The 142933-nt window shown below is 44.7% G+C and overlaps 3 protein-coding genes across 32 annotated transcripts; 2 read left to right on the plus strand and 1 right to left on the minus strand.

Annotated features, from left to right (window-relative positions):
* Positions 1-5056: 5056 nt before the first annotated feature.
* On the minus strand, positions 5057-12600 carry LOC135320581 (GDP-fucose protein O-fucosyltransferase 2-like). Of its 12 annotated transcripts, none has more exons than XR_010379784.1 (5): positions 12349-12599; positions 10727-10959; positions 8419-8585; positions 7462-7591; positions 5057-6553 (listed from the first exon to the last, which is right to left on the minus strand). XR_010379784.1 is itself a non-coding variant. In XM_064483722.1 (5 exons), the coding sequence occupies exons 1-3, from the start codon at positions 12545-12547 to the stop codon at positions 8578-8580; spliced, it is 444 nt and encodes a 147-aa protein (XP_064339792.1). In that variant the 5' UTR covers positions 12548-12600; the 3' UTR covers positions 5057-6553; positions 7462-7591; positions 8484-8577. The 12 variants fall into 12 exon arrangements, 11 of the variants coding, with proteins under 11 accessions (XP_064339792.1, XP_064339791.1, XP_064339790.1 ...); XM_064483722.1 differs by having other exon boundaries at positions 8484-8585; positions 10727-10963; positions 12349-12600; XM_064483721.1 differs by having other exon boundaries at positions 10727-10963; positions 12349-12600.
* Positions 12601-12686: 86 nt separating this feature from the next.
* On the plus strand, positions 12687-91720 carry LOC135320580 (uncharacterized). Of its 19 annotated transcripts, none has more exons than XM_064483697.1 (13): positions 12687-12925; positions 14352-14437; positions 14648-14730; positions 15348-15483; positions 17952-18038; positions 18386-18546; positions 18837-18883; positions 21434-21562; positions 21906-22039; positions 22446-22498; positions 24283-24447; positions 24755-24867; positions 26276-26658. In XM_064483697.1, exons 4-12 carry the CDS (start codon positions 15442-15444, stop codon positions 24756-24758), a joined length of 822 nt encoding a protein of 273 aa, XP_064339767.1. In that variant the 5' UTR covers positions 12687-12925; positions 14352-14437; positions 14648-14730; positions 15348-15441; the 3' UTR covers positions 24759-24867; positions 26276-26658. The 19 variants fall into 19 exon arrangements, 18 of the variants coding, with proteins under 18 accessions (XP_064339767.1, XP_064339768.1, XP_064339775.1 ...); XM_064483698.1 differs by having other exon boundaries at positions 14352-14432; XM_064483705.1 differs by lacking the exon at positions 15348-15483.
* Positions 91721-92202: 482 nt separating this feature from the next.
* LOC135320574 (uncharacterized) lies at positions 92203-119332 on the plus strand. Its single transcript, XM_064483693.1, has 5 exons — positions 92203-92316; positions 96396-96758; positions 96866-96969; positions 98353-98522; positions 118697-119332. The coding sequence occupies exons 2-5, from the start codon at positions 96406-96408 to the stop codon at positions 118739-118741; spliced, it is 672 nt and encodes a 223-aa protein (XP_064339763.1). The 5' UTR covers positions 92203-92316; positions 96396-96405; the 3' UTR covers positions 118742-119332.
* The last annotated feature ends 23601 nt before the right edge of the window (positions 119333-142933 follow it).

Genomic DNA, 142933 nt, shown 5'->3' on the forward strand with positions numbered 1-142933 from the left:
TATAAAATGGCATAGGACTTGCATGGAACTGATGTGCACCCTCCCATGTACTTTATATATATCTTCAAATCATCTCTGGATTACTCACTGTATCTAATACAACATGAATGCTATGTAAGTAGTTGTCAATGATGGCAAATTCAAGTGTTGCTTTTTGAAACTGTTTTTTCACGAATATTTTCAAACCACAGTTAGTTGAATCTGCTGGATAGGGAGCCCCTAGATACGGAGAACCCCCAAGCTCTTCCTTTCCACCTCCTAAATTTCCACTACAAGCACTGAAGGGGTCCAAACATAGAAGAGCGCCATGTACCTGCTGGAAACCCTGAGGAATTCCTTCAGCTTATGTAGCACAGGAGAGAAAGTATAGGGACATCTAGTGGGAAAGGACGGCCTGCCTGGAGAGGAAGGAGGAAAGACCGCAGTGGAAGCCAGCTCGCACCCTTACTGGAGCTAGCTGATAGCAGTGAGGGACGCCGAGGAACTGGGGACACGTCACGTGGGGGGCGATCCTGGCCGCCAGATGCAGGGTTCGCATAGCTGGGGCCCAGTTTGCAAGATCAAAATAACAAGGGGGGAGAGGGGCTGCCTCAGTCCCGGGATCCTGACAACGGCCACAGCGCCGTGACCCCAGCTATTGCGGCTCCCCTAGTAAGCCAGAAAAAGGAAACTCTGAGCCAAGATATTGCAGATTCCACCGCAGCCACACGGATAACTAGATCTCTAAGCTGACAAAATGTAACCACCAGAAACAGGAATCTTTCCTTTTCTCTTCATTTGGACCTTTGGACAGGGAGCCACACATCTCTGACGGGAACCACCTTTAATCCGATAGAGAGCTCACTTTTTCAGGAATAAGCATGGAGAAAAAGAGTGGGGTGATGGTTTAAAGTGGAAGTCAAAGCGGAAGCCCATCTGAGAAATGGTAAAAACATGCATCTCAATGAATCCGAGTTATGGCGAAAAGAAGGGGGAAGGTTAAGTAAATCTCTATCCACCAGAAAAGACTAGCCAGTCATAAAAAGACAGCAATTTAAATCAAGAAAACTTTTTTGTTTTTTTGGTGATGAAAAACAATGCCATATTTTAAAACAAGGCTTGGGCCATCAACAACACCCTGAGAGTTGTTGAGGAGGAAAACATAAAGCTTCATATAGACATGAAAGTGTTCCAAGTCCACTTCTCGAAAAAACTTAGCCAATCATGTGTCCAGTTGATTTGAAAATCCCGATAAGTAAATAACTCAAAAGTGGGAAAGACATGGTATTAAATAGTGGTAGTGAGCAATGAAATCCAGGAAGTTTATAGCTATATTTCATTGTTAATATAACAAACTGGAAGCAACTGTCTAAACATAGTAACTGGAGGACACAGACACACACACACACACACACACACACACACACAAATGCACACACACACAATCTGGAACAGCAGAGAGGTAAAATATGCTAAATTTATCATTATTGAGGAACAGGATCTAATAGGTTATTTCAGTTTTGATAGTGTTATAGGAATACTGGTCCAATTACATATAAAGTTATGAACTTAGAGATGATTTATAAAAATTTAGAGAGAATTTTCATTAAAAGGCAATATAGCTTCCAAATCATTGAGGAGAAAATTAACAATAAAAAAATTAATCAATCCAGCTAATATGGAGTAACAGAGACCATATTTACCACCCTAAAATAAACCACAAAATGGATACAATATATGAAGCAATGATTTTTAAGAGAGGTGAAAACGATCATCCACTAGGACCCTGTCCTGCCACCACTATACCGAGGCTGCTAGGCCTCCTACTGCCATCACCAATAATGTCCACCAAGAGGTGACATTTCCTTCCTCTGCTCCTACTGCAGAGCCAGTCCTGAGCAGTCCTTTTGCAGGTTTTGGCAGGCAGCTCCCAGAAGTGCTCTCGTGGACCTTGGTCCCTTTTGGCCACCAGCAAAGGGATCAAGGATGAGCAGTGAGCCTCCTTACTCATCCAAGACCTAGGAACCTATCTAATTTCTGAGCAGGGCTTCACTCTTCTCTGCTGTCTGGTACTCTCTGCCCGGCTTCCCGTGTCCCCAGTTTGGGCAGCCTGCACGCTGGCCACAGCCCATCAGAATCTGTTCCCCCGCCAAGAGGCAACGCGTGATCTTGAGTAGGGCTCCAGGCCTCTGGAGCAGCGTGGCTTGGACTGCGTCCTGGCCCTGGGTGCGCGAGCTCCATGTCCTTGGTTGAGTCAGTTAACATCTCTAAGCTAAGTTTCTTCATCAGTAAAATGAAGACATATCAATATGGAAAAATAAAGTCAGAATCGGGGGGGAATAAATTTCTAGTGACTGAAGATTTTTTTAATTTTGAATTATACAGCAAAAGACATCATACAAATTTTACTACTTCATAATTCTAAAGGACAGCTTCTACTGTTAATACTAATGCATGCACATACACACAAACACACGTGCAGACGCACTGACTCTGGCCCACATACATTCCCTACACACACACGTACATGGACTCATGTACCACACACACACATAGCATACACACAACCACACACATCCCCAGGCGCGTGCGCGCACAGCCACACACACACTCACAGTCATGTACCACACAATTCCCCAGGTGCGTGCGTGCGCACACACACGTCATACACACCTTTGGCGTTATTCTAAATCAATTTACAATTGAGGGTCTCAGTGTCCATTGTTTTATCCGCTCAGAAGATCCTGACTTCGGACTGTGAAGCAGGAGCCCCTCCTCTCTGGAGATGGTCTTTGCCACTTACAGTCTCAGTAGAGCCAACATAAATGCTCTGGACCCTTGGAAGTGCAGGGCCAGAGCATACCTGGGAGCTCACATTCTATATATCTAAACATTTTAAGTGCAGTAGGTTCTAAAGTCCTGCCTTTACAAATATACATTCATTTGAACCTGGAAGGCCAGGTTCAAAATTAGAACAACCAGACTCAGGGGAGTCCTGCAAAGAAAGTGAGTGTGTGGGGAGAGCTGATTCCCAGACTCTGATCACTAGCCTGACCCTTTTCTTCCCAATGCTGGGTCCATCCCTTGCCATAAGTGGCCTTGGATGTGCACAGGGGGACACTCAGATTTCACGTCCGGGCTCTGCCTATAACCTCCATGCAAACAGCTGCCCTTTGGCCTCTCTGTGAGTCCTGGGAATCTGAACTCCGGGGAGAGCCGGTGCAGGCACTAGAAATGGGTCAGGGGCTGCTGAGGCAGGGCATTCGGCGTCCTGGGTTTCTAGAGCATGGGATGGAGCCAATGACCATGTCCCCTTGGCCTTGCTGACTCCACCCGATGGAGGGCGTGGCCAGAGGAAGTGTCAGGGCCAGGGGAACCTTCTGCAGTGCAGGACCCAGGGCAGCGGGGGGCCCGGGTCTAAGGAGAGAAGCCCTAAGGAAAAGTCTGTGGAGGCTGTAAGGTACCTTCATTCCCATTAATTAAAAAAAAACAAAAGCTTACCACAGGCGTGCGGGGGAAGGGTTTTGTTATAACAAGGGAAGGCACTTGCCAAGGTCTGGCCATAGAGGGCTGCTGGGTTTGCCAGGTTGAAGAGGAACCGAGAGGCCGTTTGCCTCCCCTGGGTCTAGACACTGCTTGAATTCTTCCAGGTGACACTTAAATGCAGTGAGACATGGAACTCTCTAAAGTTGTTAAAATATTCATGGTGAGCCATTCAACTCTCTCCTCATTCTTGGCTACGAAAGCACGATAAACACAGGTGGGAATCTCATCAGCCTGTTGGTTGGTTCACTGTCCATCTGGCGCCCCCTCTTGTAGGAGCCTTTATCACATCACCCAGGGCTGACCCATCTCAGGATCACAGCTGATTTTCCACAGGTGGCACCACTTGCTGGTGACATGAAGGAACCATGTTAGCCACCTCCCAAACTCTGAGGCTTCTCCTGGGAGGAGCCTGCAGACACCCAGTCCAGCCTCTGCACAATGATGCTCCTCAGTGTCACTCCCGGCTTGCTGCCCTGGCCTCTAGCTCTGGCCAGAACCTCGCTGAATTGTCGATAAATGTCCCCCATGCACCACGTCTAAGCTTGGGGTCCAGAGGTGACCATGGTTCTTATTTTCTTCCCATCGATGGACTGTTTGATCTTCATGTAATCGTGTTGGCAGGAAGGCCAGTACCACCCTCTTGAGGCCTCCCCGAGCCGCCTCTGTCTATAACTGTCCTAGCGCCCCAGGGGATCGGGTCTGAAGCCTGGCACTCAGACACGAGGATGACAGCTGGAGAGACAGGAATCCACTCCTGCTGTGGCTTCTGCTGAGGCTCGATGTGGCCATACAAATGGATCCCACAGGCCCTGACTTCACTTGACTCGCTGCAGGGATGCTCCCACACTGCCCCGTTCCCCTCCAGAGACAGAGGGCTTTCTGCTTGTTCCCGAAGGCCCCACCCCCGAGGGGGCACTGGGTCCAGTGGAGCGTCCAGCCTGGTTCCCCGCCAGCCCTTAGGGCTTTGGTGGGGCCTGGAACATCAACTACCCTCCCCTTAGGGGCCCGTTTGTCCTTTCCAGCCAACGGACCTAGGTCATAAGCACTTTAACTCACCTGAGGGTGTTTTCCTCACTTCAGGGGCAGTGAGGACGGGGCTTCTTCACACTCCAAGTACCCCAGGTCTGGATGCAGACAGTCTGGCTCTCCCCCAAGTCCTGCAGTTCCCGGCCACACCTGCTGCTGGTCACAGTCTGTGCTGTGTTCTCTTCCAGGACAAGGGGTGCACTCTGACCCCCGCCCCGCCCCCACCAGCGGTGGCAGAGGCGGCGGACAGGCAGGTGAGCTGGGGCCTGAGACCGTGCCCGCAGGTCAGTGCCCCAGAGGCCGCTGGTGACTAGAGGGGCCACGGGGCAGAAGGCAGCATGGGATGGGAGGAGGAAGAAGGTTCAGGATAAGGAGATGAAAGGGGGAACGGACAGCACTGTGAGGGCCTCGGCCATGAAAGGGAAGAGAAATCACAGTGACAGCTGGAGCGGTGTCGGCGTTAAAAGCTGCGGGCTGTTTTTTTAAATTTTACTAATTACCAATATATATTGACAGATTTCTTATTTTATTAAAGATTATGTTCCATGTCATATAACAGGATAGAGTATGTTATTATTTATTAAATAATATATAATAGAAGATATACTAGCATATTATCTTCTGTTTATTTATTAGCAGATAGTATATAATACATATGTAGGTGTTTATACACATAATATATAATTCATGCATCTATATAATATATAACCCATAACAAATAATGTAAGATTATGATTAATATATAATATAACAAGATTACATAACAATAATGATGTAATATTACCCATTGTATGTCTTGGTTCATGACACATTCTCATCTTAGGTGCCTGTCAGAGGTATTTATGTATTAAAATTAATATTATAAGACACAGTTATGAACCTATCACCCAGCATCATAACAGGAATATTGACAGTGACATACTGTGTCCTCTTTCCCTATCCTGCTCTTGGCCTTTTCTCACAGGAAGTAACCAGCATCCTGAATCCTGGCTTACCCTTGCCTTGTGTTACTTTCACACACACAACATTTAAGATCAGTTAAAACAAATGAACTGCAGGTACATGCAATGAAGTGGATGAATCGCACACTCCATGTTAAATTGAAAAAGTAACCCCTAGAAGGTAGCCGATAGTGTGCTATGCTTTTAACTGTGTATATATATGTCAACTAAACTCACTGAATTAAGAACAACTACAGCTAGAGTCCAGGTGGGAGAGGGACAGATAAAAGGTGAGGTGAGCAGGTTTGCTGCAGGTGAGCGAGTTCCTTTCCAGTGACATGTCATTCTCTCTGAAGCAGGAGGCAAGGCCATCTGCTGGGAGTCAGGGAAGAGACAGAGGGAAGGTTAGAGGTGTGCAGAGAGCAGAGAATGTTGACACCACTGAGTGATAAGTGGGGAAATGTGCTCACTAGAGAAATCCTGGAGGATTGCCTGGCAGCGGCAACATGGTGGGCATTGATTTGTAGTCTTGGAAATCTGTGCTGGGAGAGCCTGCTGCCTGCAGGCTCAGAACAAGTAGAGCTGGGTGAACCGAGATGGAAGTCGGCCTGGTGAGGAACTGAAAAGGTCAAGGCTCAAGGGGGTTTTGTCTGTCATAAAGAGAGTGCTGACTGTGGATGCAGAGCTGGAAGGTGGGGAAGTGGAAGTAAGAGGAACGTGGACAGGCAGGAAAGCAGAGGAGTCAGCACATGATGCCCCAGTGAGGGTGAAGGAGGGCCAGGGAGGCTGGTGGAGAAGAAGCTGGACGGCTAGAGGTGGGCACTTAAAGGAGAGAGGCTGGACCTGGGGTGGAGACACGCCCGGGTATGAGCCCGGGGGTAGGGTGAATGGGGGGTGGCTGGCTCAGGCTGACAGAGAAGAAGACCCTACAATGACCATACTGGGTGGTGGAAGGAGAATGAACTTTGACGTCTTGATGGTAGGAGGCGAGGCAATACAGAGCTGGTGGTCCAGGTGCTCCTGACTGAGGCAGATGAGCAGGGAGGCCAGGGTGGCAGGCACTGCTAGGAAAGGATCTGGGTTTTCCATGTGCTCCCACGAGGGGAGGAGCAATCATCTGAAGGTGGAAAGTGAGCACAAGGAGGCCAACCCAGGCACCTGATCAAACGGGGGTTGTGAAGGTGCAAAGCGTCAACTCCAGTGATGGTGGCCCAGGAAGCAGGGACCACGGGTGAAGTGAGGGGGCACTCAGAGAAGAGAGGGAGAAGAGTCTTCTGGGTGTAGGGGGAAGAGAGGCCCCAGGACAAAGGAGCACAGAGGCACAGTGATGAGGATGGACTGGCTCTATGGTGACAGTGCAGGGATGGCTGGATCTTTGTCCTGAGGGCTTAGGTTGGGGGGACTACTGGCCTCATGAGGATCCCCCTCTCAGCAGCCTGGACAGAGGCTCTCGCTCCTGAGAGCTGTGTGGCCACCACTGTTCCCGGAGGGGCTCTGCCTCCATCTTCTCTTATCAGACTTTCCTGCCCAGCCCCCGACCGCCAGCGAGGGAGCCTGGGCCTCGCAGCTGTTTGCCGTGGAGGGACACAGGCTCCTCGGAGGAGCAGGCGGATCTTACTTTGCTCCGTAACCCAGGGCCTAGAAAAGCGCCAGCCCATGTGTGGGCCATGTAGGGGCTCGGATACTTACTATACTAACTCAAAGCAGTAGAATTGCAGAGCTGGAGGAAGTGACCACTGAGCTCACAGAGTTCACTGCCCACACCCCCATTCTACAGATGAGGAATCAGAGACCAAGCAGTGAAGCAGCCTTGGCCAAGGTCACGCTGCTCGTAAATGCTGGCCTGTGTCGGGCATGCCAAGTGATGAGCTGCAGTGAAGGGGCTGAGAGGGGTCTCTGGGGCCAGAGAGCTCGGGTTCAAGTCCCAGCTCTGCCATTTATTAGCCGTGTGATTAATGAATGTCCTTACCTTTAAAGTGGAACTCATAGTGGTGCCAACTCATTGGGTTGTCATGAACACAGCGTTCCTGGAACAGCAGGACAGAGTTCTGTAAGGGTTTGCTGTTGCTTTGGTTATGATTATTATCACCAAGTGAACCCTGAAATGAAGAACAAAGGCAGCAAGAATTTTTATTTTAAAGGAGTTTCAAATCCTCTGATGAATGCTTCATTTCATCTATTCAAGTTTTCATTTGACCCTTATTAACACCTAAACAATGGATGACTTTTGAGGCAATCTTGCTTCATGTCTTTAATTCTCACTAACGACACAGGCTATTTAACAGGCAGCAGTTTCTTTTCCAGGAAGAGGGACAAAAAGTTAAAAATGACTCAGTGCCTCTCGGTCCCCAGTGAGTTGGTTGTGACCTGTCAACCCAGCTTTGGGGAAGTGCCCGCTCCCCCTGGGCCCACTGAGCTGCCCCGCAGCCTCCAAGGGGTGCCGTACCCCCACACGAATCCAGTCTCTTGGTTCCTATCTTTGCTTCAGATCCCTCAAGGACTGCCCATGCCCCAGGGCCCCATCTGCCCCACCAGCCTTGGCTGCTGGACTCCAGGACACCATCCTGGGTCTCAACCATCCCCTGTTCCTATGACCGCCCCACTACTCTACATTTTGTCCTTCAAGTGTGGGCTTCTGTGGCTCGCCACACAGCAGGGGTCTCCCCGTCCTCCACCTTGGGTAACTGCATCGTCCTGCACGGTGCCTAGGGAACCCGTGTGGAGGCAGGAAGAATACAGAACAACAGGTGCTCAGAGGGGCTGCCTTTCCCACTGCAGGGGCCCTAGAGAGCTTTCTCCCAGCTGGTTATTCACAGGCGCTGAAGCTGTGGAATCTCGATCTCACCAATTTAAAGGGCATCATCACTAATTACAAAAGCAATCATTTCTTCAGTAGCAAAAGGAGAAAAGACTTTGTGTTCCCCACCTCCAACTGTTTTCCTCCACCTTCAGATGTTTCTCATCTCTGGGCAAGGGTAGAATGCAACTCACAGAATATTATTTTTCAATGTCTTTTCCCACTCTGAAGATTGCTTTCCCAGAACCGATGAAGGCTAGAATGGTTTAGCTTCCCTGGACTGAGGATTCAGAGGCCTGGGGGGGAGGGGGGAGGGGGAGGTGAGAGAACTCAGCAATATTGAACCTAACAGAGACATTAAAAGTTCTATTCTAAACAGAAAGGAAGCAGGATGTTATAGAAACAGGAAAACCATAGTTGGAAATGCAATAACGAGTTGCAAGAGAATAAACATAAAGATGTAAAAATGAAAAAGGACATCAAAATAAAAAAAGTTGGGAATGGGAGAGGGGAGCAAGAAAATGTAGATTTTTTTCTTTCTTTTTTTTCTTCGTTATTCTTAGGATGTGTTGGAGCCTACGTGATTATCAGTCTAAAGGAAATAGATATAGTAATGGGCTGATATATTTGAAGAATAAGGTAACCACAAGTCAAAAGCATACAATAGAGTCGCAAAAAAACCAAAAAGAAACAAACTCAAAATGGCTTAAAGACTTAAATATTACACACGACACTATAAACTTCTCACAAGAAAACATAGGCAAAACATTATTTGACATACATCTCAGCAATGTTTTCGTAGGGCAATCTAAGCAACCCAAGCAACAGAAATAAAAGCCAAAATAAATAAATGAGACCTAATTAAACTTATAAACTTTTGCACAGCAATAGAAACCATAAGTAAAACTAAAAGACAACCTATGGAATGGGAGAAAATATTTGCAAAAGATGAGACTGACCATGGCTTAATTTCTAGACTATATAAATAGTCCATACAACTTAATAAGAAAAAAATAAACAACCAAATCCAAAAATGGGCAGAACAACTAAACAAGCAATTCTCCAATGAAGACACACAGATGGCCAATAGGCATATAAAAAATGCTTAATATCGTTCAATTATCAGAGAAATGCAACTCAAAACTACAATGTTATCATCTCACACCAGTCAGAATGGCCATCATTCAAAAGTCCACAAACCATAAATGCCGGAGAGGCTGTGGAGAAAAGGAAACCCTCCTACATTGTTGGTGGGAATGTAGTTTGTTGCAGCCACTGTGGAAAACAGTATGGAGATTCCTCAAAAGACAAAAAAAAAAAAAAAAAAAAAAAAAAAAAGGCTTATCACCTAATCCAGCAATCCCACTCCTGGGCATATATCCAGAGGGAACCTTCATTCCAAAAGATACCTGCACCCCAATTTTCACAGGAGCACTGTTTACAATGGCCAAGACATAGAAGCAACCTAAACATTCACTGACAGATGACTGGATAAAGATGCGGTATTTAGATATAACAGAATATTACCCAGTCATAACAAAGAAGGAAATAAGGCCATTTACAGCAACATGGATGGAACTGGAGATTATCTCACTAAGTGAAATAAGTTAGACAAAGACAAGTATCATATGATATCATTTATATGTGGAATTTTTAAAAAAATGATACAAATGGACTTATCTATAAAACAAAAAACAGACTCACAGACTTATAAAACAAACTTAGGAGTTCGGGATTAACAGATACAAATTACTATATGTAAAACAGACAAACGACAAGGATTCACTGTAGAACACAGGGAAGAATATTCAGTATCTTGCAACCTATAATGGAAAAGAACCTGAAAAAGAATAGACTATGTATATGTACAACTGAATCACTATGCTGCATACCTGAAACTAACAAAACAGCTGTATAACTGAAACTAGCAAAACATTGTAAATCAAACACATTTCAATTTAAAAAAAATTGATAAGCTCTAAATACCTTTATTCAAAGAAAATCTTGAACTCTTCCCTCTTACAAAATTTAAAATGGGTAGCTTGAGCAGGGCCAAATTTTACTGGATGGGCAGTTACATATCATCTCCAGCACGTGGCCCATGCTACACACACATCGTGTTTTCCTACAGGTAAGAACAGCCCTGACTGCACAGCGAGCGACTCTTTCTGGGACAAGGGCCTCTGTGGCAGTGGCCTCCTTGTCACCGCTGCATCTCACCAGGAGGCCAGGGTTTTCAGAGGGGAGGGGACATAGAGCTCATACACTTCAAATTGACTTCCCGAAAAAACTATGGAAAAACCAAATTCACCTGCAGTGTAGGAAACATGAGCAGGGCCCCTAAGCAGACCGACAAGCCCAAAGTAAGATGGCCCGATGTTCAGATCGGAACCAGAACAAAGACCACCTGGCCCCAGTTAAATGACCACCACCTCACCTGCAATGAACTGCTCGTACTCAATGTCAGGGATGTTTCTGTTGAGACTTGGGAGGTCAAAGGAGTCGGACCAGGGATCGGGGCTCTGCCAGTGGTAGAGGTGGCCCCAAGGGAATAGCACCAGTACCGTCTCCTCCATCTTCAGCAGGGTCTTCAGGAGGAAGGCAATGTGGATGCAGACGTTCCTACGGAGGTTGAAGCCCTCTGGAGGGTTGAAGTCACACAGAAGGTACCTGGCTGGGAGCAAAGGAGAGCGGGTCTTCAGGGCCAGGCCTCTGCACAGGAATCCCGGCTTAGATAGAACAGATACAACGGGAATCCCTGCACAGCCCATGGCCTAGACTCCAGACACATTCAGCAGCTTCTGGTTTGTAAAGTGGAGGCACTGCCCACCCATCTCCATGTGGCCAATTACTTCAAGTCCGGGAGCAGTTGCGGAAGACATCTTGGCATCCGTCTAACACCACTAAGCACCCGACTAGCATCTGAGCACCCGTTCTCCAGGGGCTCTCAAACTTCTTGTTCTACAGAACCCTATACACTCTTAACAATTACTGAGAACTCCAAAAGGCTGCTATTTATGTGAGTTTAATCTATCACTATTTCCTGTGTTAGAAGTTAAATAAGAAGTTAGAAAAAGTGTATGAATTCACTTAAAAATATTAACAATCTACTGTATGTTACCATTAATACTCTTAAACAAAATATAATTCTATTTTTCAAAAGAAAAATCATTAGTGAGAAGAATAGCAGTGATTTTAATTTCTGCAAATCTCTTTTGGACTGGTGAGAGCTGAATTCTCCTATCTGCCTCTGCATTCCCTGTTTTGTGATATCGCAGGCCAGGTTTTCCCTGGAAAACCCCGCAGGAACTCGGGAGAGCAAGAGTGTGCAAAAGGCAGGTGACATCCCGGCGTTTCTATGAAAATGTTCTTGCACCTCAGGGGCCTTGGATACACTTTGATAACTGTTGCCCTATCCAAGGCGAGACTCTTCTACACAAGAGCCAGGCAAGGGTCCTGGATTCTGTAATGAGTTACCGCCACCACACCCCTCCCTTCTCTGTGTGTTTCTCACAAGCTCCATTACTGCAGATGAGGATGTAATCCTCAACTGGGGCCTCTAATCCCAGAAGACTGCTAACTTCAAGAGGGAGGGTCCCATCTACCATCCCTACACCCCGCATAGTTTATTTTGAGTCAAGCCCTAGATAACTGCTTATCGGCACTGACCCTTGTGTCTTTTTCCTGAGGTTGACTGAAGGAACCAACATCTGGATGGAACTGAAATTTCCCTGCAGATAAACAAGGCTGATAAGCCACCCCATTCCAACATCTGATTCTGGGGCTCTTCAAAACCCGGGTAAGGCCCCGCTTCATCTAAGATGGGTCCTCCGCCTGCCCTTCCCGGGGGGTTCTGGGAGGCCGCGGCCACCAAGGGCGACCCAGACTCGCGGCCCCAGCCCCAGGGCCTGAGGGGGAGGAAAGCTTGAGGCTGTGCCCAAGCCCTGCCCCGCCCCGCCCCAACACGCTCCCCGGCACCACAGCCCTCCCCGGCCACCGCCCCAACCCCGATCCCACCCCGGTTCATGTCCGCCGGCCCCGCCGACGGCGCGGACGTACGTTTACCGTCTGTGGGACGCCGCCCCAGACAGGATGTCGGCCGCCGACTGACCAGGCCAGAACTAGTCGCCCGGCCGAGCAAGCCGCCATCCCCAGCAGCAAGCACCGCCATGGTCCCGGGCAGCTGCACACTTCCGGAGCCCGCTACCCGCCCCAGAAGCGCACGCCGGCCCGCGCAGAGCGTGGCGCCTGTAACCATGGCAACTCCGCGGGGCCCTCCCCTAGCGCTTGCGTCGTGCGTCCTCCCGAGTCTAGTTGTGCGAGGGCAGAACTTGCGGAGCCAATGGGAGCCAGGGCGCAGCCAGGACGGGGGTGGGGGGAGGCTTATGGGACAGCTGGGCGGGGCCGGGGAGGGCAGGGCCGCGCGGAAGTCCTGACCTGCAGGTGGCGCCGGCCGGAGGCTGGGGCGTTGCTGCCACCAGTGGGCGGGGCAGCGGGGCAGCGGGGCGGGGGCACCCTCACCTGTCCGTGTGTGGGGATCAGCCTGGGCTCCGTGGCCTCCGCTTGCACCGGACGTGGACCCAGGCTATCGGTGGGCAAGATAGAGGACTGAGCCCAGGCACGCACGGCTGGCCAGGTCGGGCACCTGAAGTTCAGATCCGCCAGGCCCACTGCCGGCCTTGAATACGCGCTGCTAGGCAGTTTCCAAGAAGACGGGATCTGTCATAAGAGGGGAGGTAGGGCTTGGGTGCCAGATGTCGGGTTGGGTGCAGTCTCACAGGAGAGCCACGGTGAGAGGGCGCAGAGCGGCCCCTGTGTTGGCGGGGCTAAGAGTTTGGGGCATAGGGTCGGGGTGGTGTGTGCCTTTCTCTGTGGTCTCCTCACTCCAGAGCAAGGGGCTCTGCTTCCCCCCTCCCCTCACTGCACTCCCTGCCTTCCCCAGCACCACCTGGGGTGTGGTCATGTCGAGGCAGGGAAGGCCCAGGGAAGGGGCTCATTCAGGGGCAGGGGCCACTCTGCAGGGATGCTGGACCTGACAGCAATGCAGTGCTTCGGAACTCCCCTGGGCTGGGTTTCTAACCAGTGGGATGGAAGGGCCTTTCCTTCCTGGGGTGCATTTGGGGGAACTAGATACGTCATGAATGTCAGCCCTGAAAATGGAGGCTGCGCTACATCCATTCTTGGAAAGAAAAATCAGGCCCTTCCAGCCCAGGTGACTCAGAAAGTCAGTCAGCAATGTTCGGGGTCCCCAGTTTAGGCTTTCAATTAGAGCTGAGCGTCTCAGGAGGCCAGATCCCTGTCCGTGGCTCCAGGAGTAGGCTTTCTGCTGGGGGACAGGATCCTCACAAACACCTGTGTCTTTGTGGGTCACTCCCCTCTGACAAGCTGGGAGGCAGGGTGCAGTTGTGGGAAATCGTGTTTCCATGAGGAGAGGGCCACCAAGTGGTGGGGGCACAGGAGACAGTGAGAAAGAGTCCCGCGGCCTTTCTGGAATCAAAAAACTGGCAAATGTGAAAAAGTGCATAATTTGTTTTATAGAACAGGCTGCTTATGTACGTTTGGAGGGCCAGGTTCAAGGACACTGCATCCCTCCAGGACAATAGCCTCAAGAGAAGAACAGACAGAGCAGGAAGAGATGTGGGGTTTCTCCCAGGAATGAGGCAGAACAGGGATTTCTGCAGATTTGCAAGGAGACCCCGACCGCTGAGCACCGGGTTACAACCCCACGTGACCCTTGTCGTGTTTGGCTTGGGCTCTGGGTCTGGCCTGATCATGTATTCTTCCAGCTGAGTTCCAGAAATTCAGAGTGTAGACTTAGAGAGGCTGCGTTTGGAACCCGGTGTGGAGACGGAGGGTCCTTTATCCTGAGTCCCCTCAGCCTAATCACTGTAGCTGAGTTCCAACACCACCCAGGCCCCCAGGGTGGCCGTGGAGGGAGAGCAAGCCTGGCAGGTGACCCAGGGGTCCCACTGCTGTGCCCCTCCCTTATCTTTGTTCCCTTTCACCCCGGAAGGTGTGATTGTCTCATGTCATGGTGACAAGCCATCTCTCTTCTCTGTCAGGTGGGATCCCCACCCCCGCTCAGCCTTCTTTCTGCATGGATGCTGAAGGACCAGGCTCACTTGAAGTTCTGAGTTTGAGCAGTAAGGTGGAAACAAAGAAACCAATGGAAACAAAGAAACAAGTCATTGTGGCAAAGCTCCCCACCACAGAGAAGCTGCCCTGAGTGGAAGGGAGGGTGTGGGCATGCCCATTTGTTTCGTGTCTCCCAGTGCTCTTCGCTTTCTTATTGCAGACCTGCATGGTTACAACAAAATGATCTGCAAAACTGAAAATATTTACTCTCTGGCTTTTACAGAAAAGGCTGACCAGCCTCTGGTTCCCGTACCGGTCAACTGATTGGAGTACCTTTCCAGTTTGGAAACATCTGGGCAGGCCCAGGTTTGCAAAATTCTTTAAGAGTAGTTATGGAGTTTTGCTTCTAAACATTTTTATGGCTGTATACTTCTGAGCTGAGGTTGTGCTGTGTAATTCTGAGCCGGGATTTTCTCAAACTGTTTCTTATTTCTTATACCGGACACCCCTAAATTCCAAGGGGAATGGGATGTTAAGGAAGCCATGGAGTTTAGGAAAAAGATACAGATTTCATTTCCATTTAAGCATCGATGTATCTCCATCCTAGGCAGTATCGGTTCTGTGGTATTGATAGGGGAACTAAATAGCAACCAAATTTATAGAAAATAGTGGGTCATTGGGTACACAAGTTCTTCTTTTCAACATTTTTGTAGTGTTTGCAGTTTAAGATGACCGTTCCTGAGAAACAGGCAGCCTCTTAGAATAAAATAGCATTTTCCCTGAACCATACTCAATTTTTATTTCGTAGACAGCAGGAAGGGCAATCACACATCCAACACTTGGGGACCTCAAAGATAAAACGTAACTTTCTGGGAGCACACTCCCCCCGTCTCCCTCTGCTCTTTTCACTGTCCCATTGTCCCTGAAGGCTCTTTTGTATCTTCTGCTCATGACTCCAGTAACTCTTCCTTCTCGTCCCTCAGCTGGTAAGTTTACTTTTCTACTTTGACCAAGCAAACTGAAGCCAACAGAAGAGAACTTTCACCAGCAACTCCCAGCACATCCGCTCGCCTTCTGATGTCTGTGACCTCACTCTCGCTGCCCCACCTCTTATTACAGGTGACATCGAAAGCCAGATCATCCAAAAGTCACCAGGGGGCCCATCCATACAATCTTCTCCGGGCTGTCACTCCCACATCCATCCTCTCTGTCACTACCTCATCTATTTTGTTCTCCTGCTAGTTGGCTCCTATCAGTATATAAAAGTCCATCCTCTTAAAAGAAACAAACAGCACTCCTTGACTCTAATTGGCCCCCACCAATTGCCACCCCATGTCTTTGCAGCAAATCTTTAATGAGTCGTTTAAACTCACTGTCTGCATATTCTCTTGAGCCATTCCCTTTTGCACCCACTCTGGCTTTTCCCCTGATCCCTCGCTCTATGGAAACTGCTCTGTCAAGGCCATCAGTGACCCCACGTTGCTAAATATAGTGGTCAGTTTTTAGTCTTCATCATGCGTGGCCCTTTGGCAGCATTTGACCCAGCTCTTCCATTTCTCCTCCCCCGTGTTCCTGCTTCACTTGGCCTCCAGCCCATCGCTCTGCTTTCGATCCACTGGCTGGTCTTTTGCCAACGTCTCCTCTTTTTTCCAAATATTTACTGCGAATGTGCCTCGGAGTTGGGTCCTGGGTCTCTCCTCTATCTCACTGCTATACTTTTGGTGGAAGCAACCAGACTTGGAAATTGACATGCCATCAATTTCTCGATTTGTCCAAAACTCCCTGATTGGGCTTTTCCATTTGGAACTCTCTCCCTGATACTCATATTCTTTTTCTTTCATTCATCTTGCTTTCACATTCATACATATGTTCTACTGTGTAAATTACTTTTCCAAATTTTGAATCAGTCCATACATATCATGTGAAATGCTCAGATCTCTATTATTTCCACTAAGATGCTTATTCTACCTTAGAACCTTTCTGCATTTCTGTATTTATGTCAATAAAGTGAATAGTATTTCTACAAGCCTCATAGTTAAACAGTGTGTTTGTTTGGGGCTACTATGTAACATGAAATAATGATACATCAACATAGTCCTTTTTCATTTAATTTTATGTAACACCAAGATGAGGTTTTTGCACTGAAGACTGTTTCATTGAAATTTTACCTACGTTATGGACAGTCAGTTTATGTGAAAGCCCTCATTTCTCCCCTTTTCTGATATATTTTCCATTTGGCTATTATAACATATACCTTGGCATGAAATGAAATTCCAAATCCACTCACATAATAAAATTAATACATTTAAATTATATTTTTTAATGTTAAAAAGAAAGAAAATAAACCCCAGACTCCTCTACCTATTAGGCATTTCTGTGGCAATATCTAATAGACTCCTTAATCATGACATTGAAGAACTGAGCTGATTCCAGCCCCTTTCCACCTGCTCAGCCCCATCTTGTCCCATCCCCTGTGGATGGAGAGGACATCCATCCCATTTTCCAGGTCCAGATGTTGGAACCATGTTCTCTCTCTCTCTTTCTCTTACACACACACAGACAGCAAATCCAGCTTGTTAGAAAATTCTGGCTACTCTGAATTCATTAACCATGTACTCCCTGTTCCCCACCCTCCTAGGAGCCACCTTCAACCCCTTGTTGGACACCAATTAGCCTACTTCTTCCATCTTTGCTTTTCTACAATCTCATCCACACAGAGTCAGAGGGAGCCTATAAAAGCATACATTGAGGGGGTGGGTGTAGCTCAGTGATACAGTGCATGCTTAGCATGCATGAGATCCTGGGTTCAAACTACAGCACCTTCACTAAAATAAATAAATTAACCTCCTCCCAAGAAAACCCAAAACAAAAGCATAAATTGGACATCACCCATCCCATCAAAACTCACTAAAAGGGTCACCATTCCATTAGGAGCCAAAGTCGTCCCAAAGTCTTCGAGGACACGGCCTGCTCTGCTCTCCGCCCACACTCTCCCCATCACTCTGGGGGCCTCTGGCTCCGGCTCTTCCTTCTTCCTCCGGATCTGTTCTGCTTCAAGTTCATTACTCCTTGAGATCTGCCAGGATTGCCTTATTCCCTCCTGCCTGCCTCCCACCCCACCACCATCACCTGAGTTTGCTCATATCGCTCTTATTTTTCCCCAAGCTCTTGCTACCCCCATCATGTTGCCTGTTTTCTCTGCTAAAACTCTGAGCCCCCAGTGATGGGGAGTCGTGTCTATTTTGTTGACTAATAAAGCCCAAGAGCCTTGGGAATGGGTATAGTTACTAGATTCCCATAAGTAGTAGGAGCTTATACAGATTTGCTGAATGAATGCAGAGGTCCTGGTCCAATTCGATGGAGCACTTCTGTGTCCTGCTCAAAGATTAACTCTCCTTTCCTCCTGAGAGAGGGTGACCACTTCCTTGGTGATCAAAGGCAAGATCTATTTTCTTTATGCTGTTAACCTTAGGCGGGGAGACTGGGGGATCTTCATTTATATTTTAAAATTTGATTCACTCTGCAGTTTGTCTCCTGTCTATGTATCCTTTTGAGAAACCGTTTATGAGTGATCATCCTTCCATCAGATTGAACAGGATCCAGGGGGAAGTACCAAGCCTGTCCCATCGGCCATCCTGTGTGTCATGTCCTGTGACCCAGTGGATGCTCAGCACGTAAGTGAACCAACAGGAGTGAGTGAAGAGATGGGAACATCTCATAATTGTGGTGGCTGCACTCTGTCCGATGCCTTGAGATTTGGGGAAGGGTTTACAACTGCGGAGGCGAGATGTCAGGTCCTCTGTGCTCTTCCTGAGTGCCCTGGCCTTACCCATTCCCCCAGCCCCCTCTGGGCAGCCAAGCCCAGGAGCTGGGCCACCGGCGATTGTGCTGATCAATAATCCACCTCACCCAAAGTCCGGGGGTAAGAGCGGCCAGCACAACTGTTTGTAGACTCTGAAGTCAGGTCCTTGGAGGAATTCCTCACTGAACAATGTTTTGGACCTTTTATTTTTCTCTATAGCCTCCAGCTGAAGAAACAGATTGCCTTAGGTACATGAAAGGTGAGGACACCTACTATCCCCATGGAGCCCAGGTGGGGCTGGGAGTCTGCTGTTTGTACAGCCGGTGGGCTCGTGTTTCTTTGGGCATCCCTGTGCCTGAATTCCTGCAGTACACTCGGTGGTAAGAACGGGGGTGCCTGGCAGGGAGGGAAGCGGGTCGGGGGACTACACAGCTGGGGAGACGTTAACCTGGGGTGAGCGGGAGCCGGCTGATGCATGGAATCTCGGTGCAGGGAACTCTCCAAACTCAGAGAGGTTCCCACTCCCGCAGGGTCCCTTTGATCAGGGTGCTAGGCTGTCAGCACTGCAGGGTCCCTGTGAGGATCATGGTGCCTTCAGGCAGTGGGAAGTGAGGGGTCCAGTGGCAATTAAATTAACTGTGCACCCAAAGCCAACCCCCGTCTCTTTCAGCCTGTTTCCTAATCTGCAAAACTGGAATGATGTTAACCATCCCGCAGGTTTGTTGATGGGCTGGGACACACTAGACTGCCAGGAGCTGGAATTCCTCTGTGCCCTGATTGTAATCCTTCCTTCACACTATTTACTCTCACAAGTTCAGTCTCTCTGTCTCTCTCTCATTCACTTGTAACTTTCTCTCCTGCTCTGGTTTCATTTGATTCCCACCCTCCTCCCAATCCCCAGATGAGTGAAATTAATTTCTGTGTGTCAGTTCCAAATTCCCGGGAAAGATGCTCTGTCCCCTCTGGATTGGTTGTCCGACCCATCAGTTGCAGTCAGAGGAGTGAGTCCCTCTGTGACCAGAGGAGGGGCTCTGCCCAGCCCCCCAGCCACCACTGTGGGAGCACATAGCTCTCCGAGGAGGAGGTACTGGCTGTGACTTGGTGTCACTAAGTGTGAATTTATCTCTCCTCTTGCCCCACCTTCATCCTCCTAAACAAAGATGAAAATTAAACACTCCCGAGATTTGTGTCATGGAACACTCAGGGTGGGGGCTAAGAGGGCTGGATTCCCTGCTGAGTGTAAGGGGCTACAGTGACTCCCCAACGAGAGCCTGTAAAGGAAACAGCACCGGCCCCACCGGACACTTAGGATGCTGAGTCTGCGTGACATTGAGCCAGGCTTCTGACCACAGCTCAGGGGTCTGGTCTGACCGGTTAGTCTTTGAAACCAACCAGCTTTGGATTCCTCAATCCCTCCCTGAGGTTTTACCTGAACCACGAGCTTCTGTATCTCTGAAGACAGATGATGAGGACCCTTCACGTAAGGCATTTGCACAGCCCTGTGCGGGAATTCGTGCTGCACGGTCTGCCCGGCGAGCTGACCAAAGTTCGTATTTTACTGATCTTAGAAATAGTCTGCTTTCCTGATGCACTGTTTCACTGAACAAGCAACAGAAGCCACCTCTGGCTGATAAAAGCAAAAAAGGGACTTAATGAAAAGATACTGGGAGGGTGCATGGAGTGGCCCAGACCAGAGCCGACCCGGGGGCCGTAGGAGATGTTGGGGAGCCCCAGGCACCAGGCTGCGCAGGGTGCTACCGGGCCCCCTGCTGCCCCAGCAGGGACCCCCCCTCCTCCTGACACTCCACCTCACTGCAGGTTCATGTCCCGGCAGGGCCAGCTCACACTGAAGCCACCAGCACACACCTCAATGGGGGAGTTGGCCCCTTCTCAGCTGAGGGCGTGCCTGGTGTGGGGAGAGGCCCAGTTAGAGGAAGGCGGTTCCCCTACTGTTCCAAGTTAATGCGCAAGTCAGTGTCCATCACTCAGGAGAGCCGGGCTGGTCGGACCTCATTGTGGTGACTAGGCCGTCTGAGTTCACGTATTATTTTTTAGGTTGGAAGGCCCAAGAGGGAGAAAAAGTGGAGGTTCTAGTACTTATTTTATATTTCCCATGTACCAGGTGCGGTAAGCAAGCCACTTCAGACAAGGCCCATAACAACCACATTAATAGGCCACGGAGAAAGTCATGCAGTCAGGCCTCTGCAGCCCCGAAACCCGTGTCCTCATCAGTTCCGTAGTTACCAGTGGAAGTTGTAGGGATTTATGGGACTGTGTGCTCCTGTGGGGGCTGGGATGTGTGTGTTTAAATCCACATCTTCAGAAACTCGGCCAGAACCACAGCCACTGATTGTCTGCATGGAGGCAGAGGAGGGGAGGCTTCCAGCCTCTGGTCCAGCTCGTGTGGAGCTCAGAAGTTGCTCCTTCTGTCCTGAAAACAACACCAGAGCTGAGGGAGCTGCAAAACCACTGCTCTTCTTAGATCCACAAGAAAACTGAGGGGGAAAGCTGCTCCCAACACAGAGAGGCAGCCGGGCAGGCTTGGAGAGTCACAGCTCCCAGGGCAGAACCCGCTTTTGTAAGAACCCCGGGGGCAGGCAGATTTAACAGGTCCCTGAGGCCAGCTGGAGGCTCAGCGTGGGGAAGTCCGAGTGTGACAACTCCAGGGGGCCAGTCAGAGGGGCCCCCTGCTCTTTTTCATGCATTTTACCTCCAGGACCGTATCCTGTTCTCAGAGTGAAGATCATAGGAAAACTCCTCATGGTTCCTGCCAGGAAAGGAAAAAATAGCTCTATTGAAATACACCCAGAACATTCTCTTCCATTGTGGGGGGTTGTGTTTTTTTTTTTTTTTTTATGAGAAATTATTTTACCAGAGCCTAACCTACCTGGGGGAAGGGAAATACCTTCTGTGTCACCCAAATTGGGGTGGGGGAAAGAGACACACTTGTGGAGGTCACAGCTCAGGGCACAGGCTCAATGAGAACTAATCACAGGACTACAGATGCCCTGCTCTGTCCCGCTCCCCCAACACCTTACCTCCATGTCAGTAGGGCCCCTGTGTAATAACAGGAATAAAATTAAAAGAAGTAAATGTCTCAGGAGTGTCTAGGGAAAACCCAAAGGCAGCGGGGAGATGAAAACAAGGACACACGGGTGGCTTTAGCCTCTCGCACGAATAGCTGTAGCAAACTACACACAGCCCAGCCCCAGTAGATAAACAGAAAACCTCACAGAAGAAACTATTTATTTTGGTTCTCTTAGCCAGTGCATTCCATGGTGCATCCTCGCCTAGAATTGAGTGGAAGCAAGTCCATCTCAGAAGGGACATACCTGAAGAGAAATGGCTTTCCAGACTCTGAAGGGCAGAGAAAGCACCAGCCTGGGTTAGAGAAAGGTGAGGGGTGGGGTAGGGGGTGGGCTGCCTTCTTCCCCAAATAAGGAACCTTCCTGAGGCCAGCACAGTGGGAGGGAGGGCCATAGGGTGGAAGCAGCCAGACTTCTTCCTGAGAAGTGATAGGATGCCTCCAAGGGACCATTCAGGTGCCCAAACTGTGTCCTGATGGTGGGAGCCAGTCGGTCTGCCTCAGAGCCCAGGACTGAGGTGGGAGCACAGCAGGCCGGTCTTTCTTGGCCGGATCAATTTCACTTCTCCGAAACCCTGTGTAAAACATGAAGCGTGGACGACCTGGTGAGCACAGCTCTGCCCTCAAGACCGGTTTCAACTCCTCTCTTCCCAGAGAACAGCATCTCTGAGCCCGTCCTGGGTGACCTCACAGAGATCACCCTAGTGGCCCAGGCTAGTGACCGGGAACATGTACCTTCCTGCAGCCAACCCCAGACGTCCACTGATGCATCATATACTGGCAAAGATGTGAGTTCCTGTGCATTGGTCTAACAGCAGAGACTCTGCCACAGGCCCAAGAGGTGGTGTGTGGGACAAGCAGGGGTGCAGGAGTGTACGCAGTGCAAAGGTGTAAGTGGTGGCAGGGGTGCAGGGGCTGTGGAGGGTGCAGGCAGTTCAGGGGATGCGGGGGTGCAGGCAGTGCGGAAGGGCAGAGAGTGGCAGGGGTGCAGAGGTACAGGGAGTGTAGGGGTGCAGGAAGGTGCTCAGGCACATGGCCAGGGTCAGAAGGCAAGTGCACATCCTCGCAGTCAGCCTGACCCCGGGAGATTAGTGCAATGGTCTGGGGTGGCGGAGGGGGCGGCGGCGGCGGCGGCGGCGGCGGTGGGTGGGAGGCTGCCCGGGCAAGCCGGTCGATTTCTTCTCTTCCCTGCAGCCTGGCCTGGGGGGGCGTTGGCCGCCGGAGATTCGCCAGATGTTGGACTCCAGGTAAGCTTGCTCCTGGGTGGTGGGGCGGTTAGGTCAGGGGGCGGTGGCAGCGGCAAGGGGGCGGAGCGGGGCTGCCCCTGGCGAACTGTTGGAATAGCTGCCTTCTCCCGGCTGCCGGGCCTGGGAGCGGCCTCTGCTGCCCCAGGTCGCTGCACACACCTGTCCCACTCAGCAAGCTGAGTGGGGAGTGGAGGCGGTGTCGTTAAGGTGCAGGGCCCACGGGGATAGGGGGGCTGCCGCACAGAAGCCTGTCAATTCGCTCCGCTCTCCCCCGCGGCGGAGCCAGGGGCGGCTTCTGCTGCTGTAGAGGCGGGACGCCGGTCTCCAGGTGAGCTTGGTCCTGGGAGGCGGCGGCGGCGGCGGCGGCGGCGGCTGGGGTTGGGGTCCGTTCCAGGGAGCTGCTCCATTTCTTCTCTCCCCCGCGGCCTGGCCTGGGGGCGACCTCTGCCGCCAGAGATTTGCCTGAGTTCTGACTCCAGGTGAGCTTGCTCCTGGGAGATGGGTGCGGTGCAGTCAGGGGGCTGGGAAGGTGGTGGCTGCGGGGATAGGGAGGCTGCCCCGGGGGAGCTTGAGGATTAGCTCCCATGTCTGTGCCGCGTGGCCTGCAGGCGGCCTCTGCTGCGCCAGGTCCCGGGACAACCCTTTCCCACTTTGCCTGCTGGGGGCGGGAGGCAGGGTAGTCAGGGTGCACGGGTGGCGGGGGTCGGGGGCCTGCAGCGGGGGAGCGGGCACATTTGCTCCCATCTTCCCCGCGGCTTGTCCTGGGGGAGGTGTCTCTTGCCCTGGGTTAAGAGACACGTGTATCCTAGTCAGCCTGGCCCCAGGAGGCGGGCGTGTTACGTTGGGGGTGGTGGCAGCAGCGGCAGGTTTTCCCATGGAGCCGGTCCATTTGCTCCCATTTCTCCCCATTTTTTGCCCTGGGGGCGGTCCCTGTTGTCCCTAGTTCGCCGGACGTCCATCTCCAGGTCAGCCTGCTCCCTAGAGGCGGCCACCGTTAGGTCAGGGCTCAGGAGCGGTGGCTGCTGTGGGGGTAGGGGGCTGCCTTGGGGAGCTGGTGGATTGGCTCCCGTCTCCCCGATGGCCTGGTGTGGGAGTGGCCTCTCCTGCCTCAGATCACCAGACACACCTGTCCCATTTAGCCTGCTGGGGGAGGGGCGCCCTGGGAAGTGCCTTTAAAGTGTGGGGGAGGCGACGGCAGGGGTAGAGGACCTGCAGCGCGGAGCCTGTCAATTTGCTCTCCTCTTCCCCACGGCCAAACCTGGGGGCGTACTCTGCTGCCCAAGAAGCCGGATGCCCGTCTCCAGGTCAGCTTGCTCCTGGGAGGCGGGCGCGATGCTGTCGAGGGGCAGAGGCAGCTGCGACGGCCGGCTGCCCCGCCTAATGGGGCCACTTCTTCTCCTCTCCCCTGACCTGGCCTGGGGACGGCCTCTCCCGCCCAAGATTAGCCTGAAACCCCACACCCGGTCAGGTTGCTCCTGGGAGGTGGGCGCGGTGACATCAGGGGTTGGAGAGGAGGGGGTTCTGCCCCTGGCGGGCTGGAGGATAAGCTCCCATCTCTCTGGAGGCCTGACGTGGGGGTGGCCTCTGCTGCCCCTCATTCCCGGGTCACCCTTCTCCAGGACATATTGCCCCGGGGGTGCTGTAGGCTGCGGGGGCGGCGGGTTGTTGGCGGGGGTATGGAGCTTGCCGCTTGGGAGCTGGTGGTTTAGATCCCATTTCCCCCGCAGCTTGGCCTGGGGGCAGCCTCTGTTGCCCCAGGTCGCAAAGCACTGTTTCCCTGACAGCTTAACCACCGGAAGTGGGCAGGATGTGCTGAGGGGGCGGAGGCAGCCGCCAAGGCAGCGACGGAGGGGGCTGTCCCTGGCCAGCCGGTCAATTTGTTCCCACCTCAACATTTGCTGTCCCAGTTTCGCAGGACGCCCTTCTCCAGTTTATCCTTCTCCTGGGAGGTAGGCTCAGTGCATGCAGCCCAAGGTCTGGGCTCTCCCCTGGGGAGGGGCAGAACTCTCTTCTTCTTCTTTGTCTTTATTCTTCAGCAAAGTGGTTACTGGCCCCAATTCTTAATTCTGAGAAAGTGTAGCCTGTGTTACGGAGGAGCTGCTGGACAGTGAGGTTTCTGGGTGGGTTTTCACATCAGCTGATGCCCCAGGCAGGCAGGAAATCTATTGCTTAGAGCTTCTTAGTCTGGAGTTGGGGGATGGCCCCGCCATCCTCACCATGCTTTTTACAAATGTGTTACTCCCCTCTTTTTCCTAGGTGACATTTTAGGTTATTGGGTCCCAGATTGCTGGCACACTCATCCCTGTTCTCAAACATCTTTTAAACTTGGGTGAAGTGATAAGTTGGGGAAGAAGATGATTTACTGAAAGGTAAGAATAATTAAATTTGCATTAAAGCTACATTCTGTCAATCTTTCTCAAATGATTTTTCTCTGATTCTAAATCCATGACCTAGTGAATGTTGTACTCCTGTGTAAATCATTGATCTTCACATCACACTTGTTGAGTGGTCAACGAGATTTGTTATTTAGATTATTCCTGAAAGGAAAAGCTCAGGCTTTTGAGAATTCCTTGTCTGATGTCACCCAGGCAGTCACAGTAGAAGACAGAGCTGATATAAAAATCCCTCACCTGCCTGAACTGCAAAGCTTCTGGGATTACTGATCCCTGAAATGCAGGTGACTCTTGATGATAATCTGGGGGATGGTTTACATGATCAGATTCTTCCAGTCCTGTAAATGGGTTCCGTGGCCCCAGCCCCGGGAGAGCTGGTCATAAGGGCCATATCGTGAGGGGTGGGATGGGAAGGCAAGGTCTAAGAGCTGGCATCACTGAGATTCCACACTCGCTAAACACAGACCCCAGAGCCTAATTGTTGTCAGGTTCTGTTCTGGATTTGAGAGTGTGTTCAGACATCATTCTTGCCCTTCAGGGGTCACTGCCTGGGTGGAAGTAACCTTTACATAAATCTGGGGAGGATGACAATTAAGTAGATGGGCTGTTATGATTCTCAGTGTGCCCAGGCTCGCTCTTCCAGGCACTCGTGGGACAAACGAGAGTCATGTTATTCACTCATACACTGATTTATTACCCTTGAATTGATCATTTGTCCCACAGTAAGTGAAACAAGCGATGAGGAACCTGAGTTTTGTCCCCTTTCCTAGCACTGATTGTATCTGTCAGTCAGGCGCCCTGCGTATGCATTGTGAAATGGTGGTATTTCTTGCCCAATGGGACTGCACTGTCAGTTCTCAGAATCAGGGGAGACACGTGGGTAGGACAGCACACTGACACATATGGCACCCCCCCCACCCCATGAGACAGCATTGTCGATGCTCAGGTGACCCGATGTAGACCGCGGTGCTAAACCTGAGCATGTTTAGTGATCTTGGTGGCTATGAAAATACAGACTGCCGGTCCCTACTTCTGGAGACTCTGAGGGTGTGCACCCCAGAATTCTGCATTTTAAGAAGCACTTTAACTAATTCTGATGAAGATGATCTGAGTGTCCCACTGAGAAACACTGGTGTGCGATGCACCAGTATTGAGGATTCTCAGGGAGCGATGTCTTTTCAGGATGGTCCAAGGGCCCTCACGAGACTTTTGCCTTGGGTGTAATTGTATGTGTTCGAAAGTGATGTCTCTCACTTCCAGTGCTTGTCAGCATGCTCTGTGCAGGGATTTGCTCTCAGCAGATATCAAAAACTATAAGTCTTCAGGTCACCGAGCTAGAGTGTGAGCGATCTTTTATTTTGGTTTTCTTTATTGCAATGCGGAGTCTCCCGAGAAGAGATTCAGACTGAACAGCTTTGTGTCGGACTTTGGAAGACCGCTGGTGCCCAAGGGGTTCTCTGGCAGCACAATGACGAATCTAGGTCCCTCTTTCACTGCTACGTCAATGAAGTGGACCGCTTGGACAAGGCCAAAGCTGGTATCCCAACCATAGCCCTTGACAGTGATGTTCGGCTCCAGGAAGCCATCAGATGCAGCAGGTGGCCAGAGGAGGAGCCGAACGGGCTCATGAAATGTGACACCCCCAGCTTCATCAACACGGACCAGAACTCTTCCTTTGGGGAAGATGATCTCCTGATTTTGGAACCACCTATTGTTCTAGAAAATAAGCCAGTTGCCCAGACCTCACACAAAGACTTGAATTGGAAATGTGCTTTGTCAAGTATTTCTCTGAAGATGTGAAGTCTGTCTTTGTATGGCAGGAAGTCCCCTTTCACAAAATTGTATGTGTTTGTGTCTGAGAGAGAGAAATGGAGACAGACAGAAAGACGGAGACAGAAGAGAGCCCCCTCAGAAGAGAGCTAGTTAAGGTGAGTTTTTGTGCCTTAGTAAACATTTGGGGTTTTGGGGGGAACAAAGTATTTACACTGTCTCATTCTCCTCGTTGGAAACCTTGGCCCCGTCCTCAGTGTCAGCGGCCTTGAACGGGGGTTGCCATGGTGCTTTTCATCTGGCGCCGCCACTTCCACGCTCTGCCTTTAGCACGTTGCTTTGCCTCCCAGGGCTGCCACCCTTTAAACTGTAAGGTGAGGAGTCTGGAGTAGATGATCCATCCCAGCTCTGCTGTTTTGCAAATTTCTGATTTCGTATTCGGATGAGGCTGGGATACACCCAGAGCAGTATAAACCAGGCCCTACCTCCTGTCTCTTGCTGGGGCATCCCTCAGGTCTGTGCCTTCTACTCAAGCCTTTACTGAGCCCAGCTTTTGTCAGGAGCCCAAGTGCCTACCGGGATGGCAGGAGACCTGTCTCTCGTGGTCACGGTGGCAGACATTTCTATTGGTTGTGCTGAAACAGCTCTTCTGAGATCCTCCGGCCACCCTTGCTCCAACCTGAGGACAGACCTACCGTTCCTTTCCTAGGAGGAGGATCAACCCATGGTGCATTTTATGACAATCCTGTCCCCAGGAATGCACGGAAGGTTATCAGCTGAGTGAGGGGAAGTGCCTCTGTTTCTCTGTGTCCCTGTATCTCTGTCTGCTCACAGTGCCCTGCCACCGGCTACTGAACAAGAAAAGTGCTATTCACCATGCTGTGTGTTTTGCAGATGTGTAGGTGATGATCTTGTGGCTCATGTGTGGGCTTTGTGCTGGGATGGTGAAGGGCTTATAAATACCTCATCAACATGTATTCGAGATGGCCTGGTGCCACACAGACTTGATTCATGAAGGCATCAAGCCTGCACACTGGTTTGGAAACAACTTGGTTTTGATCAGTCACACTGCATGCATGACTCACTGCTGATCTCTGGGTGGTTTTTTCATTTTAGATTTATTCACCCAGTGTCTTGCTTAAGCTGAAAAATACATTTATTTCACTAGAATATTCTCAGATTCTTTGTTTTCACACATCCAGTTGTTTAATTCCTTTAAAAATCATTTTGTGTTTATAATGCCTCCTAATATCTATCATCTCTAGGTTCCCAGTGGCCTGAGCCATGCACCAGATTTGATGTAGGAGCTGTTCCACCAAAAGAAATCCCTTTGCCATAATATCTTTTGAGGAAAATATTATTCTTTAAGGCTCTAACAGTAAATCGTAGAACAAAGCATGGAACATTTATTGTAGTTAATACATGTTCATGCAAAAAGAAATGATATTTTCATTAAACAATGTTGATTTTAATAACTTTTACTAATGTGAATATTATTACTCATAATTTAAGTAACCAAATAAAACCACAGTTATTTATTATGAAGTTTGAAAACTATTTACACTGTCTCTCAATTAGAGGTAGCTTTATTAGAAGACTGAAGGGTATTTAAAAGATGGAAAAATACCCATGATGACACCATCATTTTTATTAACTAAATATCAAGAACTGTGCAGGGTTAAGATTTAACCCTCTGCAAGCTGTCAAGTTAGCATGAGGTAGTTTGTGGATGCTGCCAGAAGACAGGAGACTCCCCCAGGTTCAGAGACAAAGAACTTCTTGCCAGCACAGCAGGCAGCTTGGGGTTCATGTTCATGTTGGTTCCTGAGTTTCTTTCCTTTTGCTGTTGTAACAAAGGACCACAGACTCAGTGGCTTAAAGCAATACACATTCATCATCTCACTGTTCTATTGTGCAGAAGTGCAAAGTCATTGTCAGTGGGCTAAAACCAACGTGTGGCCAAGGCTACGTTCCACACCGAGGCTCTAGGGAGGGATTCGTCTTCCTACCTTTCCCAGCTTGCAGAGGTGTTCACACTCCTTGGCCCAGGGCCCTGTGTCACTGTGACCTCTGCTGCCACTTTACATCTCTGTCTCTGACTATATAGATATAAAGGAAGAGTCTTCTACATCTGGTATGGACCCTTTTTCCTAAATGGACATTGTATCTCTATTTATGTGCAGATTAAAACCCCTTCCCTCCAGGGTGTGGTGGCATCAGCTCACAAGATTACCACTCTGGGCTTTAAGTGTCCTCTTTGTATTGTCACCTGGGAACTTCTCTTTCCATAGTTAGCTCTGTGTTACATTTGTTGTTGTATTTTACCCGGCATTACTGAAAGTTTTACTTAAAAGGGATCCTAATTAGCTCTGTTTACCTGTTTCCAGAGCTGAAAGCTTCAGTTCTAGAGTATCTGTTTGATTTCTCTTAAAAATACATTCCAGTATATTTCTCTGGTGAAAGTCTTTACCCTGTTGTCTATTCTCCCATAATTTCCTTATTTTCTTGAATATATTAAAAGTATTTTATAGCCTTTATTGGTAACTCTGATGCCTACATCACCTGGGGGTTTGCATCCTTTGTCTAATGTTTCTTATTCTCATATTATCCGTTATATAGTCTTGACATGTTGCATGTCTTGAAATTCTTTATTACATGGCAGACATTGCAAATGAAAAATCCATATGTTATTTTCCGTGAGAGGTTTTCTACCTTCCTGTTAGGCAAACAGGGTGAGGGACTGATCATGTCGCTCCAATCAGGCGCTGAGGTGGATCAGGACTGAAGTGCCTTTTTTCTTAAAACAGCTTTGAGGTATACTTGGCAAAGTAATTTTCACACGTATAAAGTGTACAGCTAATACGTTTTGACATAAGTATATCCCCAAGAAACCATGACCACATTCAAGAGAGTGAACATACCCATCACCCACAAAGCTTCTCTCCTGCCATTTGTTGTCCCTCCCTCCCTCCCCATCTCTTCCCCTGGAAACCACTGATCTGCTTTCCATCACAACATATTGGTCTGCATTTTCAAGATCCTTGTATGAATGGATTAATGCAGTATCTATTCTATGTTGTCTGACTTCTTTCATTCAGTGTAATTATTTTGAGAGTCATCTGTGTTGCTGTATTAATAGCTTATTTTTCTTATAGCAGAGTATTGTTTAGTGCTGAGTTTTTACTGAAGAGTTTGTTGTGAGCAGTGTTTGGATAGACCATCATTTGTTTCTCCATTTACTTCTTGATGGATGCATGGGTTATTTACAACTTGAGCTATTATAAATAAAATTGCAGTGAATATTTGGTTACAAGTCTTTATATGGACATATGCTTTTCTTTTCTAAAGAACCAGATGAGGAATATCTGGGTTATATGGTAGATAGGTATTTACCTTTTTTAAAGAAACTGTTAAAGACTTTTCCAAAATGGTTGTACTATTGTAAATTCCTTGTGGTGTGTATCAGCTCTGGTTGCTCTACTTCCTTACCAGCACTTTGTAAGGTCGGTCTTTCTAATCGTATTCATTCTTGTATGTATGTGTACTAGTATCTCACTGTGGTTTTTAAAAGCATTTCTCTAATGACTAATGGCATCTTTAATCAGCATCTTTTCATATGCTTATTATCCATCTGGATATCTTTACTGAAGTGTGTTTTCTGGCCTCATTCATTCATTCAGGTGTTTGCATTATTATTGAGTTTTGAGACCTCTTTATTCTGGATCAGATACAAAGAGAGACCTTTATCAGATATATGATCTGCAAATAGCTTCTGTCTATGGCTTGTCTTTTCATTTGCTTCGCAGTGTTTAGAACAGCTTTGAAGAGTCTTCATTTTGATAAAGTTCACTCTATCAGTTTCTTTTTAAAATAGATTATACTTTTGGTGTCATAGCAAAGAAATATTTGCCAAACCCAAGGTCATAAAGCTTAAGCCTATGCTTTTTCTCCTAGCTGTTTTAGAGTTTTAGATTTCCTATTAAGATCTATGATCCATTGTGACTTAATTTTTGTATATATTGTGAGGTGTGGATCAAAGTTCATTTTTTTTTTTTTGCATATCACTATCTAATTCTTCCAGCACTACTTGTTGAAAAGATCCTTTCTCCACTGCATCCTTTTTGAGAATCAATTGTCTATATAAGTGTTGGTTTAGTTCTGAACATTCTATTCTGCTCCATTATTCTATTTTCCTGTTTTACACCAACACCATACTTTCTGATTACTGTAGTTTAAAAAAAAAAAAAAAAGGCTGAAAATCAGATAGTGCAAGTCTTCCAACTTTGTTTTTCTTGTTCAAAATTGTTTTGGATATTTGGGATCCTTTGAATTTTTATATGAATTTTAGAATCAGTTTTAAAATTCCTTACATCCTGTTATGCCAAATTTCCACCCATGTCTTTGGCCATCTCCAAAGCCACATTTTCTGAAGAAGTCTCTCTAGATCCCAGGTGAAAGGAATTTCTGTTTCATCTGTGCTCCAATCACATTTGATAATATTTGATTACATTTATTCATATTTGGCTGGATGTACTTGTGTGATCTTTCCTGCCATATAGTAAATCTCTCAAGATTTGGAATCTTGACTTGGTTCCCTCTGTCTGCTGAGAAAACTAATTCTATGCTTTGCAGGAGTGAGCCCTGCAGTAAGAGGTATCTGCAGCACACATCTAGCTCATTGCTTGCATATCGTCAAGGAATCCTGCAGATTTAGAATTGTTTATTGATTGTTGTCTCCAAGACGGCTCAGCCTTTTTTATTTCTATTGCTACTGCTGCAGTTTCAAAGGAAAATGGGCTAATTATTTTCCAAATATCAAAACATACTGTAATTGAGCTGTGACGCAAATTATGTGCTGCTGTTTCTTAACAACCTGCTTAGTGTTCACAGGTACCTTCACTCATGGAACTTTTGGGAGAATGTCATATCCTCAGAGATAGCAATGCTGTCTTTGGCAACCTGAGCGGTAGTATCTGAACTCACTCCTGCTGTTTTTCCAGTGCCCCCTCTAGCCCTCCTCCAGCCCTCCATGGGGGGGCCTGCAGTTCTTCCCTCGAAAACCCTGTTGCTTCTCAGGAAGAATTCCCTATGAAACATATTCATGTCCTTCTTGAGGGGACATTCAGTCCAGAGACCTGACAGCAGGGGAAAATGTTTAGACTGCTTTTGGTAAATTCTTCCATACTTGTTAGAAGTAAATCCAATGAGGAAACTGTGTTGGCATCTAACAAATCAGGATAAATGTCTGATGAGGAAGATCAGCTTCCCCATCCCACTCAGGCGTCATGTTGATGTGACGCTCACCTTGGCTAACATTTTCTCCTGTGAGCAACGTGAAGTTCAAGACGTTATGAATGGCTTTTTGTTTTTCTTCCTTAGTCTTTCCACATTCACTGTGTCTGGTGAGATTATATGAATCCTGCTTATTTTCAGCCCAGCACTAAGCTTTTTAAAAGGATCACGTGTTTAAAAGGCTAGTGGACAATTTGTTAGAAGATTGAAATCCTTAGACTTTGGTCCTAGAGTTGAATCTTGGTTACTGGTGAATGAGAATTCCCGTTAAAATTTTAAATTCAGTGATATAAAGTTTTAAAAATAGTTAAATATTAGTCAATTTCATTAAACACTATAGCAGTTATTTACTTTTAAGCCTGTCTCTGGGGCAATTTTGCAATGATTCCCACCCTTTATTGATTCCCTCTTTATCAGAATCCTTGAGAGGTCCCTGTCATCATTGTCAGTATCATCATCATCATCACCATCATCATGGAACTGATTCCTCTGGGAGATTCTAGGAAAATAAAGAGCTGGACGGGGTTATGTGCAGGTCAGTGTGTGCATATACAGTAAGAACAGTTGTCAGACATTAGATTCAAGATACCCATTCCATTTAGAGAAGAATGTGGTCATGAAATCCTGATGTGCTGAATGAAGTAAGTGATGGGAACAGGGTAGTCAATGGAAAGGAGGAGGAAGTGAGCGAAGCGGGGAGCATAGGTCCTTGGTTAGGTGATCAGCACATTGGTGAGAATGAGGGGAGTGTGATGGCAGAATCATGTCCCTCCCCGGCCACAGGGTAGCCACCTGTGACATGTTACTGTACATGGCAAAATGCATGACAGATATTTTAGGACAAAAATCTTAGAGGATTTCTGTCTTCTAAATTGTCTATCAGTTAGCATTTTAAACCCATGATACATTATTAAAGATTAGTGCAGGGGGACAAATAAAAAGGATTCATATAATCTCACCAGACATACTGAATGTAGAAAGGCTAAGGAAGAAAAACAAAAAGTCATTCATATGTGCCTTGAACCATAAAATGCTCATGAGAGGAAATGTTACACAAGGTGAGTGTCACAGCCACATTCATAATGCCTGAATGGGATGGGACAAGGGGATCCTGAGATGAGACAATAGGGTGAGTAGCCTGGATTGTCCAGGTGGGCCGAATGTAATCACAGGGGTCCTTGAAATGGAGGACATTTCCCAGCTGAGTTTAAAATCAGAGGGAGGTGTAGCCATAGAGCAATGTTCAGAAAGGCTGCTGACCATGAAAATGGAGGAAGTCGTGGGGCACAAGCTAAGGAAGGTGGGTGACCTCTGGAAACTTGAAAAAAACAACAACAACAAGGAAACATTCTCTTCTAGACCCTCTAGAAGGAAGGAACCCTGCTGCTACCTTGAATTTAGCCCAATGAGAACTGTGTTGGATCTCTGACCTCCACAGCCATAAGCTGATAAATCCGTGCTGGTTTAAGCTCTTAAGCTTATGGAAATTTCTTACATTGGTAAGAGGAAAATAACATAGTGAGCCGTAGTGTAACGGATTAAAGGTATAGGATGGGGTGTGGAGAGGATTCTGACATTTACAACTAAAAAACAACCAGGTGAAGTGGGAAGGTGTTTTAAGGAAGACCTACCTGGCAGGGCTGTTAAGCAGACTGGAGCGAGGGGATCATTGGAGTTAGAGGAATCAATTAAATCTCTACCAGAAAAATAAGGAATAAAATGTAACAGGGCTTCAGTGATAGTGGATGTAGGAATGGAAATGGGCAGAGAGACATAAATATTACTTTGAAATTAGCTACAGGTTTGATGACTGCATGTTGGGGAGACTTAGCCGATGTGTGGACTGAATGTTTGCATCCCCTCAAAATCCATATGTCGAAACCCCATCTCCCAGGGTGATGGTATTGGGAGGTGGGGCCTTTGGGAGGTGATTAGTAGGATAAAATGAGGTCATGAGAGTAGAGCCCTCATGAATGGGATTACAAGCCCCCAGAGTGCTTGCTTCTCTCTGCTCTCTGGGATATGAAGATATTGGGAAGACAGCCATCTTCGAGCTGGCAATCCTCTCAAGGATACATTGACCTTGAAAGTCTCAGCCTCCAAACCATAAGGAATATGCTGGTTGTTTAAGCCACCCGACCCACGGTAATTTGTTACAGCATCCCAGACTGACGAAGACAGTGGAGAATGCCTCTGAGTTTGGCACTGATTGCCTGGAGAATGCTGAAACCCAGGGAAGTGGGCAGCACAGACGTTTACTCATTTAATCCTGCCAACACAGTAGGAGATAGAGTCTACATATTCCTCGCTACTTAAAAGGTAAGGAAAAAGAGGCACAAATAATAACAACGACAACAGAAACAACAATAATTTGTCCAAGATTCACACAGAACCCCCTGGAGGCAGAGTGAGAATTTATACTCAGGCAGGCTGGCCCCAGAGCCCCTGCTCATAACTAATAAGTCAGATCACCTTGCTTATGTGGATCAGTTTTTTTCAACTGTGATATGAGGGTACTGTGTCCAGTAACTTATAATTTCAAAATACTTCACTGTAACGGAATCATTAGTCACAGGCCTTACAAACCACAGAAACCTACACATACAAAAATAACTCGTTAGGTCAAGATAACCAATAACGTTTTTAAATATTATACCTGCTGGGCCTTTGCAATAAAATGTCTTTTTATAATTCTGTCTGGCTACAGAATAACTTCATAATCCTGCATGTTGCTGGTGGCTCCCATGTTGGACAGCACGGGCCTAGAGATTTTAAATTACTTGCCCAGACTCGCCCAGGAAGCTCGTGGTGGGGTCCGAGCTATAGTCTGGGACTTTTCCTTCCTATCCAACAAGTCCCTCATGGAAGTTTAGAAGCTTCTCCTTTGGTGCCCAGCTGTCTATCCGTACTTATAACATCTTGTCAGGTGTTCCAGCCTGCCCCTGAACATCAGCCAGAACCCACTTCTGCTCTATTTTGTCCAGGTAATACCTTCTAGCAACTTCCATTGCCTTCTTGGCATCAGTTCTTACCTGGAAGGGTAGTGGCTAGAGGTGGAAATGTGTCCACATGACAGGTTTTTCATAAACATAGCAGGAGTGGTCAAGAGAATAAAACGTCAGGAAGATGAGTAGAAGCAGGTCATTTAATATACCAAATGGGTACTTTCAATGTCTGTGTTTCCGAGTCCAGGCTTGTTCTGCTCGTGCATTACAGGCCAATAAATCAGGAGACCAGGTTTTGGGGGCAAGAAATAGCGACTTTAATTTGGAAAGCCAGCTGAGAAATGGTAGAATAATGTCCTGGGGAACCATCACCCCAAGTCAGATTTCAGGCTCTTCTTATATTAAAAATGGGAAGTGGGAATGCTTGGTTGTTGCAAACTTGGTGTATGAATTCTTTGTTGTTAGAATCCTTTGTTCTTGCAGCTCTTCACCTGGGTCACATCCGTGTAAACCTCCAACAAACAAATGTTGTTTTCTATTCTGTAACTTGTTATCTTTATGTGAATAGAAAAGTGTTAATATCCTTCAAAGTCAGAGCCTTGAGATTAGGGTCTCCTGTATATTTCAGGCTCTAGGCAACATTGTTTTACAAAAGGTGCAGAACCAACAAGACTAAGCCTAGGAAACAGGGCACAGGGTTAAAGTCAAAGGAACAGATCTAATATGGAGTCAGATTTTTTCTTTCCTATTTCAGTAGTGCCATGGAGAAGGCAGTTTGGGCAGCTTTTTGTAGGGTCCTGGAGGCTTTCTCAGCCTCTGTGTGCCTCTGTTGAAAACCCTTCATAGCTATCTGGCCTGCTGGAAAACCACTCCGCCTGTTTTGCCCTGAAGATGTGTTCTGTTTATAACTGATCTCTACTTCTTGGAAAACAACTCAATAAAAACTCAGTTGGTTTTCCACCAGCCATGGGCAGGGGTGAGGAATAGCACTTTATTATTTTATGAAAAAAAATAAAAGAAGTCTTAAAACAGCACTGGGCACATAGGAGAGAGTCAATAAATGCTTCCTGGCTGAAATCAAAAGTGATGGCTCAGTGATTCCATGGCTGCTGTATTTGCTGAGCTTCCTACTCCTTTGCTCCATTACACATTTTTTTTAACTGAAAAAGAAATACATGCATGTGGTTAAAAAATTTCAAACAGAGCACAAAAATACACAAGTGAAAGAAGTTTTCCCTCATCCTCTCTTCTTTCAGCCCTCCCTGGAGATGCCACTGTTTACAATCCTTTGTGTGTTTTCCAGATATGCTATGCACATTCCGACCTATGTATGTAAATTCCTTTAAAGTTAAAGTATTACTTATTTTTAACTTAAAGGGATTTAAATCCTCAAGTGTCTTCTGCCCTGGTAATAGAAAAGAACAAATCTGACTCCATATTAGATCTGTTCCTTTGACTAAACCCTGTGCTCTGTTTCCTAGGCTTCATCTTGCTTGTAAAACAATGTTGCCTAGAGCCTAAAATATACAGGAGAGCCTATTTTGAATGCTCTGACCTTTAAGGATATTTAACACTTTTCCATTCATATAAAGATAACAAGTTACATAATAGAAAATAACGTTTGTTTTGTTGGAGGTTTACAGGGATCTGACCCAGGCAGATAGCTGCAAGAACAAAGGATTCTAACAACAAAGAATTACTACATCAAGAAGATTGCAAAAACCAAGCTCGTAGGAAAGGAGCCTGAATTCTGACTTGGGGAGATGGTTTTCCAGGACATTAGTTTGCCATCTAGGTCTACAGAAAGTTGCTATTTCATGCCCCAACACCTGGTCTCCCAACTTACTGGCCTGTCCTGCATTAAGGAGAATGAATTTGGACTCAGTAACACTCCTATCTTCCTAGCAAGCTGGGCACTGGAATTGAGGGCAGCTATCCCACACCCAGGGACATACTGTGTGCCCTTGATGGTTCCCCGAGGGTGGGGAGTGGTTTACCCCGGAAGGATGGGGACTATGCACCAAAACTCAGGCAGTATGCTCCTTTTGGAATCTGACCTTGTACCTCCCGCTCCCCGCCAGCACAACACCTGGGACAGTGGAGGTAAGGCAGAGATCTTGCCTGCCTGTGTCCCAGCGTGTAAAAGGGGAATATGTACTCTTTCCAAGGTAGTTCTGAGCGAAAACACCTGCGGGTGCTTGGTTCCCAGAGCAAAAGGAAACCCAGCTCCGCTTGGGGGCAATGGGTGTGATCCCCGTAGGGGTCCTGCAGAGGCCTTGGGTGGAGGGCTGGGCCAGGGAGGTAAAATATGAGCTGCGGGCCTTGAAGGGTTAGAGAAGTGTGCAGAGGCAGGACTGCTGCCTCCTTCAGGATGCCCCCAGAGTTAAAACTATTTCTCTCCATCTCTGCTACTCTCCTCCACCCTCCAGATCCCTGCCTTCTCTCTGCTCCTCCTGTCCATGTCTCTTCCTCCACTTTTCCCCTTCTCCCTTCCTCCTCCCATCTTCTCCGTCCCTCGCTTCCCCACCTTCTCTTGCAGAACCCAGAGAGGATCGCTGGCCCTCCTGCGCATGCGCAGTGTGTGCCAGCTGGACCGAGGGTTGGAAGCTGCAACTCCGAGCCGGGGATCGGCCCCAAAGGCTTCTCAGCTCTTTCGCCCGGTAGGACTTTGGCTCCTTCCCTGGCGCCCCGGCCACAGCTGTCCAGGGCCAAGTGTGCACTTGCCGCCTCTCGCCCCAGCCGGGCTCCCCTCAGTCCGCGGCTGGCGTCCCCTTCCCCTCTCCCGCCCGCGAGTCCTCTCCTCCCGGGCTGCCTCTCCTCGGCCGCCGGCCCGTCCCCGCCCCTGGGCGGGCTGTGTCCCGGGCGGGCGGGTCCTGCGGACCCGGACGGGGGCGGGCGGCTGGGGCTGGGGCTGGCCTCCGAGCGGGGCTACAGACCGCGTCACCCCCCCCTCTTTCCCTGCCCCGCGACCCCGGGGCTGCCCTCCTCTCCCTTTCCCGCTCCCTGGGGACCAGCTCAGTGGTGTGTGCGCTGCTCCCCGGGCTGAGAGCCTCCGGCTGTGAACCCCAGCTTCTCCTGGTGGAGTCGGGAAAATGGAGCGTCAGTGCTGAGCGAGCTTCCGTCTCCTCCCTCAGTGTTTCTGCCCCAGGTAAGTACCTTGAACACTTTCACGTGTTTTGATGGCGGTGCTTGATGATGTCACTGTTTTTATAGTGAGAGGGATTACAGTGTTGAAAGCAAGGCTTGGTTCAGTTAAAAATGAGCTGAAGGCATGAGGCTGTGACATCCTCCATCCTTCCCTCTCCCAGGGTGAAACGTGTGGCCGTCGATCTTAAAAACATAGTTACAGTCCCTAACTAGCCCAGCCCAGCTAGGGTGTGTTAACAGGAACAGCACCACCAGAGGCGTTGGAGACTCAGGGACTTTGCAGTCCTAAAGAGCTCCTGGCAAAATTTGGTTTGTTTTGGTTTTTTTGTTCTTCTTAAATTGTGGGGCAGACTAGTAGTATAGAGGGAAAAATAATTGTCAAGAAATATTTTTTCATTTAACATCTTTATTGTGATATTGTTCACACACCATGAAGTCCACCCACTTAAATGCTACAATTCAGCAGCTTTAGCATATTCACAGTGGTGCAACCATTAATATTCCAGAACGTTTTCATCACTTCAGAAAGACCAGTGGAAATGAATGACCTATCCACCCCTTCCCAGTGCTGGTTCTAAAGAAGTTTCTTGGTTGTTCCTGACCATAAATTATCTTGTTACCCATAAAAAATCTGGTAGGAAATCTAAACAGAATTGTATTGAATCTGTCTATCAAAGCAAGAAGAATTAATGTCTTTATGGCATAAATTTCTTCTACCCATGAATATATCTCGGACCCTATATTTTCATATTTCCAGAGCCTGGTCCATGGGAAGTCCTCTTTAATTGTTGGGTTTGTGAATGATGAGATTCTATACATCGTTAGTTGCAACTGTAGCCTTTCACAGAAGAGAAAAGTAAACTCACTGAAGCCAAGTGACTCTCTGATGGTCAGAAAGAGTGACAGCCAGTGCTGGAGTGATCCAGTGGACTTGGTGTTTGTAACCAGAATTCTCCAGCACCTACAGCTAAGGGGATCAGAGTATTCTTTTATTTTTTCTAAATGGCGTTGCTTTTATTTTTACTTATTTTTTAAAAATATTTTTTATTGAAGTGTAGTCAATTTAGAATGTTAGTTTCAGATGTACAGCAGAGATTCAGTTATAAACATATGCATATGTATCTACATATGTTTTAGATTGTTTTTAGTACAACTCATTACAAGAAATTGAATATAGTTCCCTGTGCTATATAGTAGGTCCTTGTCATTTATTTTATATTTATTAATGTGTATCTGTTAATCCCCCTTTTCCTGCCTGCTAACCACAGTTTGCTTTCTATGTCCATGAGTCTATTTCTAGCAGCACCGTATTTGCTAGTAATATATGCTGGTTGGCTGCTTTCAGTTTCAGTAATTCCACCTTATCTGTGGGCATTTTACTTCTGGTGGGCCTGTATGTGGTTTGCACACGTGATATAAGAGTTGTGTATTTGGGAGAACTCCAGGCCTCATGTAGTGCCTGGTACAGAGTGCCCACTGAGCTGATGCTTGAACTGGGAAAAAAAACATAGTAAACGTTGGAATTTCCACTATGGTTGAGACTTCCAGGTTTCCATAACCTGTTTAGCCCACCTTAATGTTGGCTGCACCCATACTGGGTAATTTGGTGGAACTTCATGGTATGGTGGTGTAGAGACGGGGCCTTGTATGCTTCTTCTCTTTCCATTTTCTAAGACTCATTCTCCTGGGCCTTCCAGATCCTCCCCCAGAAGTGCCCAAGGCTGGCTTGGTGCTGCGCTGAGGCAATATTTGTTAATAAGGCCCTTTCCTCATCTCTTCTGAGCCTCCGTTTCCTTCTCTGCACAATGAAGACTTAGACTAGAAAAGTGCTTTTCAGTTTCTTTTAAGCCATGTTTCCTTTGAGAAACCGAATATACAAATCTCTCCTCCCATTCAACATACAGATTTTGACACATCCTCCAAGGAGTGACATAGCTCTTTGTGGAAAATTGAAGTGATTGTGATTCCAGGTGGCACAGAAAAGACTCTTCAGACATTTATTGCAGGGAGAGGGCAGGAAAGGGGCAGTATATCCCACTTTCTAGTGTGAGCACTGGAACAGGGGCTTGGGTTTAAATACAGTGTCCGACGTGGCCTCTCTCTAATCTTTTTTTTTTTTTTGCCTCTCTCTAATCATGCACAATGTGATAAACCTCTCTCCCTCAGTTTCTTAATGCGTCAAGTTGGGGTGATAATAATTTAAGTCTTTTGTGAAACATTATACACATAAGACATTTGTTTCTCGGTAGAAACAAAACCTGCGAGAGAATCTGGGATTTCTTTAAAAAAAAAAATCTTGTCCACAGCACTCTGTCTGTGTCTATTTTGAAGTTCCTTGAGGGTGAGTGTTGGGTCTAAAGTCCATCGTGAGACAGGTGGCCCATGGGTCTGTGTGCCGCAGATTGCCCCCTCCTCCCCAGTCCTCTTCCTCTCAGTCCTGGATGAAGTTCCCTAGTAGATTTACACAGAGATCTTGTGGAAATGGCTTTTCATTTTATTGTTTCACGAAGAAGGGCTGCCATCATGATCTCTGTAGTCAGCTTTTGGTGACCTGAAGGCTATGCAATTACGTTTTTCTATTTAATAAAAAGAAAAAATAATTACAAGTACAAAATTAGACCTACGGTGGTGGCAGGGGCTCTTGAAAGTTGGGACCATTAGCTTTGTTAGTTTCAGGTGCAGGGGCCTCTGGCCATGAGGACACATCATCGTGCTCTGAAGTTGGAGGGACCAGTGGGCTCAGTGGGAATGTTTACTGAGTGTATCTCATGGGCTGGGCATTGACCTATTTGTACTGTGTGTTCCTTATTTGAGACAGTGAGCTCATTTAACCTCAATAGCCTCTTTAATAAATTAGACTTTTTATTTTGAGATATAATGTAGATTCCCATGTAGTTGTAAGAGATAATATGGAGAGGGCCTACGGACTTTTTGCCCAAGTTTCTTTAAAGGTTCCATCTTGCAAAGTTGGGATACAATTCAGTAATGACTCACTAACACTTTGAGGTTTGTGTTATTGCCCTCATTTCTATTCATGATTAAACTGGGGTTAAGAGGAGCACACAGGCCTGCCCAGGTCACCCATGTTTAGTGTAGAGTCGGGTGAAACGTGGGCTTGGGATTTCCAGGCAGTACCATCATGATGCTCTGTGGCAGGGAGCAGCATTCACTTTGCTTGTTTATTCATTCATTCAACAAGCATTTATTGAGTAAACTCTGTGGGTCAGATGCTATCATAGGTTTATCTGATTCTTCAGCAGTATGGAGAATCCGGTAATGTTTCCTTCTTTTTTTTAATCTGAGAAAATTAGCTCTGAGAGGTTATAAACCCCCCAAAGGAAATATAGCTCATAAATGAGGGATAGTAAATTTGTACAGTTCCTTCTTCTTATGCAGGTGGGACCCTAGGCATTTTACATTTGTAAACTTCCATAATCCAGATATATTCTTGTAAGGCAAGGATTTTTTTTTAATTGAAGTATACTCATGTTTACAATGTTGTGTCAATTGCAAGGTGTTTTTTTTTTCTTGAATTTGGAATTCAAAAAATATTTTTTGAGGGGGGTAAATAGGTTTATTTATTTGTTTCATTTTTTTTTAAAATGAGGTACTGAGGATTCAACCCAGGACCTCATACATGCTAAGCATGTGCTCTACCACTGAACTGTACCCTCCTCCCCAAAGCAAGTTTTCTTATCAAGTATTCTGCAGCTTAGGAGTTCAAATAAATTGGAGTTGAAATCCAGGTCTTTTGATCCTACTGTGTTTCTTTGCATTATATCCTGCTGAGGGGTGTGAGAGCAGTTCCTTTATTCATTCCTTTATTCAGCAATTTTGAGCACTGACTTTGCATCAGGGCCTGGCTAGGTGCTTGGAAATAGAAAACAAGAAATGACCCTTTTCTGCAGAGGGCGGAGGCCTAGACCAAAAGCTGCGTAATGTGATCTGAGCTGCGGTAGCCATGTGCAGACGCTGAGGACAAACTGTACCCCCGGCTTTGCTTGGGCTTCCCCTGCCTTCTGACTGGTACACACCAGGTCACCGCAACCCAGTGAGGCCCGCAGCCCGCAGCACAGTATGTACCACGGTCTCCTCTTCCCTCTCGTCAGGGCCTGCAACATGAACATCCCTGACTACGTGCAGTGTGCTGAGGACCACCAGACTCTCCCCGTGGTGGTCCAACCCGTGGGGATCATCTCAGAGCAGAATTTGTTGTGCATCTATAAGCGAATCTCCTTGGTGAGGCAGATCAGCCCGTGCGGCTCGCAGTGGGCACTCTGTATCCACTAAAGTCACCACTATGTGCCCGAGAATGGGTGGAGCGACTTCCAGACCCACCACAAGGTCGTGGGCCTTGTCACCATTACCGACTGCCTCTTGGCCAAGACCTTCGAGAAGCTCCACGTGCAGAGGAGCTGTATGGCACCACGCTCTATGACTCTCGGCTCTTTGTCTTTGTGCTGCATGGGGAGGTGGCCGAGCAGCCGCGCACCGACGTGGCCTTCAATTTACGAGGACTGCAGGGTGGTGGAGAAGAGGATCGAGGACTTCACTGAGTCTCTCTTCATCATGCTCAAGTCCAAGTGGCTGGACGGTGCATCCGACAAGTCTGGGGACAAGATCCTCCTGCTCTACATCCTGTTTGAGAATGAGGACTTCGTGGGACTGGACACAGAGAGCAGGAAAGTCTACCTGGATGCCCGGCCACCCTGGCTATGTGAAGGGTTGCTTCCCTACATCCAGAAAGGGATCAGCAAGGAGGAGGGCTGTCTTGTAGCCAAGGCGTGAGGGAGGAGCAACCCGCCGGTTTTCAGACGTTTAAAAGTGAATCCGCCTTTGTTTCGGAGAGATTCTTTTAGGGTTATTATGGACACTTACTCCCGCTTTTCAGCCAATTACCCTGGTGTGACCCCTGGAGTTGCTGTCCAATAGAGTAGCCAAAGCCACTGATGCTAGGAGAGCTGGGGAGGAGGCTGCTCTGAGCTGAGATGTGCTCTAGGTCAAATGCACATCAGATGCTGAGACTTGTCTAGTAAAAAGAATGTAAACTATCTTGTTACTTTCTTTATTGATTACATGTCAAAATGATAGTATTTTACATACAGTAGAATAAGTAAGATATGTTCTTAAAATCAGTTTCTAGGGGTTTTATTTGGTGGGGGTTACCTCTTTAAATGTGGCAACTGGGAAACTTTCTTTACATGGCTCACATTTCATTCCTGTTGGACAGCCTCTCCTGGGACAGTCTCATCCCTGTGCTTATAGATGTCATGCTGAATCCTGAGATGCAGAATGAGGCGCTGGTTGAGCTGGGGGTGGAGCCAGTGTCTCCTGCTTCCCAGGTCCAGCACCTGCACGGCTCAGGCCCTCTCTCCCTGCCTGACAACCACCATGCCAATTTAGGACAACAGAAACACTGCCAGGGGCTTCCAAATGAGCTCCTTACGCAGGGAAAGGCGTGTCACGGAGCATGGGGCACAGCAGGGAAAGATTCGTCCTCACTTTGTCCCTGTGATTAGGTCAACGGACCCACTTTGCCTTGGAAGTGCAGACGAGTTCTTCTGGGCTGCCTACCCCCCCACCTTCTGCTCTGTTTCCCTGTGTATCTATTGAGATATCCCTCGAGAAGAAGAGGGTGAGATGCCTTTGCCGAGAGGTGGTCCCCCTTTGCTGGGGAGATTGTGGGAATCTGTGTCCCCCCGGCCTACGGCCTCGGGCCTTGACTCTGGAGAGGGCTCATGGTGGTCCCACAGGTGACGGTCGGAGGACCTGGCACGTGCTGCCGGGCCCGAAGTGGAGGAGGTGTTCTGCGATTCTCTGTGAGTCTAAAATCAGATTCTACTTTCTGGTTGTTGGTAAGTTGGAGGAGAAGATGCCAGAGAATTGATAAAAAGATAGTCCAGACCAGTCCTGTGAGTGACAGGCACAGGGGACCCGAGTCCCACCTGCTTGTGGTGCCTGGCGGGCTCTGGATGAATTTTCACTTCCTCCCCGGACATACCTCTATGGCTTAAGGAAGGGGCGAGGCATATCGTGGCCATGACCTGTACTTGTCCTCGCAGGGCCCTGTGATCTACACGGCTTTCTCCCCTTCTGCTTCTTGTAGATGAGCTGGCAGATGTAGTGGTCTGGGCAAAGCTGAGGGCACAGATGCCAGCACCGTGCCACTCCCAGGCTGGCTCCATTCCCGTCACCTGTCACCTCCTGCTCAGTCCCCAGGCGTCAGTGAATGTAGGTGCATCGGTGCAACGTAAGCAGGGACCACCTTCTCCCCCTGGACAGAATGGTGGGTGAGCAGTGGAAGCCTGGAGCCCTGCCCCAGCCCCCTGGCCAGTGCCTCCTCTTTTGTCACAGGAGGCACTGGTGATATGTTTGCTCAGCAACTGCTTGGCTCTGAGTCTGCAGACCCACCAGAGAATGCCAGCTTGTTTTTGCCTTTTGAAGTGTGTCCTTGGGATTTGGCGGAGTAGCTGGTTGTGTGCTTAGCCCATAGTGGTTGACACTGTCACCATTGTTTACCCAGAACCTCGTGTACCAGGCATGGCTCTCGGCATCAAAATACAGCAGCGCATTAAACCTCCCTCCTGGTGGGTCTGTCTGTTTTGGTACCATAAGGGCTCAGCCAGCATCTGAACGTCAGTGAGATAACGCGGCCAGTGAGCTCGGGTCAAGCACGTTCTCCTCCAGTCACTTTTACTCCATTGTTGCTTTTACTATTCCACAGTCATTACTTTTTTAAACAATGCTTTGGTGCAGGAACAGAGCCTAATTCTCTCCTGTTACTCTTGGTGGGAGTGAGTAAAATTGTCCAGCTTGAAATGCGACCACATTTTGCAGCTCAAAAGCTGTCTACACGCATCTAGGTGAAGTTTAGGTTTGGGGCGCTGACCACGTTGGGGTCCCCCGGCAGCGCCGCTCGCCTCAGGCCCCTGCCTTCCCTGGAACAATAGGTGAGGGTGGGTCTCACCGTCCCCTCGTCCCTGTCCTCACCAAACTCACCTAAATTCTTGTAATTGCTGTCAGTTATTTTTGTTCTCATGTGTTTCTAATTTTCGCTGTTCCTCTTTTCCTTTTTCTATTTCCCTTTCTATCTTGTACCGCCCTGTGAGCATGTTGTTGCGTCTGAAAAGTGGACTGTGCACACCCTGCATTGGAAATAGCCAGATTGTCCTCCGTGCTGTCCCCATCGCTTTAAAAAGCAAAAACCTTAACAGTTGCCTTGATCCATATATTATCCTAGTCATCTTTTTATTTTCTAGTTTTTTGGAATTTTTGTTTTTGTTAGCACATCACCCACTGGTGTTTGATACCTGTTAAAATCCTTGCTTTGAGGAACCAGTTTGGTCCTCCTTATGTTTGGTGACAAATGCGCCCTTATTAAATTTGTTTGATTGTTTTGAAGAAGTGAGATGCGAATTGATTTAGGTGGCTGCTGAGAGATTTTTTTCATGGAGTATTTAAACTTGGAAAGTCAAAATCTACAGCATCTTCCTTGATTCTGGCTTTCACACAAACGTGCTTTGCACGCGGTTCCGGGCTGTTGCTGTGTGACGTGCGTGACGGAGCTTCCAGGCCGGTGGTCACTGGTGAGAAAGTGGCAGGCTCGGAGATGAGCAGCTGCAGGGGATGCTGTTGGAGGAAGCAGTCACCGGTTTTATGTTTTTTTGTTTTTTGTTTTTGCATTCACCTTCCCCGTGCCATTTACTTTACTTTGCCTTCATAGAGAGGCAGGAGCGGGTCTAAACTCCATGCCACTCTTATTTTCCCTTTACGAGGCTGGTTTTTCTGAGTATCAGAACAACATGGCCTTCTCCTAAGTAGCTGGCTCACTTGGATCTGGTGGACACAGGGACCGCTAAAGGGGACCGTAGCTTCCTCTCTGCTCCAGCCAGTGGGCATTCAGAGCCGGGTCTGTGGTTTGCCTCAGCAGCCATGCAGGCCTCCCTGTACCAGCCTTTACTATTAACCCATGTTGGCAGTAAATAGCTGACTCCGTGTCTTTTGCAGCTGACGTCCACCACTGACGGCCGTGTCGTTAGTTTGCGGTAGTGAGTCTCCAACACCCCAGTCAGCCGTGAAGTGACCTTGCATTCTCACCCACACCCTGGTTCATCTCACCCGGGGAAAGGGTTTGGCCACCACCGTCATGCTGGCCATGAGACCTTGTTTCTCCTTTCATGCCCTGGTCCAATTGTGGACACTTCATCCTTCACTGACTTGGTCTCTCTTGAGACAGGCCAGACTTTCTGAAAGAGTCCATCACATTCTGGGGGGGAACAGAACAGAAATAAGAGTAGCAAGTAGGTGTCTAGGCTATCTGGGTTGGCAAATGCAGGCTGGGATCTGTGAAGGCTGGGCTGTGCCTTGGACACAGGCCTTTTCCGTGGTTCCTGATAGCCCAGGGGTCGGAGTGAGAACAGCCTTGCCTGGGTTCCCCCATCCTCATCTGCTCACTGGCAGGTGTGTCTGCTAACTCGGAACTGCCCCAAACCTCGGGCCTTTCAAAGTTCAGACCACAGGAGAACCTTGAGTCCCTTCTCCTGGGCCTCCTTTGTGAGAATCCAGTGCCTTCTGAGGTGACCAGCGGCAGGAGATACCTCCCCCTCCAGGGAGCTCTCTTCGGAGGACTGTGACGCACTGTACCTTGCTATGAGCTTGTGGGGTTCCATCCGTGGTCCTTGCAGAACCAGACTTGAGACTGGCTTAGCGATAGAAATGACAGGACTGATTCCAGGGCAGGGCCGGGGGGAGGAATAGGGGAAATTGAATGTGACCTCAAACACCTAGGTGGGTTCTGGGTCTGTTACTAAAATCGGGAGCCTGGGAGGTACCTGCCAGGAATCGAACTCTAGAGTAAATGGTGGACATGAGGCATTTTTAAGATTCCATTTGTCATCCAAGTTAGGACTTCAAAGAGGCACTCTGGTCTATGGCCCTGGGGCTCAGGTGAAGGAGCCGGACCACAGATACACGTTGGGAGTCGTCATTCTTAGCTGGTGTTCACAGCCGTGCAGGTGGATGAGCTCATCTCGAGAGGTGCAGACTGAGGCTGAGGCGGGGCAGGGCTGTGCCTGGGTTGGAGGAAAGCCCAGACCATGCAGCTTTGGTGTGTCAGTCAGTGGCGTTTGGGATTTTCAGAGCAATGGCATTTATCCTTAAGGGTCCTGGGGGTGGGCAGGGCCACCCAGGAAGAAATCTGAAGGGAGGGTTGTGGCCACGCGTGCGCGTCTTGGGATGATGCAGAGGCTGCATGGTCCGGGAGGGGAACCTCCTCGGAAGCTGGAGTCGGAGTGGGGAGAAGGTAGTCACACTCACCTGTGAGGGAGGGACAGAGGCCTAGGGAGTCTCCACCCTAGCGGACTCTCTTTCCCACGAACAAAAGGCCAGCAGGCAGAAGATTTGAGGTGAGAAGGGACGGGCGCTGGGAGAGGAGCCAAAGTGGAGAATGGTGGTTGGACAGTTCTGGAATAGTCTCCCTGCAAAATAGAGTTAAAAAAACCCAGACTCTTAAGAACATTGATAGTGACGTTGGAGGAGATAGTTCTTTTTCTGGCCTCCTCAAGTTAAGGCATGTATCCGGGGATACACAGAAGAATCGGGCAGTCTGGTCCGGGGGCTTGACCCTTACCAGGGGGAACAATGCAAGTTTAAAGGGGGAGAAGGGCAGCGGAGGGAAACTAGCCAGGCCTCGTGTCAGGTACCAGTCGGCCGCACTACTTGCGTGTTGCATTCACATCCATGTCTCCCAGGTGGGCGGTGGCAGCCCCCTTTTGCAGATTGGGAAGCCTTCTCAGAGGGGTTAAGGGATTGGTCCGTTTAGCGGCTAGTCAATGCTGTAGCAGGATTCAAGCAGGGCCTTGTCAGACTTCAAGGGCATGTTCTATCTACTAATTCCGGTACCTCCCTGTTGTACCTGGATTCGTGAATTGGGTCAGTTTTGGAGCCTTTCTCAAAAAGTACGATTTAAGTGCCTCAGGACTGTTTCACAAAGCTCAGTGTTCTTTGATGGTTCAGAAGCACCGCAGTGCTTTTCGCCCCACAGAGGTAAGGTCTTACTCCTTTGACGCTGACGTGGTTGCAAATGACGTACAGGTGCAAAACCAGACTTAGCAGCTTCTGAAGGGAAACTCTCCAGTTCTCCCTTGATAGGCTTTCTTCCACGGGATGTAACCTGCTGCAGCGTAGATCTGAGCTTTCCGTATGGAGTGAGGGTTTGATATCCAAAGTTAGCAAAGAAGGGTCAGATGGAGAAAATCGACGTTAACAATTTATTTTGGGGTTTCATTAGACAAGATGCACTATCGCTTAATGGCCCATATAACGTATGTAATTGAATACAGAATATTGCATTCCTTACTTTCTAATGAGAGATGTCTTGCAACGTAAGGTTGTCTGCTTTGGAACTTCAGCTCAGCCACTAGGGCGCCTGTCAGTGTGTTGGTGTGATTGTATTTACACAGTGCATGTAATCTGGGCTTCCTCAGCCCCAAACACTCCAGTGCAGAATCATAGGCTGTAGCCATCACTTAGTTACACAAATACTTCTACAACTATATGATACAAAAAAAAAAAAAAAGAGAGAGAGAGATTGCCTTTATCAAAGTTCCTTTGATTTTAACTGCAAACTGTTGTTGAGCACCTCTGGTTTCCTTTGGATATGAATATGTACATTTCTTTGCATGTAACTTGGATTTTAGACTAGAACACCAACCTCTTGCTTTCCATGAGCCACAAAACTCATAGCCAAATGACATACGTATGAAACATTTTATTCTTTTCTTCTGAGACAGAATCCTTGAATCTGGGACTTGGGCTGTGATTTTGCTTTTTGCTCTTCCCACCCCTCTTGTTGTCTCACTCCTTTTTCTCACGTGGCCTCCAAGAGGTCATGGTCTCCGAGGAGCAGGTGGACAAACACCAGTTGGTCGCCAAGCAGTCCTGCTGTAGAGGGAGCCCAGCCAAGAGCTAAAGGACATCATCAGAGAGGGCTTCCTTGAAGAAATGGGCTCTACATTCAGTTATGAGGACAGAGTAAGAGTCAGCCATGATGAGGAATCAAGAGGGTGACTCAGGTGGCAGGAGCAGCCCGGGTAGAGGCCTGGAGGCTTGTGGGGTGGGGACTCGGGGAGAGTGCACTGTGTGGTCCAGGGTGGAGGGTGCCCCTGCTTGGAAGGACCCTGCAGTGGGCCTAGGGATGGAGGGCTTTGGAGGAGCTTGGTTTTTTACTAGAACTGACACAGAAGAGGCAGTGAAGGGTGTCAGCAGAAAGTGACCCTCAGGAGAGGTACTCCTGGTTTTGCTTCTGATGTTCTACAGAAAGAAGGGGTCGGGGTGGGCGAGAGCAGCTCTGCCCGTCCCTTTGAGACCCACCCCTTCATTCATTTATTCATAACACATGCAATTCTGAGTGTCCAGGGGAGAGAGGGTGGACTCACAGTAGTAAGCAAAATGTATTGCTTCTTGAGAGCTTAGCAGTGTCAGAAGTTGTCTTAGCGTAGAATGTTCTAGGAACACAGCAGGGGCACCTAACCCAAAGTGCAGAGGTTCGAGGGAAGGAAGGCTTCCTTGACAAACCGTCAAAATGAGCCTGGAGGCAAGTGGGAAGTAGCAGCAGGTCAGGGGGCACCTGAGGTCATTGGGGACCTGGGTACTGAGGTGAGGCTGGGCGAGCAGGGTCGGGGGTGGGGCTAGAACTCTACCAGGGAACCTCTGAAGGGTTTGAAGTGGGGGTGACGTAATCAAATTTGTGCTTTGGGAAGGCTGTCCTGGCTGTGTGTGTGTGTGTGTGTGTGTGTGTGTGAAGCGGGGAAGAGGGGGAGAGTGCCACCAACTGGGAGGGTCATTAGAAGACCATTGACAGGCTGGGGGGCCACCAGTGGGAGAGGGGCGTCGGGGATGCTTGGGGACGGCAGGGGCAGTGTGGATGCCGGATTTCCTCATGGGGAGGGCTTATTAACGGGGACCCCCTAGCGGCACCTTGTGGCTGGAAGAAAACGGATGCAGCCAGGTGGACTTTTCTCTTCTTCCATGCCTTGTGTGATGATCTTAGCTCAGCCAACATTTGGAACAGAAGAGCTAAGTTTCAGGGTAGTCCAGGACTTTGTTGAGCTCGTTCGAGTGAGATCTGATAGGATTTAGGCTTGTGTTGAGATCTGCATGTTCACTTAGCTAGAAACGTCCCGTCTTTTGGATTTCCATAGGGGTATTTATTCTTGATAAAGATTGCTTTCTTGGTGAGAGGAAATTTAATACAGCTGCTGTCTTTCTCAAAAAAAAATCTTATCTTTTAAGAAATTTAATATTCAAAACAATAGCAAAATTTAAAAATGATAAAGTAAGGCTTTGGTGTAGTTTCTTTGGATTCTGAGTTAATGTAGAGTTAGAGCCTTTGCATTACTTAAATAGCACATCCTTGTCAGTATTTAAAGAGCTGTTAGTGAGCGCCCCAGGCCCCACTTCTCAAAGCATCATTAAATCTTGCTCTGAAATAGTGAAGTCATAAAGTTCTTGTTGGCAGAAGCCAAACAGTTGGTTTATAATTTGCAGCATAGCACCCTTTATAAAATAATAATAGGTTCAAAATTAAGAAAGTGGAAGATAATTTATATTTTTATAGCTGAAACATAAACTCTCTTGTGTTAATGTTGCAACTGGAAATTTCGAAAAGAAAAATCCTACTGTAATATCATCTACGTGGAATACATATATGTCTATCACGTTTGCAATGTAACTGCGCAGTGGTTTTTGAAGACAGGACCATTCCAGCTGAGATACTGGCAGTGATGCTTGCTGGTTTTCAATGGAAGACCCTAAATTTGCCTACTTATCTTTATTCTTTTCTTTTCTGTTCTCTCTCTCTCTATCTTTTTTCTTTTTTTTTTTTTTTTTTTTTTTGTAGTGAGATGGCTCAGTAGTGCTTTGCCAGCATGATTTTGGGGCAATTTGGGGGCAGATATCGTGCACAAGCAGTGAGATATTTCCATGCATTTTACTTTCCGGACATCACCATGGAACATGTGGGGGTTTGTGCCTGCAGGCCGGGATGCTGCAGGACTCCCTGGTCCATCACCATTATGTCTTGGAGCTGCTCCAGTCAGTGAATGACTTTCTGTGCCTTGGAGGTAAGGTGATCTGATGCAGATGATCAGATGTGTAACAAAATACTGTTACTTGAAATAGAAAACCTATCAAAAATGGCTCTAAAATACAGGATGAAGGAGGAGAAATGGCTGAGCTGCTTGCATGGGGAATATTCTCAGGTGACTCCCTCATTGTGACTCCTGTCACTCCCCACCCCCCCCAGCCCTGCACGGCAGTCATGCTGAAGCAAGCATGCACTTTCTCAGAAACACGCTGAACTTCCTTGTGCCTCTGTTTGTTGGCTTTTTTTTTTTCAAAGCACATCTTGCCCTTTGCTTAAATGCCATCCCTGCCTAGTCACCTCTTACACTCATTCTTCTAGACCTCGTCCGTACATAGCTGCTGAATGGATGAATAGAATGTAGTATCTCCATGTAGTGGAACATTATTCAGATGTAAGAGTGAATAAAAAAGAAAAAATAAATAAAGGGGAATATGAAAAAGGCCACCTGCTCTGGGAAGTCCACCCTGACTGCTCAACCCGCCCTTTTCCCTTTGAAACCCAATCACTTATGCTCCTCTCTACTATTTTTCATAGTACTTACCAACTTCTAATAAACTTTAACACTTTCAAAAAAAAAAAAAGAGATGCTGATACCACTTCAACATGGACGAGCCTTCATAACAGCACGTTAAGTGAAAGGAAGCAGACACAAACGGCCACATATTGTTGACTTCAGTGATCTGAAATGCTCAGAATAGGCACATGCAGAGGCAGGGAGCAGGTGATGGTTGCAAGGGGCTGGGTGGAGGGGGGTTGGGGATTGACTGCTAGTGACAGGGGTGTTCTTCTGGGGTGATGAAGTGTTCTGGAAATAGATGGTGGTGAGGGCTGCACAAACGTGAGTGTGCAGAAGACTGCTGAGCGCTGTCTCTGGGAGTGCCTGTGGTTGGGGGCGGATTTATTTTGTTCTCATCCGTGAAGAGTCATCTTGTGCTGAGGCCATTCTACTCCTGTGAGTGGTGAGGCTCTTAGACTTTGCAGAGTCATGTATTATTTTCCCCCTTGCGGAGTGTAAGCAAAAAATTTTTAAGCCTGAGAAAGTGCTCCATCTGCAGAAATGTCTTTCAGTTTTGCATGGTGTAAAAATCTTGAGAGCTTTTTAATCGTTGAGGACAGCCTGTGGGGGGAAACAGCCCGTGAAGCCTGGGTGACACTGGGAAGAGCCGCGCTTCCATCCCTGACAGGGGTGGGGATTTCACCCCCGTTCAGGCAGTGAAGGGCCCAGACCCGTGAGCGGAGTTGACAATCGTGAATATTTACGTGTATCCGCTGCTTCATCTTGGATATTAATTTCAAGCTGAGTCAGTTTGTGGCGGCAGCCTCATCCTACATCAGGAATCTATACTATATGCTCTTTGAGGTGAAGACCTGACAGACTTGATTATTTAACAGTCTCCCTTGAATTGATATCTCAGATTCCTTTGTCAATAGTAAAACAGCAGAAATATAGACGTCCTTTAATGCCGATGTGACCTGGAGCAGGTTTAGTCTCTTTGCCTCAGTGGCCTTATCTGCGGGTGGGGAAGATGATAACAGTGCTTCCCTCAGAGGGGCTGGTGAGGGGAGAGTGAGGAGCACAAAGGGAGGACTTACACGAGATGCTCATGAATGACAAAATTTAGTGCTCTCAGCCTGGTGAGGCCTCAGGGGCCGAGATGGCCGAACAGAGCAGTCCTAGCCGGAGCTCGATCCGTGTTGGCAGCTGTTATGATCAGTATCACCACTGTGGGTTATCAGGCAGTTTTAAGACTTGGTAATAGGAATTCATGAATAATGTTAAAAGATTAGACAACTCAGATCCGGTTTACATAGTTCTCAAGATTTCCTATGAGAAATGGATATTTTTCCCCCATCTTTAATCTGAGTTGAGTCTCTAAAAAACTTCTGTATTCCTCCATCTTTTTTATTTAATTCTCCATTTCTTGAAAATAAAAGTCTTTAAATGGAGTTACTGGTGTCTGAACTGAGGGTCTCATGCATGCTGAGCACATACTCTCTGAAGTGAGGTATAATCTCCCCCGTGATTTTTTTTAAACTTTTCTTTCTTAGTATTCAGAGGTTAGAGGCCTCTAATTCTTTTTCTGGAGACATGTCCATGAACCTGTAAATCTATAATTAGTGGACAAAATTTGGTTTATGAAAAAATTCTATAAAACTTTCTGCAATCCATTCAAAAGGAAATGCTCATTGACATAAAATGTTTCTCCTTTATGGTGATTTCTAATTTTTTGTCTGCCTTAACTTATTAAAAGTAATCCTCATCATCATAATGACCAAGCTTGCTCTGAGTGGACACCTCCCTAAGGCTAAAATGCTTTCCTCATGTTTTACCTCATAGCAGGTGTTTAAGGGTAGGTATCAGTGTCTCCTTTTTTGCAGCTGAGGGATTGAGAGGTGGGGCAGCTTGTCCAAAATCTCACACAGCTGGCGCTGGCAGACTCAGGGCTGGAACCCAGGCTGCACAGGATGCTTTCTCAATGGCTCCTCTGATCAGCCCCGTGTTGAGTGGTTTCCCGAACTCCTGTGAGTCCATAAATGAACGATTTTAGCGGTCTCAGTTTGATGAAGCCTTCAAAGGAGACACACCAGTGAGAATGTGAGACAGAGTGGCATAAATTGAAATTGTACATTTTCACAAATGTTGCATTCTCAGGCAATGACTTAAAAAGTTTATATTTTTTTATTTTAGTGCTCTGTAAACACTAAAAACAAAACATTAAAAATGATTATAGTGCAAAATAGGAGTGGGCTTTGAAAGTCCAACCATTGCTAATGATGTTGCTTGTTTTTCTCTAGTGGTGCTTATTGACAGAAAAATTTACAAAGACTGAATTGGTTCTATGTAGTCTTAGTATGGAGGAAAGTTTTGTCAGTGAATATAGTAAGTAAAATCTTTACTCTTTTCTTTCCTGATGATGAATATGTAAGTTGTTTTCATGGCTTAAGTACATTTCCTCATTTGTGAAATTTGAGTGATGCCGTTTACCTTGTTTGACTGTGAGAAGTAGACGCCTTGTATACGAAGCACCCAAGAGCTGCTTAGTAAAAATATGCTGTCACAAGGACAGATAGTTTAGAAGGATCAACTCTGAATACTAAAGAGAGTGGCTTGTTTCTGATGCATATTCAATATGCATATATATGAATATATGAATATGGCTTAAAGTAACAAGGATTCAGGGTTTTGTGTGTGTGTGCAGTATGAAGGTTTAATGAAATCTGTATCATTCTAGTGAGACAGGGACTAGTTAAATCACCTTAAGCAGACGGCCTTGAAGATTATTTACACAGAATGTGTGTTGTTACAACTCAAAATTCATGTTGCCGTGTAACCATCCACTCAGACATTTAAATTCGTAGAAATCTGACCAGAACTATTAAGTTTAGAAAAATCCACATTGATCATTTTAAGGGAATAAGCTTCTTTCTTTTGTGATTAAAGAAATTTTGATTTATTTTTCTGCATGCTTAATAGGTTTTAAAATATCAAAACATTGATTTGACATGTCACTTTTTTTAATAGAATAAAGCTCATGCTGTTTTAATGTGCAAATAAAAGTTTTTGTATTTCAATACACTTGTATGATTTCCTGGCTCTTTGAGAAGTATTTTGCAAGATACTTAGATTACCTACTGTTGGAAAAATACAGACGTGACTTTTATGAATAGAGGTCTAGTACAGATCTGTTGGTTTTTGCTACAGTGAATGACATGAGGCCTAGGAGAGAGAACTTTGCTGCTGATTGCCGGAAGGACAGATCCCAGATCTCAGTCTCCTCTCCTGTAAAATGAAGTGGCTGGACTGGATTCTTTCCTCTTCTAAGATGAGTTTCCATGAGCCTGTGTCTTTTGTTTATATTCAAGAGTATTAGCAATGTCAGATTAAATACTGAATACCCCTCCCTTCCCCGAAGCAAACTGCAGTATGTGGTACATAAGCTTTTAGTTATCTGATTCTTGTTTCTGATTCAACAGGCAATTTTTTTGTTGCATCTTTCCCGGCAACCTGGAAGGTCTTTTTAGCCATAGGAGGCGCTGTTGCACCTTCATACAGTCTTAATTTTCCTGTTTGTAAAAGAAGGCTTAACAAATATTTTTTTGCTTTGATTCCTTTGCTTAGTGCTTCAGAATAGCACAATGTCCATTATGTCTGTCTACCTGGAAAAATTATTCTGCTTATGTCTTTGTTTTATTCTGTCATCTCGCTGTGAACATTTCAGACTTGCTGTGCAAACAATGGCAAAATCGGTCTTTTATTCCAGTGTTAGCAACCAGTGAGCCGGGATTTTATAAAGCAGCTAGAAGCGGCCTCTTGAGCACCTTAAAGCTGAAAAGTGTACTGAGTTCCCTGAGTATTGACCCAGCCGCTGTGTGTCATTTGGTGGGAGGTGATTTTGTACATAGAAGAAGGGGTGTAGTGATTTGACTTGGGTTTGCGTGCACGCGCTGCCACTGAGCCACGTGAGCCTGAGTCAGTTTGTTCTGAGTTTCTCCCTCGTCTGTGAGATGGGGATGCTCGTATATGCTTTGCAGAATTGTGAGAATTAGAAATTATGTAAATTGTTTAGCACAGTGGGAATGTCAAAGGGCTCATAAAGTTTAGCTCCTGTTTTGTATGAAGCCATCATTTTAGAGTCTTTGGCAATTACTAAGAAACAGGAAAATAAGAAAAGCTGGTTTTATGATGAAAGATATTTGAGGAGGTTCCATAGTTCCTATACCCATAATTTAGCATCAGCAAAGTCAGGACCGTTACACAGTCGCCCTGAACCAATGTTAAGCCACAGAATTTTTTGGTACTTCATATATATTGGGGCTTAAGTGGACCCAATACTTATACACATGTTTTCTCCAGCAGCCAACTGAGAGATGACACAGAAGAACAGACAGGCGATAAATGTCTCCTTTATTACTGATGAAGCCACGTTCTCCATGAAATTCAGGGCTGTGGGAAAATGCGTGTCATGATACTGTGTCCCAGAATTAGAGACTCACGCAGTCCCAGGTAACTCTGGGCCACAGCGAGCCTTCCCTTAAGATGATCTGCCCCATCCTGCACAGGGCTGCCCTGCCATGGAGCTGAGCATCCCGGGTGCTTCCCAAGGGTGGCCAACACTGGAGGGAAAGGAAAGGTTTCATATGCCCTGCTTGTCTCTCCGGACTCACACCTCAATCTGTTATTGTGAAGAGTGCTAGCCGTTGGCCAGGGGTCAGGGGTGTGAAGGGGGAAGCACTCTCCATGTACCAGAGGAGTGTGGATGAGGCATCCCTTCTCTCAGTTTAAACAGGTGGTGAGATGCAAGAGAAGGGTGCTCTCCAAGAGTTTATAAGAGGGGAAATAAGGATTTCATTTGGGACTCAGACTAGCCATGAAACACAGAAGATGATTAGTAGGGAGACTTGTAAATCACTTTCTTATTAAATTCACATTTGTTGAGCACCAAAAATGTGCTACATTCTTTTCTGAGCGTTTTACAGAAATGAATCCTTCAATCTTCACAACAAGTGAGTAAGGGAGATTTGATTGTCATCCCAGGTTTACAATGTGGAAATTGAGGCACGGAGAGAGTAAGTAAGTTGGCCAAGGTCACAGAGCTAGTAAGTGGCAGAGCTGGTATTTAAACCCTGGCTGTCTGGTTTCCAGGCTCCCAGGGATGGGCTTTGGGTGTTTAGAGGTATCTGCATCCCTGGATCTCTGTACCTCTGTGCATCACTTAGCCCAGAAAGTACAGGGAAAGAGAGTTACACAGGTGCTCACAGTCGTGTCTCAGCCACTGTCAAAGGACAGTGCACCGTGATTGGCGTTAAATGTCTTCTGGGCAGCAGATCTGTTCGTATAACAGAAATTTAGTCCATTGAGTTAATCTAGAAACCCTTCCTGCTCTGCTTCTGTCCATGGTTGCCATGTGACTGCCTGCCCGTGATTGGGCCGTTGAGGAGAATCTGTACTCATAGTTGAACTCTGATATTTCAGTCTGGTTCGTAGTTTCACATCTCCTGTTACATTAATAAATTCAATTTCTGGTTTCTTTGCATCAGTCTCTCATGAGTTTGGTTAATGTGACATCAGTCCATGGGAGCCCAGGGTTGCTGACGGTATATTTTCTGAGCATGTTGTGGCACTTCTACCCGTGTGGACCTGGGTGGAAGATTTCCGCCTTCCACACTGATTTCCCCGAACAGCAGGGTCCTCTCCCACCCCCGAATGTGAGGCTGGGAGCTCTCAGAGTAGGCCAGTCAGAGGCCAAGTCCACCAATCAGAAAATGATGAAGTCCTTGGAAGTGGGTTTAATAGAAAAAAAGGGCTTCCAGGTAGTCCGATGGGCTGTTCGAGTCCATTTGGTGAAAAGCTATCCACTGTTTCTGGTTGAGCTGCTTCTTTGCTGTTGAAAAGTCTGGATTACATAGAGGGATTTTAAAAAGCAGAAAGGTGTGATTTCATGTGGTACATCCACACAGGTGAGAAGTGATGGATGACCGCCTGTGTGAGGCATAGACAGAGTCTTACAAACTTCATAAAACAGCTTTAAAAGCTCTGCCATCTGAGTGCACTTCATATGGGGTCCAATTCATGACTGGGCATGCTGAGAGGGCAAATAATTGATAATGGCAGAAAGGACACGGAGGCATCAAAGAGATCTCAGTCATGTTCCCTGTTTAAAGGATGTGGCACAATGTAATTTATTTGAGCTGGTTCTTCACTGAACAGTTTCGAGTGTTTTCTGGGACTCCCCAGTGCACCAAGGTTCCTTACAGCTGGGTGTCCCCACAGTGCAGCTCTGTCAGCGCTCATCCTGGGCTGACGTGGTGTCACGGGGAGCAGGACGGTCAGCGTCCCCGGCTCCTCCGAGCTCCGTTTCTTCATCCGCAATGCTGGGTTTCTCTTCGCTGTCTACTTAGTAGGGTTGCTGAGAATCACACGTGATGGTTGTCAGGGGCGATTTGTGGTTGTCCCTGTGATAGTCATATAGTGAATATTTGATAGAAACTCTTGTTTTTTATTAAAATTATGGCTCCTAGATTGCAGTGGTTTTTAGTCTGCATTTACTCTTTTTATAAATTTATTCTTATTTTTAAATAAGCACTTATTTTTATTTATTTTTATGAAGGTACTGGGGACTGAAGCCAGCACATTGTGCATGCTAAGCAGGTGTTCTACAACTGAGTAATACAGACCCTCCTTGTCTGAACTTAAAAATAAATATTTCAATACACAAAATAGCTCTTAAACACCATCATGGGACCTATTTTCTGTATAGACAATTGAATACATATGCTATTTCAATAAGAATAAATGTTGTTGGGACATACTTTCTGAATCTGTTTATGTGTTTAAAAACGATCATAGGTAGTGATAAACACGAGTCTTAGATCCACTACTTAGGGTCTGTTTTGCCATCATGGGAAATTATATTCTATAGAGAAGGCTAATTGGGTCTCGTTGATATTTGGATGATTTAGCAGATGATGAAGGCTTTCAAAAGCTGACAGTTTTGTATTTTAAACTAACTACAAAGTTATCTTCTATAAATTGGAAGTCCTCAGCTTGTGAATTGCCCAGTAATTCAGTGTGTACATGTCTGTGTCTCTGTGAACGTGTGTGTGTGTGTGTGTGTGATTTCAGGAAGGTAGAAATAAGTTCCATATAGCCCTCTGATACCTCTCTCTTCCAGTTCAAGGTGTAGGCATATATTTATACAAATAAATTGATACTCTTTTGTCATTTGGCATATTGGTGGGTATAAAAGTTTCTCATACTTGTTTCAGAAGGGTTGGGGAGAATGAGCTTAGAAAATAGGAGGAGATAGAGGCAGGAAGGTTCTTTACACTTTGTGCAGGATGAGAAACAGTAGCTTTTCTTTTTTCTACTAAAGCAAACTGGCACTGAATTGTAACATACTATTACTCAGAATTGCTTTTCTGATCAGATACGAGTGCCTCAGATTTTTCAAGGCAACATGAATGATGAAATGTGTTTTAGCAATTATCTTTAAATGTAGTTTTATTTTTTAATTAAAAGGCTATAGCCTGTTCTTTCTTCCAGCGTTACAAGAAGTTCCCATTGATCCAGGTACATGATAATTGTGCTTAGTTTCTTCGGGTTATTGTTTTGTTTTTTTTTTTAAGTGCTTGTTTCATTGTGGTGTGAATGAATGTTTAAAATTTCTGGATTTTGATGTTTAGAACATGCTGATTTATCAGAACTGTTAAAAACCTGATTGCTGTTTGGTCCTCGTTTGGTGGGGCAACCTATTGATTTCTGTTGTCTGTTAAAAAGGGAAATTCTTCCTCTAGCCTGTAGATCATTAAGTGAATGGTTTGCAGTGTGCCTTTAAAATTCTTTGAATGCATTGAGCATGTTTGTCCAGTGAATTTTGAATTGACTCATAGTAATGACTTTGATTCTGTGGCTTTTGCTCGTCTCCACATGAATTTGAATTCTCTGTTGCATTTTGTATACGTGTTCTTAACAGGGGAAGAAATTTTGCATTTTTTACATTGGTGGGTTTTCCTATCCCCTCTGAATGCCTTCTGTAATTGATACAGCGAAAATCTGTTATTGCAGTGCTTAATTATTTCATAAACTATTTTTTGGCTTAATCAGATACAATGACAAAGAATGATAATAAAAAACATGAAAAACTTCCTTCCTTTGAAGAATAGAAATGAGGTGGTCAGGCTCACGCGTGCTTTGTACCTGACACCCTTACTTTCATGTCATTGTGTATCATGATTCGGAGATGGAGTTGCTTCAGGTTTGTAGATTTTTGTTTTAACATTTGTGTTGAATTCATTCTCTAGGCTGATGTTTCCTGTTGCGTTTGTGGAAAGTGTAGGTGAAGGGAAACAGATGCTATGTTTTGTATTCAGGAGGCCTGAGTTGCTGAAGAGAATAGAGTAGAGGGTGGGCTGAGGAACAGAGTGACACTCCCTCACCTCCAGGCTGAAATTGATGAACAATGAAATCAATTAGGTGTATCGGTATTTATTTGACCAATAGAAGTCAGAGGGCCCAGACTGTCTAGTTATGCGCAATGGAAAGTACTGAATTCACCTGCAGAATTAGGTGATTTACCAAGTAGAAGCAGCTTAGAGCAATCAGAAAAATCAGTTCTATGATGAGATATAAAAAGAATATAATATCTATTATTTCTGAAACTTTTCTATGTTAAGTTGTGTAGAGCTAAAATTAAGTTCCAAGCACCAGGAGTTATGAGTCTGGGTGGTTCTGTGGGATCGTTATTCAGGGATGTGTCTAGACCCTGCTGGAATGGCCGAAGCTGGCAGGAAAAGACCCAGAGCCAGGATTTGTCATCCTAGGGTGTCCTCCATAATGGTTCCATGTGATAGCCCATGATTGGGTTAACAAATTTAACAGACTCCAGACGCATGTGAACCTTAAGAAGAAAAAGTGTGCTTAGTAACTGCTTTCAAGCAAGCACCTGTGCATCCTCACTCCTGTCTCCTTGCCATAAAAAGCAGAGACAATGCCTTGCTTGCATATTTGAGGTTTTAGATAGCACTCTGTTCATTGCACAGCAATGACCCAGGCCCTCAGCTATAAATGCTGGGCGTGCGTGCTGTTAGATAGTCTATTATCCCCAAAACACGGACCTGGCTGGACTGGTGGTCTGCTTTGTAATGAATATCTAAAGAATTTATCTTGTTCCCCTCTCCCCATGACTCCCCTAAAGGTAAACTAAGCCTTTTTACTCATTGTGGATTCTACAATCTCTGTCTCATCCTGTCTTTCCCCAAGTTCCTGTTTACTATCACACAACTGTTAAAGACTATTTTCTTTGATTATACACAATAAATATGGGAGCATTTGAGAGGCTCTTGGAGTTGGCTCCCTACTCCCTCTCGCTTTCTTTCCTTTTTCCACAGTCTTGAGTCATTCATTCCATGTCGGTAAGACTTCTGCCAGCCAGAACCCACAGTTCCAGGTGAGAAGGATGCAGACTTTATCTCTCCTACCCGAGGGAGAGAGAGAAGAGAATTGAGATCTGCTCCCCCGTGGTCCCTTCCTGCCCCAGGGCCACTCCAGTTCACCTGCAGCCTTCTGGCCTCTGCTCTCAGGGCCTCTGTCCCAAGACTGACATCAGCCTTTTTTTCCCTTGTCAATATTTCCTGTGCCTTTCAGGAGTTGGTCTCTTCTCTGCAATTCCACCCTGGCAGATGTGATGGTGGTCAGCGTGCTGGTGGGCCGTCATTTGGGGACTCCCAGGAGCCATTCTGATTCTCCTGAGTCTCTCATTCGGGGTTACAAAACTGTTGAGAACCGGAGGAAGCCCATTCACGTGAGGTCAACACAGTATTACATCACTTTCATTTTATTTTTGAATTTTCATTGGAGAAATTATTTGTAACAAACTTTTCCAGATTTTCGGCCGCCTGCTTTCCTCACCACTATTTCCTTGTTGGCTCTGGTGCTTGTTTAAAGAGCCAGGTTTCTTCTCTGGTCATTTCTAGCAGCTGGGCTTGCCGAATCCTTGATCTGCATTTGAAGCAGAATGCTTCTTCGTGATGTCAAACTGATTTTCCTTGTCATGTCTTAATATTTTGTGTACACTCAGCAACTGTTTCAAGTGAAATGCTCTTGTCCAATTTCGGTTAACTCACATTTGCTGAACTCCTGCTTTCATGCTGAGGGCAGTTTCTTCTTCCTGTAATAAAATTTAGCAATTTGCATTTACTATGGGAAGGTACTGGCCCGAGGTGCTCTCGTTCTTAACAGTTTTAATAACAATTCACCCATTAAAATGTACAGTGGTTTTTACTCTATGCCCAGAATTGTGCATCCCATTCAATCTTAGAACATTTTCATCCCCCCAACAGGAAGCTCCTTACGCATAAGCAGACATCCCCATCTTCCCCATCCTCCCACAGCCCCAGGGAGCCACTTTTCTCTCTCTGTGGGTTTGCCTCTGCTGGAAATTTCATGTAAATCGAGTTACTTCATGTAAGTGGAAGCATCTATTGTGACTGACTTCTTTCACACTGAGTAACGTTTTCAATATTTGTCCACGTTGTGGCCTGGGTCAGTACTCTATGCTTTGCTATTGCTGAATAATATTCCTCTGTATGGCTGGGCCCCTCTGTTTACCCATTCATCACGTGATAGGCATTTGTGTTGTTTCTGCTTTTTGGCTGTGATGAGTAATGGCACCGTGAATATTCCTGTAGGAGTTTTTATGTGAACATTTGTTTTCAGTTCTCTTACGTGTGTGCCCAGGAAGCAAAATTGCCTGGTTATTCAGAAACCAAATGTTCAACTCTCTAAGGACCTGCCAGGCGTTTTTCCAAAGTGGCCAGGCTGTGTTACATCCTCACCAGCAACGGCTGCGACCTCTGCATCTTCTGTGTCCTCATTAGTGCTTGTTACTCTTTTTTTGATTATAACCTATTGTAGTGAGTGTGAAGCAGTTTCTCCTAGTGGTTTTGACTTGATTTCCCTTACAGCTAATGATATTGAACATCGTTTCGTTGTGCTTATTGGTCATTTGTATATTTTCCTTGATAAATGTTTTTCAGATCCTCTATTCATTTTTTAATTGAGTTGCCTTTTTATTGTTGAGTTGTAGGAGGTTCTTTTTGTTTTTGTTTTGTTTTTGTTTTTGTTTTTTGGTAGATACAAATTCCTTATCAGATAAATGATTTGAAAAAATTTCTGCTGTGTGTTGTTTTTTCACTTTCTGGATGGTGTCTTTGAAGCAAAGTTTTGAAATTTGATGAACTCCAATTTATCTCTGTTTTCTTTTTCCTTGTCCTTTTGGGGTAATATTTAATATCTGAGGTATTTTATTTAAACTTTTATATATAAAATAACTTAATTATTGGGACCGTTCTAGGAGACGGGTGCTGTTGTTGTCCCCAGTCTATGGATAGGAGACTGGGATGCAGAAAATTTCACTGACTTATCAGTGTCAAAGCTACCCAGTGCTGTGGGAGTTCAGACCCTCATGTTTGTCCCCAGCATCTGTGCTCTTCACCACCATGCTCCACTCCTTCCTGGAATCGTTAATGAAAAAGTCTTTACTTTTTTGATTTCTTGTCAGTTTTTGTTTTTCTCATTGGGGCCTCATCTCCTCATTTTCCTTTAAGAGATCAGTGTAGGTTTATTTTAGGTCTCATGTAGGCAGAAGCATTGCTATCAGTTAACTTCTTTATTACTCACTCCCCAGTGATGGCTGTTGCTAATTGACCTAATGAAGTCTTGCTTTAGTCTTTCCTTCTCATGACACTAACAACAGAGTCATGACTTACAGAATGCTTAAAGAAGAAAGTACTTGATTGATTTTATTTTGCTACCCAATCAAACCAATCAAATAAAAACCCCAGAGTTGACACAGACGGTAAGACCTCCAGAATAGGGTCACTGTCTTCCTTGTGTTCCATTTGTTTCGTCACAGTGTCTGGATAGTGCCTTGCTGTCCAGCAGTTTTGTTAGGATACAGTGCTCGTGAATCATTGTAAGGACAGAATTTTGACAACAGACTGTGCTGTTCATTTCACGAGGGAAAAGTTAATATAGAAATACTGCTCAGATCTATTTTAAAATTAAGCTTGGAATTTTGAGAAGAATTCAAGAAACCATACAAAGATCTTTTTCACTAATTTTAGATCTATCTTAGACACATTATGGTTACATAGCAGAGTACCTTATCAAGTAGATTTGACAAGAGGTGTGTATTATTGATTATTTGTTTTAGTTGAAATATTCTACCTGGGATAAAATATTCAGTGCCCATAAATGAACAAATATGTTTGTATTTCTATGCAACAAGGGAGCAGACTTCATATGTTTCTATATAATATATATGACTGTGTGTTTTAATCTGTCTTTCAGTGTTTTTATAGTTTTTCAGCAATGTTGTAACTTTAGAATTCTTCTAAGAAAATCACCCCAGATTCTAGTGCAGTTTGTACTGTGTATCCTGTCTTATGCATGGGATTCCACTGTCCCCACAGGGAGGAATTTCCTCTTCTATTGAGTTAGTATCAGAGTTAAAGGAACTGTGATTTCTAGGCCTTTGCTCTCCATGTGTTTGCAGTTGGCTGTCAATCGCGATTTTCCCTTTCTTGAGTTTTCATTGTTCAATTAGAATTTTTGAAAATAACTATTAATATGTTGCATCGATCTCCCTAGAAACTTGATGTGTTTGTGCTTTTCAGTTTTCAATTTATGAAAAATGTAAATACACACTTGTTTTTAAGTAGTCCTTTTTCACTAGATATTTGGTTACCTCTTTATAGTTAAAATATTTTTTTCCCAATGAATGAATCGGTGTGCATGATTTAAAAGATACCTTACTTTTTATTTTTCTTATTGTAACAGTTATATTCATTGTAGAGAATTTAGAAAATACGGATAAACACATTAATAACTTAAAATGGCCTCTAATCTCACCTAGACATACAGTTGTAAGGTTTGAAATTGAGAATTACAGGTCCTCTCACATTGTTCTTCTTTTTCAAGTACGTTTTGGTTACTGAGACCCTCGAATTCCCATATGAATTGTAGCAGCAGCTAGTCAGTTTCTGCAGAGGAGCCCGCAGGGATTGTGATCGAGACCACGTTGAATATACGGATCGTTCTGGGGAGCACTGCCATTCCAAGAGCGCTGTCTTCTGATCCAGCAATGTGCTTGGTTTGTCTGTCCAGGTATTTAGGTTTTGTTCATATTATTTTTTAACAATGCTTTGAGTTTACAGAGTTATTTTACTTTTTTTTTTTTTTTTGCCTTTATACTGAGGACAAGTGTGCCAGGTACCGGGATCAGAAGTGTATTTGAGCCCCGCCACTTGCTGCCACCATGGTCGCTGCGCTCTTGCTTCACCCGCTCTACAATCTTGCACAGAATAGGACCTCAGTAACTCTCTCTCTCGAATGATTATATGCTTGTTGGATGATGCTTGAGAGTCCGTGTGATGATTTTTTTTCCCAGCCTTTCCCCACTTCTTTACTATGCCCTTTCTCTTCCTTTCCTCCAGCCTGGGTTTCAGTTTACCTGTGGCATTGATTTTTCTTGTCTGTAGACACTTCCTTTCACTGGTTCACGATAATTTTACATGTGGGCTGTGGAAACTTGCTAGATGTCAAGAAAGAGCCAATCCATTGCATGCTAGTAATTTTAGAGTGCATTATTGTTTTATCGATTGAAATTAAATCAGGGTGACCCCCTGAGCCCTCCCGTGAGCTGTTTTTGCCTTCCTACATGTGATAAAGCTCTGGTTGCTGAATGTGCCCTTTCCCCAGACTTGGTTTTGGAGTTAAGTCACCATCAGTGGAGCCCTCTCTTTAAAAGATGAAGAAAACATTTGCTCCTTCTCCCTGGTTGGGGACTTGGATGAGATGAGGTACCAGATAAAGAATGGAGCCCCACCTCATTCTAACACCCGCTCGTTCCTTTCCTTTCTCCACGGAAAAAGAGTACAATTCAACACTATAAAGATTGATTGTGACCAAATGAGATAGACAGGACAACCGATCATTTATTAAATATACTTTCATGCCAGAAACAAGTGTATTATACACACAAAAAGCACACAAAGCACGGTAGTACCGTGATTACAAACGTGGGTCCGAGTTCGAGTCCTGCTCTGGAGTGACCAATCCTGTGAGATGGAGAACTGGTAGGTCGGCTTAGCCTCTCTCGGGCTTGTTTTCTGTCCTGCAGAGATGGGGCTCGCTAGGCGTCCCTCCCCCGTAGAGGTGCTGTAGGGTGCAAATAATGCGCGTGGGCAGCCCGAGCACAGCTGCTCGTTCCTCGTAAGTGCAGGAGAGCATAGCTTTTGTGGTGAAGGCTTTATAACAGCCCCGTGTAGACTCTCAGTGCTCCGAAGGGATGCCCTGTGGTTTGGAGATGGGATTCTCATTTCTGTAAATACCCAAGGATTGTGTAATTGGGCCCTGCTGATTTGAATCTATTCTTTAGAAAGTACATATTGTAGATATATTTTTCAAGCATGCATGCTTTTTTCTTTTATTATTTATAGTTCAACCCTCTCCCTTGGTGGGACTTTTCATGGAATCCAGGAAAAAGCCCTAAGCCACCTGCCTCTTCACACGTCTCCGTGGCGGTTTTCTTCCCTGACTAGAAGAGGGTTCTGCATAGGAAATTTTCTTTGTTCCCCTTTTCTTGGAGTCTCTCTGTCTGTCTGCCCACCTCCCACCTGTCCAACTGTCCATTTCTCTACCCACTCATTCTTCTGACTTGTTCCAAAAAGCATTTCAGGCAGCTTACAGAAGAACAGATACCAAATAAACAGGTGAGAAAGTGGGGCCAAGTTCAGACAGTGAGGCTAGGAGGCGAGCCTGTGTGAGGGTGGCAGGCATGAGAGACACGCGTCTGCCCTGTGACTTATAAGATCGACAGCAAGAGTGTGCCTGAGGCTCCCAGCAGACACAGGGAAACTGAGTGTGTGGGAGATGCTCACTGGCTGTGAAATAAATAAGTGGCTGAGGAGAAGCCCAGCCTTTCCAGCTACTAAGGCTTAGGAGAATAATTTGAGTGTCTTCAACATCAGATTATTTCATCTTTTCTTTTGTCAGAGTTCTACATATAGTTGGTTACATTCTGTACCTTGAAATTTCTACAAAATTTCTTCCCACGTGAGTCCAATGACTCGGGAATGGGGTGGTTCTGCTCATTGACTGGGGATGGCCAGAAACCGAAAATGACAGCTTCAAAGGAGCCTGGGATTTGTCAGTTATGTTTTGTCAGTACTGTAGAGTTCAAAAAATGCTTTCACAGTATCTCTCCATCTGAGGCGGCAGCGTGCTCTCTTAGCAGCATCAGGAGCTCAGGGCCACGGGATGGTGGGGGCTGACTGCTTTGCAGTCAAGACAGCTGAGCTAGTCACTGCAGGTGTGGTTCTTTTACGTAAGGCCTTTCATGTTCTTTACTTGAATGTTTCAACAGGGAGTTAATTCACTGAGTCAATTAACATTTAATGAATATGATGCTTTGTTGTAAAGACAGTTATAGACAGAATATAAGCTCTGAAGCCTTTAAAAACGGTTTCATTACTGAAATTTCACTAGGGGAGATACACAGTTTATCTTATTTATGCCTCTCTTTTAAAGTAACAAAGAAACAAGACAGAAAAGGCAGAGGATGGTTTCTGTTCTTCCTTTCTGCTTGCAGGTGCCCTCACCTCCAGTAGCATCCATCCAGACACCGGAACTGACACTGGCCGTGCTCAGAACTGCCTCAGCCCTGAAGACACAACTGACAAATAGAAGGGGACCACGCCCTGTTACAGCAGGTGCTCTCACTTTCTGGATCCTTATGTAACTGAGCGGTGTCAATCAGGATTGCCCGTTTTACATTGTGTGGCGCTGCTGCGGTGTCTCCTAGTTATTTGTTTCTGTAAGTATTCATGTATTATTCCCCAATGCGTGGTACTACACGTCTAAAAATGCTTTTTTCAGATGAAAAATAACGTGCATTTAATATAATATGTCTGAAAAAAGGGGCAAAAGATTCTATCCTGGTCCCGCTACTCAGAGATAATAATTAACAATTTAACATTTATTTTCTGTTCTTTTCGTCAGTGTGTAGCATCTCTGTCATAAAAACCAGTGAGCACTCCGTCCCTGTTTACTGTTCGGAGACCTCCATTTTCCATTCGGCTTATTACATGATTTTCTACAATATTCTATCTCCCCTGGCATGATTTTTAAAGACCAGTGTAGCATTCTGTCTTATGGAGGCATGGTCCATTTTACTTCGGACTTAAATAAACTTTTAAATTCCAAGTATACTTAACTGAAATACTGAAAAGAGAACTGTGGTGGTACAGGAAGGCCCCTAACTCCCTTCCCATTAATTCCTGAGAGTAAAAGCTTTTGAAAATTTGGTATATATATTTCATGACCTTTATGCCTATGAGATACATATATATACACATATGAGAAATCAATGTATAGGTGTGTGTATATATGCTTTATTTAAAAATGAGACCATACTATATGTTTTTCTGCAGCTCGCTTTATTCACTCAGGGGTATATCATGGACATCCTCCCACTCCAGACTCACCCGGCCCTTTCAGATAGATTGGAGGGGTCTCCTGATGTGTGGGTGTCGTCTCTTGCCCACGGACACATTTGGTGGGAGAGTGCTGTGGACAAGGCCCTGGACCACGGCGAAACGCCGGCTCCCTCAGCGCCCGCAGCTCGCCTTGATTTACCGCATCATTGTCTTGATGGTGGACAGTTAAGTTTTCTCCATTTTCCACTGTCAGAAAGAATGTTTGAGTTGCATCCTTCTTGTACAGAACTTCCTGTGATCTTGTATGTGTATTCCTTTAGTTAAGGCTTCTGGAAATTTAGTCCCTGGATGTGACATTTACATTCATCACAGACTCCTTTCAAGTGACTAGAAATTCCTTCTCCATTGGGGAAAGAAAAAATGCACAATTACTTATGTAACCAATTCTCTATCGCTGGATATGATTTCACTTCAGTTTTTCTTCCCACCTTTGTAAACAGTGCTGTGTAAATGCCCTGATGGGTACATCTTTTTGGACTGATTTTTTTTTTCCTAAAGGAAACGATTCCTAGAAGTGGAGTTGAGTCAGTGTGTATGTACGTTTTTCAGAGCTTACAAATCCATTGATATGTCATCCTCTGAAAAAGTCGCTCATGATTTGTTCTCCCACAGATGGACACTAGCTAGAATATCTTAAAAATATTTGCCAATATGATAAGCAAAAGTGCTTTTTCATTGTTTTTGTTTGCATTTGATGACCAGTGAAGTTTTGAGCATTTTTCACTCATTAGCCATTTGACTTTTTTAAAATGAATGATTCTTTTTTATCCTTTCCCACATTTAAGTGAGGGAGCTTCTTGTTGCTTTGTGACAGCTTTTTGTATGTTATGAAAATTAACTTCGTGAATTCATCAACATGTATCACAGAGCTTTTTCTTGTCATTTCTTTCCTTTCATTTTGTTCAGGAAGTTTTTTGATTTTTGTTGTGACTCAAACTATTCTTAGGATAGTAAATGTCTTCCTTATGGGTATTATCTTTGACATTATTCTTAGAAATACTCTCTTATAATGGAATAAATCTCTTCTGTAGTTTTTTTTTAATCTCTAAGATGGAGATTATAATAGTACATGTTATAGTGAGGAGAAGTTGAGTTAATAAGAGCAAAGAGTTGTATTTGCTGTTACTAGTACTTTTTAATATTTACATCGCTATCTGCAATTTATCTTGTGGTCATTATGACAGGAGTAGAATTTATTCTTTCCAGGTGATTCTCTGTCCCAGGACAATTATCGAATTCATAATTTTCTCTTTGATTTGAAATCCCACCTGTACAAAATACTTACATACACTAGAGTCTTTTTTGAGCTCATGGTTCCCTTCTGTCAATCTCCTTTCCTTACTCCAGCACCATATCTTACATGTTGTAAAAATTTATTTAATAACTGGCAGTCTGATTTTTTTTGATTCTTTTCTTCCATCCCAAATTTTCTTGTCAAGTATTATGACTTTATTATTCCTGAAGAATTCCAAAATATTTTGTTCAAGTTATAAAAAATCAGATTGGAATTTTCATGGGATTTTTTAGTAAGTTTTGAATTATTCTTAGGAGAACTTACATCTTTACAAAACTGCTTTTCTCCATGCAATATGTTTATGTCTCTACATTCATACCTCTTACTTTAACCCTCAGTACAGTCCTGAAGTTTCTCCATTTAGAATATGGGCATTATTTTTGAATTTATTCCAGATTATTGTTTATGTTTTTGTTAATTTTGTAAGTGAGAATTTTTTGCTATTATATTTTTAAATGTTTAAAACTGACATTTAGAAAGGAAGATTCGGTTTGTCAATACTCACTTTGTAACTTGTCATTTAAAATTGTAAGTATTAAGTACTTGTTCCAGAATCCTTTCTTTTCTGTTTTTTAAAATTTGTTTCCAAGATTCTCAAAATGTTCATAGCTAAGTAGTATAGGTGGGGACACAGATGGAGAGAGGAAGTGTGGCTCACGAACAAACTGTGAGCACTTTCATGGCTGCCTATAGGCTGGAGAAGCCACAGAAGAGCCCAGGTTAGACCAAGGGTGGCTTTGTATGCACTTGAAAGCCAGCTTTCCTGCCTGTATGGTGAAGCCTGGTGGGCGTGGCAGGTAGATGATCAAGGTCTGATCAAGGTCATTGGCTGCACAGAGCACTGTGTCTGTGAGAACTGGAGACCATTACCATGGGAAATGCTTGGCGCCAGGAACACTGCAGGGGAGCTGGGGAGCCTGTGTGTTAAGGATTTTCCAGCCCTGGGAGTGGGAAGATGAGACTCTGCATTCAGATCTGAGTTTGAATGCATCCTCTCTTGTTTACTGGTCCTCTGACTTTTGTCAAGTTATCTACCCGCTTTGAACTCCTGTTTTCTTGTCTCTCAAAACAGGAGAATTACAGCCTGCTGCTAGAGTGTTTGATCAGGGTAAATGATTTGTGTCTATAAGATGCCACGTACAGTCACAATCTCAGTGAGAAATGGGCTGTCGCCTCTTCTTCTGCAACTCAGTGCTCGATAAGACATCGGGGGAAAGCCAGTCCCTAATTTGTATGTGATGCAATGAGGAACAAAATTAACGTCTTGCCTTTCCCTAGCAGTATTCTTATTTCTTTGCTTCATTTACCTCTTTCCTCCTTTACTCTCCCCTTTCACCTCCTCCACCAAAAGAGACTGAGTCTGTCTCAGGACACTACATTCAAATTACTTTAAATGTTGGCTCATCCCCATGAAATTACAGTGAAATTAAAAATAATCTGTACACGTCCCAGACATGATTATATTTGATTTACACACTCACACACACACACACACACACACACACAATCAGGCTACCTCCCATTTGCTGAGGGAGAAGGACCACTTTTTCTGAGTTTTCATTCACTGAGCGTGAGAGCAAAGTCTCTTAAGCAGAAATTCGCCTGGCTTCTTGCATGGTTTTTTAAATTGGATTTCTGCTTTGTGTCCACAGAAATAGACTCCTATTAGAAGAGGGGAAGTGGAGACATAGATATTCTGCTGAGATATTGGTGTCATCATATTTGAGTTGGAAAGGACTTACGACAGCATAGAGTCGTACCTTTTTATGGGTGAGAATCCATGATAGTGTAACTTGGACAAGAACCCGGGTCTTCTGTCTTCATGTCCACGCGGATGAAGAGGTAACTGGGTGGGGGATGGCAGGGATCCTTGCTTGAGTTCCGGGGTCTTGCTAGTTTCCATTGTTCAGCTGCCTTTAATTTATGTCCATGTGGCCTCTCATGGGAAGGTCACTCTATCCTGATAGATTGAGTTTCTAATCAGCAAAAAGGTCTGGACCCACTCATGTTTCCCAGAGATTTTCTGCTGACCTGCTGACACTTTATATACATGAGATCTAAGAAACTGCTGGATATAAAATCCTTATTGTTATCATTTGCCCTCGAGTTCCACAGGAATGGGGTACTGTCTCAGGCTGTCTAAGGCCAGCTCTGAACAAAGATAGGGTGATAGGCTGTGCAGCTGGACACTCCCCAGTCGAATGGGATTTCCACCTTAGTTTTTAGAATCAGGCAGATGAGTTCAAATCTTACCTTTACCAGTTATTAGCTTTGTGACCTTGAGGAAGAAACTTTACTTTTTTGGGGACAAATTTTCTTTATCTGTAAATAAGATCAGTATTTATTTTAGGGTTTTTGTTTTAGAATTGAATGAGCTAATTCCCTCATTTATTCCTAAAATACTGATCACATGGTTCTATGCTGGTGACTTAGTGGTTGATTACTAAGGGACTCAGTAGTGAGAATGTGGGTGAGGCTCCCTGGATAAAAGAGCTTATATTCCATGATATGCTTGTAAAAGACTGGATTGCAGTGGATTTTTAGTAAATGTCCATTCCTTTCCTAATCCCCATTGATTGTGTATATATCTTTATACTAATATATGAACAATTTTTTATTGCAATTTAAGTCTTTTTGTAGTATTTAAAGTATGTAGCTATAACAAAAATACGTGAAATAAAATGATTTGACTTTTATTTTCTTTTCAATAAGCAAAACAAAATAAAATAGAAAAGAAAAGAAAAAGTTTTGAAGGAGTAGAAATAATTATATTTCCGTGGAATCGACTCTCTATGTTAGGTTTTTCCGTTGTGTTCTTAAACAGCATATAAAATTGACAGGTTTTGACTTCAGTGTTGATAGCTGGGTGAGTATAGTTTCTTTTTGTGGTTGTCTTTGATGAATTATTTGCACTAGATCATAAATAATGTGCATGTTACATATTGGAAACGAGGAAAGAGTGGAGACATACTACCTCCAATGCAGTCATTTTGTTACCGAGTCCAAACACATTCTGCTCACCAAATGACAGGCCAATAAACTGGGAGATGAGGTGTTGGAGCAAGGAATAGTGACTTTACTTGCAAAGCTGGCAGACCCAAAAGATGGCAGACTGATGTCCTGGAGAACCATCTTCCCCAAGTCAGAATTGAGTCTCCTTTTATACTAAAAAGGGGTGGGGCTGCAGTTGGTTGTTGGAAACTTCTTGTTGTATGAATTGCTTGTCCTTTGAATCCGCTGTTCTTGCAGCTGTCCATGTGGATCAAATCATGTTGCCCCTGTAAAACCTCCAAAAATAAAACAAAGTTATTCTCTATTTTGCAACTTGCCATCTCTACATAAGTGCAGATTAGTTAGCATCCTTCAAGATCACGGCCAGGAGTAGAGGCTGTCCTGGATATTTCAGTCTAAAGGCAACTTTCTTTTACAAATGGTGCAGAGATAACAAGTCTGAGCCTAGAAAACAGGGCACAGGGTTAAAGCCAAAAGAACAGACCTAACATGGGGTCAAAATTGTTCTTTTCTATTACAATTCCCTTTTCCGCTTCATAGATAATTTTAGTAAGAAACATGAGCAATTTTGTATTTTTGCTCCTTAATAACCGATAAGTGGGCCAACTATATTTTTGTGAGCAGGGATGCTGTGCGGGCATAGGGGTCACAGCAAACTCTTGTTGGGGTGGCCGACCCTGGAACATGTCTGATGCCCCGTGAGTGTTGGTGAGGGTCCCCCTAGCCAGCGGCTCTCTTCAGGAGCCAGCATATGGGCATTGATATCTGGAGACCTCATTTTCGGCTGCAGGAAATTTTTTAGATACTGCGATTGATAAATCACTCCAGCTGGGGATAATTAGGGAAAAAAGGGAAAGGAAAAGGGTTTGGAGTAGAGTAGAAGAGAAGGACATCAGATCACGGAGCCTGAGTGCTTGGCAGCGTGGCTTCGGTGGAGAGGGGAGCAGACGTGGGGAGGGGCCTGGCCCCGGAACCAGCTCCTGCACCTGTCCCCGTGCCCAAGCCACATAGCTTTTAATTGGGCCACCTCTCTGGGCTGGATGTCACCCTGGGCAGAACCTTGAGAATCGAAGGTAAGGGGTGGGCAGCACTCACCTAGGGGGTCACTGTGGATTTCGGTCAAGTCCACAGTGCCTTTCCTGGTCATGTGTCTTCACTTGTCCTTTATCTCAGGATCTGAGGAGGAGGAGAAAGGAACTCAGGTAGAGATCCAGGAAGATATCCGACTGTGTTAAGAGAGGACAGACACAGTGACACGAGGAGCGAGGACACTTGCAGCAAATTAAAATGACTTCACAACTATTGCTTCAGAGTTGCAGGTGTGAGAAAGCCTAAGCCTGTCTCAGAGTGCAGGGGACAAGTGGAAAGGAATGGCAAAATTTCCGCTGAAAATTGAAATTTTGTTAAATAGCCTGCTACTGTTGCTTGTATCACTTGAATGAATGCAGGCATATTTCTGTGGGCATTTATAGGTTCACTCAACCCCACCAGCCCCTCTTGCCCCCATCGGGGATGGGATTTCTCAAGCACAGTGCCCCTCCTGCTTGGGTGGGCCACGCTGCGTGTCCTCGCCTGGGGCCGGGCTGCTGCAGGGCACTGAGTCCCCGAGGCGCGGCCTGGGAGACACGTCAGGAATATCTCTGCTCTCGACTGAGGGCCTCCTTTTCCCCCTGCAGTGTAAGAATGCCAGTGACTGAGTTAGAAGCATGCTCCCAAGCTGTCCGTGTCCTTGCCATTAAGAAGCGGACCCTGGAAGCTTCCAAATTTCTCCAGAATGCGTTCTACATTCACCTTCGGCAGGTGACGGTATGTCTTTACACAAGTGGAGGAATTACTGCCGTTTTCCTGGAACTTACTCACCACTAGTCCATCTGATTTTTCTGTGCTAGGATTCAGTATGGCCTGCTAAAATATCTGGAGTCAGATCTTGAAACACCGATGAAGAGGATCATTTATTTTATTTCTATATATGATAGCCTTTTACTTTCAAAATTCAGAATTTTTGGTTCTTTCAGGAATTTTTGGGGGGTTGGCGAAACAACTTTGCTCTTACCATCTTTGAGAACTGTTGCTTTGTGCCTCTCACCTGTCTTCTGTCACTTGTGAGGCGATTCCATTTGTGACCCTCTCCGTGTTGTTCATGTTATAAAACATATAGTCTGTTAAAGTACAGTCCCTTTTACTCCGAAGACATTCCACAAATACTACTAAAACCTGGGTGTGGTTTTAAGAAGACAGAATCATTAGAACATGTACTTGCAGGTTGCTAGTGCAAAGTCCCCAAATCAATAGTCTAGCTCAACATCTAAAATCTTTCTAATCTACCTTGGATTTGTATGGATAAGTGATGCAGTTTGGTAAGAACTCAAGACCAGGGTTAGAATACAGGCTGGTGTAGCTCAGCAGGTCCTCCTGATCCAGCTCCGTGCCAGAGGGTGGGGTTGAGGGGGAGAGGGCTGGGCCTTGGGGAAAGGGGAGGGCCAAGAAGGAGGGGTGTCCTGCCGTTCCTGAGCTCAAAGTTTCATGGCAAACACCTTCACCAGGTGAAAAACTTGGAGTTTCTTCTAAGAACAGTAGGTTTGAAAAGAGTCATAAAAGCACGGGAGTGACAATATCCCTTTTGTGTCTAGTATTGGAGAGCGGCTGTGGGGCCACATGTGAGACTCGTGAGTCCAGGTGTGCAGTGTTGGTGGCTTCCACCTGAGCGGTGGGACAGTCACTGGGAAAAAATGAACAGACTTTAGGCATGTTTAGATGGTAAAAAGGAAAGGATGAATGATGTCTGTGAAGGTAGGATGGAGTTAGGCCCAGGTTTCTGGGTGGATTAATGAGGTAAGTGATGGTCCTGCTGTGCTCTGAGGAGGGAAAGCTGCAGAGGGAGCTCTGGGGGAAAACTGATGAGTTCAGCTGTGGGTAAAGTGAAAGGCTGTTCGATGTGTGGTCTGGGAGCTCAGGTGAGAGCCAGTAGCGAGTAGCGGGAGGGGAGAGAGACTGTCAAATCATTTTGTGAGCATACAAATAATTATGATTAATGATACCCTTACGTCTCTACATTCTGGATTTAAAACCCATTAACATTTTGCTATATTGACTGCAGAGGTTCCTAATTTTTTTTAACAGAAATAAAAAAAATAGAAACAAAATAGTGGAGTTAATGAACATCATAGAGTTGATGTGTGTCCTTGTATGTATTTTGATACCTCATCTGTTTATAACCATAATCTATAAAAATTTAACTAGTTTAGCATAAGAGTTAAACAGAGGGACGTGACACACAGTGTTGGGGCTTGAAGCTGATCTTCTCAGGCAAATTATGTCGCCTCTCTGTGCCTTAGTTCCATCTTCTGTGACTGCCCCCGGGCTCCTCATCACAGCTGATTTCCTAGACTAGATGTTGGGAGGGAGGCTGCTGAAGGGAATAAGAAGTGGCAACTGCTAGGGACACTGAAGGGAGACACAAAAAGTGATTAAAGCCGATAAACTCAGTACAAACAAATACTCTCAAAAGAGAAAGAATTCCGCAGTGTTTTGAGCCACTTAGCGTATGGGAAACAAAACCACGTGGACCCAAAGCTCTTGAGCATGTGAATATTGTGGTTGGGAGGGTGTCATCAGTAAAGGGTTGAGAAAAGGCCTTTTGGTTTCCCTTGACGTTTCCAGTAAGGATGGGGAGCAGAAGAGAAAACCCCCTGCTTCAAAGTGGAAGCTGCTGTTTTGTGCAAAACTGACCAAAGGTTGGAGACCAGTCATCAGCGGTGCTGGCAAATGAAGAGACTTCGGGATTGGGTGGGGCACTTGCTGCGACTTCCAGGTGACCTGCTGGCTGGGGGCTGTGTGGCGGGCAGTAGGTTTGCTGGGTGACCCGGGCATAAACCCTGGCTCTGAGGCTGCTGGTCTGACTAGCAAACCTGGGCACACGCAGTCCTAATGGGGCAGCTCGGGATGTGGCCTGGGACACCTTGGGATGTGGCCTGGGACACCTTCTGTGCTGAGGGCGAAAAGAGGGCTTCCCTGAGGGGGTGTCCCTGAGGAGAGTGGAAACGTCCTCCTGCAGGGGAGGAAGAGCCTCTGAGCAGGGTGCTGGATGCACAGGCAAGACCACCCTGAGCACGGAGGATTTGGGGAGCTGGAAGTCACACAGTGTCCCGAGCAGCGTTGTTTCTGAGAAATTAGAGGGAGAAGAGGCTGAAAATGCAGGCTAGTTTCAGACACTGTGGTGGGTTATGAGTGACAGTAAAGGAGTGGTCCGGCAGGCACGAGAGAACCCTGTGGGAGTCCCAGCGGGGGCGTCACACTGGAGGGTGTAGCTGGGTTACAGACTTTGCCACTTATTAGCTGTGTGACTTTGAGCAAGATCACCCCACCTCTATCTATCTTCATCTGTAAAATGACACAGTGACAAGCTCGTGTCATCAGAAGGCTTAGTTTAGCTCTGATCCTCTGTGTCCAGTCTTGTCAGTGCTTCCCTGCAAGGTTCTGCATTGGCTGCTCTTACCCTCAGATGGGAGGGCGTAGAAGGATATTGTAGCACCTGACGGCAGGAAGGGGTTGCTTTAAAAACAGACATGTAGCTGCCTGCAGCTGCAGGCCTGCAGGCAGTTTGATTGATGGTCCTGGAGAGGACATTGGAGGCCTTAGCATCGTTTTAAGACTTGTTTTCCCTTGGGGGCAGCATTTGCCTTTGCAGATTAATGTTGAAGATTTGGGCTTCTTGCAAAGCTGTCTTCAGAGATGGTTATATACGTAACATATCGTATAAAATAAAACGCTTTTATTTAATGTGTGGGACTTTGCAGCTGTTGGGAATAGCTCTGTTGGCCTGGTCTCCACGGAGGACACTAGGCGTCAGCAGAGCTTGCGGGAGGGCAGGCAGCTCGCCATGCTGCTGTGGGGTGTTCTCCCCAGCACGGCACTCTGCTGAGTTGACTCTTCTCTGAGTTTGGTTGCCAGATGAGCAGACATCAAATTAATGAGTTCTGGTGGGATTGTATAATGACAGGAAAAAAGAGGGTCCCGTAGATTTTCTGGACTAGAACATGCTTTTGGTTCCTGATCCAGTGTGTTCCATTACAGAATTGATGAGTTGTGTCTATTCTGGGACTTGTCGACTGAAAGAAATGTGTAGCCTGAAAGTTTAGAGTTATGATTTATTTGGCGGGAGGACTCAAGCCGGGATGACAGCCTCTGAGATCACTCTGAGGGACTGCTCCCAAGAGGTTGGGGAGGAGCCAGGATATATAGGAACTTTACAACAAAGACCAGGTAGTTGGAACAATAAAACATTGTTTGTTATCTAAAGAAAGCCAGGTATGTCAAGTTAAAGAGTTTAGTGATTTTCTATGTATCATTTGGGCTCACTGGATTCATTCTTTAGACAAGCACCTAGCTATCTAGGGCAAGTATTCTGTCTTTTCTTATTCTCATTCTGTTCAGAGGGCACTGTTGTGAGTGGCTGTAGAGGCTGGTCTTCAGGCCTGTCCTCGCTGGGGGATGGCGGCAGCCGCTGATGACTTGGTTTCAGCATTATTTGTTTACTGACATGGTTGCAGTATTTTCATTCACATTGTAGTATTTTCATTCACAGACTGATTGTGGATAACCTGGAAACTTGGAAAGGAACCGAGATAGAATTACTGCAGGTACCTTCTACTTTAATATTCCGTGTGCAAACATAAACACGGATGAAGCATACATTTGAATTTAGTGGTGTAGGGAATGGTTTCTGCACATTACAGGAGAAGGCAAGGCAGAATTCCTCTACTTTGTTGGCAGGGATTTGGGTCCACCTGTCTTTTTTGTAGCGGTTTCTGAGAGCAGTTTATGGTAACTAACAAACATTGACAAACGGTGGCACACATTGCATTTAAGAGCTGGCCTGTGCAAACTTGTGTATTGGGCAGGTGGATTGGAGAGAGAAGTAGCCCAGGCCTGGGCTCAGATACAGGTTTAAATCGCCATTTCCTCACCAAAGGGCCTTGGACTAGAGTGTAACCTCCCTTAATCTGTTGGTGAATCTGTGAAATGTGCATTATAATATTCGTTTCTTCCTGGGTTTGTTGTAAGTTGTAAACAGTATTATAACACTCATGAAACACTTAACAAACAGGCACTTAGCAGTGTTCACTGTGTCTGTCCGCCCCGCTTAGCGTGTGTCACAGCCGTAAAGGTAGCATGTGCCTGTTGAGGATGCACTGGTAGCCCCTTGAATAGGTTGTGAATTTGGTGATTTCCTTTAATCCTTGAAACTCTATATGCCATGGGCAGTTATTTTCATGGACAGATGAGGAATCTCAGGGTAAAGAAGACTGTGTAATTTGCCCAAAGTCAGACCATAATTTTGGGTGCTGGGGCCTCGGTTCAGCATGGGCCCCTGGGCCTTCTGCCCTCTCCGTTCAGCCCCAGAGACAGACGTGGGGTCGCCTGTCTCCCAGCCCAGAATATCCAGTAGGCAGCAACACAAACCTGGACCTGTGCTGCTTAAGCAAAACTCCGGAGGGGAGGCAGGTACTAAGGGGATAAATGTAAAAACAGACAACTGCAAATTGTGATCAGCTCTGAGAAGGAAAGGAACACGCCTCGCCAAGCAGAGCTGGGAGCTTTCCCTTCGGGGCTGCTCTGGGGGCGTTCATCTCAGCTAAACAAACTCCGGTCCTGCACCAACGCAGGAAGGCAGGGCGCGTGTGACCAGGTTGACTTGGCCTCGTTGATCATACTCATTCCCCATTCAGCGGCAGCTCTTACGGGCACTTACCTAGTAAACAGATTTTGGCCATAAGCATAACGCACTTTGCTTTGTAGTTTTATTGGCCTCACATTTGAGATGAGGTAATTGAAGCTGGGGAGTTTGTTGCATGCCCGTGATTACTTTGGAAATACCCCCACTGGTCTTTCAACCTAGACCGGTGTGGCTGTTATATCCCAGCCCTGTGAATGATATCGTGTAGCTTCTACCAAGTGGTGCAAATGACTGACATTGATTTTTCTTAATTCGTAGGAAATGGTATGTGACAATAAGAGAAAAAGGTAGTCAGAAATTGTTTGGAAAACTAGAACAAAATCCAAATCTTCCCCAGCTGGGGAAGCGTACCCAGTGTCACTCACCCCACTCACTGCCTGGCATCTCCTCCCTGCCGACTCCGTGTTCAGAAGCCACTCTGAGCCTTTGAAGAACATTTTGCCTCATGACACTGTTGACTAGGACCTGCGGCCTCTCTGTCCCTGGTTAACTCTCTCTTCAAAGCCATTTAAATTTTATGCAGGCTCCTCAGCTCAGATGTAAGTATAGCCTCTTTATACTTCTTGATGCAGCTCCTTAGTGAAGATCTTTCGAAGGAAATCTAGCCAAAACCTGGGAGGTATGCACACAGTGACTGCAACCTCAGCACTTTGTGAAGTTCAGAATCAGAGGGGTGGGAGACTCAGGAAAGGCTTTTTAAGGTAGAAAGGGGAAAGTGAAAGGACGCAAGCTGTGTGAGACTGAAGCATCTCGGTTCCAGCTAGCAAGGCAGCTGCGTTCAGGATGGTATGTGAGGAGTACAGAGTTCTCACAAAGAAAGAAGGGGTGGGATGGGAGGGAGGACAGATAGATTCTTTACTAGGGAAGGAAAAAGTGCGCTGAAAACTTCCTGGTTGAATAAGAGGACTGTGACATGATGTGCTTGTATTTTGGAGAGAAGGGTTTTGTGGGGACAGGCCTAGGAGAACGCTGTCTGGCTAGGGGGTCAGCACAACATGGAAACACAGAGAACAGGGCCGACCTCAGGGCCCCTGCTGGGGGAGGGGCTGCCCGCCATTTTGAGCCCTGGGGGCTGCTTCTGTCCCTTAGCTGGGGCCTCAGAACTCCCTTCATATCCCAGTCCTGTTGATACAAGAAAACAGATGTGGGGCATGGGAAGGGCTGTGTCCCAGGCTTTGGTTGAGCCCCTGGAATGTGCCCCACCAGACGTGGGTCCTTGGCTTCATGCAGGAAAGATTTCAAAAGCAAGCCACTGTTGAGTAATGGTAGATTTATTCACAGAGACACATTGAAAGGCAAGAGAAAGGCCACGAGTTGTGGGGTTCGGGTGCTCAGATTAAAAGTAGGTACACACTCCACAGACAGTGTGGGCCTTCTCGAAAGAGGGAGAGAGAGTGGTGACCGCGAGGTGGCGCTGTGTTGCTCGTTTTCTTGGGCTTGGTTGTTTCATATGCTAATAAGTAGACTGAGCAGCCTAAGGGCAAGGGGCTGGGATTCCCAGGGAGTTGGCCATTTCCCACCCTGTGACCTTTTGTGGCTAGCCTTGGGATTGCCATGGTGCCTTGGGGCATGTTATTCACCATGTTACTATTACAATGGGTGTATAATGAAGCTCAAGCTCTGCTAGAAGTTATATCTCTTCATCTTGAGCCTCAAGGCCTATTGGGGATTGAATCCTTCACCATTTTGATGTTAATTGTTGTGGCCTTCCTTGAATGGCTGTGCTCTGCCCCCTTCCATCCTGTCTCACTGTGATGACACAGAGAGAGCCAAGGCCGGGCCCTACCCGTGCTCCTGCATTTAACAGGGGGAGGGTTGGTGTGGGCTGAGGATGACTCTAAGTGGTGAGAAGGATGTTTCAGATTTTCCCACGTGGGACATGGGGACGTGCCAGCAGCCACTGCAGATTGATCTCACGGGCATTATCGCTTGTGTCACTCATCTTTTCTATTTTACTTTTTTGTTTTCAAGTATTTAATCTAAATTTAATATCAGGTTTTTTTAGGAAACAAATTTCTCTTTTTCTTTTCTTTGGGGCTCTTTAGGGGGTAGGTAATTAGGTGTATTTATCTGTTCGTGGAGGCCCTGGCACTTGAACCCAGGACCCCGTGCACGCTAAGCCCACGCTCTACCACTGAGCTCTACCACCCATCACATCATCTTTTACTTTTTGCTTTAGATGCCAAGAATCTTACAGCTGAATTTCTAGTCGGCCTTTAACACTTACCCTAACTTCATGGCATTCATTTTTATGACTTTACCTTCCCCTGGTTTCATTTAAGTATTCAATCTCCATTTTGTCTTCACTCTCACTTTTGTCTTTTTGTTGGAATGGTTGTTAAGCTGTGTTTAAAAAAATTGTTTAATTTCTCTTTTAGCAGGAGGCTGAAAGTAAATAAATATGTAAACAAACTTATCACACTTAAATATTTTATACTTTCTAAGCTGTTTAGTAGTTACTTAAAAACCGAATTGAATACTAAAGTGATAAAATTTTTAATTTATTTTTTAATTTTTTATAAAGGTATAGCTGATTTACAATATGATATAAGTTTCAGGTGTACAATAGTTGCACAATTTTTATTTTTATGTTCCATTTATAGTTATTGTAAAACATTGGCTATATTCCCTGTGTTGTAAGATCCATCCCTGTAGCGTGTTTATGTTAGATGGAGCAGTTTGTATAAGAAAGCTGGGTAACGCAGAGTCTGGGGAGTGGCTCTGTCTAACCCATGTTCATGGTCACCCTTCCTGTCAGAGCCCAGGCCCTCACTCCTCTCTGCAGGGGAGTGAGTGGAGGCAGCCCTCATCAGCGCTGGCACCACCCTCTGAGTGGCAGTGACAACAGTGACACTGTGTGGACATGCAAATTGTTGTTCCAGGATCTTTACATGCATTTCTGCATTTATTAATTAAAGCCCTCCTGTGAGGAATCATTTTATGTTTTTAATGAATAATACATTTTATTTTGATTTTGATAGACTTCAAACCTCCAGAAAATGTACTGGAATAGTACAACAAACGCTTAGAGCATTTCACCTAAAAGGGCACTATTTGCCCTTTTGTGTGTGGCTTATTTTAGTATAAACTTTCAAGGTCCATCCATGTTGTAGCCTCAATCAGTAATTTATTCTTTTGATTTGATAATATCTTTTTTCTTTTTCTCGTTTTTGTCTATTTAAAAATATTTTCATTGAATTCTAGTCAGTTTATAATGTTGCATCAGTTTCTTGTGTACAGCACAACACTTCATTTATATAGAAACATACCTGTATTCATTTTCATATTCTTTTTCAGCATAAGTTACTATAAGATACTAAATATATTCTCCTGTGCTATACAGTATAAACTTGCTGTTTACTCTATACATACTATCTGCAAATCTTGAACTCCCAATTTATTCCTTCCCACACCCTCTCCCCTCTGGTAACCATAGTTTGGTTTCGATGTCTCTGTGTCTGTTTCTGTTCTGTAGATAAGTTTATCTTTTTGTTTGGTTGTTTTTTCATTTTTTGTTTTTTTTTAGATTCCACATGTGAGCGATCTCATATGGTATTTTCCTCTCTCTTTCTGGGTTACTTCACTTAGAATGACATTCTCCAGGTCCAAACATGTTGCTACAAATGGCATTATTTTATTATTTTTTATGGGTGAATAGTAGTCTATTATACAAATATACTACAACCTCTTTATCCAGTCATCTGTCAGTGGACATTTAGGTTGTTTCCATGTCTTGCTATTGTAAATAGTGCTGCTGTGAACATTGGGGTGTAGGTGTCTTTTTGAATTAGGGTTCCTTCTGGATATGTGCCTAGGAGTGGGATTGCTGAGTCATATGGGAGGTCAATTTTTTGTTTTTTGAGGAACCTCTATAATGATTTCCACAATGGCTCCACCAAACTGCATTCCCACCACAGTGTAGGAGGGTTCCATGTTCTCCACAGCCTCTCCAGGATTTATTGTTTGTGAACTTCTGAATGATGGCTATTCGGACTGGCGAGATGTGATATTTGATTGCAGTTTTGATTTGCATTTCTCTGATAACGATATTGAGCATTTTTTCATGTGCCTATCGGCCATTTGTATGTCTTCATTGGAGAAAAGTTTCTTTAGGTCTTCTGCCCATTTTTGGATTCAGTTGTTTGTTTTTCTTTCTTATGAAGTGTAAAAGCTGTTTATATATTCTGGGAATTAAGCCCTCGTCAGTCTTATTTATTGCAAATATTTTCTCCCATTCCATAGGTTGTCTTTTTGTTTTGCTTACTGTTTCCTTTGCTGTGAAGAAGCTTGTAAGTTTAATTACATCCCACTTGTATATTTTTGCTTGTATTTCTATTGCTTGAGTAGACTGCTCTGGGAGAACATTGCTGAGATGTATGCCAGATGTTTTCCCTATGTTTTCTTCTACGAGGTTTATAGTGTCTTGTCTACATGTTTAAGTCTTTAAGCCATTTTGAATTTATTTTTTTGTATGCTGTGAGGGAGTAGTCTAACTTCATTGATTTACATGCAGCTGTCCAGTTTTCCCTACACCATTTTCTGAAGAGGCTCTCTTTACTCCATTGTATGTTCTCAACTCCTTTGTCAAAGATTCAATGACCAAAAATTTGTGGGCCTATTCTTGGTAATTTTGTTTATCCGTTCATTGATGGATGGATATTGTTTGTAACCTTTGGCTACTCTGAATGATACTGCCATGAATATTGATTTGCAAGTTTTTGTGAGAATATGTTTTCATTCTGTTGGCTGTACAGTTGGCCAGCCATATCTGTAGTTTCCACTTCATAGATCCAGATGGCTGATTGTAAAGGGACTCGAACATCCTTGGATTATGGAATCCAGGATGGGTTGTTCCTGAAACCAACCCCCCGAGGATACTAAGGGATGACTCTACATGTAGGAGTGAAATTGCTGAGCCATATAACTCTAACCTTTTGAGGAAACAACAGACTTCTCCAAAGAAGCTGCACCATTGTCCCTTTCCACAGGCCGCATATGAGGTATCTCTGCCTCCTGAACAACACTTGTTATTGTGCATGTTTTGATTATAACCATCCTGGTGGTTGTAAAATAAGATCTCATTTTCATTTTGATTTGGCTAGTGATGCTGAGCTTCTTTTCATATGCTTATTGGCCATTTGTGTATTTTTTTAAATCCTTGGAAAATTTAAAAATTGGGTCGATTTTCTTTGTATTGTTCAGGTGTAAGCATTTGTTATATATCCTGAATACTAATCTCTTATTAGATACATGCTTTGTAAAATTTTTCTCCTATTCTGCAGATTGTGCTTTCACTTTAGTTCTTTTAAACATTAAAACAATTTCTTTACAGGTGAGGTAATTAGATGTATTGATTTATTTTATTTTTCTCGCTAAGCACGCCCTCTATCAGTTGAGATACCCCCTTCCCCTGTCATTTCCCTTTCTTGATGATGTCCTCTGTAACACAAAGGTTTTAATTTTGATGAAGTCCAGTTTATCTGCTTTTTTCTTCTATCACTTGTGCTCTTCGTATTGTATCTAGGAAACCAAAGCCTATCCTAGGACCTCAAAGATTTATACTGTGTCTTCTTTTAGAAAGTTTATAGGTTTAGTTTTTACGTTTCTGTCTCTGATCCATTTTGAATTAATTTTTAATTGTTATATAAAATATGGGGGTCCAGATTCCAGATTCATTCTTTTGCCTGCAGATACCCAGCTTTCCCTGCACCATTTGTTGAATAGACTATTCTTTCCATGGAGTGTTGTTCGCAGCCTTGTGGAAAACTGACTGTAAATGTAAGTTTTTCCCCTGGGATTTTATTGTGTCTCATAGATTTATTTATCCAAACTTATGCCAGTACCATACTGACTTAGTACTATAGCTTTTTAGTACCCTTTAAAGTGAGTCCTCCCACTTTGCTCTGCTTCTTCAAGATTGTTTTGGCTGTCCTGGGCCCCTTGCACTTCCATATGAATTTTGGGATAAGTTTTTTAATTTTTGCAAAGAAGTCAGCTGGAATTTTGATAGGGATTCCACTGAATTTGTAAAACACTTTGGGGAGTCTTAACATTTTTAACAATATTGTCTACCATTCTATCAACATGAGATGTCTTCCATATATGTAGATCTTTTAAAATTTTTTGGTGATACTTCAAAATATTCAATGTACAAATCTTGTAAATTTTTGTTAAATGTATCTCTCATTTTATTCTTAATGCTGTTGTAAATGGAAAGTCTGAGCTTCTTGAGGGTAGGACTATATATCAATTTGTTTATTTCTAGGATTTCTACGCAGCAACTACACTAGGTTTATATTTGCAACATAAATATATCCACAACTCTTCCCACCCTCGTGTCATAAGGAAACAAGACCCAGGTTAAGCTACCTGAACATCTATGTGGAAGTGAGAAATGAGACCCTTGGGTGGGGCTTTGTGAAGATGATACTGAGAGTTTATATAGGATGGCTTCATCTTAATTTCTTTTAAACAACACTTTCGGTGTAGTCAGATACATTAAGAACATGCCCTTTTGATGTGCAGAGGAGCTAAGACTATTATCAAATAATTTCTAGAGAGAGTGTTGTACTTGAAATCTAACTTGCATCAGTCTTTGAAGATTTATGTTTCAGGAGCTTTGACTAAAGAACACCTGTCTTTATTCATTAGTGACAATTAAATGCTCAAGCAACATGTAATAGTCTGAGAAACTGCCCCCGCCCCGTAGTGCTGGGTGGCTGCAGCTGTAACCGGAGTCAGCGCTTACCTTTCCCAGTATGCTTGTGCTGATCTGCTCAAAGCGGTTCGTCCAACAGTGTGTCTGTAGTCTGTTGGACATAGCCATAAAACATTGAGTTAAAGTTGCTGGAATGCATTATATTCTTATTAATAATAAGTAAGCACATATTGAGTGCTTACTGTATGTTGGGAATTGTCCCTCAGCCTCACATGAATATTATTTCTCTTAAAACCTCACATATTTTCTTGTTATTCTCACTTTACAGATAAGGAGACTGAGAATTAAGTCTTCTCTCTTTGGGTGGAGCTCATTATCAATGACGGGAAGTTGTAAGGAAAATGATATTGATTCATCCTGAGAAAACATTTTTCTGTGAGTCAGCAGTGAAGAAGGTGGACACTGAAGAAGGTGATCATTGTTCGATTGAGACGAGCCCCGGGTTGTACGGAGTCAGCATCCCTGTCCTGGACACAGCCAGTGTAGAGCTGTGTGGTGGGTGAGGCGGCGATGCCGCGCAGGGAACGCAGATGCCGGGCCATTGGGCTGTGCTCAGGCCCGGTGGGGCTTTCTCCTAAGGGCAGTGGACAGTCATTGACAGATTTTAAGTAGGGGAGTGGGGTGCTCTCGTAGATCACTTTTGTCTTGTAGAATGCTTAGAAACATTTAGAAGGCTCAGCTGGAGGTGATGTGATGAGTCAGATTAGGGTGGCTGCCAGGTGTAGGAGTGTAGAATTTTCAAGTGGTTTTCAGTCCCAGTTTTGTGGCTCAGTAGCCGTGTCACTTTGGATGATGCACTCAAGGAAGAGAAACAATTTATCTAATCAATAAATGCAGTGATGTACTGACCTCCCAGGACTGCTGTGGAGATCCAGTGAGATAACGTGTGCACAGTGTGCAGCATGGTACCCAGCACAGAGTCAGTGCTGAGTGAGTGCCAGTGAGTATCTGGTAGGACAGGTGTGGGTGGTTGGACTCGGTGACTCAGGAAATCTGGGCCCTGAAGGAGGGGTCCAGTCACATCTGTGAGTGATGGGCCTGAGCTCGGAGAGGCAGAGAGACCTTGCCCCCTGGGGGCAGGATGGCTATGGGAGGAGCATCATGAGTCAGCTCTTTGCAGGTGGAGTTGGAGTTGCCTTTGCGACATCTAAGTGCAGCGTCACGAGCTCAAAGAGGAGGTCTGGGCCCAGGCTGTGAATTTTCCTATAAACTTAATCCCTGAGGACGCTGAGGTAGTGATCACTGAACGTGAAGACATACTTTACAGGACAAGTGAATAGTAGTATCATCTCTGTCATCAAAGCTCACGTCTCTTTATTCATCACCCACTTTGCTAATTGAGTACTTACAGAGCTCACTTCACCATCCTCCCATGGGCTCAGGCTCCACAGTAAAGAGCTGGTGAGCCTCCCTCCTTTCCAGAAGACGACACATTTTGCTGGTAGCCTTCTGTACCTCGCCAGACTTAGAATTTTAGTTTGTTGATTTAATTCTATTTTCTATTAGCCATCTCCTGACAAGGGAGACCTTTTACCTCATGGTCATAATTCAAATAGCTGTTACTGAGAATTGCTGATCTGATCCATAGAGTAAGTATTATATTAACCTTGTAGAGTACTTATCATTTTTCTGTCTTTGCCCTTTAATTTTGTATGCCCTTTCTCTATCCTATTTGGGGCCTTAATTTTTTTTAATTAAAAGATGTCTGTTTGCAGTTAAGAAAACAAAAGAAAAAATACACATGATAGCTAAACATAGAAAATATCTAGTGTGTTTTCTGTCTCAGCAATGGAGGGTTGTAGAAACTTGTGAAAACCTTCATTACACAAGTTTCTTAAAATGCGGATTAAGAAATAAAACCTTCCTTCCTCATCTTTCAAGCTGCACAGCTAATTGTCAAGAAACTGAGGGGAAATCCTCAGAAGCCAAGACAAACCAGAAAGCAGGGATTCTGGGTGATACATGAGCCTTAGAAGCCCTGGGGTGTCTGTTGGCTCCTGTACTGAGTTTCAGTTGCCTTGACAGTAGGGCAGGAAGTGAGCCCGAATCCTCTCACACTGGGAGTTGGATGACTGATCATATGTAAGGCCAAGCCCATTCCGAGAAGCATGGTTTACTTAAGGGTGAACTAGGAAAAAAAAATTCCTCAAGGCAAGACAGTAAGGAAAGTCAATTTTGTTGGAAGAGGGGAAAAATTACAAATCCAAAGTAAGGATATAGTTTAAAGCTCTTCTGGCATGAGAGTGACCACAAACTCCTGGCAGAGAAGCACAGCTACTCCTGGAATGAGAAGCTGTGGTTTGAATGAATCAGTGAGCAGCCATTCCGAAAAAGGCCTCCAGAGTCTTGTGGATCAAGATACTGGACGGCAAACACCTCTCTTCCAAGGTCTCATTCAAATAACCAGAAATGTTTTAAAGGAAAGAAGCCATAATCATAGTTCTATTTATTAACATTACTATATGCTAGGAATTCAGAGGTGACTATGGAGTTGACTCCTCATTTGTGGACCTTACTTTCTCTTTGGGGAGAAAAACTGACATAGTTGGGGAGCTTGGTAGAGGGAGGTGTTAGTCTGTTGCAATTAGCCAGGAGAGGAGATTAAGAAAGCAGTGAAGGGTGGGTGAACTTTTTAGCTGAGGACAGACAGTCTTGTTCAGTTGGCTTTTAATTGCAGGCTCAATGAGCTGTCACTGGAGGGAATAGATATTTCAGAGGATGGACATAGCTCAGGCCTCTTTAGAATGGACACGTGAAACTGGAGAAAGACAGTCAAATCTGTGCAGACATTAAAGTTCACTTGAACATGCTCCATCACTGAGCCAAAGATAGGACAAATATGCAGCACTTCTTAAGGACAGAGGAGTGGTTTCTAAGATTCTCCAAGAATGAATCCCAGGGAACCAGGATGGCCAGTTGTCAAACTGTGACTTTGCTCTTTGGACGGTGCATCCACCAAGGGTATTGGACTTTTATAAGTTTCCATTTCTCTTTAATACACGTCAGGTGATTAGGACGTGGGCACAAGTATTTGACACCTTGTCGAGGCGACTTTGGTTACCTGCCTAGAAGCACGGGCACTACTATGGCTGCGTCATATATCTTGCCGCCCATCCCGTTCCCCGGCTCAGTGATCACGGCAGAGTGGTCCCTTGTTTACCTGTCCGTCTCCTCTGTGACATCATTACCCATGAAAATACCGGAGCATATTAACGTGGTTTTCTTAAATTCAAAGGAACAGATCAAATATGGAGTCAGATTTGTTTTTTCCTACTTCAGTAGTGCCATGGAGAAGGCAGTTTGGGCAGCTTTTTCTAGGGCCCTAGAGGCTTTCTCTCTCAGCCTCTGGGCACCTTTATTGAAAACCCTTCATAGCTGTCTGGAGTGCTGTAAAACCACTCCGCCTGTTTTGCCCTGAAGATGTGTTCAGTTTATAACTCATATCTACTCCTTGGAAAACAACTCAATTAAAACTCAGTTGGTTTTCCACCAGCCATGGGCAGGGGTGGGGGATACCTTGTTATTATTTCATAAAATAAAAATAACAATAATAATAATAATAGTAATAATAATAATAAATAATATTAATAAAAGAATTCTTAAAACAGCACTGGGCACATTGGAGAGAGTCAATAAATGCTTCCTGGCTTAAGTCAAAAGTGATGACTCAGTGATTCCATGGCTGCTGTATTTGCTGAGCTAATTACTCCTTTGCTCCATTACACATTTTTTTTTAACTGAAAAAGAAATACATGCAAATGGTTAAAAAAAATTCAAACAGAGCACAAAACTACACAAGTGAAAGAAGTTTTCCCTCATCCTCTGTTCTTCCAGCCCTCCCTGGAGATGCCACTGTTTACTATCCTTTGGATGCTTTTCCAGATATGCTATGCACATTCCCAAATATGTATGTAAATTCCTTTAAAGTTTTAGTTATTTTTAACTTAAAGGGATTTAAATCCTCAAGTGGCTTCTGCCCGGGTAATAGAACAGAACAAATCTGACTCCATATTAGATCTTTTCATTTGACTTAAACCCTATGCTCTGTCTCCTAGGCTTCATCTTGCTTGTAAAACAATGTTGCTTAGAGCCTGAAATATACAGGAGAGCCTATTCTGAAGGCTCTGACCTTTAAGGATATTTAACACTTTTTCATTCATAAAAAGATAACAAATTACAGAATAGAAAATAACGTTTGTTTGTTGGAGGTTTACAGAGATTTGACCCAGGCAGATAGCTGCAAGAACAAAGGATTCTAACAACAAGAAATTCCTACACCAGGAAGATTGCAACAACCAAGCACGTAGGAAAGGAGCCTGAATTCTGACTTGGGGAGATGGTTTTCCAGGACATTAGTTTGCCATCTAGGTCTACAGAGACTTGCTATTCCTTGCCCCAACACCTGGTCTCCCAACTTATTGGCCTGTCCTGCACTGAGAAGAATTAATTTGGACTCGGTAACACTCCTATCTACCTAGCAAGCAGGGCACTGGAACTGAGTGTTATGGAAACAACAGGCCAGCCAAGAAACAAGCACCACTGGGAGGGTTGGAGTACTCAGATTTATTATGCCGGCGGGCTCAGAGGGGCTTCTGCTCTGAAGTTCTCAGCAACTCCAAGACATGCACATGAGGTTTTAAAGGGTTAATTACAAGTAAGGGGTATTAGCCTATAAGGCTCAAACAACAAAAAGCAAGGAATCAGTACACTGGAGCTTATCAACTTGTAATAGATCACGTTAATGACACCTGTTGAGGTTGGATTTACGAGTTAGCTTGTTAGCCCAGTAAACTGACACTAAACTTCAGATTTACGAGTAAGCCCAGCAGAATTTAGATCAGTAAACCGACACTTATCACACTTAGATTTGTGACTTAGCTTGTTAGCCCAGCTGGGCTTTTCCTTTACATGAGGATAGCTCTCCCACACCCAGGGAACTACTGTGAGCCCTTGATGGTTCCACTAGGGTGGGGTGTGGTTTACCCAGGAGGGATGGGGACTGTGCATCAACACTCAGGCAGACTGCTCTGTCTGGGGCTCTGATCTTGTACCACCCCGCTCCCCGCCATCCCAACACCTGGGAGAGTGGAACTAAGGCAGAGATCATGCCTGCCTGTTTCCCAGCGTGTAAAAGGGGAATAGGTACTCTTCCCAAGGTAGTTCTGAGCGACAACACCTGCGGGTGCTTGGTTCCCAGAGCAACAGAAAACCCAGCTCCGCGTGGGGGCAACGGGTGTGATACCCATAGGGTTTCTGCAGAAGCATCGGATGGAGGGCTGGATCAGAGAGGTAAAACATGAGCTGCGGGCCTTGAAGGGTAACAGAATGGTACAGAGGCAGGACTGCCGCCTCCTTCGGGGTTCCCCCAGAGGTAAATCTTTTTCTCTCCATCTCCGCTACGACCCTCCCCTCTCCAGATCCATCCCTTTTCTCTGCTCTTCCGGTCCATCTGTCTCCCTCCACTTTTCCCCTCCTCTCCTCCCCCTCCCATCTTCTTCCTCCCTCGCTGCCCCACCTTCTCTCGCAGAACCCAGAGTGGATCGCTGGCCCTCTTGCTCATGGGCAGTCGGTGCCAGCTGGACCGCGGGTTGGAAGCTCCAGCTCCGAGCCGGGGATCGGCCCCAAAGGTTTCTCAGCTCTGTCGACCGGTAGGCCTTTAGCTCCTGCCCGGGGCCGGGGCCTCTGGCTGTGGAAGTGCAAGGTGGGGGGCTCCCGGGAAAGGGGTCAGGCGGCTGCCGGAGGGCGGTCGGCATGTCACAGCCCCCCAGGGCGCCAGTCAGCCTGTGTTCAGCTGAATTGCTCTGGCCAGACCCCTCTGCCCGCGCCACCTACCCCGGCGCCCCGGCCACACCTGTCCATGGCCAGGTGTGCACCTGCAGCATCTCACCCAGCCGGGCACCCCTCAGTCCGTGGCTGGCGTCCCCTTCCCCTCTCCCGCCCGTGAGTCCTCTTCTCCCGGGCTGCCTCTCCTCGGCCGCCGGCCCGTCCCCGCCCCTGGGCGGGCTGTGTCCCGGGCGGGTGGGGTCTGCGGACCCGAACGGGGGCAGGCGGCTGGGGCAGGGGCTGGCATCCGAGCGGGGATGCAGCCCGCGTTTCCACCAACCCCCCCCCCCCCGCTTTCCCTTCCCCGCGACCCCGGGGCTGCCCTGCTCTTCCTTTCCTGCACCCTGAGGACAAGCTCAGCGGCGTGGGTTCTGCTCCCTGGGCTGAGAGCCTCCAGCTGTAAAGCGCAGCTTCTGGTGGAGTCGGGAAAGTGGATCCTCAGTGCTGAGCGAGCTTCTGTCTCCTCCCTCAGTGTTTCTGCCCCAGGTAAGTACCTTGAACACTTTCAGGTGTAATGATGCCGGTGCTTGTTGATGTCACGTGTTTTTATAGTGCCAGGGATTACAGTGTTGAAAGCAGGGCTTGGTTCAGTTAAAAATGAGCTGAAGGCATGAGGCTGTGACATGCTCCTTCCTTCCCACTCCCAGTGTGAAACGTGTAACCGTCGATTATAAAAAGCTAGTTACAGTCCCTAACTAGCCCAGCCCAGCTAGGGTGCGTTAACAGGAAGAGCACCACCAGAGGCGTTGGAGACCCAGGGACATTGCAGTCCTAAAGAGCTCCTGGCACAGTTTGGTTTGTTTTGGTTTTTTGTTTTTCTTAAATCGTGGGGCAGACTAGTAGTATAAAGGGAAAAATAATTGTCAAGAAATATTTTTTCATATAACAGCTTTATTGTGATATTGTTCACACACCATGAAGTCCATCCATTTAAATGGTACAATTCAGCAACTTTTAGCATATTCACAGTGGTGCAACAATTATTATTCCAGAACGTTTTCATCACATCACAAAGACCAGTGAAAATGAGTGACATACCCACCCCTCCTCAGTGGTGTTTCTAAAGAAGTTTCATGCCTATTCCTGACCATAAAATAACTTGTTACATTCCATGAAATATCTGGTAGGAATTCTAATCAGAATTGCAATGAATCTGTGTATCAAAACAGGAAGAATTAATGTCTTTATGGCATAAATTTCTTCTACCCATGAATATATCTGGGACTGTATCTTTTCATCTCTCCAGAGCCTGGCCCATGGGAAGTCCTCACTAATTGTTGGGCTTGTGAATGATGAGATTCTATACATCGTTAGTTGCTACTGTAGCCTTTCACAGAAGAGAAAAGTAACCTCAGTGAAGCCAAGTGACTCTCTAATGGTCAGAAAGAGTGACAGCCAGTGCTGGAGTGATCCAGTGGACTTGGTGCTTGCAACCAGGATTCTCCAGCACCTACAGCTAAGGGGATTACAGTATTCTTTTTTTTTTCTTAATGGCGTTGCTTTTATTTTTAATTATTTTTTTAATTTATTTTTTATTGAAGTGTAGTCAATTTACAACGTTAGTTTCAGGTGTACAGCAGAGATTCAGTTATAAACATATGCATATGTATATACATATGTATTATATTGTTTTTAGTAGAACTCATTACAAGAAATTGAATATAGTTCCCTGTGCTATATAGTAGGCTCTTGTCATTTATTTTATATTTATTAACGTGTATCTGTTAATCTCCCCTTTCCTGCCTGCTAAGCACAGTTTGCTTTCTATGTCCATGAGTCCATTTGTAGCAGCACCATTTTTCCTATTAATATATGCTCTTTGGCTGCTTTCAGTTTCAGTAATTCCATGTTATCTGTGAGCGCTTTCCTTCTGGTGGCCTTTATATGCTTTGCACACGTGGTAATAGAGATCTGTATTTGGGAGAACTCCAGGCCTCGTGTAGTCCCTGGTACAGAGTGCCCACTGAGTTGATGCTTGAATTGGGAAAAAAAACATAGTAAATGTTGGAATTTCCACTATGGTTGAGACTTCCAGGTTTCTGTAACCTGTTTAACCCTCCTTATTATTGGCTGCCCCCATACTGGGTAATTTGGTGGAATTTCATGGTATGGTGGTGTAGAGACAGGGCCTTGTATGCTTCTTCTCTTTCCGTTTTCTAACACTCATTCTCCTGGGCCTCCCAGATCCTCCCCCAGTAGTTCCCAGGGCTGGCTTGGTGTTGTGCTGAGGAAATATTTGTTAATAAGGCCCTTTCCTCATCTCTTCTGACCCTCCGTTTCTTTCTCTGCACAATGAGGGCTTAGACTAGATAAGTGCTTTTCAGTTTCTTTTAAAGCCATGTTTCCTTTGAGAAACAGAAAATGCAAATCTCTCCTCCCATCCCAACACTTTAGATTTTGTTACTTCCTGCAAGGAGTCACATAGCTCTTTGTGGAAAATTGATGTGATTGTGATTCCAGGTTGCACAGAAAATACTCTTCAGAGATTTATTGCAGGGAGAGGGCAGAAAAGGGGCAGTATGTCACACTTTCTAGTGTGAGCACTGGAGCAGGGGCTTGGATTTAAATATGGTGTCTGTCGTGGCCTCTCTTTAATCTTGCACAATGTGACAAACCTCTCTACCTCAGTTTCTTGATGTGTCAAGTTGGGGTGATAATATTTTAAGGCTTTTGTGAAACAATATACACATAATCTATTTGTGTCTCAGTAGAAACAAGACCTGCAAGGGATTCAGGGACTTTAGAAAAAAATCTTGCCCATAGCACTATGTCGCTGTGTATTTTAAATTTCCTGGAGGGTGATGGTTGAGTCTAAAGTCCATCGTGGGACAGGTGGCCCATAGTTCTCTATGCCCCAGATTACCCCTTCTCCCCAGTCCTCTTCCTCAGTCCAGGATGAAGTTCCCTAGTAGATTTACACAGAGGTCTTGTGGAAATGGCTTTTCATTTTATTGTTTCACCAAGAAGGGCTGCCATCATGATCTCTGTGGTCAGGTTTTGAAGGGCTGCCGTCTTGATGTCTAGTCAGGTGAAGGCTATGCAATTGGGAGTTTCTATGTAATAAAAAGGAAAAAAATTACAAATAGAAAATTAGAACAAGGGTGGTGACAGGGACTCTTGGAAGTGAGCACCATTAGCTTTGTTAGCTTCAGGTGCAGTGGCCTCTTGCCACGAGGACCCATCCTCTTGCTCTGAATTTGGAGGGACCTGTGGGTTCAGTGGGAATGTTAACTGAGTGTATCTCATGTGCTGGGCATTGTCCTATTTTTTCTGTGTGTTCCTTTTTTGAGACAGTGAGCACATTTAACCTCAATAGCTTCTTTAAAAAAGTAGAAATTTTATTTTGAGATATAATGTAGATTCCCATGTAGTTGTAAGAGATAATATGGAGAGGGCCTATGGACCCTTTTCCCAGTTTTCCTTAATGGTTCCATCTTGCAAAGTTGGGGTACGATTAATTACTGACTCACTAACAATTTGAGGTTTGTGTTATTGCCATCATTTCTATTCACGATTAAACTGGGGCTTAGAGAAGCACACACGCCTGCCCAGGTCACCCACATGGTTAGTGTAGAGACGGGTGGAACGTGGGCTTGAGATTTCCAAGCAGTACCATTATGATGGTCTGTGGCAGGGAGCAGCATTCATTTTGCTTGTTTATTCATTCATTCAACAAACATTTATTGAGTAACCTCTGTGGGTCAGATGCTTTCATAGGGTTATCTGATTCTTCAGCAGTACTGAGAATCAGGTAATATTTACTTTTTTTTAAATCTGAGAAAATTAGCTCTGAGAGGTTATTACCCCCCCGAAGGAAATATAGCTCATAAAGGAGGGATAGTAAATTTGTAATCACCCCTTTTTATGCAGTTGGTACCCTAGGCATTTTACATTTGCAAACTTCCGTAATCCAGATATATTCTTGTAAGGCAAGGATTTTTTTTTTAATTGAAATATAGTCAAGTTTACAATGTTGTGTCAATTGCAAGGTGTTTTTCGAATTTTGAATTAAAAAGTATTTTTTGAGGAGGGTAATTAGGTTTATTTATTTGTGTCATTTATTAAAATGAGGTACTGGGACCTCGTACATGATAAGCATGTGCTCTACCACTGAACTGTACCCTCCTCCCCAAGGCAAGTTTTCTTATCCATTATTCTGCAGCTTAGGGGTTCAATTAAATTGGAATTGAAATCCACATCTTTTGCTCCTACTTTTGTCCTTTTCTTTATATTCTGCTGAAGGGGGTTGCGGAAAGCAGTTCCTTTTTTCATTTCTTTATTCCGCATTTTTGAGCAGTGACTTTGCATCAGGGCCTTGCTAGGTGCTTTGAAACAGAAAACAAGAAATGACCCTTCTCTGCAGGGGCAGGAAGCCTAGACCAAAAGCTGGGTAAAGTGATCCAAGCTACGGTAGCCATGTGCAGGCTCTGAAGGACAAACTGTACCCCTGGATTTGCTTGGGCTTCCCCTGCCTTCTGGCTGGTACACACCAGGTCACCGCAACCCAGAGGCGCCCACAGCACACAGCACAATATTTACCTCGATCTCCTCTCCCCTCTTGGCAGGGCCTGCAACATGAGCATTCCTGACTACGTGCAGTGTGCTGAGGACTATGAGACTCTTCCCGTGGTGGTCAAACCAGTGGGGATCATCTCAGAGGAGAATTTCTTTTGCATCTATAAGCGAATCTCCTTGGTGAGCCAGATCAGCCCGTGCAGCTCCCAGGGCGCACTCTGTACGCACTACAGGCACCACTATGCGCCCAAGAATGGATGGAGCGTCTTCCAGACCCACCGCATGGTTGTGGGCCTTGTCACCATTACCGACTGCCTCTCGGCCAAGGCCTTCGAGAAGCTCCACGTGCAGAGGAGCTGTATGGCATCACGCTTAATGACTCTCAGCTCTTTGTCTTTGTGCTGCATGGGGAGGTAAGCCAAGCAGCCGCGCACCGACGTGGCCTTCAATTTACGAGGACTGCAGGGTGGTGGAGAAGAGGATCGAGGACTTCACTGAGTCACTCTTCATCTTGCTCAAGTCCAAGTGGCTGGATGGGGCCCCTGACAAGCCTGGGGATAAGATCCCACTCCTCTGCATGCCGTTTGAGAAGGAGGACTTCATGGGACTGGACACAGACAGCAGGTAAGTTTACCTGGAGGCCAGTCCACCCTGGCTGTGTGCCGGGTTTCTTCTCTCCATCCAGAAAGAGATCAGCAAGGAATAGGTCTCTTTTGTATCCAAGGGGTGAGGGAGGTGCAGCCCGCCGGTTTACAGACATTTAAAAGTGAATCCGCCTTTGTTTCAGAGAGATCCTTTTAGTGATAGTGTTAGAGCACTTACTCCTGCTTTTCAGCCAGGACCCTGGTGGGACCCCTGGAGTTGCTGTTCAATAGAGTAGCCACAGCCACTGATGCTAGGAGCACTGGGGAGGAGGCTGGTCTGAGCTGAGATGTGCTGTAGTTCAAATGCACATGAGACGCTGAGGCTTGTCTACTAAAAGCATATAAACTATCTTGTTACTTCCTCTATTGATTACATGTCAAAATGTTAGTATTTTACATACAGTAGATTATGTAAGATATGTTCTTAAAATCAGTTTCTAGCACTTGTTTTTTGTTTGTTGGTTTGTTTCTTTGTTTACCGTTTTAAATGTGGCAACTGGGAAACTTTCTTTACATGGCTCTCATTTCATTTCTGTTGGGCAGCGTTTCCTGGGACAGTCTCATCCCTTTGCTTATAGATGAGATGCTGAATCCCGAGAGGCAGAATGAGGCGCTGGTTGAGCTGGCTTGGAGCCAGTGTCTCCTGCCTCCCAGGCTCAGCACCTGTTCGGCTCAGGCCCTCTCTTCCTGCCCGACAGGCAGCATGCCATGTTAGGACATCAGAAACACCGCCAGGGACCTCCGAATGAACTCCTTATGCAGGGAAAGGCGTATCACGGAGTATGGGAAAGAGCAGAGAAATGTTCATCCTCACTTTTTCCCTGTGATTAAGTCAACGGCCCCACTTTGCCTCGGAATTACAGACGAGCTCTTCTGGGCTGCCTAACCCCCCAACTTCTGCTCTGTTTCCCCGTGTATCTATTGTGCTGTCCCTCGGACAGAAGAGGGTGAGATGCCTTTGCCGAGAGGTGGTCCCCCTTTGCTGGGGAGAGTGAGGGAATCTGTGTACACCCGGCCTACGGCCTCGGTCCTTGAGTCTGGAGAGGGCTCATGGCGGTCCCACAGGTGATGGTCGGACGACCTGGCACGTGCTGCCGGGCCCGCTGTGGAGGCGGTGCTCTGTGATTCTTGAAATTAACTAAGATCAGATTCTACTTTCTGGTTGTTGGGAAGTTGGAGGAGAAGATGCCAGAGAATTGATAAAAAGAATATCCAGATCAGCCCTGTGAGTGATAGGCAAGAAGACCCGAGTCCCACCTGCGTGAGGTGCCTAGCGAGCTCTGGATGAATTTCCTGTTCCTCCGGAACATGCTTAAGGAAGGGGCAAGGCATGTCGTGGCCATGATCTGTTTTGTCCTCACAGGTCCCTGTGATCTACATGTGCGCGCTCCCCATCTGCTCCTTGGAGATGAAGTGTCAGGTTTAGGAGCCTGGGCACTGCTGAGGGCACAGCTGCCAGCACCGGGCTACACCGAGGCTGGGTCCGTTCACCTCACATGTCACATTCTGCTGATCCTCCAGGCGTCAGTCAAGGTAGGTGCATCGGTGCAAAGTAAGCAGGGACCACCTTCTCCCCCTGGACAGACTGGTGGGTGAGCAGTGGAAGCCTGGAGCCCTGCCCCAGCCCCCAGGCCAGTGCCTCCTCTTGTCACAGGAGGCACTGGTGACATTTTTGCTCAGCAACTGCTTGGCTCTGGGTCTGCGGACCCACCAGAGAATTCCTGCTTGTTTTTGCCTTTTGAAGTCTGCCCTTGGGATTTGGAGGAGTAGCTGGATATGTGCTTAGCCCATAGTGGTTGACACAGTCACCATTGTTTACCCAGAACCTCGTGTACCAGGCATGGCTCCCGGCATCAAAATATAGCAGCGCATTAAACCTCCCTCCTGGTGCGTCTGTCTGTTTTGGTACCGTAAGGTCTCAGCCAGCATCTTAACGTCAGTGAGATAAGGCGGCCACTGAGCTAGGGTCAAGCACGTTCTCCTCCAATCACTTTTACTCCATTGTTGCTTTTACTATTCCACAGACATTAATTTTTTAAACAATGCTTTGGTGCAGGAACAGAGCCTAATTCTCTCCTGCTACTCTTGGTGGAAGTGCATAAAACTGTCCAGCCTGAAATGTGACCACAATTTGTAGCTTAAGACCTGCCTAGACCCATGTATGTGGAGTTTTGGTTAGGGGCGCTGACCACGTTGAGGTCCCCCGGCAGCGCCGCTCCCCTCAGGCCCCTGCTCTCCCTGGAGAAGGAGGTGAGGGTGGGTCTCACCATCCCCGCGTCCCTGGCCTCACACACTCACGTAAATTCTTGTACGTGCTGTCAAAGTCATTTTTGTTCTTGTGTGTTTCTAATTTTCTCTTGTTCCTCTTTTCCTTTTTCTTTATTCCTTTTTCTCTTGTACTGCCCTGTGAGCATGTTGTTGCGTCTGAAAATGTGGGCTGTGCACACCCTGCATTGGAAATAGCTAGATCGCCCTCCGTGCTGTCTCCATCGCTTTAAAAAGCAAAAACTTAACAGCTGCCTTAATCCATGTATTATCCTTGTCATGTTTTTATTTTCTAATTTTTTTAGCACATCACCCACTGGTGTTTGATACCTCTTAAAATCCTTGCTTTAAGGAACCAGTTTGGTCCTCCTTATATTTGGTGACAAATGCGCCCTTATTAAATTTGATTGTTTTGAAGAAGTGAGATGCGAATTCATTTAGGCGGCTGCTGAGGGATGTTTTTCATGGAGTATTTAAACTTGTAAAGTCAAATTCTGCAGCATCTTGCTACATTCTTTCTTTTACACAAACGTGCTTGGCACTCGGTTCCTGGCTGTCGCTGTGTGACGCGCGTGACGGCGCTGCCTGGCCGGCGGTCACTGGTGAGGAAGTGGCAGGCTCGGGGGTGAGCAGCTGTTGGAGGAAGCAGTCACCGTTTTGTTATTTAATTTTTTTTTTTTTTTTGCATTTTACTTCCCGTGCCATTTACTTTACTTTGCCTTCACAAAGAGGCAGAAGTTGGTCTAAAATCCATGCCACTCTTTTGTTCCCTTTACGAGGCTGGTTTATCTGAGTATCAGGACAACATGTCCTTCTCCTAAGTAGCTGGCTCACCTGGATCTGGTGGACATAGGGACTGTTAATGGGGACCGTAGCTTCCACCCTGCTCCAGCCAGTGGGCATTCAGATCCGGGTCTGTGGTTTGCCTCAGCAGCCGTGCAGGCCTCCCTGCACCGGCCTTTACTTTTAACCCATGTTGGCAGTAAATAGCTGACTCCGGGTCTGTTGCAGCTGACGTCCACCTCTGTCGGCCTTGTCGTTAGTTTGCGGGAGTGAGTCTCCAACACCCCAGTCAACTGTGAAGGAAGATGCGTTGGCCGACCTAGGACCTTGGATTCTCACCCCCACCATGGTTCATCTCACCCGGTGAAAGTGTTCGGCCGCCACCATCATGCTGACCATGAGGCCTTGTTTCTCCTTTCATGCTCTGGTCCAAATGTGGACACTTCATTTTTCACTGAATTTGTCTCGCTTCAGACAGGAGAGAATATCTGAAGGAGTCCATCACATTGTGGGTGGGGAACAGATCAGAAGTAAATGTCGCAAGTAGAAGGAGTCTAGTCTGTCCGGGTTGGCAAATGCAGGCTGGGATCTGTGATGGCCGGGCTATGCCCTGGACACAGGCCTTTCCCGTGGCTCCCGAGAGCCCAGGGGTCGGAGTGAGAACAGCCTTGCCTGGGTTCCTCCATCCTCGTCTGCTTACTGACAACTGTGTCTGCTAATTAGGAGCTCCCCCACACCTCGGGCCCTTCAAATCTCAGACCACGGGAGAACCTTGAGTCCCTTCTCCTGGGCCTCCTTTGTGAGAATACAGTGCCTTCTGAGGTGACCAGTGGCAGGAGATGCCTCCCCCTCCAGGGAGCACCCTTTGGAGGACTGTGACTCAGTGCACCATGCTGTGAGCTTGTGGGGTTCCGGCCGTGGTCCCTGCAGAACCAGACTTGAGATGGGCTTAGTGACGGATATAACAGGACTGATTCCAGGGCAGGGTTTGGGGGAGGGGACAGTGGAAATTGAATGTGACCTCAAACACATAGGTGGGTGCTGGGGCTGTTACTAAAATGGGGTGTCTGGGAGGTACCTGCCAGGAATCGAATTCCAGAGTAAATGGCGGACATGAGGCATTTTTAAGATGCCATTTGTCATCCAAGTTAGGACTTCAAAGAGGCACTCGGGTCTATGGCCCTGGGGCTCAGGTGAAGGAGCCAGACTAGAGATACACGTTGGGAGTCGTCATTCTTAGCTGGCCTTCACAGACGCGCATGTGAATTAGATCATCTTGAGAGCTGCAGACTGAGGCTGAGGCGGGGCAGAGCTGTGCCTGGGTTGGAGGAAAGCCCAGACCATGCAGCTTTCGTGTGTCAGTCTGCGGCGTTTGCGATTTTCAGACTAATGCCATTTATCCTTAAGGGGCCGGGGGTTGGGCAGGGCCAGCCTGGAAGAAATCTGAAAGGAGGGTCGTGGCCACGTGTGTGTCTTGGGAAGATGCAGAGTCTGCAGGGTCCGGGAGGGTAGACTTCTAAGAAGCTGGATTTGGAGTGGGGAGAAAGTAGTCACACTCACCTGTGAGGGAGGGAGGGCGTCCTTGGGAGTCGCCACCCTACTGGACTCGCTTTCCAATGAACAGAAGACAATCAGACAGAGGATCTGAGGTGAGAATAGTTGGCAATGGGAGGGGAGCCAACCTGGAGAATGGTGCGTGCAAAGTTCTGGAATACTCTCCCTGAAAATTTGAGTTGATAATACCCAGACTCTTAAGAACATTGATAGTGACTGGGGAGGAGGCAGTTGTTTTTCTGGCCTCCTAAGGGTAATGCATGTATTCAGGGATACACAGAAGATTCGGGCAGTCTTTTCCAGGGGTTTGATTCTTACCAGGGGGAACAGTGCAAGTTTAAAGGGGAGAAGGGCAGCGGAGGGAAGCTAGTCAGTCCCCGTGTCAGGTACCTGTCGGCAGCCCTACTTGCGTGTTGCATTCTCATCCATGCCTCCCAGGTGGGCGATGGCAGCTCCCTTTTGCGGATTGGGAAGCCTTCTCAGAGGGGTTAAGGAATTGGTCCGTTTAGCGGCTAGTCAATGCTGTAGCAGGATTCAAGCAGGGCCTTGTCAGACTTCAAGGACATGTTTTCTCTACTAATTCCGGTACCTCTCTGTTGTACCTGGATTGGTGAATTGGGTCAGTTTTGGAGCCTTTCACAAAAAATACAACGTAAGTGTCTCAGGACAGTTTCACAAAGCTCAGTGTTCTTTGATGGTTCAGAAGCACCGCAGTGCTTTTCGCCCCACAGAGGTAAGGTCTTACTCCTTTGACGATGACATGGTTGCAAATGACTTACAATTGCAAAACCAGACTTAGGAGCTTCTGAAGGGAAACTCTCCAGTTCTCCCTTGATCGGCTTTCTTCCACGGGATGTAACTGCTGCAGCATAGGCCTGAGCTTTCCATATGGAGTGAGGGTTTGATAACCAAAGAGCATAAAACGGTCAGATGAAGAAAATCGACGTTGACAATTTATTTTTGGGTTACATTAGTGAAGATATTCTATCAGTTAATGACCCATATATCGAATGAAATTGAGTACAGAACATTGCAATTCTTACTTTCTATTTAGAGTTCTCTTACAGAGTAAGGTTGCCTGCTTTGGAACATCAGCTCCACCACCACGGCACCTATCAGTGTGTTGGTGTGATTGCATTTACGCAGTGAATGTAATCTGGGCTTCCTCAGCCCCAAACACTCCAGTGCAGAATCACGGGCTGTAGCCATCTCTTAGTCACGCAAATACTTCTAAAATTATATGATGCCAGAAAAGAAAGAAGAGGGAGAGAGAGATTGCCTTTATCAAAGTTCCTTTCTATTCTAACTGCAAACTGTTGTTGAACAGCTCTGGTTTCCTTTGGATATGAATATATACATTTCTTTGCATGTAACCCGGGTTTTGGACTAGAACACCAATCTCTTGCTGTTCACAAGCCACAAAAATAGTAGCCAAATTGCACAGGTGTGAAATAGTTTATACTTTTTTCTGAGAAAGAATCCTTGAATTTGGGACTTGGGCTGTGATTTTTGCTTTTTGCTTCCCCCACCCCTCTTGTAATCTCTCACTCCTTCCCACGTGGCCCCCAAGAGTTCGTGGTTTCAAAGGAGTGGGCAAACACCCAGTTGGTCACCATGTACTGTTGCTATAGATGGAGCCCTGCCAAGACCTAAAGGACATTATCAGAGAGGACTTCCTTGAAGAAATGGGCTCTACATTCATTCGTGAGGACAGAGTAAGTGTCAGCCAGGAGAAGGAGTCAAGAGTGTGGCTCAGGTGGCAGGTGCAGACCGGGCAGAGGCCTGGAGGCTTGTGGGGTGGGGACCTGAGGAGAGTGTCCTGTGTGGTCCAGGGTGGAGTGTTCCCCTGCTTGGGAGGACCCTGGAGAGAGCCTGGGGTGAAGGGCTTTGGAAGACGTTGGGTTTTATTTGAACAGACACTGGAGGCAGTGAAGGGTGTCAGCAGGAAGTGACCCTCAGGAAAGGTACTTCTGGTTTTGCTTCTGATATTCTACAGACAGAAGGGTCGGGACGGGCGAGAGCAGGTCTGTCTGTCCCTTTGAGACCCACCCCGTCATTCATTTATTCATAACACGCGCACTTCTGTGTGTCTAGGGGAGAGTGGGTGGACCCACATTAGTAAGCCAAATGTATTTGCTTCTTGTGAGCTTAGCAGTGTCAGAAGTTGACTTAGCCTAGAATGTTCTAGGAACAGAGGAACAAATTGCGGAGGTTGGAGGGAGGGAAGTCTTCCTTGGGAAACAATCAAAATGAGCCTGGAGGTAAGTGGGAAGTAGGAGCAGGACAGGGGGTCCCTGAGGTCACTGGGGACCTGGAAACTGGGTTGAGGCTGGGTAAGCAGTGTCGGGGGCGGGGCTAGAATTCCACCAGGGAGCCTCTGAAGTGTTTGAAGTGGGGTGATGTAATCAACTTTGTGATTTGGGAAGGCTGCCGTTGCTCTGTGTGTGTGTGTGTGTGTAGCGGGGAAGAGGGGGAGGGTGCCACCAACTGGGGGGGGCCACTAAAACACCATTCACAGGCTGGGAGAGGGGCGTCAGGGCTGCTTGGGGACGGCTGGGGCAGTGTGGATGCCGGATTTCCTTATGGGGAGGGCTTGTTATCTGGGTCGCCCGAGAGGCGACTTTTGGCTGGAAGGAAAGAGATGGAGGCTGCCAGGTGTACTTTCCTCTTCTCTCCTTCCATGCCTTGTGTGATGATCTTAGCTTAGCCAACTTTTGGAACAGGAGAGCTAAGTTCCAGGGTAGCCCAGGACTTTGTTGAGCTGGTTCGAGTGAGATCTGATAGGATTTAGATTTCTGTTCAGATCTGCATGTTCACTTAGCTAGAAACCTCCCGTCATTTCGATTTCCATGGGGTATTTATTCTTGATAAATATTGCTTTCTTGGTGAGAGGAAATTTAATACAGCTGTTGTCTTTCTCAAAAAAATCATATCTTTAAAGAAATTTAATATTCCAAAGAATAGCAAAATTTAAAAATGATAAAGTAAGGCTTTGGTTTCTGAGCTAATGTGGAGTTAGAGCCTTTGCATTACTTAATAGCACATCCTTAGTGAGCTGTTACTGAACACCCCAGGCCCCACCTCTCAAAACACCATTAAAGTTTGCTCTGAAATAGTGAGGTCATAAAGGTCTTGTTTGCAGAATTCAGTTTGTTTATATTATGCAGCATAGCTCCATTTATAAAATAATAATAGGTTCAAAATTAAGAAAGTGGAAGATAATTGATTTTTTTTAAAGCTGAAACATAAACTTTCTTGTGCTAATGTTGCAACTGGAAATTTTGAAAAGAAAAATCCTACTGTAATATCATCTACGTGGAATTCATATATGACTTCCACATTTGAAAAGTAACGGCGCAGTGGTTTTAGAATTCAGGAGCATTCCAACTCAGATACTGGCATTGATGGTTGCTGGTTTTCAATGGAAGAGCCTAAATTTGCCTTCTTAGCATTTTTTTTTTCTTTGTAGTGAGAGGGCTGAGTAGTGCTTTGCCAGCATGAGTTTGGGGCAATTTGAGGGCAGATGTCGTGTACCAGCAGTGAGATATTTCCATGCGTTTAATTTTCCGGACATCACCAGGGCACATGTGGGGTTTGTGCATGTAGGCTGGGATGCTGCAGGACTCCCTAATCCATCACCGTTATGTCCTGTAGCTGCTCCGGTTAGTGAATAATTTTCTGTGCCTTGGAGGTAAAGTGGTCTGATGCAAATGATCAGATATGTAGTTAAAGTGCTATTACTTGAAATAAGAGAAACCTAGAAATATGGCTCTAACAATACAGGATGAGGGAGGAGAATTGGCTGAGCTGCGTGCAGTGGGGAGTCTTCTCAGGTGACTCCCACGCCGTGATTCCTGCCAATATCCGCCCCAGCCCTGCACGGTTGTCCTGCCGAAGCAAGCATGCACTTTGCTCAGAAACGCACTGAATTTCCTTGCGCCTCTGTTTGTGGGCTTTTTTTTGAAAGCACATCTTGCCCTTTGCTTAAATGCCATCCCTGCAAGTCGCCTCATACACTCATCCTTCTGGACCTCGTCCATACATAGCTGCTGAATGGATGAACAGAATGTAGAATCTCCATTTAGTGAAACATTATTCAGACGTAAGAGTGAATAAAAAAGGAAAAGAGGAAAATGAAAAAGGCCACCTCTTCTGGGAAGTCCACTCTGACTGCTCAACCCGCACTTTTCTCTTTGAAACACAATCACTTATGCTCCACTCTACTTTTTTGATAGTACTTACAACCCTCTAATAAACTTTAACGTTTTCAAAAAAAAAAAAAGAGATGCTGATACCACTTCAACATGGAAGAGCCTTCACAAGAGCATGTTAAGTGAAAGGGAGCAGACACACACGGCCACATATTGTTGACTTCAGTGATCTGAAATGCCCAGAATAGGCACATGCAGAGGCGGAGAGCAGGTGATGGTTGCAAAGGGCTAGGTGGAGGGGGGTTAGGGAGTGACTGCTAGTGACAGGGGGATTCTTTTGGGGTGATGAAGTGTTCTGGAAAAAGATGGTGATGAGGGCTGCACAACCGTGAGTGTGCAGAAGACTGCTGAGCGCTGTCTCTGGGAGTGCCTGTGGTTGGGGGCGGCTTTATTTTCTTCTCACCATGCACTCTGAAGAGACATCTTGTGCAGTGGCCTTTCTACTAGTGTGAATGGTGAGAATCAGAGACTTTGCAGAGTCTTGTTTCTTTTACCCCCCCTGCTGAGTGTAGGCAAAATAAATTTAAGCCTGAGAAAGTGCTCCATCTGAAGAAATGTATTTCAGTTTTGCATGGTGTAAAAATCTTGAGAGCTTTTTAATTGTTGAGGACAGTCTGTGGGGGGAAATAGCCCGTGAAGCCTTGGGGAGACCTGGAAAAGCCGCGCTTCCCTCCCTGACACGGGTGGACTATTCACCCCAGTTCAAGCAGTGAAGGGCCCAGACCCGTGAGCGGAGTTGACAATCGTGAATATTTACGTGTATCCGCTGCTTCATCTTGGATATTAATTTCAAGCTGAGTCAGTTTGTGGCGGCAGCCTCATCCTACATCAGGAATTTATAGTATCTGCTCTTTGAGGTGAAGACCTGACAGATTTTATTATTTAACAGTCTCCCTTGAATTGATATCTCAGATTCCTTTGTCAAAAGCAAAACAGCAGAAATACAGACGTCCTTTAATGCCAATATGACCTGGAAAGGGTTTAGTCTCTGTGCCTCAGTGGCCTTATATGCGGGTGGGGATGATGATAACAGTGTTTAACTCAGAGGGGCTGGTGAGGGGAGAGTGAGGAGCACAAAGGGAGGACTTACAGGAGATGCTCATTAATGACTGAATTTAGTGCTCTAAGCCTGGTGAGGCCTCAGGGGCAGAGATGTCAGAACAGAGCATTCCTAGCCAGAGCTAGATCCGTGTTGGCAGCTGTTGTGATCAGTATCACAACTGTGGATTATCAGGTAGTTTTAAGACTTGGTAATATGAATTCATGAATAATGTTAGAAGACTAGACATCTCAGATTCAGTTTACATAGTTCTCAAGATTTCCTCTGAGAAATGGATGGTTTTTTCCCCATCTTAAATCTGAGATGAGTCTCTAAAAAATTTCTATATTCCTCCATCTTTTTGCTTTAATTCTCCATTTCTTAAAAAAAAAAGTTTTTAAATTGAGTTAGTGGGGACTGAACTGAGGGCCTCATGCATGCTAAGCACATACTCTCCCAAATGAGGTATAATCTCCACCCTGATTTTTTTTTAAATTTACTTTCTTAGTATTCAGAGGTTAAAGGCCTCTAATTCTTTTTCTGGAGACTTGTCCATGAACCTGTAAATCTATTATTAATGGACAAAACTTGGTTTATTAAAAAAATGAATAGAATATTCTGCAATCCATCCAAAAGGAAATGTTCATTGACTTAAAATGTTTCTCCTTTAAGGTGATTTCTCCTTTTTGGTCTAGCTCAATTTATTAACAGATATCCTCATCATCATAATGACCAAACTCGCTCTGAGTGGACACCTCCCTAAGGCTAAAATACTTTCCTCATGTTTTACTTCATAGCATGTGTTTGAGGGTAGGTATCAGTGTCTCCTTTTTTGCAGCTGAGGGATTGAGAGATGGAGCAGCTTGTCCCAAATCACATGCAGCTGGCGGTGGCTAGCTCGGTGCTGGAACCCAGGCTGCACAGGATGCATTCTTAATTGCTTCTCTAATCAGCCTCCCGTTGAGTGGTTACCCGAACCCCTGTGACTCCATAAATGGCCGATTTTAGTGATCTCAGCCTGATGAGGCCTTCAAAGGGGAGACACCAGTGAGAATGTGAGACAGAGTGGCATAAATTAAAATTGTACATTTTCACAGATGTTTAATTCTCAGGTAGTGGCATAAAAAGTTAATTTTTATGTATTTTAGTGCTCTGTAAGCACTAAAAACAAAACATTAAAAATAATTATAGTGCAAATGAGAAGGGGGCTTTGAAAGTCCAACCACTGCTGATGATATTACTTGTTTTTCTCTAGTGGCCCTTATTGACAGAAATACTTACAAAGACTGAATTGGTTTTATGTAGTCTTAATATGGAAGAAAAGATTGTCAGTGAATATTTTAAGAAAATCTTTATTCTTTTCTTTCCTGATGATGTATATATAAGTTGTTTTCATGGCTAAAGTACATTTCCTCATTTGTGAAATTTGAGTAATATCGTTTAACTTGTCTGACTGTGAGAGTTAGTAGCCTTGTATACAAAGAACTCAAGAGGTGCTTAGTAAAAATGTGCTGTCACAATGACAGATATTTTAGAAGGATCAACTCTGAATACTAAAGAGGGTGGCTTATTACTGATGTATATTTAATATGTATATATATGATATATATGAATATGGCTTAAAGTAACAAGGATTCATTTATTTTTTAGTGCACTATGAAGTTTTAATGAAATCTGTATCATTCTAGTGAGACAGGGACTAGTTAAATTGCCTTAAGCAGACGACCTTGAAGATTATTTACACAGAATGTGTATTGTTAGAACTCAGATGTCATGTTGCCGTGTAACCATCCACTCAGACATTTAAATTCGTTGGATTCTGACATCCACATTGATCATTTTCAGGGAATAAGCTTCTCTCTTTTGTGATTAAAGAAAATTTTGATCTTTTTTCCTGCACTCTTAACAGGTTTAAAATATCAAAACATTGATTTGATATGTAACTTTTTTAATAGAGACAATAAAGCTCATGCTGTTTTATTATGTAAATAAATGTTTTTGTATTTCAACAAACGTATGATTTCCTGGATTTTGAGAAGTATGTTGCAAGATACTTAGGTAACCTACTTTCGGAAAAATACAGACGCGGCTTTTATGAATATAGGCCTAGTACAAATCTGTTCGTTTTTGCTACAGTGCAAGACATGAGGCCTAGGAGAGATTTGCTGCCGATTGCAAGGAGGACAGATCCCATGTCTCAGTCTCCCCTCCTGTAAAATGAAGTGGCTGGACTGGATTCTTTCCTCTTCTAAGATGAGTTTCCATGAGCCTGTGTCTTTTGTTTATATTCAGGAGTATTAGCAATATCAGATTAAATACTGAGTTACCCTCGCTTCCCCCGAAGCAAAGTGCAATATGTGCTACAGAAGCTTTTAGTTATCTGATTCTCGTTTCTGATCCTACAGGCAATTTTGTGTTGCATGCTTCCTGGCAACCTGGAAGGTCTTTTTAGCCATAGGTGGCGCTTGTTGCACCTTCTTACCGTCTTAATTTTCATGTTTGTTAAAGAAGGCTTAAACAACGTTATTTTGTTTTGATTTCTTTGCTTGATGCTTCAGAATAGCACAATGTCCATTATGTCTGTCTACCTGGAAAAATTGTTCTGCTTATATTTTAGTTTTATTCTGTCATCTCGCTGTGAACATCTCAGACTTGCTGTGTAAACAATGGCAAAATCGGACTTTTCTTCCAGTGTTAGAAACCAGTGAGCCGGGAATTTATAAAACAGCTAGTAGCGGCCTCTGGAGCACCTTAAATCTGAAAAGTGTGCTGGGTTCCCTGAGTATTGACCCCGCTGCTGTGTGTTAATTAGTGGTAGGAGATTTGGTACATATAGGAAGGGGTGTAGTTTTTTGACTTGGGTTTGCGTGCACGCGCTGCCACTGAGCCAAGTGAGCCTGAGTCAGTTCGTTCTGAGATTTTCCCTCGTCTGAGAGATTGGGACGTTGGTACCTGTTTGTAGAATTGTGAGAATTAGAAATTATGTAAAGTGTTTACCACAGTGGGTATTTCAAGAGGGCTCATAATCTTTAGCTGCTGTTTGGTGTGAAGCCATCATTTTATAGTCTTTGTCAATTACTAAGAAACAGGAAAACAAGAAAAGCTGGCTTTATGATGAAAGATATTTGAGGAGGTTCCATACTTCCTACACCCATAATTAAGCATCAGCAGAGTCAGAACTGTTGCACAGTCACCCTGAACCAACGTTAAGCCACAGAATTTTTTGTTACTTCATATATGTTGGGGCCTAAGGGGATCCAATACTTATATGCATGTTGTCTCCAGCAGCCAACTGAGAGATGACACAAAAGAGTAGGCAGGCGATAAATGTCTTCTTTGTTACTGATGAAGCCACGTTCTCCATGAACTTCAGGGCTGTGGGAAAATGTGTGTCATGATACTGTGTCCCAGAATTAGAGACTCACCCTGTCCCAGGTAACTCTGGGCCACAGCGAGCCTTCCCTTGAGAGGACCTGCCCCTTCATGCACAGGGCTGTCCTGACATGGAGCTGAGCATCCCAGGTGCTTCCCAATGGTGACCAACACTGGAGGGAAAGTAGGGTTTCACAATCCCTGCTTGTCTCCCCGGACTCACACCTCACCCTGTTAGTGTGACGAGGGCTAGCTGTGATCCAGCGGCCAGGGGTATGAAGGGAGAAGCACTCTCCATGGCCCAGAGGATTTGGGAGGAGGCATCACGTACCTAGTTTAAACAGGTGGTGGGATGGAATGGGAGGGTGCTCCCCAAGAGTTTATAAAAGGAGAAATAAGGATTTTCTTTGGGACTTATTCTAGCCAGGAAACACATAATATTATTAGAAGGGAGACTTGTAAATCACTTTTATATTAAGTTGACATTTGTTGAACAACAAATATGTGCTACATACTTTTCTGAGAGTTTTACAGAAATGAATCCTTCAAACTTCTCAACAAATGAGTAAGGAAGGATTGAATGTTATCCCAGTTTTACAGTGTGGAAATTTCGGCACGGAGAGGGTAAGTAAGTTGGCCAAGGTCACAGAGCTAATAAGTGGCAGAGCTGGTATTTAAACCCTGGCTGTCTGGTTTTGAGGCTCCCAGAGATGGGCTTTGGGTGTTTAGAGGTATCTGCATCCCTGAATCTTTGTACCACTTTGCATCAGTTAGCCCAGAAAGGACAGGGAAAGAAGAGTTACACAGGTGCTCACTGTCATGTCTCGGCCACTGTCCACGGACAGTGCACCGTGATTGGCGTTAAATGTCTTCTGGGCAGCAGATCTGTTCGTATAACAGAAATTTAGTCCATTGAGTTAATCTAGAAACCCTTCCTGCTCTGCTTCTGTCCATGGTTGCCATGTGACTGCCTGCCCGTGATTGGGCTGTGGAGGAGAAAATGTACTCATGGTTGAACTCTGATATTTCAGTCTGGTTTATAGTTTCACTTCTTCTGTTACATTAATAAGTTTCTGGTTTTCTTGCATCAGTGTGTCATGAGTTTGGTTAATGTGAAACCAGTCCATGGGAGCCCAGGGAAGCTAAAGGTATAATTTCTGAGCACACTGTTGCACTTCTACCCGTGCAGACCTGGCTGGAGGATGTCCGCCTTCCTCACTGATTTCTCCAAACAGCAGGGTCCTCTCCCACCCCCGGATGTGAGGCTGGGAGCTCTATGAGTTGGCCAGTCGGTGGCCAAGTCCACCAATCAGAAAATGATGAAGTACCCGGAAGTGGGTTTAATAGAAGAAAAGGGCTTCCAGGTATTCCGATGGGCTGTTCGAGTCCATTTGGTGAGAAGCTGTCCACTGTCTGTGGTTGAGCTGCTGCTTTGCTGTTGAAAAGTCTGGATTAGATGAAGGGATTTTAAAAAGGAGAAAGGAGTGATTTCAGGTGGTACGTCCACATCGGTGAGAAGTGATGGATGACCGCCTGGGTGAGGCATAGACAGAGTCTTACAAACTTCATAAAACAGCTTTAAAAGCTCTGCCATCTGAGTGCACTTCATATGGGGTCCAGTTCATCAATGGTCACGCTGAGAGGGCAAATAATTGATGATGGCGGAAAGGACACGGAGGCATCAAAAAGTCTCAGTCATGTTCCCTGTTTAAAGGATGTGGCACAATGTAATATATTTGAGCTGGTTTTTCACTGAACAATTTTTAGTGTTTTCTGGGACTCCCCAGTGCCCCAAGGCTCCAGGCAGCTGGGTGTCCACTCAGAGCAGCTCTGTCAGCGCTCATCCTGGGCTGACGTGGTGTCGCGGGGAGCAGGACGGTCAGCGTCCACGGCTCCTCCGAGATCCGTCTCCTCATCCGCAGTGCCGGGTTGCTCATCCGTGTCTACTTAGTAGGTTTGCTGAGAATCACACGTGATGGTTGTCAGGTGTGATTTGTGATTGTCTCTGTGATTGGCATATAGTCAGTGTTTGATAGAAACCCTTGTTTTTTTAGTATAATTGTAGCAGCTAGATTGCAGTGGTTTTTAGTCTGTATTTTTTTATAACTTTATTCTTATTTTTAAATATGCACTTATTTTTATTTATTTTTTTCGAGGTACTGGGGATTGAAGCCAGGACATTGTGCATGCTAAGTAGGTGATCTACAACTGAGTAATACACACCCTCCTTGTCTGCACTTGAAAATAAATATTGCAATACACAAAATAGATCTTAAACACCATCATGGGACCTAGTCTCTGTATAGACAATTGAACACGTATGCTATTTCAATAAGAATAAATGTTGTTGAGACATACATTTCTGAATCTGTTAATGTGCTTAAAAACGATCATAGGTAGTGATAAACACGAGTCTTTGATCCAGTACTTCTTAGGGTCTGTTTTGCCATCAATGGAAATTACATTATACAGAGAAGGCTAATTGGGTCTCTTTGATATTTGGATGGTTTAGCAGATGATCAAGGCTTTCAAAAGCTGACAAAATTGTATTTTAAACTAACTACAAATTTATCTTCTAGAAGTTGGAATTCGTAAGCTTTTGAAGTGTCCATTAATCCAGGGGGTATGTGTCTGTGTCTGTGTGAACGTTTGTGTGTGTGATTTCAGGAAGGTAGAAATAAGTTCCATATAGACTTCTGATACATTTCTCCTCAAGTTCAAGGTGTAGGCATATATTTACACAAATAAATTGATATTCTTTTGTCATTTGGCATATTGGGAATAAGAGGTTTTCATACTTGTTTCAGAAGGGTTGGGGAGCATAAGCATAGAAAACGGGAGGAGAAAGAGGCCGGGAGGCACTTCACACTCTGTGCAGGATTTGAGGAACAGTAGCTTTTCTTTTTTATTCTAAAGCAATCTGGCGCTGAATTGTAACATACTATTACTCAGAATTGCTTTTCTGATCAGATACAAGTGCCTCAGATTTTTGAAAGCAACATGAATGGTGAAATGTGTTTTAGCAGTTATCTTTAAAAGTAGTTTTATTTTTCAAGTAAAAGGCTATAGCCTGTTCTTTCTTCCAGCGGTACAAGACATGCTTATTAATCTATGTACATGATCTGTGTGCTTAGTTTCTTTGTTTTATTTATTTTTTTTTTGAAATGCTTGTTTCATTGTGGTTTGAATGAATGTTTAAAATTTCTGGATTTTGATGTTTAGAACATGCTGATTTATGAGAACCGTTAAAAACCTGATTGTTCTTTGGTCCTTGTTAGTTGGGGCACCCTATTGATTTCTGTTGTCTTTTAAAGAGGGAAATGCTTCCTCTAGCCTGTAGATCATTAAGTGAATGGTTTGCAGTGTGCCTTTAAAATTCTTTGAATGCATTGAGCATTATTGTCCAGTGAATTTTGAATTGACTCATTGTAATGACTTTGCTTTTGTTCTGTGGCTTTTGCTCCTCTCCACAAAAATTTGAATTCTCTGTTGCATTTTGTATACGTGTTATTAACAGGGGAAGAAATTTTGCATTTTTTACAGAGCTGGGTTTTCCTATCCCCTCTGAATGCCATCTATACTTGATACAATAAAAATCTGTTATTGCAGTGCATAATTATTTCATAAACTATTTTTTGGCATAATCAGAAACAATGACAAAGAATGATAAAAAAATACAAAATCCTTCCTTCCTTTGAAGAATAGAAATGAGGTGGTCAGGCTCACGCATGCTTTGTGCCTGACACACTTACTCTCATTTCATTGTGTATCATGATTCGTAGATGGAGTTGCTTCAGGTTTGTAGATTTTTGTTTTAACATTTGTGTTTAATTCTTTCTCCAGGCTGATGTTTCCTGTTGTGTTTGTGGAAAGAGTAGAAGGGAAACAAATACTTTGTTTTGTTTTCAGGAGTCCTGAGTTGATGAGAAAAGGTTTGAGGGTGGGCTGAGGAAAAGAGTGACAATCCCTATCCTCCCGGCTGAAATTGATAAACAAATAAATCAATTAAGTGTATCGATATTTGACCAATATTAGTTAGCGAGCCCAAAATGGATAGATATGCCCAATGGAAATTACTGAGTTCACCTGTAGAATTATGTGCTTTACCAAGTAGAAGCAGCTTAGAGCAATCAGAAAAATCAGTAATATGATGAGATATAAAAGGGATATCATATCTTTTATTTCTGAAACTTTTCTACGGTAAGTTGTATAGAGCTAAAATTAAGTTTCAAGCACCAGGATTTAAAAGTGTGGGTGGTTCTGTAGGATCGTTATTCACGGATGTGCCTAGACCCTGCTAGAGTGGCTGAAGATGGCAGGAAAAGACCCAGAGGCAGGATTTGTCATCCTAGGGTGTCCTCTGTAATGGTTCCATGTGAAAGCCCATGACTGGTTTAACAAACTGTAACACACCCCAGCCGCCTGTGAACTTTGATAAGAAAAAAAATATGCTTAGAAACTGCTTTGCAAACAAGTGCCTGTGCATCCTCACACCAGTCTCCTTGCCTTAAAAAGCAGAGACAATGCTTTGCTTGCATAGTTGAGGTTTTAGATAGCACTCTGCTGGTTGAAAAGCAAGGACCGTGGCCCTCAGCAATAAACGCTGGGCTTGTGTGCTGTTAGATAGTCTATTATCCCCAAAACAAGGACCTGGCTGGTCTGGTGGTCTGCTTTGTAATTCACATATCTAAAAATGTATCTTGTTCCCCTCTCCCCATGACTTCCCTAAAGATACACTAATCCTTTGTACTCATTGTGGATTTTACAATCTCTGCCTCATCCCGTCTTTCCCGAAGTTCCTCCTTACTATCTCACAACTGTTGATGAATTTTTCCTTTGATTATACACAATAAATATGGGAGCATTTGAGAGGCTCGTGGAGTTGGCTCCCTACTCCCTCTCGATTTCTTGACTTTTTACACAGAGTCTTGAATAATCATTCCGTGCTGGTAAGACTTCTGCCAGCCAGATGCCACAGTTCCAGGTGAGAAGTATGCAGGCTTTATCTCTCCTACCCGAGAGAGAGAGAGAGGAGAGAATTGAGATATGCTCCCCCGTGGTCCCTTCTTGCCCCAGAGCCACTGCAGTTCACCTGAAGCCTTCTGGCCTCTGCTCAGAGGGCCTCTGTCCCAGGACTGACTGCAGCCTTTTCTTCCCTTGTCAACATTTCCTTTCAGAAGGTGGTCTCTTCTCTGCAATTCCACCCTGGCAGATGTGATGGTGGTCAACGTGCTGGTGGGCAGTCATTTGGGGACTCCCAGGAGCCATGCTGATTCTCCTGAGTCTCTCAATCGGGGTTACAGAACAGTCGAGAACCGAAGGAAGGCCATTCACGTGAGGTCAACAGAGCATTACATCACATTCATTTTATTTTTGAATTTTCAGTGGAGAAATTATTTGTAGCAAACTGTTACAGATTTTCGGCCGCCTGCTTTCCTCATCACCACTTCCTTGCTGGCTCTGGTGCTTGTTTTACAGACCAGGTATCTTCTCTGGTCATTTCTAGCAGCTTGGCTTGCCGAATCCTTGATCTGCATTTGAAGCAGAATGCTTCTTCGTGATGTGAAACTAATTTTCCTGATTCTGAATATTTCGTGTACACTCAGCAACTGTTTCAAGTGAAATGCTCTTGTCCAATTACGGTTAACTCACATTTGCTGATCTCCTGCTTTCATGCTGAGGGCAGTTTCTTCTTCCTGTAATAAGATTTAGCAATTTGCATTTACTATGTGAAGGTACTGGCCCGAGGTGCTTTTTTTCTTAACAGTTTTATTACAATTCACCCATTAAAATGTACAGCGGTTTTTACTCTATGCCCAGAATTGTGCATCCCATTCAATCTTAGAACATTTTCTTCCCCCCAACAGGAATCCCCGTATGCATAAGCAGATATTTCCATCTTCCCCATCCTCCCCCAGCCCCAATGAGCCACTCTTCTCTCTCTGTGGATTTGCCTGTACTCGACATTTCATTTAAATCTAGTCACTTCATGTAAGTGGAACCGTCTATTGTGACTGACTTCTTTCATACTGAGTAACGTTTTCAATGTTTGTCCACGTTGTGGCCTGGGTCAGTACTCTATGCTTTGCTATTGCTGAATAATATTCCACTGTATGGCTGGGCCCCACTGTTTACCCATTCATCAGGTGATAGGCATTTGTGTTGTTTCTGCTTTTTGGCTGTGATGAGTAGTGTCGCCGCAAAAATTCCTTTAGGATTTTTTATGTGGACATTTGTTTTCAGTTCTCTTACGTGTGCCCAGACAGCAGAATTGCTGGGTCATTCAGAAACCAAATGTTCAACTCCCTGAGGACCTGCCAGGCTGTTTACCAAAGTGGCCACACTGTGTTACGTCCTCACCAGCAACTGCTGCCTGCTCCGCTTCCTCTGTGTCCTCATTAGTGCTTGTTATTTTTTTTTTTATTATAACCTATTGTTGTGGGTGTGAAGCGGTTTCTTCTAGTGGTTTTGACTTGATTTCCCTTAGAGCTAATGATATTGAACATCGTTTCATTGTCCTTATTGGCCATTTGTATATTTTCCTTGAAAAATACCTTTTCAGATCCTTTATTGACCTTTTAATTGAGTTGCCTTTTTATTGTTGAGTTGTAGGGTTTTTTTTTTTTTTCACTTGGAGATACAAATTCCTAATCAGATAAATGATTTGAAAAAATTTTCTCCTGTGTATTGGTTTTTCACTCTCTGGATGGTGCCCTTTGAAGCAAAGTTTCAAATTTTGATGAACTCCAGTTTATCTCTGTTTTCTTTGTTCCTTGTGCTTTTGGGGTATTATATAAAATCTGAGGTATTTTATTTAAAATTTTATATATAAAATAACTTAATTCGTAGGACCGTTCTAGGAGATGGGTGCGGTTGTTGTCCCCAGTCTATGGATAGGAGACTGAGATGCAGAAAATTTCACTGACATATCAGTGTCACAGCTACCCAGTGCTGTGGGAGTTCAGACCCTAATGTTTGTCCCCAACATCTGTGCTTTTCACCAACATGCTCCACTCCTTCCTGGAATCTTTAATGAAAAACTGTTACCGTTTTTGATTTCTTGTTAGTTTGTTTTCTCTTTGGGGACCACATCTCCTCATTTTCCTTTCAGATATCAGTGTAGATTTATTTTAGGTCTCATGTAGGCAGAAGTATTGCTATCAGTTAACTTCTTTATTACTCACTCTCCGGTTATGATTGTTGCTATTTGACCTAATCAAGTCATGCTTAACTCTTTCCTGCTCATGACACTGAAAAGAGTCATGACTTACAACATGCTCAAAGAAGAAAGTACTTGATTGATTTCATCTTGCTACCCAATCAAACTAATCAAATAAAAACCCGGTGTTGACACAGATTATATGCCCTCCAGAATAGTGTCACTGTCTTCCTTGTGTTTCATTTGTTTGGTCACAGTGTCTGGATAGCGCCTTGCTGTCCAGCAGTTTTGTGAGGATACGGTGCTCGTGAATCATTGTAAGGACAGAATTTTGACAACAGACTATGTTGTTCATTTCACAAGGGAAAAGATAATATAGAAATACTGCTCAGATCTATTTTAAAATTAAGCTTGGAATTTTGAGAAGAATTCAAGAAACCATACAAAGATCTTTTTCACTAATTTTAGATCTATCTTAGACACATTATGGTTACATAGCAGAGTAACTTATCAAGTAGATTTGACAAGAGGTGTGTATAATTGATTTTTTGTTTTAGTTGAAATATTCTATCTGAGATAAAGTAATCAGTGCCTATAAATGCACAAATATGTTTATATTTCTATGTAATATGGGAGCAGACTTCATATGTTTCTATATAATATATATGACCGTGTGTTTTAATCTGTCTGTCAGTGTTTTTATAGTTTTTCAGCAATGTTGTAACTTCAGAATTGTTCTAAGAAAATCACCCCAGATTCTAGTGCAGTTTGTACTGTGTATCCTGTCTTATGCATGGGATTCCACTGTCCCCTCAGGGAGGAATTTCCTCTCCTATTGAGTTAATAGCAGATTTAAAGGAACTGTGATTTCTAGGCCTTTGCTCTCCATGTGTTTGCAGTTGGCTGTCAATCACGATATTCCCTTTCTTGAGTTTTCAATGTTCAATTAGAATTTTTGAAAATAAGTGTTGATATTTTGTATTTGTCTCCCTAGAAACTTGATGTGTTTGTGTTTTTCAGTTTTCAATTTATGAAAAATGTAAATGCACCCTTTTTTTTAGTAGTCTTTTTTCACTAGATATTTGTTTATCTCTTTATAGTTAAAATAATTTTTTTCCCAAAGAATGAATCGTTGTGCATGTTTTAAAAGATACCTTACTTTTTATTTTTCTTATTCTAACAGGTATATTCGTTGTAGAGAATTTAGAAAATAAGGATAAACACAGTAATAAGTTAAAATGGCCTCTAATCTCACCTGGAGATACAGTTGTAAGGTTTGAAATTGAGAATTACAAGTCCTCTCACGTTGTTCCTCTTTTTCAAGTACGTTTTGGTTACTGAGACACTCGAATTCCCATATGAATTGTAGCAGCAGCTAGTCAGTTACTGCAGAGGAGCCCACTGGGATTGTGATCGAGACCACGTTGAATATATGGATCGCTCTGTGGAGCACTGACATTCCAAGAGCACTGTCATCTGATCCAGGAATGTGCGTGGTGTGTCTGTCCAGGTATTTAGGTCTTCTTTAATTTTATTTCAACAATGTGTAGAGTTTACATAGTATTATTTTACTTTATTTTTTCCCTTTATACTGAGTAAAAATGTGCAAGGTACCAGAATGAGAACTGTATTATAGCCCCACCACTTGCTGCTACCATGGACCCTGCGGTCTTTCTTTGCCCTCTAAAATCTTGCACAAAATAGGACCTAAGTAACTCTTTCTTGAATGAATGATTTTATGATTGCTGAATGATGCTTGAGAATCCTTGTGATGATATCTTTTTCCCAGACTTTCCCCTTTTCTTAACTATGCCCTTTCCCTTCCTTTCCTCCAGCCTGGGTTTCAGCCTGCCTGTGGCATTGATTTTCCCTATCTGTGGACTCTTCCTTTCACTAGTTCACGATAATGTTACATATGGGCTGTGGAAACTTGCTAGATGTCAAGAAAGAGCCAATCCATTGCATGCTATTTTTTTTAGTGTGTGGTATTCTTTTATCGATTGAAATTAAATCAGGCTGACCCCCTGAGCTCTTTTCACCTTCCTATACATGATACTGCTCTGGTTGCTGCATGTGCCCTTCCCCCAGACTTGGTTTTGGAGTTGAGTAAGTCACCATCACTGGAGACCTCTCTTTAAAAGATGAAGAGGACATTTGATTTTTCTCCCTGGTTGGGGACTTGGATGAGATGAGGTAACAGATAAAGAATGGAGCCCCAGCTCATTCTTGACCACTGCTCTTTCCATTCCTTTCTCCAGGGGAAAAGAGTACAATTCAAAAATATAAAGATTGTGAGCTAAAGAGATAGGCAAGACAACCGATCATTTATTAAATGTCCTTTCATGCCAGAAACAAATGTATTATACACAAAATAAGCACACAAAGCACGGTAGAACCGTGATAACAAACGTGGGTCCGAGTTCGAGTCCTAGTCTGGAATGACCAGTCCTGTGAGATGGAGAACTGGTAGGCCGGCTTAGCGTCTCTCGGACTAGTTTTCTGTCCTGCAGAGACGGGGCTCGCTAGGCGTCCCCCCCATAGAGGTGCTGGGGGGTGTAAGTGACGCACGTGGGCAGCCCTAGCACAGCTGCTCGTTCCTCGTAAGTGCAGGAGAGCATAGCTTTTGCGGTTACGGCTTTATGACCGCCCCGTGAAGACTCTCAGTGCTCCTAATGGATGCCTTGTGGTTTGGAGATGGGATTCTCATTTCTGTAAATACCCAAGGATTGTGTTATTGGGCCCTGCTGATTTGAATCTATTCTTTAGAAAGTACATATTGTAGATATATTTTTCAATCATGCATGCTTTTTTCTTTTATTATTTATAGTTCTACCCTCTCATCTCTTGGTGTGACTTTTCATGGAATCCAGGAAACAGCCCTAAGCCACCTGCCTCTTCACACGTCTCCGTGGCGGTTTTCTTCCCTGACTAGAAGAGGGTTCTGCATAGGGAATTTTCTTTGTTCCCCTTTTCTTGGAGTCTCTCTGTCTGTCTGCCCACCTCTCACTTGTCCAACTGTCCATTTCTCTACCCACTCATTCTTCTGACTTGTTCCAAAAAACATTTCAGGCAGCTTACAGAAGAACAGATACCAAATAAACAGGTTAGAAAATGGGGCTAAGTTCAAACTGTGAGGCTAGGAGGTGGGCCTGTGTTAGGGTTGCAGGCGTGAGACACACGCGTCTGCCCTGTGACTTATATGATCGACAGCAAGAGTGTGCCTGAGGCTCCCAGCAGACACAGGGAAATAGGGTTGGTGGGAGATGCTCACAGGCTGTGAAATAAATAAGTGGCTTAGGTTAAGCCCAGCCTTTCCAGCTACTAAGGCTTAGGAGAATATTTTGAGTGTCTTCCAAAATCAGGGTATTGTATCTTTTATTTTTTCAGAGTTCTATGTATAGTTGGTTACATTCTATACCTGGAAATTTCTCCAAAACTGCTTCCCACGTGAGTCCCATGGCTCGGAAATGGGGTGGTTCTGCTCATTGACGGGTGTTGGTCAGAAACATAAAATGACAGCCTCAAAGGAGCCTGGGATTTGTCAGTTATGTTTTCTCAGTGCTGTAGATTTCAGAAAACACTTTCACCGTTTCTCTCCATCTGAGGCGGCAGCGTGTTCTCTTACCAGCATCAGGAGCTCAGGGCTACGGGATGGTGGGGGCTGACTGCACTGCCGTGAAGACAGCTAATGTAGTTACTGCAGGCGTGGTGCTTTCACGTAGTGCATTTCATGTTCTTTAATAGGTTTTAACAGGTAGTTAATTAACTGTGTTAATTAACATTTAATAAATATGATGCTTTGTTGAAAAGACAGTTATAGTCAGAATATAAGTTGTGAACACTTTGAAAATGGTTTCATTACTGAAATTTCAGTAGGGAAGATTTAGTTTATCTTATTTATGCCTCTCTTTAAAAGTAACAGAGAAACAAGACAGAAAAAGCAGAGGATGATTTCTGTTCTTCCTCTCGGCTTGCAGTTGCCCTCACCTCCAGTGGCATCCATCCAGACACCAGCACTGACACTGGCCGTGCTCAGAACTGCCTCAGCCTTGAAGACACAACTGGCAAATAGAAGGCGGCCACGCCCTGTTACAGCAGGTGCTCTCACTTTGTGGGTCCTTATGTAACTGCGTGGTTTTAATCAGGATCACCCGTTCTACATTGTGTGGTGCTGCTGCAGTGTCTCCTAGTTATTGTTTCTGTAAGTACTCGTGTATTTTTTTCAATGTGTGGTACTAGACATCTAAAAATGCTTTTTTTAGATGAAAAATAATGTGTATTTAATATAGAAGTCTGAAAAAAGGGGCAAAAGTTTCTATCCTGATCCCACTACTCAGAGATAATAATTAACACTTTAACATCTATTTTCTGTTCTTTTCATCATTGTGTATCTCCTCTGTCATAAAAACCAGTGAGCACTCTGTGCCTTTTTCTGTGTGGAGACCTCCATTTTCCATTGTGCTTATTTCACGTTTTTCTACAATATTCTATGGCCCCTAGCATGATTTTTAATGACCAGTATAGCATTCTGTCTTGTGGAGGCATCTTCCATTTTAGTTCGGACTTAAATAAACTTTGAAATTCCAAGTATACTTAACTGAAGTACTGAAAAGAGAACTGTGGTGGTACCAAAAAGCCCCTACATCCATTCCCCTTTTTTCCTGAGAGTAAAAACTGCTGACAATGTGGTGTATATATGTCATGACCTTTATGCCTATGTCATATATATATACACATTCATACATACAAGTATATCAGAAATCTATCTATATGTGTGTGTATATATGCTTTATTGAAAAATAAGGCCATACTATATGTTTTCTGCAGCTCAGTTTATTCACTCAGGGGTATATCATAGACTTCCTCCCACTCCAGACTCACCCGGTCCTTTCAGATAGAGTAGTGGGGTCTCCTGATATGTAGGATGGTCTCTTGTGCAAGGACACATTTGGTGGGAGAGTACTGTGGACAAGGCCTTGGACCACGCCGAAACGCTGGCCCCTTAGTGCCTACAGCTCACCTTGATTTACGGCATCATTGTCTTCATGGTGGATACTTAAGTTTTCTCCATTTTCCACTGTCAGAAATGGTGTTTGACTGGCATCCTTCTTTTACAAACATTCCTGTGACCTTGAATGAGTATTCCTTTAGTTAAGGTTTCTGGAAATTCAGTCCCTGGATGTGACAATTACATACATCACAGGCTGCTTTCAAGTGACTCTAGAAATTCCTTCTCCTGTGGGGAATGAAAAGATGTAGAATAACTTATGTAACCAATTCTCTATCGCTGGATATGATTTCACTTCAGCTTTTCTTCCCACCATTGTAAAAAGTGCTGTGTAAATGCTCTGATGAGTACATGTTTTTGAACTGATTTTTTTTTCTAAGTGAAACGATTCCTAAAAGTGGAGTTCAGTGTGTGTGTACACACGTTTTTCAGAGTTTACATATCCATTGATATGTCGTCCTCCAAAAAGTTCGCTAACAGTTTGTTCTCTCAAAGATGGACACTAGCTAGAATATCTTTTAAAAACATTTGCCAATATGATGAGCAAAAGTGCTTTTTCTTTGTTTTAGTTTGCACTTGATGACCAGAGAGGTATTGAGCATTTTTCACTCATTAGCCATCTGACTTTTAAAAAGTGAATGATCCCTTTTGTCCTTTGCACACATTTAAGTGAGGGAGCTTCTTGTTGCTTTGTGACAGCTCTTTGTAAGTTATGAACATTAACCCCTTGTCTTCATCAACATGTATCACAGAGCTTTTACTTGTCATATCTTGCCTTTCATTTTGTTCAGTAGGTTTATTTTTGTTGTGGCCCAAAATAATCTTAAGATAGTAAATGTCTTCTCTTTGGGTTTTATCCTTGATTTTATTCTTAGAAATACTTTCTTATAATGGTATATATCTCTTCTGTAGGTTTTTCTAATCTCTAAGATGGAGATGATAATAGTACTTGTTATAGAGAGGAGAAGTTGAATTAATATGAGCAAAGAGTTATATTTGCTGTTATTAGTACTTTCTAATATTTACATCACTATCTCTAATTTTTCTTGTGGTCATTATGACTGGAATAGAATTTGTTTTTTCCAGGTGATTCTCTGATTGTCCCAAGACAATTATTGAATTCATACTTGGCTCTTTGATTTGAAATCCCACCTGTAAAAAATACTTATGTATACTAGAGTCTCTTTTTGAGCTCATGATTTATTTCTGTCAATCATACTTTCTTATTCCAGTGCTATATCTAACATATTGTAAAAATTTATTTAATATCTGACAATGCGATTTTTTTTTATTCTTTTTTCCATCCCTAATTTTCTTGGCTAGTATTATGACTTTATTATTCCTGAAGAATTCTAAAATATTTTTTTCAAGTTAAAAAAAAACAGATAAGAGTTGTTATGGGATTTTTTAGTAAGTTTTGAATTATATTTCGGAGAACGTACATCTTTACAAAACTACTTTCCTCCATACAATATGTTGATGTCTCTATATTCACACCTCTTACTTTACCACTCTGTACAGTCCTGTACTTTCTCCATGTAAAACATGGGCATTGTTTTAGAGTTTATTCCAGATTATTGTTGATGTTTTTGTTAATTTTGTAAGTGAAAATTTTTTGCTATTATATATTTTAACTGTTCAAACTGACACGTAGGAAGGCAGATTCGGTTTGTAAATACTCACTTTGTAACTTGTCATTTAAAATTGTAAGTATTAAGTCCTTGTTACAGAATCCTTTCTTTTGTGTTTTTAAAAATTTGTTTCCAAGATTCTCAAAATGGTCATAGCTAACTAGTATAGGTGGGGAGACAGATGGAGAGAGGTAGTGTGGCTCATGTACAAACTGTGAGCAGTTTCATGGCTGCCTTTAGGCTTGAGAAGCCCCAGAAGAACCCAGGTTAGACAGGGGGTGGCTTCATATGCACTTGAAAGCCAGCTTTCCTGCCTGTATGGTGAAGCCTGGTGGGCGTGGCAGGTAGGTGATCAAGATCCGATGAAGGTCATTGGCTGCACAGAGCGCTGTGTCTGTGAGAACTGGAGACCTCTGCCATGGGAAATGCTTGGTGCCAGGAACAATGCAGGGGAGCTGGGGAGCCTGTGTGTTAAGGATTTTCCAGTCTTGGGAGTGGGAAGATGAGACTCTGCATTCAGATCTGAGTTTGAATTCATCCTCTCTTGTTTACTGGTCCTCTGACTTTTGTCAAGTTATCTACCCTCTTTGAACTCCTGTTTTCTTGTCTCTCAAAACAGGAGAATTACAACCTGCTGCTAGCATTTGTTCAGGGTAAATTATCTGTGTCTACAAGATGTCACGTATAGTCACAAGCTCAGTGAGAAATAGGCTGTCTCTTCTTCTGCAACTCAGTGCTCGACAAGACATCGGGAGAAAGACAGTTCCTAATTTGTATGTTATGCCAGTAGGAACAAAATTAATGTTTTGCCTTTCCCTAGCAGTATACTTACTCCTTTGCTTCATTACCTCTCCTCCTTTCCTTTCCCTTCCTCCACCAAAAGATCCTGAGACTCTCTCAGAACACTAGATTCAAATTACTTTAAAAGTTGGCTCATTCCCTAGAAATGACAGTGACATAAAAAAAATCTGTTCACATCCCAGACTTGACTGTATTTGATTTACACACACACACACACATCTGGCTACCTCTCAATTCCTGAGGGAGAAGGACCACTTTTTCTGAGTTTTCATTCACTGAGCGTGAGAGCAAAGTCTCTTAAGCAGACTTTCTCCTGGCTTCATGCATTGTTTTTTATTGGATTTCTCTGTGGCCATAGAATTATTCTCCTACTAGAAGAGAGGAAGTGGAGACATAGAGATTCTGCTTAGATATTGGTGTCATCATATTTGAGTTGGAAAGGACTTAAGACAGCATAGAGTCGTAACTTTTTATGGGTGAGAATCCATGATGGTGTAACTTGGACAAGAACCTGGGTCTCCTGACATTGTGTCCACATGGATGAAGAGGTAAATGGGTGTGGGATGGCAGGTATCCTTCTTGCTTGAGTTCCAGGGTCTTGCTATTTTTCATTGCTCAGCTGCCTTTAGTTTATGTCCATGTGGCCTCTCATGGGAATGTCACTCTATCCTGATAGATTGAGTTTCTTATCAGCAAAAAGCTCTGGACCCACTCACATTGCCCAGAGTTTTTCTGCTGACCTGCTGACACTTTATGTAAATGAGACCTAAGAAAACTGCTGGATATAAAACCCTTATTTTTATCATTTGCCCTCGAATTCCATAGGAAAGGGGTGCTGTCTCAGGCTGTCTAAGGCTTGATCTGAACAAAGATAGGGTGATAGTTTGTGCTGCTGGACCATCACAAGTGGAATGGGATTTCCACCTTAGTTTTTAGAATCAGGCAGACGAGTTCAAATCTTGCCTTTACCAGTTAATAGCTTCGTGACGTTGAGGAAGAAAGTTTACTTTTTATGTCCAAATTTCTTTATCTGTAAATAAGTTCAGTGTTTATTTTAGGGTTTTTGTTTTAGAATTGAATGAGCTAATTGCCTCACTTATACCTAAAATACTGATTGCGTGGTTCTATGCTGGTGCCTTGGTAGTTGATTACTAAGGGAGTTGGCAATGAGAATGGGGGTGGGGGACCCCTGGATCATAGAGCTTATATTCCAGGATATGCTTGTAAAAGACTGGATGTGCAGTGGGTTTTTAGTAAATGTCTATTCTTTTCCTAATCCCCATTGATTGTATATATATATTTATACTAATATGTGAACTTTTTTTGTTGCAATTTAAATCTCTTTGTAGTATTTAAAATATGTAGCTATAACAAAAATACGTGAAATAAAATGATTTGATTTTTATTTTCCTTTCAATAATGAAAACAAAAGAAAATAGAAAAGAAAAAGTTTTGTAGGACTAGAAATAATTTTATTTCCATGGAATCAAGGCTTTATATTAAGTTTTTTGGTTTTGTTGTTAAATGGCATGTAAAATTAATAGGTTGTGACTTCAGTGTTGATAGCTAGGTGAGTTTCTTGTTATTGTTGTCTTTGATGAATTATTTTCACTAGATCATAAATGATGTGCATGCTACATATTGGAAATGAGGAAGAAGTGGAGACATACTAACTCCAATGTATTTTGTTACCGAGTCCAAACTCATTCTACTTGCCACATGACAGGCCAATAAACTGGGAGATGAGGTGTTGGGGCAAGGAATAGTGACTTTATCTGAAAAGCTGGCAGACCCAGAAGATGTCAGACTGATTTCCTGGAGAACCCTCTTCCCCAAGTCAGAATTCGTGCTCCTTTTATACTGCAAAGGGGAGGGGGTGTGGTTGGTTGTTGCAAACTTCTTGCTGTACGAATTGTTTGTCCTTGGTGTCCTTTGTCCTTGCAGCTGTCCATGTGGGTGAAATCATGGTGCCCCTTTAAAACCTTCAACAAAAATTAGGTTATTCTTTATTTTGCAACTTGAAACTCTCTACATAAGTGCAGAAGAGCTAACATCCTTAAAGATCAGAGCCCAGAGAATAGGCTCTCCTGTATATTTCAGGCTAAAGTCAACATTCTTTCAAAAAAGGTGTAGAGCTAACTAGTCTGAGCCTAGAAAACAGGGCAAAGGATTAAAGCCAAAGGAACAGATCCAACACGGAGTCAGATTTCTTCTTTCCTATTGCAATTTCTTTTTCCATCTCATAAATAATTTTAGTAAGAAACATAAGCAATTTTGTATTTTTGCTTCTTAATAACTGATAAGTGGGCTGACTACATTTTTGTGAGCAGGGATGCTGTGCGGGCCTTGGGGTCTCAGCAAACTCTTGTTGAGGGTGGTTGACCCCGCAACATGCCTAATGCCCCCAGGAGTGTTGGTGAGGGTCCCCCCAGCCTGGGGCTCTATTCAGGAAACAGCGTATGGGCATTGCCCTCTGGAGACCTCTTTTTCGGCTGCAGGAAATTTTTTCAGATACTGTGATTGAAAAATCACTCCAGCTGGGGATAATTTGGGAAAAAAGGAAGAGGAAAATTGTTTGGAGTAGAGTAGAAGAGAAATGCAGAAGATCAGGGAGGCTGGGGGCTTGGCAGCTGGGCCTAGGGAGAGAGGGGAGCAGAGGTGTGGAGGGGCCCGGCTCCAGAAACAGCTCCTGCACCTGTCCCCGCACCCAAGCCACACAGCTTTTAATTGGCCTGGGCCACTCTCCTGGCTGGATGTCACCCTGGGCAGAACCTTGAGAACTGAAGTTGACAGGTAGGCAGCACTCCCCTAGGGGGTCACTGAGGACTTTGTTCAAGTCCACAGTGCCTTTTCTGGTCATGTGTCTTCACTTGTCCTTTATCTCAGGATCTGAGGAGCAGGAGCAAGGAACTCAGGGAGAGACATCTGACTGTGTTAAGAGAGGACAGACAGAGTGATACGGGAAGCGAGGACAATCGCAGCAAAGTAAAATGACTTCACAACTATTGCATCAGACCTGCAGGTGTGAGAGAGCCTGAGCCTGTCTCAGAGTGCAGGGGACAAGCAGAAAGGAATGGTAAAATTTCCACTGACAATTGAAATTTTGCAAAATAGCCTGCTACTTTTGGTTGTATCACTTGAATGAATGCAGGTGTGTTTCTGTGGGCATTTATAGGTTCACTCAACCCCACCAGCCCCTCTTGCCCACATCAGGGGTGGGTTTTCTCAAGCACAGTGCCCTTCCTGCTTTGGTGGGCCACGCTGCGTGTCCTCGCCTGGGGCCGGGCTGCTGCAGGGCGCTGAGTGCCCGAGGCGCGCCCTGCGAAACACGATAGGAACACCTCTGCTCTTGACTGAGGGCCTCCTTTTCCCCCTGCAGTGTTAGAATGCCGGTGACTCAGTTAGAAGCGTGCATCCAAGCGGTTCTTCCTTGTCATCACCATCTGGAAGTGGAACCTGAATCTTCTGAATTTCTCCAGAATGTGGTTGACAATCACCTTCGACAAGTGGTTGTGTGTCCTCTTACAAGTGGAGGTTTACTGCCATTTTCCTGGAACTTACTCACCACTAGTCCATCTGATTTTTCTGTGCTAGGATTCAGTATGGCCTGCTAAAAATTCTGCAGTCAGATCTTGAAACCCTGATGAAGAGGATTATTTTATTTTTTATATGATAGTCTTTTACTTTCAAAATTCAGAATTTTCTGTTCTTTCACTTTTTAGGGTGGATTTGGAGAAACAACTTTGCTCTTACTGTCCTTGAGACCTGTTGCTTTATGCCTCTAACCCGTCTTCTGTCACTTTTTAGGCGGTTCTATTCGTGACCCTGTCCAGGTTGTTCATATTATAAAACATAAAGTCTGTGAAAGTACAGTTCCTTTTATTCTGAAAGCATTCCACAGATACCACTGAAATCTGGGTGTGGTTTTAAGAAGACAGAAGTATTAGAACATGTACTTGCAGGTTGCTAGTGCAAAATCCCCAAATCAAAAGTCTAGTTAAATATCTAACATCTTTCTAATCTACCTTGGATTTGTACGGATAAGTGAAGCAGTTTGCTAAGAACTCAAGACCAGGGTTAGAATACAGGCTTGTGTAGCTCAGCAGGTCCTCCAGAGGTGATGCTCTGCCAGAGGGTGGGGCTGAGGGGAGAGGGCGGGTCCTCCCCTCCCTGAGCTGATAGTTTCATGGCAAAGACCTTCACCAGGTGAAGAACTTGGAGTTTCTTCTAAGAACAGTGGGTTTGAAAAGAGTCTTAAAAGCATGGGAGTGACAGAATCCCATTTGTGTCAAGTAGGGAAAAGTGGCTGGGGGGCCACTGGGAGACTCATGATTCCATGTGGGAAGTATTTGTGGCTTCCACCTGAGAAGTGGGACGGTCAGTGGGAAAAAGCCAACAGATTGAAGTCATGTTAGATGGTAAAATGAAAGGATGAATGATGTCTGTGTGGGTAGGATGGAGTAAGGCCAGGGTTTTTGGGTGGATTAGTATGGTAAATGATGGTCCTGCTGTGCTCTGAGGAGGGGAAGCTGCAGAGGGAGTTCTGCGGGAAAACTGATGAGTTCAGCTGTGGGTAAAATGAAAGGCTGTTAGATGTGTGGTCTGGGAGTTCAGGTGAGAGCCAGTAGTGGGTAGGGGGCAGGGGAGAGAGACCTTCAAATCATTTTACCTTGTGAATATACAAAAAAGTGTGAGTAATACACTTATGCCTCTATATTCTGGATTTAAAACCCATTAACATTTTGCTATATTGACTGCAGAGGTTCTTAATTCTTTTAATACAAATAAAATAAATAGAAGCAAAATAGTGGAGTTAATGAAAATCTTAGAGTTGACGTGTGTCCTTGTATGTATTTTGATACCTCATCTGTTTATAACCATAATCTATTAAAAGTTAAGTAGTTTAGCATAAGAGTTAAACAGAGGGACGTGACACTGTTGGGGGTTGAAACTGATCTTCTCTGGCAAATTATGTCGCCTCTCTGTGCCTTAGATCCATCTTCTGTGACTTCCCCCGGGCCCCTCATCACAGCTGATTTCCTAGATTAGAAGTTGGGAGGGAGGCTGCTGTAGGGAGAGAGAAGTGGCAACTGCCACGGACCCTGACGAGAGAGACAAAAACAGATTAAAGCCGATAAACTGAGTAGAAACAAATACCCTCCAAAGAGAAAGAATCCCAAAGTCTTTTGAGCCACTTAGCGTAAGGGAAACAAAACCACGTGGACCCAAACTTCTTGAGTATGTGAGTATTGTGGGTGGAAATGTGTCATCAGAATAGATTTGAGAAAAGGCGATTTGGTTTCCCTTGATGTTTCCGGTAAGGATGGACAGCAGAAGGGAAACCCCCCCGCTTCTAAAGTGAAAGCTGCTATTTTGTGTGAAACTGACCAAAGGTTGGAAAGCAGTCATCATCAGTGCTGGCAAGTGAACAGCCTTCTGGATTGGGTGGGGCACCTACTGTGACTTCCTGGTGACCTGCTGGGTAGGGGCTGGGAGATGGGCAGTAGTTCTGCCTGGTGACCCGGGCATAAACCTGGGCTCTGAAGCTGCTGGTCTGACTAGCAGAACTGGGCACAAGCATTCTTAATGGGGCAGCTCGGGATGTGGCCTGGGACACCTGCCATGCTGAGGGCGAGAGGAAGGCTCCCTTGAGGGGGTGTCCTGCAGAGAGTGGAAAAATCCACCTGCAGGGACGGAAGAGCCTCTGAGCAGGGTGCCGGATACACAGGCATGACTGGCCTGAGCACGGAGGGTTCGGTGAGCCGGAAGTCATACAGTGGCCGGAGCAGCCTTTTTCCTGAGAAACTGGAGGGAAAAGATGTTGAAAAGGCAGCCTGCGGACAGACCCTGTGGTGGGTTATCAGTGACCGGAAAGGACTGGTCAGGCAGGCACGAGAGAACCCTGTGAGCATCCCAGATGGGGCGTCACGCTGAAGGGAGGAGCAGAGTTATACACTTTGCCAATTATTAGCTGTGTGACTTTGAGCAAGATCACCCCACCTCTCTATATATATCTTCATTTGTAAAGTGACAGAGTGACAAGCTCGTGTCATCAGAAGGCTTAGTTTAGCTCTAATCCTCTGCGTCCAGTACTGTCAGTGCTGCCCTGCAAGGTTCTGCAGCGGCTGCTCTTACCCTGAGATGGGAGGGCGTAGAGGGACATTGTAGCAAACGAAGGCAGGAGGGGGGTGCTTTAAAAACAGACATGTAGCCGCCTGCAGCTGCAGACATGCAGGCAGTTTGATTGATGGTTCTGGAGAGGACTTTGGAGGCCTTAGCATCGTCTTAAGACTTGCTTTCCCTTGGGGACCCGGATTGCCTTTGCAGATTAATGTTGAAGATTTGAGCTTCTGGAAAAGCTGCTTTCAGAGATGGGTATATATGTAACATATCGTCTAAAATAAAATGCTTTTATTTAATGTGTGGGACTTTGCAGCTGTTGGGAACAGCTCTTTTGGCCTGGTCACGGAGGACACTAAGGGTCAGCAGAGCATGCGGGAGGGCAAGAAGCTCGCAGTGCTGCTGCGGGGTGTTCTCCCCAGTAGGGCGCTCTGCTGAGTTGACTCTTCTCTGAGTTTGGTTGCCAGATGAGCAGACAGCAAATTATTGAGTTCTGGTGGGTTTGTATAATGACAGGAAGAAAGAGGGACCTGTAGTTTTCTGGACTAGGACAAGCATTTTGTTCTTAATCCAGTGTGTTTCATTGCGCATTTGATGAGTTGTGTCTGTTCTGGATCTGATTTGGGCTAATCTGTATATTTGGAAAGGAACCGAGATGGAATTATTGCAGACACCTTGTTCTTTAATGAGTCCTGTGCAAACATAAACACGGATAAGCATACGTTTGAATTTAGTGGTGTAGGGAAGGGTTTCTGCACATTACAGGTGAAGGCAAGGCAGAATTCCTCTTCTTTGTGGGCAGGGAATTGGGTCCACCTGTTTTTTCTGTAACGGCTTCTGAGAGCAGTTTATAGTAATTAACCAGCATTGACAAATGGTGGCACACATTGCATTTAAGAGCTGGCCGGCTGCAAACTTGTGTATTGGACAGGTGGATTTCACAGAGAAGTGATGAGGTAGATGGGAGAGAGAAGGAGCACAGGCATGGGCACCCCAGCTTCAGGTGTAAATCGACATTTCCACACCATAGGAATTTGGAATAGAATGCAACCTCACTTAGCCTGTTGGTGAATCAGTAAAATGGGCATGATAAAATTCACTTCTTCCTGGGTTTGTTGTAAGTTGTGTCGACTGAAATAAATTTTCAGCATAAAAGTTAAGAGTTAAGTTTTATTCGGTGAGAGGACTCCAGCGGGGATGACAGCCTCTCAGATTTCTCTGAGGGACTGTTCCAAAGACTTAGGGGAGGAGCTAAGATATATAGGAGCTTTACAACAAAGACCAGGTAGTTGGAACAATAAAAGATTGCTTGTTATCTAAAGAAAACCAGATATCTCAAGTTAAAGAATTTAGTGCTTTTATATTTATGGGAGGAAGCAAACATTTGGGCTCACTGAATTCATTCATTTGACAAGCACCTAGCTATCTAGGGCCAGTATCCTGTCCTTTCTTATTCTGAGTCCCCTCAGAGGGCACCATTGTGAGTGGCTGCAGAGGCTGGGCTGCAGGCCTGTCCTCGCTGGGGGGTGGCGGCAGCCGCTGTTGACTTGGTTTCAGCATTCTTTGTTTACTGACATGGTTGCAGTATTTTCATACACATTGTAGTATTTTCGTTCACGGACTGATTAAGGATAATCTGCAACCTTGGAAAGCAACCGAGATGGAATTACTGCAGTTACCTTCTAGTTTAATATGCCGTGTGCAAACATAAACACGGATGAAGCATATAAAAAAGATTTGGTGGTGTAGGGAAGGTGTTCTGCACACTACAGGAGAAGGCAAGACAGAACTCCTTTTCTTTGTGGGCAGGGATGTGGGTTTACCTGTCTTTTCTGTAGCGGTTTCGGAGAGCAGTTTATGGTAATTAACCAACAGTGACAAACAGTGGCACACATTGCATTTAAGAGCTGGCCTGTGCAAACTTGTGTTTTGGACAGGTGGCTTTCATAGGCAAGTGGTCAGGTGGATTGGAGAGAGACGTAGCCTAGGCCTGGGCTCAGATTCAGGCTTAAATAGCCATTTCCTCACCAAAGGGCCTTGGACTAGAGTGTAACTTCCCTTAACCTGTTGGTGAATCTGTGAAATGGGCATGATAATATTCATTTCTTCCTGAGTTTCTTGCAAGCTGTAAACAATATTATAACACACATGAAGCACTTAACACACTGGCACTTAGCAGTGTTCACTGCGTCCGTCCGCCCCACTTAGCGTGTGTCAGAGCCGTAAAGGCAGCATGTGTCTGTTGAGGACGCACTGGTAGCCCCTTGAATATGTTGTGAATTTGGTGATTTCCTTTAATCCTTGTAACTGTATGTGCCATGGGCAGTTATTTTCTTGGACAGATGAGGAATCACAGGGTAAATAAGACTGTGTAATTTGCCCAAACTCAGACCATAATTTTGGGTGCAGGGTCCTCGGTTCAGCATGGGCCCCTGGGCCTTCTGGCCTCTCCGTTCAGCAGGTGTGGGCTCACCTGTCTCCCAGCCCAGAATATCCAGCAGGCAGCAAGACATACCTGGCCCTGTGCTTTTTGAGCAAAACCCAGGAGGGGAGGCAGGTACTAAAGGGATAAACATAAAAACAGACGACAGCAAACTGTGATCAGCTTTGAGAAGGAAAGGAACACACCTCGCTGTGCAGAGATGGGAGCTTTCCCGTCGGGGCTGCTCTGGGGGCGTTCATCTCAGCTAAACAAGCCCTGCTGCTGCACCAAGGCAGGAAGGCAGGGCGCGTGTGGCCAGGAAGACTGAGCCTCGCTGATCGTACTCATTCACCATTAAGCGACAGCTGTCACGGGCACATAACCTTGTAGACAGATGTTGGCCATAATCATCACGTGCATTGCTTGGTAGTTGTATTGGCCCCACCTTTGAGATGAGGTCATTGAAGCTGGGGAGTTTGCTGCATGCCCTTGTATACCTCGGAAATTACCCCCACTGGCCTTTAAACCTAGACTGGTGTGGCTGTCATGTCCCAGCCCTGTGAATGGCATCGCGTAGCTTCTCCCAAGTGACCCAAATGACTGACATTGATTTTCTTAATTCGTAGGAAATGGTATGTGACAATAAGGGAAAATGGTAGTAAGAAATTTTTTGGAAAACTAGAACAAAATCCAATTCTTCCCCAGCTGGGGATGTGTACCCAGTGTCACTCACTCCACACACTGCCTGGCATCTCCTCCCTGCCGACTCCTTGTTCAGAAGCCACTCTGAGCCTTTGAAGAACATTTTGCCTCATGACACTTTTGACTAGGACCTGCGACAACTCTGTCCTTGGTTAACTCTCTCTTCAAAGCCATTTAAATTTTATGCAGGCTCCTCAGCTCAGATGTAAGAATAGCCTCTTTAAACTTCTTGATGCAGCTCCTTAGTGAAGATATTGTGAAGGAAAACTAGCTAAAACCTGGGAGGTATGAACATAGTGACTGTAACCTCAGCACTTTGTGAAGTTCAGAATCAGAGTGGTGGGAGATTCAGGAAAGGCTTAAGGTAGCAAGGGTAAAGTGAAAGGATGCAGGCTGTGAGACTGAAACATCTCGGTCCCAGCCAGCAAGGCACCTGCGTTCAGGATGGTCTGTGTGGAGAGCAGAGTTCTCACAAAGAAAGAAGAGGTGGGATGGGAGGGAGAACAGTTAGGTTTTTACTGGGGAAGGAAAAAGTGGGCTGAACATTTCCTGGTTGGACAAGAGGAATGTGACATGATGTTCTTGTATTTTGGAGAGAAGGGTTTTGTGGGGACAGGCCTAGGGAGAACGCTCTGTGGCTGGGGAGTCAGCACAACAGAGAACCACAGAGAACCGGGCCGATGCCAGGGCTGCTTCTGTCCCTTAGCTGGGGCCTAAGAACTCCCTTCACAACCCAGTCCTGTTGATACAAGAAAACAGATGTGGGGCATGAGAAGGGCTGTGTCCCACGCATTAGTTGAGCCCCTGGGATTTGTCCCTCCAGATGTTGGTCTTTGGCTTCGTGTAAGAAATGATTCAAGAGCAAACAACTGTTGAGTAAAGGTAGATTTACTCAGAGAGGTACATTGAAAGGCAAGAGAATCGCCACGAGGTGTGGGGGTTGGTTGCTCAGATTAAAAGTAGGTACACACTCCACAGAGTGTGGGCTTTCTCCGAAGAGGGAGAGAGAGGGTTGACCGCGAGGCGGCGCTGTGTTGCTTGTTTTCTTGGGCTTGGTGGTTTCATATGCTAATAAGTAGAAGGACCAGCCTAAGGGTAAGGGGCTGGGATTCCCAGGGAGTTGGCCATTTCCCACCCTTTGACCTTTTGTGGCTAGCCTTGGGATTGCCATGGTGCCTGGGGGCGTGTTATTCACCATGTTACTATTACAATGGGTGTATAATGAAGCTCAAGCTCTGCTAGAAGTTAAAACTGTTCATCCTGAGCCTCAAGGCCTATTGGAGGTTGAATCCTTCACCATTTTGATGTTAATTGCTGTGGCCTTCCTTGAATGGCTGTGCTCTGCCCCCTTCCATCCTGTCTCACTGTGATGACACAGAGAGAGCAAAGGCAGGGCCCTGCCTGTGCTCCTGCATTTAACAGGGGGAGGGGTGGGGTGGGCTGAGGATGACTCTGAGTGGTGAGAAGTTTGTTTCAGATTTTTGCACGTGGGATATGGGGACCTTCCAGCAGCCACCGCGGATTTATCTCTCGGGCATTATCGCTTGTGTCACTCATCTTTTTCTATTTTTCTTAAAATATTTAATCTAAATTTAATATCAGGTTTTTTTAGGAAAGAAATTTCTCTTTTTATTTTCTTTGGATCTCTTTTGGGGGGGGTAGGTAATTAGGTATATTTATCTGTTAGTGGATGCCCTGGGGCTTGAATCCGGCACCCCGTGCACGCTAAGAACACGCTGAGCTCTCCCGCCCGCCCCATCATCTTTTTCTTTTTGCTTTAATGTTACAGAAACCACAGGCCAGCCAAGAAACAAGCACCACTCGGAGGGTTGGAGTACTCAGATTTATTATGCCGGCGGGCACAGAGGGGCTTCTGCTCCGAAGCTCTGAGCACCTCCAAGATGTGCACATGAGGTTTTATAGGTTTAATTACAAGTATGGGGCTATTAGCTAATAAGGCTTAAACAACAAAAAGCAAGGAATCAGTACACTGGAGCTTATCAATTTGGAACAGATCACGTTACTGACACTTGTTGAGATTGGATTTACGAGTTAGCTTGTTAGCCCAGTAAACTAACACTAAACTTCAGATTTAGCCCGGCAGAACTTAGATCACTAAAGCGACACTTATCACACTTAGATTTATGACTTAGCTCGTTAGCCCAGCTGAGCTTTTCCTTCACATCAGCTGCCAAGAATCTTACAGCTGAATTTCTAGTAGGACTTTAACACTTACCCTGGCTTAATGGCATCCATTTTTATGACTTTACCTCCCCCTGGTTTCATTTAATTATTGAATCTCAATTTTCTCTTCACTCTCACTTTGTCTATTTGTTGTTATGGTTTTTAAGCTGTGTTTAAAAAAATTGTTTAATTTCTCTTTTAGCAGGAGGCTGAAAGTAAATAAATATGTAAACATACATCACACTTTAATGCTTTTATACATTCTAAGCTGTTTAGTATTTACTTAAAAACCAAATTGCCTACTAAAGAGATAACATTTTTAAATTATTTTTTAATTTTTTTATAAAGGTATAGCTGATTTACAATATGATATAAGTTTCTGGTGTACAATAGATGCACAATTTTTAATGTTATGCTCCATTTATAGTTATTGTAAAATATTGGCTATATTCCCTGTGTTGTAAGTTACATCTCTGTAGCGTGTTTATGTTACATGGAGCAGTTTGTATAAGAAAGTTGGTTATCGCAGAGTCTGGGGCATGGCTGTGTCTGACCCAGGGTCACCGTCGCCCTGCCTGTCAGAGCCCAGGCTCTCACACCTCTCTGCAGGGGAGCGAGTGGAGGCAGCCTTCATCAGCGCTGGCACCACCCTCTGAGTGGCAGTGAAAGCAGTGACTGTCGGTGGACGTGCAAAGTGTTGTTCCAGGAGCTTTACTTGCACTTCTGCCTTTAATAATTAAAGCCCTCCTTTAAAGAATCCTTTTATGTTTTTAATGAATAATACATTTTATTTTGATATTGATAGACTTCAAACCTCCGGAAAATTTACAGGAGTAGTACAGTAAACGCTTAGATACAGTTCATCTAAAAGGGCACTATTTGTCCTTTTGTGTCTGGCTTATTTTAGCATAAAGTTTCAAGGTTCATCCATATTGTAGCCTGAATCAGTACTTTATTCTTTTGGTTTGATAATATCCTTTTTCTTTTTTTTCCTTATTGGTCTATTTAAAAGTATTTTGATTGAAGTCTAGTCAGTTTATAATGTTGTGTCAGTTTCTTGGGTACAGCACAACAATTCAGTTAAATAGGAACATACCTGTATTCATTTTCATATTCTTTTTAAACATAAGTTACTATAAGATATTAAATATATTCTCCTGTGCTATACAGAATAAACTTGCTGTTTATTCTATACATAGTCAGTATCTGCAAATCTTGAAATCCCAAATTATTCCTTCCCACACCCTCTCCCCTCTGGTAACCATAGTTTGGTTTCTATGTCTCTGTGTCTGTTTCGGTTCTGTATATAACTTTATCTTTTTGTTTCTTTCTTTTTTGTTTTTTGGTTTTTGGTTTTTTTTAGATTCCACATGTGAGCGATCTCATATGATATTTTTCTTTCTCTTTCTGGCTTACTTCAATTAGAATGACATTCTCCAGGTCCATTCATGTTGCTGCAAATGGCATTATTTTATTATATTTTTATGGGTGAATAGTAGTCTATTTTACAATTATACTAAAACCTCTTTATCCATTCATCTGTCAGTGGACATTTAGGTTGTTTCCATGTCTTGCTATTGTAAATAGTGCTGCTGTGAACATTGGGGTGTAGGTGTCTTTTTGAATTAGGGTTCCTTCTGGATATGTGCCTAGGAGTGGGATTGCTGGGTCATATGGGAGGTCAATTTTTTGTCTTTTGAGGAACCTCTAAACTGTTTTCCACAATGGCTCCACCAAACTGCATTCCCACTACAGTGTAGGAGGGTTCCATATTCTCCACAGCCTCTCCAGCATTTATTGTTTGTGAACTTCTGAATGGTGGCTATTCTGACTGGTGAGAGGTGATACTTGATTGCAGTTTTGATTTGCATTTCTCTGATAATTATATTCAGCACTTTTTCATGTGCCTATTGGCCAATTGTATGTCTTCATTGGAGAAATGTTTCTTTAGGACTTCTGCCCATTTTTGAATTGAATTGTTTGTTTTTCTTTCTTATTACGTGTAAACCTGTTTACATATTCTGCGAATTAAGCCCTTGTCAGTCTCATTTATTGCAAATATTTTCTCCCATTCCATAGGTTTTCTTTTTGTTTTGCTTACTGTTTCCTTTGCTGTGAAAAAGCTTGTAAGTTTAATTATTTCCCACTTGTATATTTTTGCTTGTATTTCTATTGCTTGAGTAGACTGCTCTAGGAGAACATTGCTGAGATGTATGCCAGATGTTTTGCCTATGTTTTCTTCTAAGGGTTTTATACTATCTTGTCAACATGTTTAAGTCTTTAAGCCATTTTGAATTTATTTTTGTGTATGCTGTGAGGGAGTAGTCTAACTTCATTGATGTACATGCAGCTGTCCAGTTTTCCCTACACCATTTGCTGAAGAGGCTGTCTTTACTCCATTGTATGTTCTCACCTCCTTTGTCAAATATTCAATGATCAAATGTTTGTGGGAATATTCTTGGTAATTTTGTTTATCCGTTCATTGATGGATGGATATTGTTTGTAACCTTTGGCTACTCTGAATGATACTGCCTTGAATGTTGATGTGCAAGTTTTTGTGAGAATATATTTTCATTCTGTTGGCTGTACAGTTGGCCCGCCATATCTGTAGTTTCCACTTCATGGATCCAGATGGCTGTAAAGGGACTCGAACTTCCTTGGATTATGTTATCCAGGGTGGGGTTTTCCTGAACCAACCCCCGAGGATACTGAGGGATAAATCTATATGTAGGAGTGGAATTGCTGAACCATATAACGCTAACCTTTTGAGGAAACACCATAATTCTCCAAAGAAGCTACACCATTGTCCCTTTCCACTGGCTGCATATGAGGTTTCTCTGCCTCCTGAACGACACTTATTATTGTCCATGTTTTGATTATAACCATCCTTGTGGGTGTAAAAAGAGATCTCATTTTCATTTTGATTTGGCTAGTGATGATGAGCATCTTTTCATATGATTATTGGCCATTTCTATATCTATTTAAATCCTTGGCAAATTTAAAAATTGGGTCTATTTTCTTGTATTGATCAGTTGTAAGCATTTGTTATATAACCTGGATACAACTCTCTTATTAGATACATGCTTTGCAAAATTTTTCTCCTATTCTGCAGATTGTCCTTTCACTTTAGATTTTTAAACATTAAAAAAAAAATTCTTTATAGGGGAGGTAATTAGATGTATTGATTTATTTTATTTTTTTTGTTAAGCACGCACTCAATCACTTGAGATACCCCCTACCACTGTCATTTCACTTTCTTGATGATGTCCTTTGTAAGAAAAAGGTTTAATTTAGGTGAAGTCCAGTTTATCTGCTTTTTTCTTCTATCACTTGTGCTCTTGGTATTGTATCTAGGAAACCAAAGCCTATCCTAGGACCTCAAAGATTTATACTGTGTCTTCTTTAAAAAAGTTTATACATTTAGTTTTTACGTTTCTGTCTGTGATCCATTTTGAATTAAATTTATTTGTTATATAAAATATGGGGGTCCAGATTCCAGATTCATTCTTTTCCCTGCAGATACCCAGGTGTCACTGCACCATTTGTTGAATAGACTATACTTTCAATGAAGTCTTGTTGGCACCCTTGTGGAAAACTGAATGTAAATGTAAGTTTTTTCCCCCTGGGTTTTTTTAGTCTCTCATAGATTTATTAATCCAAAATATGTCAGTACCATACTGACTTGAGTACTATAGATTTTAGTACCCTTTAAAGTGAGTCCTCCATCTTTGCTCTACTTTTTCAAGATTGTTTTGGCTGTCCTGGTCCCCTTGCACTTCCATATGAATTTTGGGATAAGTTTTTCAATTTTTGCAAAGAAGTCCGCTGGAATTTTGATAGGGATTCCACAGAATTTGTAGATCACTTTGGGGAGTCTTAACATTTTTAACAATATTGTCTACCATTCCATGAACATGAGATGTCTTCCATATATGTAGATCTTGTAAATTTTATTTCAGAGATACTTGAAAATATTCAATGTACAAATCTTGTAAATTTTTGTTAAATGTATCTCTCATTTAATTTTTAATGCTGTTGTAAATGGAAAGGCTGAGCTTCTTAAGGGTGGGACTATATATCAATTTATTTCTAGGATTCCCACACAGCAAATACTCTAGGTTTATATTTGCTACATAAATCTATCCACAACTCTTCTGACCCCCATGTTATAAGAAACCAAGACTCACGTTAAGCTACCTGAACACCTATCTGGAAGTGAGAAATGAGACCCTTGGTTGAGGCTTTGTGCAGTTGATACTGAGAGCTTATTCAGGATGGCTTTATCTTAATTTCTTTTAAACATACCTTTTGGTGTATTTAGTAAGATACATTAAGAACATGGCCTTTTGATGTGCAGAGGCGCTAAGACTATAATTTTCAAATAATTTCGAGTGAGAGTGTTGTTCTTTAAACCTAATTTGCATCAGTCTTTGAAGATTTATGTTTCAGGAGCTTTGACTAAAGAACACCTGTCTTTATTCAATAACGACAACTAAATGCTCAAGCAACATGTAAGAGTTTGAGCAAACTGCCCCCGTCCCGTAGTGCTGGTTGGCTGCAGCTGTAACTGGAGTCAGCACTTACCTCTCCCAGTACACTTGTGCTGATCTGCTCAAAGGGGTTCGTCCAACAGTTTGTCAGTCTGTTGGAGAAAGCCATAAAACATTGATTTAAGGTTGCTGGAATGCAATATATTCTTATTAATATTAAGTAAGCACATACTGAGTGCTTACTGTATGTTGGGAATTGTCCCTCAGCCTCACATGAATATTATTTCTCTTAAAACATCACATATTTCCTTGTTATTCACACTACAGACAAGGAGTCTGAGGATTAGGTCTTCTCTCTTTTGGGGGGAGCTCATTATCACTGATGGGAAGTTGTAAGGAAAAAGATATTGATTCATACTGAGAAAATATTTTTCTGAGAGTCAGCAATGAAGAGGGTGACCACTGAAGAGGGTGATCATTGTTCGATTGAGATGAGCCCCGGGTTGTACAGAGTCAGCATCCCTGTCCTGGACACGGCACGTGTAGGGCTGCGTGGTGTGTGAGGCGGTGAGGCCGCGCAGGGAACGCGGATGCCGGGCCGTTGGGCTGTGCTCAGGCCGGTGGGACTTTCTCCTAAGGGCAGTGGACCGTCATTGACAGATTTTAAGTAGGGGAGTGGGGTGCTCTCGTAGATCACTTTTGTCTTGTAGAATGCTTAGAAACACTTAGAAGTCTCGGCAGGAGGTGATGTGATGAGTCAGAGTAGGGTGGCTGCGAGGTGTAGCAGTATTCAGTTTTCAAGTGGTTTTCAGTCTCAGGTTTGTGGCTCAGTAGCCGTGTCACTTTGGATGATGCACTCAAGGAAGTGAAACAACTTATCTAATCAATTAAAGCAGTGATGTACCGACTTCCCAAGACTGCTGTGGAGATCCAGTGAGATTACGTGTGTGCAGTGTGCAGCGTGGTCCCCAACACAGTGTCAGTGCTGAGTGAGTGCCATTGAGTACCTGGTAGGACAGGTTTGGGTTGTGGGACTCCATGACTGAGGAAATCTGGGCCCTGAACGAGGGGTCCAGTCACATCTGTGAGTGATGGGCCTGAGCTGGGATAGGGAGGGAGACCTTGTCCCCCGACCAGGGGCCCTGGGCAAGACTGCTATTGGAGGAGAACCGTGAAGTCAGCTCTTTGCAGGTGGAGTTTGAGGTGCCCTTGAGACATCTAAGTGCAATGTCACGAGCTCAAAGAGGAGGTCTGGGCCAGGGCTGTGCATTTTCCTATAATCTCAATCCCTGAGGATGCTGAGGTTTGATCACTGAACGTGAAGACATACTTTACAGGACAAGTGAATAGTAGTATCATCTCTGTCATCAAAGCTCACGTCTCTTTATTCATCACTCACTTTGTTAATTGGGTACTTACAGAGCTCACTTTACCACCCTCACTTGGGTTCAGGCTCCACAGTAAAGAGCTGGTGAGCCTCCCTCTTTTCCAGAAGAAGACACATTTAGCTGGTAGCCTTCTGTACCTCACCAGACTTAGAATTTTTGTTTGTTGTATTTATTCTATTTTCTGTTGGCCATCTCCTGACAGGAGAGACGTTTTACCTCATGATCTTGTTTCAATTAGCTCTTACTGAGAATTGCTGATCTGATCCATAGTGTATGTATTATATTAATTTTGTACAGTATTTATCATTTTTCTGTCTTTGTCCTTTAATTTTGTATGCCCCTTCAATGTTCTATCCTATTTGGGGCGTTATTTTTTTTAATTAAAAAATGTATGTTAGCAGTTAAGAAAACAAAAACAAAGAAAAATGTACATGATATCTAAATTTAGAAAATATCTAGTGTGTTTTCTGTCTCGGCAATGGAGTGTTCTAGAATCTCGTGAAAACCTTCATTACACAAGTTCCTTGAAATGCTGATTAAGAAATAAAACCTTCCTTCCTCATCTTTCAAGCAATGCAGCTAATTGTCAAGAAAGTGAGGGGAAATCCTCAGAAGCCAAGACAAAGCAGAAAGCAGGGATTCTGCGAGATAAGCGAGCCTTAGAAGCCCTAGGGTGCCTGTTGGCTCCTGAACTGAGTTTTAGTTGCCCTGACAGGAGGGCAGGAGGTGAGCCCGATTCCTCTCACACTGGGAGTTGGATGGCTGATCATATGTAAGACCAAGCCCATCCCGAGAAGCCTGGTTTACTAAAGGTT

This window comes from Camelus dromedarius, unplaced genomic scaffold (assembly GCF_036321535.1).
Source record: "Camelus dromedarius isolate mCamDro1 unplaced genomic scaffold, mCamDro1.pat HAP1_SCAFFOLD_197, whole genome shotgun sequence".
In the NCBI taxonomy this organism is placed as follows: domain Eukaryota; kingdom Metazoa; phylum Chordata; class Mammalia; order Artiodactyla; family Camelidae; genus Camelus; species Camelus dromedarius.

Coding starts and splice junctions, on each gene's coding strand:
- LOC135320580 (XM_064483697.1), top strand. CDS start 15,442: ATGTCTGTGACCTCACTCTCGCTGCCCCACCTCTTATTACAG. Junction 18,547..18,836: donor TTCCTGCAGTACACTCGGTG/GTAAGAACGGGG, acceptor CGTCTCTTTCAG/CCTGTTTCCTAATCTGCAAA. Junction 22,040..22,445: donor CATCATATACTGGCAAAGAT/GTGAGTTCCTGT, acceptor TCTTCCCTGCAG/CCTGGCCTGGGGGGGCGTTG.
- LOC135320574 (XM_064483693.1), top strand. CDS start 96,406: ATGAGCATTCCTGACTACGTGCAGTGTGCTGAGGACTATGAGACTCTT. Junction 96,759..96,865: donor TCTTTGTGCTGCATGGGGAG/GTAAGCCAAGCA, acceptor ATCTTGCTCAAG/TCCAAGTGGCTGGATGGGGC. Junction 98,523..118,696: donor TCCTCCAGGCGTCAGTCAAG/GTAGGTGCATCG, acceptor CTCTTTTTCAAG/TACGTTTTGGTTACTGAGAC.
- LOC135320581 (XM_064483713.1), bottom strand. CDS start 12,547: ATGGTTACAGGCGCCACGCTCTGCGCGGGCCGGCGTGCGCTTCTGGGG. Junction 10,964..12,348: donor GCGTCCCACAGACGGTAAAC/GTACGTCCGCGC, acceptor CTTTGCTCCCAG/CCAGGTACCTTCTGTGTGAC.